This window comes from Myxine glutinosa, chromosome 11 (genome assembly GCF_964187855.1).
Source record: "Myxine glutinosa chromosome 11, kmMyxGlut1.1, whole genome shotgun sequence".
In the NCBI taxonomy this organism is placed as follows: domain Eukaryota; kingdom Metazoa; phylum Chordata; class Myxini; order Myxiniformes; family Myxinidae; genus Myxine; species Myxine glutinosa.
The window spans coordinates 37220611-37345610 of NC_136271.1; the positions used below are offsets into that span (position 1 = coordinate 37220611).

Genomic DNA, 125000 nt, shown 5'->3' on the forward strand with positions numbered 1-125000 from the left:
GTGTTAATTTAGCGATCGACGGATTCAAACTCAGGATCCGGGGATCCCAAGCCGGCACCCTAACCGCTAAGGCAACACCAGAGTGCGACAAACGGGTGATGGACTCAAAATGTGCAGGTTTTAAGGGCGAACCTGAGACGATAAAGAAACATCTATCTGTGTTACAGAAACAAATGGTAGTGACACAAGAAAATGATAAGATGACAAAGCCTGGGGAAGGGAGTGGAGCCCCTCCCAACTTCAGGCCCTATACAGACCAGATCCCCATGTGGGATTGCATGCCCAATTGTTGGGAACGACAGAACCAGGCATAGGCCATAGGTCACAAACAATAGCTCCCATGGTCACGACGGACCCAGGCCGGGTCGAGACGGCGCGACAATGGGGTGAACCTCCCAAGTTCGTACATCGGGCATGGAATGAGACCGACCGACCAAACTATGGCATTATCCTTAAGAATTGCCTAGACGATCCTGAGAAGGTGATGGTGCACCTGATCGAAGTGGCAATGGCCCATCGGCCAACCCACTGGGATGTGGGGATTATGATTGACCGTATCTTGCTACAAAAGGTGTGGAGAAAAGCAAAGGCCACAGCAGGATGGCCATTGGTGGTGCCCAATAATGAGACCGGGGATGAATACAGCAGACGGCTGGGTCACCTGATAGAAATTATCATATCAATACTTAGACTCAATCAGGTAGATTGGGGAAAGGTCACCCATTGTGAACAAAAGACGGGAAGACCCGGAATAATTTTTGACTCTACTGAAGGTGACAATGAGTACATATGAGTCCCTCCCTGGAGTCTTGGGCCCTCCGGATCAATTACTTAACTTTTTTTTTTTTTGTGGAAGGACTTTGCCCAGGAATTTAAAAAACGACTGAAAGCCGGTGTATTGGGATGGGCGGGGCAAACCACTGCGCAGAATCTGGCTTCGGCCATGCAATGGCATCAGTCGTGCGCTGCATCCCGCGAAATAAATTAAACAGGAGGGTGACCAAATGTTAGTTCAGGGAGCGTTTCGTCGGCGTAAACAGGACGAGTTCCCTGAACGATGGAAAGGGGCCAGTGCCCCAGTACGAGAGGTTGGACTTAACCCAGGTTGGGTAAAACCCCCACCCTATGTAGAAAACCAGCGCTCCCCGGGGATGTGGGAGGATGAGAGAGATGCGGACAGCACCTGTCACCCAGGTAAGACTATGAATGGATGTTTTTATTGTGGGGAGCAAGGACATTGGAAAAGAGAGTGCCCCTACCTTAAAGGGCGTAGGAACGACGGCCGACTAAGTGGTCAGTGAACTACGTATGGCGATTGATGCAACCCGGGCCAATTCAATGGATGGGATGACACTAGAACTCAATATTGACATGATGCGAGCGAGACGTCCCACCTTTTCCCCGCCCTTACAAATAATCCCATCACTGACCCCACCACCTCACTAATAATAGATGGGGAAACTCTGCAAATTTCTCGTAGATACGGGGGTGACTCGCTCGACTCTAAAGGGATCAGATTTGGGGGGCTGGGGGGCATCTCAAAGGAAACCGTCTTATAGCAGAGCAGTTAAGAGGAAGCATCGTTCATTTTTTCAGGAAAGCACCAAATTTGGCACAGATGTAGTATGGACCTATACAATTGTTTTCCTGAGGGGCGCCCAAAAATTCAGAATCCCTGGTGGCCGCCATATTGAATTTCAACATGACCGCCTTCTGTGACCTATTTCCCTCAATAACTTCTATACTATGAGTGGTCTTGGTCTTGTATTGTGGTCTTGGCAATAGCACACTACTTTACCTACCAGTCACATGGTGTGGAGGAACTCTGGATTGCCATTGGCACTGGTAAAAGCTACCGCTACCTTGCCATCCATAAAATTGCCACCGGCCTTGGCCGCAGGAAGTCCGAGTCTTTGCCATTATTTCATGCCTTCACTGGCTGTGACAGTCATTTTTTGCCCAAATTGGGAAAAAGACAGCCTGGAAGGCTTGGGAGGCATACCCCAGCATCACGCAGACCTTTCATGCTCTCGCTTATAGGCCACCTGTGGACGCTATTACTATGGAACTACAGAGCATAGAAAGATATGTTGCCATCCTCTATGACCGGACTACCGAGATAAAGACAGTGAATGACATGCGCCGACACTTGTTCACGAAGAAGGCAAGAACAATTGATCACATTCCCCCAACAGCAGACGCCTTCGAACAACACCTAAAACGTCTATGTTTTCAGGCTGGACACGTATGGAGTCAGGCACTTGTGCCCTACCCAGAACTTCCATCACCAGCTGATTGGGGCTGGATGAAAACAGGGACTTCTTGGACACCAATTTGGACCACAATACCACTGATACAGGAGGCATGTTCAGAGCTTACAAGCTGCCATTGTAAGTCGGCCTGTAAAGGCAATAATTGTAAATGCTCCAGGGCAAATCTGCCCTGCACATCACTGTGTGACTGCGATGGACAGTGCTTGTAGTACTACGCGTCTGTGCGAGAGCCTCCACCTTTCAAGTGCCCACAATATTTTAAGTTAAAACTGCAACTGTGTGTAACTTTGATTAATTAATACCATTCCATTGTTATCAGAGACCAATAAAACAATGTGTATCACTTGGAATTGAAATTTTACCTAAAATACTATGAGAGGTTCAAGGAAAATGGAAACACCATGGCGGCCATCTTGAAATTAAAGATGATGGATGCCAATCTTTATGCAATTGATCCCATTGGATTCAGAGGCCATGAAAACATAGGGTAAGACACTGGAACTGTGGTGTTATCGCTCATAGTATAGAAGTTATTGAGGGAAATAGGTCACAGAGGGCGGTCATGTTGAAATTCAATATGGCGGCCACCAGGGGTTCTGAATTTTTGGGCGCCCCTCAGGAAAACAATTGTATAGGTCCGTACTACATCTGTGCCAAATTTGGTGCTTTCCTGAAAAAATGAACGATACGCCCTATTTTTCGGTCTTAACTGCCTAAGTGGTGGGGGTGTGTGGGAGAGTAGAGAAAATACCCCTGAGTCAGGAGTTAGCGGTACTATGTGGACCCCGATCCATGAGGCATACTTTCTTGTTGACGGAAAACTCCCCATGTAACCTTTAAGGGAGGGATTTGTTGTCAGATGGGATGCACTGTACGATGTATTCCAGGAGGAATGTATCTTGACATCCCATAGGCCTCAAGCTGAGGCCTGAAATAGTGCCAAAAAAAAGAGTTTCGTTCCGAACTCGTGGGACTACGATTTCTATGCATTGTTTTATTGTATACAACATGCCTGACCTTGTGTTAAAAGTTTAACTCTGAAATCCTGCCAGTTTCCGTGAACGACCACGTCAAACTAGGTCATGTAGAGTCAAAAAGGAGGATTTTTAGCTCCGGTGCCGACTTTGCGGCCTAGGAATGTATAGTATACAACTATATCAAAAATGTACTTTTGTCGTACGTACCTCCTGTAAAATTCAATGAATTTCTCCGAAATTAACCCAAAATATTTTCGAAACCATCAGAGATATCCTCTCGAAAATGGGTGAAAGTATCAATCCATAGATCATAATAAGGCACACACCTGAAGTAAATCGCATGATAGTTTATTCACCGTCGTGTCAATACGCAAAGATGCAGGCTTCGATGTATGCGAAATTCTGAATGTCCACGGGCTCAAGTAGCACAAATCTTCTAAATATTTCAAGGCAATCGGATGAAAATTGAGGATTTTAGAAATTCGACAAAGTTGGTGAACTTTGGCCTATGTTGACCTTTTGATCCCAAAAACAATAAGCTTCTTGATTATGATCAACTCTACCATTTGGTGAAATTTCGTGAAGATCGGTTGAAAATTGTGACCTGTAGGCGCCTGACTGACAGACAGACAGACAAACAAACACACAGACAGACAAACAGACAGACAAACAGACAGAATGAAAAATCGGTCAGAGACCAAGGACTTGCCGGAATGTACTTTTTTATCGGCCATTTAGGACAAATATGGCGGCCGAACCATGTGACCGATGACGTCATCATTAACATATTTTATTCCCCATGGAGAGTTCTTTACAATGAGTCATGTCTCAATTTTTTCGATTCAGCACTTTCAGAGATATGGAGGTGCTAGGTTTTACGGTTTTTCCAAGATGGCGGCCGAACCACGTGACCTATGACGTCATTATTAACATATTTTATTCCCCATGGAGAGTTCTTTACAATGAGCCATGTCTCAATTTTTTCTGTTCAGCACATTTGGAGATATAGTGGTGCAAAATTTTGCCGTTTTTCCAAGATGGCGGCCGACCACGTGACATATGACGTCATCATTAACATATTTTACTCCCCATGGAGAGTTCTTTACAATGAGCCATGTCTCAATTTTTTCTGTTCAGAACTTTTGGAGATAGAGGTGCAACGTTTTTCGGATTTTCCAAGATGGCGGCCGAACCACGTGACCGATGACGTCATAATTAACATATTTTATTCCCCATGGAGAGTTCTTTCCAATGAGCCATGTCTCAATTTTTTCTATTCAGCACCTTCGGAGATATGGAGGTGCAAAGTTTTTCGAATTTTCCAAGATGGCAGCAGAACGACGTGACTGATGACGTCATCATTAACATATTTTATTCCCCCTGGAGAGTTCTTTCCAATGAGCCATGTCTCAATTTTTTCTATTCAGCACTTTCGGAGATATGGAGGTGAAAATTTTTTCCGTTTTTCCAAGATGGCGGCCAACCACTTGACTGATGACGTCATCATTTACATATTTTATTCCACATGGAGAGTTCTTCACAATGAGCCATGTCTCAATTTTTTCTGTTCAGCACTTTTGGAGATATAGTGGTGCAAAGTTTTGCCGTTTTTCCAAGATGGCGCCCGACCACGTGACATATGACATCATTAACATATTTTATTCCCCATGGAGAGTTCTTTCCAATGAGCCATGTCTCAATTTTGTCTGTTCAGTTCTTTTGGAGATGTAGCGGTGCAAATTTTTTCGGTTTTTCCAAGATGGCGGCCGAACCACGTGACTGATGACGTCATCATTAACATATTGTATTCCCCATGGAGAGTTCTTTACAATGAGCCATGTCTCAATTTTTCCTGTTCAGTACTTTCGGAGATATGGAGGTGCAAGGTTTTTCGGTTTTTCCAAGATGGCGGCCGAACCACGTGACCGATGACGTCATCAATTGGGCACAGTCTATTCCAGGGCAAGACCAATATGTGTGCAAAGTTTGGCGATTCTACGTGCAACGGTGTAGACGCAGTGCTGCAAACAGACAGACAGACAAACAGTCAGACAGACAGACAGACAGATGAAAAATCGGTCAGAGACCGAGGACTTGCCGGAATGTACTTTTTTATCGGCCATTTAGGACAAATATGGCGGCCGAACCACGTGACCGATGACGTCATCATTAACATATTTTATTCCCCATGGAGAGTTCTTTACAATGAGCCATGCCTCAATTTTTTCTATTCAGGACTTTTGGAGATGTGTAGGTGGAGTTTTTCGGTTTTTCAAAGATGGCGGCCGAACCACGTGACCGATGACATCATGAACATATTTTATTCCCCATGGAGAGTTCTTTACAATGAGCCATGTCTCAATTTTTTCTATTCAGCACTTTCGGAGATATGGAGGTGCTAGGTTTTTCGGTTTTTCCAAGATGGCGGCCGACCACGTGACATATGACGTCATCATTAACATATTTTATTCCCCATGGAGAGTTCTTTACAATGAGCCATGTGTCAATTTTTTCTGTTCAGCACTTTTGGAGATATAGTGGCGCAACGTTTTGCCGTTTTTCCAAGATGGCGACCGAACCACGTGACTGATGACGTCATCATTTACATATTTTATTCCCCATGGAGAGTTCTTTACAATGAGCCATGTCTCAATTTTTTCTGTTCAGTACTTTCGGAGATATAGAGGTGCAAAGTTTTTCGGTTTTTCCAAGATGGCGGCCGAACCACGTCACCGATGACGTCATCAATTGGGCACAGTCTATTCCAGGGCAAGACCAATATGTGTGCAAAGTTTGGCGATTCTACGTGCAACGGTGTAGACGCAGTGCTGCAAACAGACAGACAGACAAACAGACAGACAGACAGACAGACAGATGAAAAATCGGTCAGAGACCTAGGACTTGCCGGAATGTACTTTTTTATCGGCCATTTTGGACAAATATGGCGGTCGAAACACGTGAACGATGACGTCATCAATAACATATTTTATTCCCCATGGAGAGTTCTTTACAATGAGCCATGTCTCAATTTTTTCTATTCCGCACTTTTGGAGATATGGTGGTGCAACGTTTTGCCGTTTTTCCAAGATGGCGGCCGAAACACGTGAACGATGACGTCATCATTAACATATTTTATTCCCCATGGAGAGTTCTTTCCAATGAGCCATGTCTCAATTTTTTCTATTCAGCACTTTTGGAGATATGGTGGTGCAACGTTTTGCCGTTTTTCCAAAATGGCGGCCGAAGCACGTGACTGAGGACGTCATCATTAATATATTTTATTCCCCATGGAGAGTTCTTTCCAATGAGCCATGTCTCAATTTTTTCTATTCAGCACTTCCGGAGATATGGAGGTGCAACGTTTTTCGGTTTTTCCAAGATGGCGGCCGAAACACGTGACCAATGACGTCATCATTAACATATTTTATTCCCCATGGAGAGTTCTTTCCAATGAGCCATGTCTCAATTTTTTCTATTCAGCACTTCCGGAGATATCGAGGTGCAAAGTTTTTCCAAGATGGCGGCCGAACCACGTGACCGATGACGTCATCATTAACATATTTTATTCCCCATGGAGAGTTCTTTACAATGAGCCATGTCTCAATTTTTTCTGTTCAGCACTTTTGGAGATATAGTGGTGCAAATTTTTGCCGTTTTTCCAAGATGGCGGCCGACCACGTGACATATGACGTCATCATTAACATATTTTATTCCCCATGGAGAGTTCTTTACAATGAGCCATGTCTCAATTTTTTCTGTTCAGCACTTTTGGAGATATAGTGGAGCAAAGTTTTTCCGTTTTTCCAAGATGGCGGCCGACCACGTGACATATGACGTCATCATTAACATATTTTATTCCCCATGGAGAGTTCTTTACAATGAGCCATGTCTCAATTTTTTCTGTTCAGCACTTTTGGAGATATAGTGGTGCAAATCTTTGCCGTTTTTCCAAGATGGCGGCCGACCACGTGACTGATGACGTCATCATTAACACATTTTATTCCCCATGGAGAGTTCTTCACAATGAGCCATGTCTCAATTTTTATCTGTTCAGTACTTTCAGAGATATAGCGGTGCAAATTTTTTCGGTTTTTCCAAGATGGCGGCCGAACCACGACACCGATGACGTCATCAATTGGGCACAGTCTATTCCAGGGCAAGACCAATATGTGTGCAAAGTTTGGCGATTCTCCATGCAACGTTGTAGACGCAGTGCTGCAAACAGACAGACAGACAGACAGACAAACAGACAGACAGACAAACAGACAAACGAACAGCTCAACATACTTGCCGGAAAAATTTTTCCGGCAAGTAACAAACAAACGAACAGATCAACATACTTGCCGGAAAATTTTTTCCGGCAAGTAACAAACAAACGAACAGATCAACATACTTGCCGGAATTTTTTCCGGCAAGTAACAAACAAATGAAAAATCGGTCAGAGACCGAGGACTTGCCGGAATTTACTTTTTTGTCGGCCATTCAGGACAAATATGGCGGCCGAACCACGTGACCGATGACGTCATCATTAACATGTTTTATTCCCCATGGAGAGTTCTTTCCAATGAGCCATGTCTCATTTTTTCTATTCAGCACTGGAGGTGCAAAGTTTTTCGGTTTTTCCAAGATGGCGGCCGGACCACATGACCGATGACATCATCATTAACATGTTGTATTCCGCATGGAGAGTTCTTTACAATGAGCCATGTCTCAATTTTTTCTGTTCAGCACTTTTGGAGATATAGTGGTGCAAAAGTTTTGCCGTTTTTCCAAGATGGCGGCCGACCACGTGACATATGACATCATCATTAACATATTTTATTCCCCATGGAGAGTTCTTTACAATGAGCCATGTCTCAATTTTTTCTGTTCAGCACTTTTGGAGATATAGTGGTGCAAAGTTTTGCCGTTTTTCCAAGATGGCGGCCGACCACGTGACCGATGACGTCATCATTAACATATTTTATTCCCCATGGAGAGTTCTTTACAATGAGCCATGTCTCAATTTTTTCTGTTCAGCACTTTTGGAGATATAGTGGTGCAAAGTTTTGCCGTTTTTCCAAGATGGCGGCCGACCACGTGACCGATGACGTCATCATTAACATATTTTATTCCCCATGGAGAGTTCTTTACAATGAGCCATGTCTCAATTTTTTCTGTTCAGCACTTTTGGAGATATAGTGGCGCAACGTTTTGCCGTTTTTCCAAGATGGCGACCGAACCACGTGACTGATGACGTCATCATTTACATATTTTATTCCCCATGGAGAGTTCTTTACAATGAGCCATGTCTCAATTTTTTCTGTTCAGTACTTTCGGAGATATAGAGGTGCAAAGTTTTTCGGTTTTTCCAAGATGGCGGCCGAACCACGTCACCGATGACGTCATCAATTGGGCACAGTCTATTCCAGGGCAAGACCAATATGTGTGCAAAGTTTGGCGATTCTACGTGCAACGGTGTAGACGCAGTGCTGCAAACAGACAGACAGACAGACAGACAGACAAACAGATGAAAAATCGGTCAGAGACCGAGGACTTGCCGGAATGTACTTTTTTATTGGCCATTTAGGACAAATATGGCGGCCGAACCACGTGACTGATGACGTCATCATTAACATATTTTATTCCCCATGGAGAGTTCTTTACATTGAGCCACGTCCCAAGTTTTTCTATTCAGGACTTTCGGAGATATGGAGGTGTAACGTTTTCCGGTTTTTCCAAGATGGCGACCGAACCACGTGACATATGACGTCATCATTAACATATTTTATTCCCCCATGGAGAGTTCTTTACAATGAGCCATGTCTCAATTGTTTCTGTTCAGCACTTTTGGAGATATAGTGGTGCAAAGTTTTGCCGTTTTTCCAAGATGGCGGCCGAACCACGTGACCTATGACGTCATCATTAACATATTTTATTCCCCATGGAGAGTTCTTTACAATGAGCCATGTCTCAATTTTTTCTGTTCAGCACTTTTGGAGATTTCGTGGTGCAAAGTTTTGCCGTTTTTCCAAGATGGCGGCCGAACCACGTGACCTATGACGTCATCATTAACATGTTTTATTCCCAATGGAGAGTTCTTTACAATGAGCCATGGCTCAATTTTTTCTGTTCAGCACATTGAGATATCGAGGTGCAAAATTTTTCGGTTTTTCCAAGATGGCGGCCGAACCACGTGACTGATGACGTCATCATTTGGGCACAGTATATTAGAGGGCAAGACCAATATGTGTGCCAAGTTTGGCGATTCTACGTGCAACGGTGTAGACGTAGTGCTGCAAACAGACAAACAGACAAACAGACAAACAGACAAACGAACAGATCAACATACTTGCCGGAAAATTTTTTCCGGCAAGTAACAAATGAAAAATCGGTCAGAGACCGAGGACTTGCCGGAATGTACTTTTTATCGGCCATTTAGAACAAATATGGCGGCCGAACCATGTGACCGATGAGGTCATCATTAACATATTTTATTCCCCGTGGAGAGTTATTTACAATGAGCCATGTCTCAATTTTTTCTATTCAGGACTTTTAGAGATGTGGAGGTGCAAAGTTTTTCGTTTTTTCCAAGATGGCGACCGAACCACGTGACCGATGACGTCATCATTAACATATTTTATTCCCCATGGAGAGTTCTTTACAATGAGCCATGTCTCAATTTTTTCTATTCAGCACTTTCGGAGAAATGGAGGTGCTAGTTTTTTCGGTGTTTCCAAGATGGCGGCCGAACCACGTGACCGATGACGTCATCATTAACATATTTTATTCCCCATGGAGAGTTCTTTACAATGAGCCATGTCTCAATTTTTTCTGTTGTGTACTTTCGGAGGGAAAGAGGTGCAAAGTTTTTCGGTTTTTCCAAGATGGCGGCCGAACTACGTGTCCGATGACGTCATCATTAACAGATTTTATGCCCCATGGAGAGTTCTTTACAATGAGCCATGTCTCAATTTTCTCTGTTGAGTACTTTCGGAGATATCGTGGTGCAACTTTTTGCCGTTTTTCCAAGATGGCGGCCGAACCACGTGACCGATGACGTCATCAACATATTTTATTCCCCATGGAGAGTTCTTTACAATGAGCCATGTCTCAATTTTTTCTGTTGTGTACTTTCGGAGGTATAGAGGTGCAAAGTTTTTCGGTTTTTCAAAGATGGCGGCCGAACCACGTGACCGATGACGTCATCAATTGGGCACAGTCTATTCCAGGGCAAGACGAATATGTGTGCAAAGTTTGGCGATTCTCCGTGCAACGGTGTAGACGCAGTGCTGCAAACAGACAGACAGACAAACAGATGAAAAATCGGTCAGAGACCGAGGACTTGCCGGAATGTACTTTTTTATCGGCCATTTAGGACAAATATGGCGGCCGAACCACGTGACCGATGACGTCATCATTAACATATTTTATTCCGCATGGAGAGTTCTTTACAATGAGCCATGTCTCAATTTTTTCTGTTCAGCACTTTTGGAGATTTCGTGGTGCAAAGTTTTGCCGTTTTTCCAAGATGGCGGCCGACCACGTGACTGATGATGTCATCATTAACATATTTTATTCCCCATGGAGAGTTCTTTACAATGAGCCATGTCTCAATTTTTTCCATTCTGCACTTTTGGAGATATAGTGGTGCAAAGTTTTTGCCGTTTTTCCAAGATGGCGGCCGAACCACGTGACCGATGGCATCATCATTAACATATTTTATTCCCCATGGAGAGTTCTTTACAATGAGCCATGTCCCAATTTTCTCTATTCAGTACATTCAGAGATATGGAGGTGCAAAATTTTTCGGTTTTTCCAAGATGGCGGCCGAACCACGTGACATATGACATCATCATTAACAAATTTTATTACCCATGGAGAGTTCTTTACAATGAGCCATGTCTCAATTTTTTCTGTTCAACACTTTTGGAGATATAGCGGTGCAAAGTTTTGCCGTTTTTCCAAGATGGCGGCCGACCACGTGACATATGACATCATCATTAACATATTTTATTCCGCATGGAGAGTTCTTTACAATGAGCCATGTCTCAATTTTTTCTGTTCAGCACTTTTGGAGATTTCGTGGTGCAAAGTTTTGCCGTTTTTCCAAGATGGCGGCCGACCACGTGACTGATGATGTCATCATTAACATATTTTATTCCCCATGGAGAGTTCTTTACAATGAGCCATGTCTCAATTTTTTCTGTTCAGTACTTTCGGAGATATAGAAGTGCAAAGTTTTTTGGTTTTTCCAAGATGGCGGCCGAACCACGTCACCGATGACGTCATCAATTGGGCACAGTCTATTCCAGGGCAAGACCAATATGTGTGCAAAGTTTGGCGATTCTCCGTGCAACGGTGTAGACGCAGTGCTGCAAACAGACAGACAAACAGACAAACAGACAGACAAACAGACAGACAAACAAATGAAAAATCGGTCAGAGACCGAGGACTTGCCGGAATGTACTTTTTTATCGGCCATTTAGGCCAAATATGGCGGCCGAACCATGTGACCGATGACGTCATCATTAACATATATTATTCCCCATGGAGAGTTCTTTACAATGAGTCATGTCTCAATTTTTTCTATTCAGCACTTTCGGAGATATGGAGGTGCTAGGTTTTTCCAAGATGGCGGCTAACCCACGTGACCGATGACGTCATTATTAACATATTTTATTCCCCATGGAGAGTTCATTACAATGAGCCATGTCTCAATTTTTTCTATTCAGCACTTTCGGAGATATGGAGGTGCTAGGTTTTTCCAAGATGGCGGCTAAACCACGTGACCGATGACGTCATTATTAACATATTGTATTCCCCATGGAGAGTTCTTTACAATGAGTCATGTCTCAATTTTTTCTATTCAGCACTTTCAGAGATATGGAGGTGTTAGGTTTTTCGGTTTTTCCAAGATGGCGGCCGAACCACGTGACATATGACGTCATCATTAACATATTTTATTCCCCATGGAGAGTTCTTTCCAATGAGCCATGTCTCAATTTTTTCTGTTCAGCACTTTTGGAGATATAGTGGTGCAAAGTTTTGCCGTTTTTCCAAGATGGCGGCCGACCACGTGACATATGACGTCATCATTAACATATTTTATTCCCCATGGAGAGTTCTTTACAATGAGCCATGTCTCAATTTTTTCCATTCTGCACTTTTGGAGATATAGTGGTGCAAAGTTTTCCCATTTTTCCAAGATGGCGGCCGAACCACGTGACCGATGGCGTCATCATTAACATATTTTATTCCCCATGGAGAGTTCTTTACAATGAGCCATGTCTCAATTTTTTCTGTTCAGCACTTTTGGAGATTTTGTGGTGCAAAGTTTTGCCGTTTTTCCAAGATGGCGGCCGACCACGTGACTGATGACGTCATCATTAACATATTATATTCCCCACGGAGTGTTCTTTACAATGAGCCATGTCTCAATTTTTTCTGTTCAGCACTTTTGGAGATATAGTGGTGCAAAGTTTTGCCGTTTTTTCAAAATGGCGGCCGACCACGTGACATATGACATCATCATTAACATATTTTATTCCCCATGGAGAGTTCTTTACAATGAGCCATGTCTCAATTTTTTCTGTTCAGCACTTTTGGAGATATAGTGGTGCAAAGTTTTGCTGTTTTTCCAAGATGGCGGCCGACCACGTGACTGATGACGTCATCATTAACATATTTTATTCCCCATGGAGAGTTCTTTACAATGAGCCATGTCTCAATTTTTTCTGTTCAGCACTTTTGGAGATTTCGTGGTGCAAAGTTTTGCCGTTTTTCCAAGATGGCGGCCGACCACGTGACTGATGACGTCATCATTAACATATTTTATTCCCCATGGAGAGTTCTTTACAATGAGCCATGTCTCAATTTTTTCTGTTCAGCACTTTTGGAGATATAGTGGTGCAAAGTTTTGCTGTTTTTCCAAGATGGCGGCCGACCACGTGACATATGACGTCATCATTAACATATTTTATTCCCCATGGAGAGTTCTTTACAATGAGCCATGTCTCAATTTTTTCTGTTCAGCACTTTTGGAGATATAGTGGTGCAAATCTTTGCCGTTTTTCCAAGATGGCGGCCGACCACGTGACATATGACGTCATCATTAACATATTTTATTCCGCATGGAGAGTTCTTTACAATGAGCCATGTCTCAATTTTTTCTGTTCAGCACTTTTGGAGATTTTGTGGTGCAAAGTTTTGCCGTTTTTCCAAGATGGCGACCGAACCACGTGACTGATGACGTCATCATTTACATATTTTATTCCCCATGGAGAGTTCTTTACAATGAGCCATGTCTCAATTTTTTCTGTTCAGCACTTTTGGAGATATAGTGGTGCAAATTTTTGCCGTTTTTCCAAGATGGCGGCCGACCACGTGACATATGACGTCATCATTAACATATTTTATTCCCCATGGAGAGTTCTTTACAATGAGCCATGTCTCAATTTTTTCTGTTCAGTACTTTCGGAGATATAGAGGTGCAAATTTATTCGGTTTTTCCAAGATGGCGGCCGAACCACGTCACTGATGACGTCATCATTGAGGCACAGTATATTAGAGGGCAAGACCATTATGTGTGCAAAGTTTGGCGATTCTCCGTGCAACGGTGTAGACGCAGTGCTGCAAACAGACAAACAGACAGACAAACAGACAGACAAACAGACAGACAGACAAACAAACGAACAGATCAACATACTTGCCGGAAAATTTTTCCGGCAAGTAACAAACGAACAGATCAACATACTTGCCGGAAAATTTTTTCCGGCAAGTAACAAACGAACAGATCAACATACTTGCCGGAAAATTTTTTCCGGCAAGTAACGAACAGATCAACATACTTGCCGGAATCTTTTCCGGCAAGTAACAAACAGACAGACAGACAGACAAACGAACAGATCAACATACTTGCCGGAATCTTTTCCGGCAAGTAATGAAAAATCGGTCAGAGACCGAGGACTTGCCGGAATGTACTTTTTATCGGCCATTTAGGACAAATATGGCGGCCGAACCATGTGACCGATGAGGTCATCATTAACATATTTTATTCCCCGTGGAGAGTTATTTACAATGAGCCATGTCTCAATTTTTTCTATTCAGGACTTTTAGAGATGTGGAGGTGCAAAGTTTTTCGATTTTTCCAAGATGGCGACCGAACCACGTGACCGATGACGTCATCATTAACATATTTTATTCCCCATGGAGAGTTCTTTACAATGAGCCATGTCTCAATTTTTTCTATTCAGCACTTTCGGAGAAATGGAGGTGCTAGTTTTTTCGGTGTTTCCAAGATGGCGGCCGAACCACGTGACCAATGACGTCATCATTAACATATTTTATTCCCCATCGAGAGTTCTTTACAATGAGCCATGTCTCAATTTTTTCTGTTGTGTACTTTCGGAGGGAAAGAGGTGCAAAGTTTTTCGGTTTTTCCAAGATGGCGGCCGAACTACGTGTCCGATGACGTCATCATTAACATATTTTATGCCCCATGGAGAGTTCTTTACAATGCGCCATGTCTCAATTTTTTCTGTTGAGTACTTTCGGAGATATCGTGGTGCAACTTTTTGCCGTTTTTCCAAGATGGCGGCCGAACCACGTGACCGATGACGTCATCAATTGGGCACAGTCTATTCCAGGGCAAGACGAATATGTGTGCAAAGTTTGGCGATTCTCCGTGCAACGGTGTAGACGCAGTGCTGCAAACAGACAGACAGACAAACAGACAAACAGACAGACAGACAGACAAACGAACAGATCAACATACTTGCCGGAATCTTTTCCGGCAAGTAATGAAAAATCGGTCAGAGACCGAGGACTTGCCGGAATTTACTTTATTATCGGCCATTTAGGACAAATATGGCGGCCGAACCACGTGACCGATGATGTCATCATTAACATATTTTATTCCCCGTGGAGAGTTCTTTACAATGAGCCATGTCTCAATTTGTTCTATTCAGCACTTCCGGAGATATGGAGGTGCAAAATTTTTCTGTTTTTCCAAGATGGCGGCCGAACCACGTGACTGATGACATCATCATTAACATATTTTATTCCCCATGGAGAGTTCTTTACAATGAGCCATGTCTCAATTTTTTCTGTTCAGCACTTTCGGAGATATAGTGGTGCAAAGTTTTGCCGTTTTTCCAAGATGGCGGCCGACCACGTGACATATGACGTCATCATTAACATATTTTATTCCCCATGGAGAGTTCTTTACAATGAGCCATGTCTCAATTTTTTCTATTAAGTGCTTTTGGAGATATGGAGGTGCAAAAATTTTCGGTTTTTACAAGATGGCGGCCGAACCACGTGACTGATGACGTCATCATTAACATATTTTATTCCCCATGGAGAGTTCTTTACAATGAGCCATACCTCAATTTTTTCTATTCAGGACTTTTGGAGATGTGGAGGTGCAGAGTTTTTCGGTTTTTCAAAGATGGCGGCCGAACCACGTGACCGATGACATCATCATTAACATATTTTATTCCCCATGGAGAGTTCTTTACAATGAGCCATGTCTCAATTTTTTCTATTCAGCACTTTCGGAGATATGGAGGTGCTAATTTTTCGGTTTTTCCAAGATGGCGGCCGACCACGTGACTGATGACGTCATCAACATATTTTATTCCCCATGGAGAGTTCTTTACAATGAGCCATGTCTCAATTTTTCTGTTCAGCACTTTTGGAGATATAGTGGTGCAAATTTTTGCCGTTTTTCCAAGATGGCGGCCGACCACGTGACATATGACGTCATCATTAACATATTTTATTCCCCATGGAGAGTTCTTTACAATGAGCCATGTCTCAATTTTTTCTGTTCAGCACTTTTGGAGATATAGTGGCGCAACGTTTTGCCGTTTTTCCAAGATGGCGCCCGAACCACGTGACTGATGACGTCATCATTTACATATTTTATTCCCCATGGAGAGTTCTTTACAATGAGCCATGTCTCAATTTTTTCTGTTCAGTACTTTCGGAGATATAGAGGTGCAAAGTTTTTCGGTTTTTCCAAGATGGCGGCCGAACCACGTCACCGATGACGTCATCAATTGGGCACAGTCTATTCCAGGGCAAGACCAATATGTGTGCAAAGTTTGGCGATTCTCCGTGCAACGGTGTAGACGCAGTGCTGCAAACAGACAGACAGACAGACAGACAAACAGACAAACGAAAAATCGGTCAGAGACCGAGGACTTGCCGGAATGTACTTTTTTATCGGCCATTTAGGACAAATATGGTGGCCGAAACACGTGATAGATGACGTCATCAGTAACTTATTTTATTCCCCATGGAGAGTTCTTTTCAATGAGCCATGTCTCAATTTTTTATATTCAGCACTTTCAGAGATATGGAGGTGCAATTTTTTTCCAAGATGGCGGCCGAACCACGTGACATATGACGTCATCATTAACATATTTTATTCCCCATGGAGAGTTCTTTCCAATGAGCCATGTCTCAATTTTTTCTGTTCAGCACTTTTGGAGAAATAGTGGTGCAAAGTTTTGCCGTTTTTCCAAGATGGCGGCCGACCACGTGACATATGACGTCATCATTAACATATTTTATTCCCCATGGAGAGTTCTTTACAATGAGCCATGTCTCAATTTTTTCTATTCAGCACTTTCGGAGATATGGAGGTGCAAAGTTTTTCGGATTTTCCAAGATGGCGGCCGAATCACGTGAACGATGACGTCATCATTAACATATTTTATTCCCCATGGTGAGTTCTTTACAATGAGCCATGTCTCAATTTTTTCTGTTCAGGACTTTCGGAGATATGGAGGTGCAAAAATTTTCGTTTTTTCCAAGATGGCGGCCGAACCACGTGACCGATGACGTCATCATTAACATATTTTATTCCCCATGGAGAGTTCTTTACAATGAGCCATGTCTCAATTTTTTCTGTTCAGCACTTTGAGATATCGAGGTGCAAAATTTTTCGGTTTTTCCAAGATGGCGGCCGAACCACGTGACCGATGACGTCATCATTTGGGCACAGTATATTAGAGGGCAAGACAAATACGTGTGCAAAGTTTGGTGATTCTACGTGCAACGGTGTAGACGTAGTGCTGCAAACAGACAAACAGACAAACAGACAAACAGACAAACAGACAAACAAATGAAAAAATCGGTCAGAGACCGAGGACTTGCCGGATTGTACTTTTTTATCGGCCATTTAGGACAAATATGGCGGCCGAACCACGTGACCGATGACGTCATCATTAACATATTTTATTCCCCATGGAGAGTTCTTTACAATGAGCCATACCTCAATTTTTTCTATACAGGACTTTTGGAGATGTGGAGGTGCAGAGTTTTTCGGTTTTTCCAAGATGGCGGCCGACCACGTGACCGATGACGTCATCATTAACATATTTTATTCCCCATGGAGAGTTCTTTACAATGAGCCATGTCTCAATTTTTTCTGTTCAGCACTTTTGGAGATATAGTGGTGCAAAGTTTTGCCGTTTTTCCAAGATGGCGGCCGACCACGTGACATATGACGTCATCATTAACATATTTTATTCCCCATGGAGAGTTCTTTACAATGAGCCATGTCTCAATTTTTTCTGTTCAGTACTTTTGGAGATATAGTGGCGCAACGTTTTGCCGTTTTTCCAAGATGGCGACCGAACCACGTGACTGATGACGTCATCATTTACATATTTTATTCCCCATGGAGAGTTCTTTACAATGAGCCATGTCTCAATTTTTTCTGTTCAGCACTTTTGGAGATATAGTGGCGCAACGTTTTGCCGTTTTTCCAAGATGGCGACCGAAGCACATGACTGATGACGTCATCATTTACATATTTTATTCCCCATGGAGAGTTCTTTACAATGAGCCATGTCTCAATTTTTTCTGTTCAGTACTTTCGGAGATATAGAGGTGCAAAGTTTTTCGGTTTTTCCAAGATGGCGGCCGAACCACGTCACCGATGACGTCATCAATTGGGCACAGTCTATTCCAGGGCAAGACCAATATGTGTGCAAAGTTTGGCGATTCTACGTGCAACGGTGTAGACGCAGTGCTGCAAACAGACAGACAGACAGACAGACAGACAGACAGACAGACAAACAGACAGACAAACGAACAGATCAACATACTTGCCGGAATCTTTTCCGGCAAGTAACAAACGAACAGATCAACATACTTGCCGGAAAATTTTTCCGGCAAGTAATGAAAAATCGGTCAGAGACCGAGGACTTGCCGGAATTTATTTTTTTATCGGCCATTTAGGACAAATATGGCGGCCGAACCACATGGCCGATGACATATTTTATTCCCCATGGAGAGTTCTTTACAATGAGCCATGTCTCAATTTTTTCTGTTCAGCACTTTCGGAGATATGGAGGTGCAAATTTTTTCGGATTTTCCAAGATGGCGGCCGAATCACGTGACCGATGACGTCATCATTAACATATTGTATTCTCCATGGAGAGTTCTTTGCAATGAGCCATGTCTCAATTTTTTCTATTCAGTACATTCAGATATGGATGTGCAAAGTTTTTCGGTTTTTCCAAGATGGCGGCCGAACCACGTGACTGATGACGTCATCATTAACATATTTTATTCCCCATGGAGTTCTTTACAATGAGCCATGTCTCAATTTTTTCTGTTCAGGACTTTCGGAGATATGGAGGTGCAAAAATTTTCGTTTTTTCCAAGATGGCGGCCGAACCACGTGACCGATGACGTCATCATTAACATATTTTATTCCCCATGGAGAGTTCTTTACAATGAGCCATGTCTCAATTTTTTCTGTTCAGCACTTTTGGAGATATCGTGGCGCAACGTTTTGCCGTTTTTCCAAGATGGCGACCGAACGACGTGACTGATGACGTCATCATTTACATATTTTATTCCGCATGGAGAGTTCTTTACAATGAGCCATGTCTCAATTTTTTCTGTTCAGTACTTTCGGAGATATAGAGGTGCAACGTTTTTCGGTTTTTCCAAGATGGCGGCCGAACCACGTCACCGATGACGTCATCAATTGGGCACAGTCTATTCCAGGGCAAGACCAATATGTGTGCAAAGTTTGGCGATTCTCCGTGCAACGGTGTAGACGCAGTGCTGCAAACAGACAAACAGACAAACAGACAAACGAACAGATCAACATACTTGCCGGAAAATTTTTCCGGCAAGTAACAAACGAACAGATCAACATACTTGCCGGAATTTTTTCCGGCAAGTAACGAACAGATCAACATACTTGCCGGAATCTTTTCCGGCAAGTAATAACGCACAAGATCAAGCAATATACTTGAAAAATCTCAGGTAGAATTAATCAGCAATTATTTTGCTCAGGTAGAACAGCAAGGTGATCGTGAGTATTTTATTATTAAAATTAGTATACAGTGCACGTTTTTATGCCTCCGCAAGACGGTTGTCCGTCCGGTTGTCGGTCCGTACCAGACTTTCGTTTCCAGAATAACCGCTTATGGGATTGGCTTATTGGTATGAACTGTAATAATTGGTATGATAACAAAATTGGTATGAACTGTAATGCAAAGATGAACTGGTTCGATTTTGGGTTGAAAAGGTCAAAGGGACCATGGTCATGTGACCTTTAATTTAAAATCTTGGTTACCACAACTTGTGGACGAGAGAAGGGATTTCAATCAAACTTGACAGTAAATATCGCGGATGCTTCTTCATGGTGTTCGAACCCTTCCCCCTCCTCCCCCCAATGCAATTCGGGGGCAAAATCTTCCCCATTCTGTCCTGCTGCCCGGATTCGTCAGGTCAGCGCTTTATTAGGGTCAGAGTGCCGATTGGTCCCCATGGACCGTCCCTTTCCCTCTTGTCCCTGTTTCTCTCTTTCGCCAACTCTGACGTGGCCCTGACTTCGTGAAGGTGGGTCACACAATCCTATATATATATATATATATTTTTTTTTTGTATACTGAATCGAGGCTCGTGAAAGAGCTAACATTTATTTCACAAACAAATCAACCAGACAAACAAAATATATAAAAAGAGGGAGCGGAAGACAAGATGGGGAGAGAAGGGGAAGCACACAAACACAACATTTGAGAGCAGGAAGATGTGTGGGAGGGAGAGGGCTTGGGGGGAGGAGGCGTGGGAAGGGGGGGGGGGGGTGGGAGAAGTATAAAACACAAGGACACCAAGGACTTCCCGGACAGAAGTTGGTATTTCAAAAAAGTGGATTTGGGGTGAAATTAACGGGGGTAGAAAAGATCAAGGTTTTGGATGGGGGAAGATAAGAGATGGTGGTGAACAGCTGTTTTAAAGACCTGGAGGGTGGAGTGGGATTGAAGTGAGTGAGGGAGTTTGTTCCAGAGGTGGGAGAAAAGAGGAATGAATGAGTGAAGATGAGCAGAGAGTCTTGATTTTGGCAGTTTAACCATAAGAGGGTTGCAGGCAGATATTGTGCGACCTGTAGGAATATTTGGGGGACAGAGCCCAGAAAGAGCTGGGGGGGGGGGGGGGAAGGCCAGAGAGGAGTCGGTAGAAGACGGAAACACCACCAACCTGCCTGCGGTGAGTGAGTGAAAGGCCCTTGGAGTTAGCTTCATCGCGGGAGATTCCAATGATTCTGAACGCTTTGGTTTCAACAGCGTGAAGACGAGCTAGGTGTGAGGCAGGAGCACCAGCCCAGAGGGGAGAGCAGTATTCCTTTGAGCTGCCAATGAAAGCCTTGTATGTGGTGAGGAGCTCAGGTGTGCCAAGGAAGGACTTCGCATGACGGAGGATGCCCAGTCGGCGACTGGCTTTGGAGGCCAGATTTGAAATGTGGTTTTCCCAGGAAAGATCATGGCAGATAGTGAGACCCAAAAGCTTGAGTGACAGAACTTCTTGGAGAGGATTATTCAGAAAGTGGATGGGAGTGTTGTCCAGTCGGTCTTTTCAGAGAGACATCGTAAGAGTGTGAGATTTGTCAGGATTGAAAGACATGTTCTACTTGTTTGCCCAGTCTGTGATTTTGTCCAGGTCTGCAGAGAGTGAGGAGGCTGCAGACTGCCGATCTGAGGGATGAAGAATGGAGCGGCAGAGGGTGGAGTCAGCAGCAAAGAGATAGAGAGGATTTTCAAGAGAGTCAGAGAGATCATTGATGAAGACCAGAAAAAGCACAGGGCCCAGAACACTGCCTTGGGGAACTCCAGCCTGAACAGGAAGAGGAGATGAGAGGAACCCATTCAGGGCCACACGTTGACTACGACTAGAGAGGAAGTCCGCCAGCCATGCGTGGAGATTTCCATGGATACCAAAGGAGGAGAGTTTGGTGAGCAGAGCGGGGTGCCAGACCGTATCGAAGGCACGTGATATGTCAAGGGAGACAGCTCTAATTTCCTGTTTGGCATTGAGGACCTCCATTCATTGTAAATGATGTGGGGGATCTCTGGGTAAAGATGTGGGGGATCTCTGGGTCGTTTCTGGGAGATCGATCCGCTGTCTTTGTGTCAAGGGCTTGTTCGAGAGAACTGTCCGAAGTGATACAACAACCAAATTTGACACCACAATGGCCTGCTGTGCAAAGATGGACAGATTAATTTTTTGGGTGTAACAGGACTTGTGCCCTTTGAAAATATTTTTGCAGATCATAACTCGAGTTTGAAACATCTGAGGTTTTACCTCTGTCATGTGACCTTTAATCGAGATCAAACGTAAACAGTGGGTTGACCGAACGCAGGCGGACGCATATCCAATATCACCCACTGATGCAGACATTGCACAACAGAGCTCGTTTTGTCCCACCCTGCACAATAACTTGGGGTATAATTAGCAGTGTTGGTAGATCATAGACTCGTGGAGGTAGATCCTAGACTCGTGGAGGTAGATCCTAGACTCGTGGAGGTAGATCCTAGACTCATGGAAGTAGATCCTAGACCCGTGGAGGTAGATCCTAGACTCGTGGAGGTAGATCATAGACTCGTGGAAGTAGATCCTAGACCCGTGGAGGTAGATCCTAGACTCGTGGAAGTAGATCCTAGACTCGTGGAAGTAGATCCTAGACCCATGGAGGTAGACCCTAGACTCGTGGAGGTAGATCGTAGACTCGTGGAGGTAGATCGTAGACTCGTGGAGGTGTATCGGAGACTCGTGGAGGTGTATCGTAGACTCGTGGAGGTGTATCGTAGACTCGTGGAGGTGTATCGTAGACTCATGGAGGTAGATCCTAGACTCGTGGAGGTGTATCATAGACTCGTGGAGGTGTTGGTGAACTCGACGTTGACCAGATGCTGGTGTCTGTGGGCAAGATTGTGACACTCACCATCCAATTGCAGCCACGTCTGCAGGCATTCACGATATTTACTCCATCTAAGAGGCGTAAATGGCGAAGTTATGTCATTCACGACGTGTTCAAAGTGCATGAAGTACTTTAATAATGCATTTATTTTATATAGCGCTTTTCAGGAAGCCCAAAGACGCTTTGACAGAGTGCAAAACATAATGCATAGCAAAACATAAAAACAATTGCAAAAAAAGAAGAATCAATAGGGAAATATTCAAAGCACAAAGGAGGGAGAAGGAGAGGAGATAGTCAGGGGTTAGATGCTGTGGGTTAAATGTTGAATGCAGTGTTGAACAGGTGGGTCTTGAGTGATGTTTTGAATGTGGTGAGTGAGGAGGAGTCTCTGATGGTGTGAGGTAGCGAGTTCCAGAGGGTGGGAGCAGCGATGGAGAAGGCCCTGTCCCCCCAGGATCTAAATTTGGTCCGGATGGGGGGGGGGGTCAGGAGGGTTGGTACCAGCAGAGCGGAGGTTGCGGGTGGGAGTGTGTCTGGAGAGGAGGTCAGCCAGGTAGGATGGGGCCAGGTTATGGAGGGCTTTGTAGGTCAAGAGGAGGATTTTGTACTGGATTCTCTGGGAGATGGGGAGCCAGTGAAGCTTGTAAAGGACGGGGGTGATGTGGTCACGGGTCCGGGAATGGGTGAGTAGACGGGCAGCGGAGTTCTGAATGTATTGGAGTTTATTGGTGATTGTTGAGGGTGAACCATAAAGGAGGCTATTGCAGTAGTCCAGACGGGAAGTGATGAAGGCGTGGATGAGGGTTTCTGCAGCCACGGAGGAGAGGGATGGACGGAGACGGGCGATGTTTTTCAGGTGAAAGAAGGCTGTCTTTGTGATCTGTTTAGTGTATTTGTCGAAGGAGAGGGTTTGGTCAAAGATGATGCCAAGATTCCGGATGTGAGGGGAGGTGGATACTGGGAAACCGTCGATGTTGAGGGCAAAGTTATGGGTGGACTTGGTGAGCGTTTTTGGGCCAATGATGATTATTTCAGATTTATCACAGTTAAGTTTGAGGAAGTTGATTTGAAGCCAGGATTTTATTTCAGTGATGCAGTTTGTCAGGATAGAGTGGGTGGCGGTGGAGATGGACTTGGTGGAGATGAAAAGCTGTATGTCATCGGCGAAGCAGTGGAATTGGAGACCATGACGGCGGATTAAGTGACCGAGGGGGGACAGGTAAAGGATGAAGAGGAGGGGGCCAAGAACTGAACCTTGGGGGACACCTTGGGGGAGGGGAGCAGTAGGGGATTTGCAGTTATTGATGGAGATGAACTGACGTCTGTCAGAGAGGTATGATTTAATCCAAGAGAGGGCAGTGCCGGTAATGTTAAAGGTGGTTTCAAGTCGGGTGAGGAGGATGGTGTGATCGATGGTGTCAAAGGCGGCGCTGAGGTCGAGGAGGATGAGAATGTTGAGGTTGCCAGCGTCAGAGGAGAGGAGAAGGTCGTTGGTGATTTTGAGGAGAGCAGTTTCAGTACTGTGGTTGGAGCGGAATTCCGGATTGGAATGTTTCATACAGGTTATTGGCAGAGAGGTGATGTTTGAGTTGAGTGGCTACAGCGCGTTCCAAAACCTTTGACAGAAAGGGTAGGTTGGAGATGGGTCTGAAGTTATTTAGGGTGTCAGGGTTTAGTCCAGGTTTTTTCAGAATGGGGGTAACAGCAGCAATTTTGAGGGATGGTGGGACGATGCCTGTAGACAGGGAGGAGTTTATTGTTGCAATGATAAGTGGAGAGAGAGCAGGAAGGGAGGCCTTGACAAAGCTGGAGGGGATGGGGTCAAGAGTGCAGGTGGCAGTTTTCATTCCGATGAGGAGTTCAGAGAGGTCAGTAGGGGAGACTGGGGAGAATTGAGACAGGGGATGGCAGGATAAGGGGGGGCAGGTGGTTTGAGGGGGAGCGGGTGCGGCGGTGGTCAAGCTGTTGTAGATGTTTTCAATTTTGCGTTGGAAGAATGAAAGGAAGGAGATGCAGTTGTCTATTGTGAATTACTGGGTGGTGGTGTTCAGGGCGCTGAGGAGTTTGTTTATTGTAGAGAAGAGTGCTTTTGGGTTTCCGGAGCCAGAGTGAATAATTTGAGAGTAGTAGGCGGAGCGGGCGCGGGAGAGGGCATCTTTATAGTGTTGTATGTGGTCCTTGTAGGCCTGGGAGTGAACTGTGAGACCTGTTTTATTGCGGAGTCTTTCAAGTTGGCGAGCACGAGTTTTCATCAGGCGGAGTTCAGGGGTAAACCAGGGAGCAGAATGGGTGAAAGAAACTGTTTTGGTTTTTATAGGCACAAGTTGGTCAAGGCAGGAGGAGAGAGTGTGGTTGTAGTAGTCAGTGAGGTCAGAAGGGGTGTGGAGGTCAACGAAGGGAGAAGTGGACATTTTTTCAGAGAGGGTCGATGAGAATGAGGTAGGTGAAAGAGCGTTTAGCTTACGGAAGTTGATAGTGCGATAATGCCTTGGTGCTGGGGTGGGGATGTTGATGGTCAGAGTGATGGCTAGGTGGTCAGAGAGAGTGAGGTCGGAGCCAGAGAGATGGTGCAAAATTAGTCCAGTAGAGCAGACAAGGTCCAAAATGTGACCACGGTTATGGGTAGGAAAGTTGACATTTTGAGTGAGGTTAAAGCAGGTGAGTAAATCAGTGAAGTCAGTGGTTAGCGTGGAGTCAGTGGAGTCCATGTGGATATTGAAATCACCAAGGAGGAGGATTGAGGGGGAGAGGGAACATAGCTGGGTCAGAAAGTAGGAGAAGTCAGACAGGAATGATGGGTGTGGTTTGGGAGGGCGGTAGACAACAGCCATGACTGACTGTGTGTGACCAGAGAGTTTAAAAGCCAGGTGTTCAAATGATGGAGCAGATGAGATGGAGATGAGGTTGGTCTTGATGTCTTGTCGGTGAATAACGGCAATTCCACCACCTCGGCCCTCCGAGCGTGGTTTATTGATGTAAGAATATCCATTGGGTGTGGTGAGGTTGAGCGTGTAGTAGTCCAGTGGTTGTTGCCAGGTCTCAGTGAGACAGAGAAAGTCCAGTTTATTTTCCAGGATGTAGTCGTTCAGGATGAGGCATTTGTTGTTGAGGGACCGGGTATTGAACAGGGTGAGCTTGATGTTGTTTTGTACGGCGGGTATGAATCCAGGTGATTTGGCCAGGGTTCGCAGACAGGAGGTGCGATTTTGTGCGTTGTTGTGACCAGGTGTGTTGGGACGATGAGTGGGAGTGCGCTGAGCCGACCAGAGGATGGGGATGGAGTGACCTGATTGTAAATAAACAAACTTACGACCGGAGCCACGGTGAATGTACCTGGGTCGACGCAGGAGTCCATTCGATTTGATTGCAGAGATGCATGATGGGGTGGAGCGGGTTTTAAGCAGGAGAAGCCTTGCGGCGGAGTACCGCAGAGCCATGCCAGCAGGAGCGAAGGGACGAGCACGAGGCCAAGGGTGAGGAGGCGAAACAATCGTCACAACCCACGGGAGTGGGCCCGAGGAAACAGCGAAGGAGCCGAGCAGGTGAAGCCAGGAGCAGAGCCGGGACCATGCAGAGGGCAGACAGGAGCGAAGAGACGAGCGCGAGGCCAAGGTTGAGGAGGCAAAGCGGCAAATGCAGCAGCAAACGACCGCCGCCGCTAATCAAGATCACGGCGGCAAACCGCCACCGCCGCCGCTGCAAACAATGGGCACAACCCACGAGAGTGAGCCCGAGGAAACAGCGAAGGAGCCGAGCAGGTGAAGCCTGGAGCAGCAGAGCAGAGCCGGAACCGTGCAGAGGGCAGACTCAATGGCCAAAAATCCGCCACGACCACCATGAAAGCAAGATACGGACAATGGTCCAGTCAGAGAAGCGGCGAGCAAGTGACGCCAGCGTCCTCTCACGACCGGACCGGAAACGGAATGATCAATTCACTTTAAACGCGATTTTCCCGAGGCCATGACTAAACATTCAGCGCGACATGGGCGCCGCCATTTTGTATGTCATGTGACCCAAGCAAGTGTTCTGATAGGCCTAGATTCAAAATTAGTGCCTTCGATGCAAGACAAAGTAGTGCGACATAAACGCGTGGAAAACGTTCAAACTGGCAGGATCTGTTAGTTAAACTTTTTGTATGTGCTACAACTCGGCACGTACTCAGATTACCAGTGATTATTTTTTAGTCTCTCTGACCTCGGAACGGGATTGAACGATACACGGTCTCAGCTTGAGGCCTAAGTGGGAATGGAAGTATGGACTACACAGGAACAGAGAGACCTCATGAGATTACCAAAAGACATCACCCCTCATGTAACGCTCCAGGTAAGTCAAGGGTATGAGTCAAAGGACATAGGCCCCATGATCACACGGCTGAAAAACACTGAGGGATTGCCAGGGAAGCAATGTGTTAGTTTGGCAGATGTGTTAGTTTGGTGGATGTGTTGGTTTGGCGGATTAGTTTGTTGGTGGATGTGTTAGTTTGGCGGATGTGTTAGTTTGGCGGATGTGTTAGTTTGGCGGATGTGTTAGTTTGGCGGATGTGTTCGTTTGGTGAATGTGTTAGTTTGGTGCGTGTGTTAGTTTGGTGGATGTGTTAGTTTGGTGGATGTGTTAGTTTGTCACACGTGTTTGGTGGATGTGTTAGTTTGGTGGATGTATTTGTTTGGCGCATGTGTTAGTTTGCCAGATGTGTTTGTTTGGCGGATGTGTTTGTTTGGCGCATGTGTTTGTTTGGCGGATGTGTTTGTTTGGCGGATGTGTTAGTTTGGCACATGTGTTAGTTTGGCGCATGTGTTTGTTTGGCGGATTTGTTGGTTTGGCGGATGTGTTGGTTTGGTGGATGTGTTGGTTTGGCGGATGTGTTGGTTTGGCGGATGTGTTCGTTTGGCGGATGTGTTGGTTTGGCGCACGTGTTGGTCTGGCTGATGTTGTGGTTTGGCTTTTGTGTTGGTTTGGCTGTTGTGTTATTTTGGCGGATGTGTTGGTTTGGTGGATGTGTTGGTTTGGCGGATGTGTTGGTTTGGCGGATGTGTTGGTTTGCCGGATTTGTTGGTTTGGCTGTTGTGTTAGTTTGGCGAATGTTTTGGTTTGGTGGAAGTGTTGGTTCAGCGGATGTGTTGGTGTGACGGATGTGTTGGTGTGACGGATGTGTTAGTTTGGGGGATGTGTTGGTTTGGTGGATGTGTTGGTTTGGCGGATGTGTTGGTTTGGTGGATGTGTTGGTTCAGCGGATGTGTTTGTGTGACGGATGTGTTAGTTTGGGGGATGTTTTGGTTTGGCGGATTCGTTAATTTGGCGCATGTGCACACCATGTTATGCAAAGCTATGCAAAGCAGAACTATGCAAAGCCCTACAAATACGACAAGTATTCCACTGCGCTTACCGTCCACAGTCGGCGGGAGCCGTGGAGCGTCAGAACGGTATATTGAAGTCTGGACTGACAAAAATATGCGACGACACAGGACTTAAGTGGCCGGATGCATTTCCTCTTGTTCTGATGGCCATGAGGTCGACAGCAAATAGACACACGGGCCTATCCCTACATGAGATCATAATGGGACGCCCCATGCGATTGGCAGTTACGGCACCAGCTATGACGGATTTACAAAGTGTTTCCCACCTCGATGATAACGTGTTGACTTTTTGTGCAGAACAAATGAGAACTGTTAAAAGTTTCCATTCACAGTTGAAGGAAGGCCTACCAGAACCAGCAGCATGACCGTGCCACCCCTTTTAACCAGGCGATCTCGTGCTTATCAAGAACTTTAAGAGGAAGCACAGCCTCCAAACAAGGTGGACCGGCCCGCACCAGGTGCTGTTGGTCACATACTGTTGGTCACATGGCTACCCAAGACACTGACAAGTGTGACAGACACCTCCTGGGTACACACATCTCACTGCCAAAGGTGGGTATCCTCAGAGGCACAACCCCAAGAGGCCACTCAAGGAACACTGACACCTACTCAGGGCACCACACAACCCCAGCATGATGGGACCGGGTATGATGCAGATATTGCTGCTGGTCATGATCGGGACACCACTGGTGCTTAGTAAAGCCTCAGATGGACAAGGAAGTAGAGAACCCTGGCCACCACACCTATAAACACGACAGAAGAGAGGGTTAGACGACCCCAAATATTTTAGTAACGGTGTGGACCCCCTCACAGAGAGACCTAGATCATTGGTTCCCATGACTCCTTCCTCGGTGACGGTTGAAAATGGGCAGTAAATAGAAATCCCATGCATTAGTGATACAAGCATTATAAGCAGAAGATGGCCATGGCACTCACAACCCCCATACCCTGTCAGCCTGGTACAATGGTCTGGGGAAAAGAACGGAAGATGGAAGCGGTATTAGAACGTATTCGTGTTGACGAGAGGAGCAACAAGAGAACCGAGAAACCGGCATACAAATGGGGAAACAAAAATTACGCCCTAATAACCTCGATTTATAACCCAACAAAAAAAACCCAGGAATTTAAATGCCTAGTTAAAAATTTACACTGTGAACTTGTGTGGGACGAACATACCCTCTGGAAATAACTATTAAGGGGTACCAGCCAGTAGATCATAGTGAAGCAAGAAAAGGAAAAAATGGAGATTCAAATACCTACTGGGGGGTTGCCAGAGAGGTTGCTGGGGCCTAGAATCGCACCAACTGTTGGTCTTGCATGCCAATGCCGGAAAGCACCTTAACAGGTATTAAGATGAGAGTAATTCCATTGTCACTGAACGACTTATGCTCGAATCCATTGGGAAACACCTGTATTCGAACTACGTTGGAAAGGACAGGGGTGGATAATGATGGCGAATGCCCTTGTAAATTTGAATATGTTCCCACAATCCAGAACCGAGTAACACGGCCAACACCACTTTGGGTGGAAAAACGAAGAGGCATTGATCTGCATACAAGCAATAGGAGAAACAGAGATGGGCATTTCTGAATGCAATGTTGTTATACCTGGGAGAAAACCCAAGCCCTCTAAGGGAGCTATGACAGTTCGGGTGGGTCTTCAGGATAATGCCACCTCCCTAACGGCTATTACCTTTTCTACTGTCCCCAAGGAATCGGACTTGGAGGGCATGGAATGTCTTTCAAATCATTTGGTTTCTCCACATGGAATAATGTTTGTCTGTGGGGACAAAGTTGTCTGTGATAACCTGGTGTTGGTTTAGCGGCTAGGGTGCCAGCTTAGGATCTGAGGATTCCTGGGTTCGAATCCTGGTTGATCGCTGAATTAACGCCAGGGGGGTTGACTCAGCCTGTCATCGTTCCGAGGTCGGCAAATTGAGTACCAGTTCACCGGTAATTCCCTGTTTGTCGTAAAAGGTGACAAACAGGGTTGGCGGCAGGAAGGGCATCCGGCTGTAAAACATTGCTTCAAAAAGGGGACCAACAAAAACAACAACAACAACCACGGTGCCCGAAAAAGGCCAACCCCCGCTTTGCGGGGAAAAATGGCCTCTAAAGGTGGGTTTTTTTGTGGGGACAAAGCTTACCCATACCTGCCAGATGATTGGAAGGGGACATGCTATTTGGGTTCAGTGATACTGGAGGTCCTTTTGTTAGATAGCCTCGACATCTCTCTAAGGAGGGTTCGCAGGGCAATGTGGGACCAGGACGGACAGACTACTCGTTTTGGACATGGATGGGAAAAAGCATTGGGATTCTTCTTCCCGGGAACGAGCACTGTAATGAATAGCTATAGGATAGACAAAATTGCCTTTGCCCGAGAAAAAGTTGCTAATGATGAACTCTATAGGCCCATAGAAAATTGCTAAATACTATGGCAGAAATTAGGACTATGGCAATGCAAAACCGAGTGGCCCTTGACATCTTATTGGCAGAACGGGGAGGTGTATGTAGGGTAATCGAAGGGAAGTATTGTATGTGGGTACCGGACCCCTCATAGGGGGTAGAAACAGCTATTAACCAACTGAAAGAGACAAGCAGGAGGCTACAGGTGGAAAGGACATCCCGGGAAGATTTGGGCATAACAAATTGGTTTTCAGGATGGTTTAGCAGGTTTGGGTACACGATATTGTCCTGGGTTCTGTGGGGTCTCACTATAATAGTGGGACTAGTTTTAACTGTGTTCATAATGAAGCATCTCTTTCGGATGTGTAGGGAGAGGTTCTTTTCTAGGTCCTCTGCTCTAATGACCCAAATGGAGATGAACGAGAACGAAGAACTGCCTGATCTACCCGTCACTCCAGATTCCAAGTAGTCCTCAGTTACGGATGATCCCAACACAAGGGACGTTTCTCTCTTATTTTTTGATTTTGATGCCTTGTATGCCAAGCAAGAACGAATGTTGCAAGAAATTAAGGACCTCATATTTTCCCCAGAGGAGCAACACATCCAACCCCTCATGCATATGGAACTTGATTAACTTGGAGATCAGCCAGGTTGGTGGCTGCGAGAGGCGGAGGGAGCCAGTCCTGTGGGGGAGGTGACGGGCCCTCCAGTGGGGCACATCTTCGCTGAACCAGCCGTCTTCGTTGCGGATCAAAACGTTAATAAAGTTCCACGAGAGTTGTTGTTCTTTGATATTAAAATTTAATTAACACCTGAACAGGAGAAGGGATTATTGGAGGTGATATGAAGGAATATATTCCTTGTTCCACATCTTTCTGCTTACAGTTCATTTATTATCTCACATTTTATCTTTGAAAACACATTCTCTTTGAAGTGGGAAACTTAATCTGTGTTTTTCACACGGAACATTTTTCTTTGTATCTGCTTAAACAAGGGCTCTCTTGCTGTCTGAAAACCACCGCTGGTTCATGTTATTTTCTCTGCTTATCTAACGAAAACATGAAACAGGGGCTGTCCTCCCGCTGGACCCCGACCTTCACATACCAACGGAGTGACTCTCAAGGTTTTCTGGGGTGGGGTGCAATACGCACGTGACTCTAGGCCTTGTGGGAAACTGCCTGCGGAGATGGTTATCTGTGCTGTGCTGGACCTTGCATAGATATATATAGCTTACTGAGTATTTTATTCTGAGAAGGGAATTGGCCAGATTCTAGCTGATGTCCCTCTCCCACATGTGTATTCTTCTCCATGAAATGGCTTATATTCTATGTGCGGTGTCTTTCGTGGCTGCGGACATTGGACATCCTCGTCAAGTGGTATACCAGCCAAAAATGGTTTAATCGAATTCCTTATCCTAAAAATCTGAAATTGCATGCACATGATCTTTGACCCATTTGAATTGAAATATTAAATTTATGACATCATAGGTCACATGGTTTGGCAGCCATATAGGATTTAACCTAAAACTTTTTAAAAACACCTCCTCCCAAACCACCAAATCGATTGACTCAAAACTTTATGTGTGTCATTGACTTGGCATTGAGATTAAAAGATGATCACGTTGGTCACATGGTGTGGCAGCCATATTGAATTGAAGGAAAATATTAAATACTTATATCTCTGAAACTGCTTACCCTATTGATGTGAAATTTTACAAATATCTAAAACCATTGTTGCATATAGTTTGAAAATGATGACATTGTAGGTAATGTGGTTTGGCAGCCATCATGGATAGAAAAACGAACCTTATCCGATCAACACAAAACTTCACATACGTCATCCCCGACCGATACATATGCAGAGGGTACATTTTTAAGGTCATATGCCATGTGGTGTGGCAGCCATATTTGCTTGAAAGCCAATATTTAAAAAGAAATCCCTTCTCTGAAACCATGTCATCGATTGATGTGAAACCTATCATGGCTGGTGAAAATGTGATACTTGAAATCAGCCGAAGGGATTTAAATCAAACTTTCTTTTGAGGACAGTGAATGAGGGCATCTACCCGTTGTGGGATTATGCGGATGCATATTGGCAACACAGTCACATTGCTCCAGTTTATTATTGTTGTTTTACTTTTAATAATAATTTTTGTGTGTTCAACTGCAATGTACTTCTAAGCCTCGTGTTGGCTTAACTGTGAAGGTGCTGGTTTAAGATCTTAGGGTCTTGAGTTTGAGCCCCCTGTCGTGCCGTTGTACACCAGCAGGTGGGTTGACTCAGCCTGTCATCCTTCTGAGGTCAGAATAATCGAGTACCAGCTTACTGGAAACTGGGCACTGTGTCAGCAGCACAGCCACGCTCCTAGCAATGATGCAATCAGCAGTCGAAGGCTGCATACAAATTGGTGATGTCGAATGTTCTTCAAAACATTTTATTGTTAAGCTCTGCTCAAATATGAGAATTTGTCTCGGTGGATTCCGTAAAGTATTTTGATGTTGGAGCAAATATAGCTTATTGAAGCCAAAATATACAGTCAGACCCCGACATTCGTCGGTTCCACGTATTCGCAGTTGAGAAATTGTGACCTGCTTATTAGTCCCCTACCGGTGTACACCGGAGGGGACTATAGGTTTGCACTCTGTCCCTCCGTCCGTCAGTCCGTCAGTTCGTCACGCAAAGAACAGTTTTCCGGACTTTTTTTTCCTAAACCCTTAATGCTAATGATTTCAAACTTGGCGCATGGTTTCCTCATGATAGGTTACAGATCAAGTTCGAAATTCACGACGTTTCGATCATTTTCGACAAAGTTATGGCACTTTGAACTTTGGGAATTCTGATAATTCTGATGATCCTTAACTCAGTGCCATTTTAAGTTTAAATTTCCTTTAAAAACCAATTTCTCTGCAATAATTGGACCGATTGAGATCACATTTTCACCATAGGAGGGACTCGGTCTGTAGAATATTTTAATGGTAATTATGACGTCACATGTCACGTGCTTCGGCCGCCATATTGTTTTTCGTGAAAAACGCTGCACACACACACACACACACACACACACACCGTTTCCGTTGCAGAGAAACTACAGAAACTATAGAAAAGAAGGGACTTTTCATAGCTTGTAGAAAATACCAAACAATACAAAATAAGGGGCATTCAAAAAATCTCGTGTGCACGCTGAACTACCCTTGTGTTCTTAGGAGGAACCAAGTAATGCTCTATAAAAGTTTATATAAAGGGGCGCCCTACATCTGGCAAATAAAATACAGTTCCTTCTTCATGCAGCTATATGAATCAAATTGGCACCCCTTTATATGAATTTTTCTAGAGCATTACTTGGTTCCTCCTAAGAACACAAGGAACGAGATTTTTTTTTTGAATGTCCCTTCTTTTCTCTACTTTGCCACATGGCACATGCCCTTATATAAAGGGGCCTTTTCTCTGCCCCTGGCATTTTACCCAAGAATACCGTTAACCACACCCAATTAGGTGTGCCTCGCCCCCATCATGTTGATTGACAGGCTTGGGCCCGCCCACTCCTCGTTTCCTCATGACATTATCTCAACCTGATTCGATCACGGCTGAATTATGTTGCCATGGAACAATGTCGGTAGTTTGGCTTACATACGATATTTATGAGGCTCTTTTTTAGTTTGTATGACAACTACCCAAAAGGTGAGCGACTGAGTATCAGCTCCTTGTTTTAAACAACCTGTGCATTGAAAGGAGCCAGATCTTGAATTTTTTTTCACCATGGTAACCATGATGAAATGGTTCGTTGTAAATCGCTAGACAACGCGCTGTTTGAGAATAATTGTTGCTACCCTTGAGATTGTGTGGTAATGGGGCAAAACTGAGTACAGAACTGTAGTTGGACAGTTCCAAATGCAGTAAAAGAATGAAACAGAGCAATGGAACCTGGGAGACGATCTGTGGCTGAGAAATGGCGGTCGATTTGCACGCAGCAGGTTCTACCTGGTGGAGCTGGAGGAGGATGAATACCTGAAGGTCCAACCAGCCTTGAGAATACTGATATACGACTCACTGATCTTCCTTTTGTCAAGATAGTTTTTCCCACTACTCCTCATCTCCCCCTCTCCTCCCCCCCCCCTACTCCTCATCTCCCCCACCACTACTCCCCCTCTCCTCCTCCACTACTCTTCTCCTCCACACTACTCCTCCCCTCTACTCTCATTCCACCCCTTTCTCCTCCCCCACCCCCCTCTCCTCAACCCACTACTGCTCCTCTCCCACTCCTTCTCCTCTACTCCCCCACCCCCTTCTTCTCCCCCACCCCCTTCTTCTCCCCCACCCCTTCTCCTCACCCACCCCATTATCCCTCCCCCTTCTCCTCACCCTCCTCCTCCTCACCCCCTCCTCCTCACCCCCTCCTCCTCACCCCCTCCTCCTCACCCCCCTCTCCTCACCACCCTTCTTCTCCCCACCACCTTCTCGTCTACTCCCCCACCCCCTTTTCTTCCCCCACCCCTCCTCCTCCCCCACTACTGCTCCTCTCCCACCAACTTCTCCTCCCCCACCCCCTTTTCCTCCCCCATCCCCTTCTCCTCCCCCACTACTGCTCCTCCCCCACACCCTTCGCCCCTCCTCCCCACCCCCTTCTCCTCCCCACCCCCTTCTCCTCTCCTCCCCCACACCCCAGATGTGAATAAAGTAATACATTTTATTGACAAGGTGCTGATTTGACCGAGGCATGAAGCATGATCGCACAAATGGCCGATTTCTATGTTAACGCTCCTTGTATATTCCGTCTCCGTCTCTCGCTTGACGTCATCACCAAAAGAGGCGTGGTCTCCAAACATCACTCCGCCCTTTCGTGTTGCTTGGTTCGGCGGTCTCGGTTCGTACCTGTTAATTTGTGCAAGATATTAATTATAACTGCATAATATAGATGATCGACTATGACCTTAATTACGCTTAATATACGGGTTTTTATTCAATGAAGGCTGACATGACCCTCACAGGCGCTGTTGCCATTACGTTCCCATAGCAACAACTTATGGCGTTTGAGGAATGGGTCGTGGAGTGAGGAACGTAAGCAAGACAAGATGAGGCATTGTCTTTACGAGTTTTATCGAGTGAAAAAACATTACACTGAGAAGATAAAGTATAAACGGTGAAACATGTTGAAGATTCGCTCTTACTCTTAGTCGATCTTCCCAATTTGTTGCAGATCATGGATAGGTGTTCGTGGAAAGGTGTGTCAAGCAGACGTGGAAAGCCAGCAGTGGAAACATTAGACTTCGGATACATAGAAAAGTGTACCAACAAGCAGGAACTGGAAAACATTCTGGTCACCTTGAGGTACTTGTGTGTCCAAAAACTGGAAAAGTTGATTTTTTTTTCATAGCGAGGTGTGTTTTATACTATACGTTTCACTATCCATGAGATGTGGTTGTGCGTTTAATCGATGGTGGTGTAGCGGTTACCGCTGGATGCACACAATCGCCTTGCACCGGCCAGCACACGGCCAGACGCGCCTCTCCCGGGCATGCCCGGTCTCGTCTTTCCCGGGCATGCCCGCTCTCGCCTTTCCAGGGCTCGCCCAGAGCGTCCGGGCATGCCCGCTATCGCCTTTCCAGGGCTCGTCCAGAGCGCCCGGGCACGCCCAGCCTCGACTTGCCAGGCCGCAGCCAAACACGCCCGGGCAGGTCCAGACTCGCCTTTCCAAGGCTCGCCCTTGACACCCGGGCATGCCCGGTATAGCTTTTGCCGGGCAAACTTCCCGACATAAATGTGTATATATATTGCTGCCCGATAAACGGGCTGGTCAGAATACCTGAGCTGTTTTGTTTCAATAAAGCAACTCGGACGAATTCCGTCTTTGGTCGCGTCAATTCTTTCGACTCGCGTTGGAGCGCAGTTCCTTCATTGGTGACCTACCGACATGGATACGGCAGTGACGCTTAAACTGCCTACCTTCTGGGAGGCTCACGCGGCTGTTTGGTTCGCTCAGGCGGACTCTCAGTTCGCCCTGCGAGGCATCACCGCGGACGACACCCGCTTCCACCATGTTGTGGCGGCGCTCGGTTCCGCCACCGCGGCCCGCGCCTTGAGCCTCCTCGAGCACCCGCCGGCTGCTGACAAATACGACGCGCTGAAGACACTCCTCCTCGACGCTTTCGCCCTCTCACCGGCAGCACGCGCACGGCGCCTGCTCGCTCTGCCCGAGCTCGGCGACACGCGCCCGTCCGAGCGCATGGACTATATGCTCTCATTGCTCGGTGAGCACTCTCCGGATTTTCTGTTCCGCGAGCTGTTCCTTCGCCAGCTGCCTCACCCGGTACGCCTCGCCCTGGCTGGCACGTTGATCACGGATTCCCGCGCCCTCGCCAGGGAAGCCGATAAGATCTCCTCGGCGGGCCAGCACATCGGCGCGGTTACCTGGAGCCCGCCGTGGTCCGAGGCGACGCCCACGACACCCGAGCGCCCTGCGCGGTTGGAGGCCGAACTGCCGGTGCAACTGGCGGCCGCCACGCCGCACCGCCCGCTTCCGACACGACGGCCGGGGCCTCCACCTGACCGGGCGTGGTGTTATTACCACGCCAGGTTTGGACACAAGGCTCGGACGTGCCGGCCCCCGTGCACTTTCGGCAGGTCGGGAAACGGCCGGGCCGGCGTTCATTCCCAGCCATGAGCGCCGGCCACTCGGGCAACTTGCTGTTTATTCAGGACAAAGCATCTGGGAGGCGTTTCCTGTGTGACACCGGCGCCCAACTGAGCGTCATACCCGCCTCCGAGCAGGACAGGCGGGACGCCGTTTGCGGCCCCTCTTTGGTCGCTGCTAATGGCTCGGCCATACACACTTTCGGCCCACGCGTCGTCACCCTCTGCTTCGGCAGCCAGCGTTTTCAATGGACTTTTGTGACCGCCTGCGTCCCCGTGGCTTTGCTGGGCGCCGACTTCCTCTGCGCGCACGGGCTGCTGGTCGACGTCAAACGTCGTCGCCTTGTCAACGCCGAGACCTTCAGCTCCCTGGCGTGCACGATGAGCAGCTCCGCGCCGACCGAACTGGCGTGCGCCCTCCCGGCAGCGAACGAGTTCGCTCGCCTGCTCGCAGAATTCCCGGCCCTCACGCGGCCGACGTTTTCGGCCGTCGCGGTGCGGCACAGGATCGAGCACCACATACCCACTACGGGCCCGCCGGGTCTACGCCAGGGCCCGCCGCCTCGACCCGGCCAAGCTCGCCGTGGCGAAGGCCGGGTTCGACGCGTTGGAGCACCTCGGCATCGTGCGGCGCTCCGATAGCGCGTGGGCCTCGCCACTGCACATCGTGCCAAAGCCGGGGGGTGGATGGCGCCCGTGTGGTGACTACCGCCGTCTCAACGACGCTACCACCCCCGACAGGTACCCGATCCCGCATATTCAGGACTTTTCCGCCCGTTTGGCGGGATGGGTCATCTTTTCGAAAATTGACCTGATACGGGGCTACCACCAGGTACCTGTCCGGGCGGCCGACGTCCCGAAGACGGCCGTCATCACGCCGTTCGGCCTGTTCGAATTTTTGCGGATGCCGTTTGGCCTCAAGAACGCGGCCCAGGCGTTCCAGCGCTTGATGGACGGCGTGCTGCACGACCTGCCGTTTCTTTTCGTCTATCTGGACGATATCCTCGTCGCCAGCACGTCCCGCGCCGAGCACCTCCTCCACCTCCGAACACTGTTCGGTCGCCTCAGCGAGCACGGCTTAATTGTCAACCCGGTCAAATGCCACTTCGGCGCGACGACCGTTGACTTTTTGGGCCACCACATCACCAAGACCGGGGCCGTGCCGCTGCCGACCAAGGTCGAGGCCATCACCACGTTCCCGCGTCCCCGTTCCATCAAGGCCCTCCAAGAGTTCCTCGGCATGGTGAATTTTTATCACCGATTCGTGCCCCGCGCTGCTCAGCTCATGCGGCCCCTTTACGAGGCCCTCCGGGGCAAGCCGGCCAAGCATGACATTGTTTGGTCCGCGGCCATGGACGCGGCCTTCGCCAACGCCAAACGGGCCCTCGCCGACGCAATGCTGCTGGCTCACCCGGTGCTCAACGCGCCCATCGCCCTCACTACGGACGCCTCCAACTACGCGGTGGGCGCCGTCCATGAGCAATGGGTGGACGGGGTTTGGCAGCCACTCGCTATTTTCAGCCGGCAACTCCGGCCGAACGAGTTAAACTACAGCACGTTCGACCGCGAGCTGCTCGGGCTATTCCTGGCCATTCGCCATTTCCGACACCTCCTGGAGGGCCGCCCGTTCACGGCTTTCGTCGACCACAAGCCGTTGGTCTACGCAATGGCTAAGGTCACGGAGCCGTGGTCGGCCCGCCAGCAGCGCCACCTCTCCGCCGTGTCAGAGTTCACCACGGACATCCGGCACGTCGCCGGCAAAGACAACGCCGTGGCCGACTGTCTTTCTCGGGCCAGCGCGAACGCGGTCCACCTCGGCGTGGACTTCGCGCTCATGGCGGCCGACCAGACCACCGACGCCTCGGTGCAGGCACTCCGTGCGGCGGACACGGGCCTCCGCCTGGCCGACATTCCCTTCGCGGGCACCGTCCTGCTCTGCGACGTCTCCCAGGGCCAGCCTCGCCCCATCGTGCCCATTTCCTGGCAGCGCCGCATCTTCGCCTCCATCCACGGCCTTTCTCACCCGGGCCGGAAAGTTTCTCAGAAGCTGGTGTCGGCGCGTTTCGTCTGGCACGGCCTTCGACGAAACATCCGCGACTGGGCCAACGCCTGCACGGCCTGCCAGCGGGTCAAGGTCCACCGCCACACCCAGGCCCCGCTGGCACCTTTCGCCGTGCCTGAACGGCATTTCGACCACGTCCACGTGGACCTGGTGGGTCCCCTGCCCCCCTCACGGGGGTTCACCCACCTGCTCACCATGGTGGACAGGACCACCAGGTGGCCGGAGGCCATGCCCCTCGCCTCCACCACAACCGCCGACGTGGCGCAGGTGTTCATCGCCACCTGGGTCGCGCGCTTCGGCGCACCAGCGGACATCTCGTCCGACCGCGGCCCACAGTTCACGTCTGAGCTTTGGGGCGCGGTCGCCCGTTCGTTGGGGGTCACGCTGCACCGCACCACGGCCTACCACCCCCAAGCCAACGGGTTGTGCGAGCGGTTTCACCGCTCCATGAAGGCCGCACTCATGGCCGGCCTTCAGGACGACGGTTGGGCCGACCGGCTGCCGTGGGTCCTTTTGGGCCTTCGCACGGCCCCCAAGGAAGACCTCCAGGCGTCCGCCGCCAAGCTCGTCTACGGCCAGCCGCTCCGCGTCCCGGGCGAATTCGTGCCCGACGCTACCAGTCCCTGGTCCGCCGCTCGCCAGCGCTCGGACCTCCAGGAGGCCGCCCGACGATTTGCCCCCGTGCCGACGTCCCGCCACGGTGGCCCCCAGTCCTACGTCCCCCAGGCGCTTCGCACAGCGGAGTACGTCTTTGTGCGTCATGACGCGCACCGGGGGCCACTCCGGCCGCCGTATGACGGGCCCTTCCGGGTCCTGCGACGGGGCGACAAGTCTTTCATCGTCGACTTCGGCGGCCGGCCGGACCAGATTTCTGTGGACCGCCTCAAACCGGCGCACATGGACGTCGACCGACCACCACGGTTGGCCCTTCCTCCGCGGCGAGGCCGCCCCCAGTCCACAGTTCCCCCCGCTCGACCACCCACCACCACGTCGGACCCCTCCCCACGACCCTCCAGGGGTCGCTTCGGCCGGGTCATCCGGGCCCCCCTTAAATTGACCCTGCAGGTGCAGGTCGATTCTGGAGGGGCGTGTGTAGCGGTTACCGCTGGATGCACACAATCGCCTTGCACCGGCCAGAACACGGCCAGACGCGCCTCTCCCGGGCATGCCCGGACTCACTGTTCCCGGGCACGCCCGAACCTCCCGGGCACGCCCGGTCTCGTCTTTCCCGGGCATGCCCGCTCTCGCCTTTCCAGGGCTCGCCCAGAGCGTCCGGGCATGCCCGCTATCGCCTTTTCAGGGCTCGCCCAGAGCGTCCGGGCATGCCCGCTATCGCCTTTCCAGGGCTCGCCCAGAGCGTCCGGGCATGCCCGCTATCGCCTTTCCAGGGCTCGTCCAGAGCGCCCGGGCACGCCCAGCCTCGACTTGCCAGGCCGCAGCCAAACACGCCCGGGCAGGTCCAGACTCGCCTTTCCAAGGCTCGCCCTTGACACCCGGGCATGCCCGGTATAGCTTTTGCCGGGCAAACTTCCCGACATAAATGTGTATATATATTGCTGCCCGATAAACGGGCTTGTCAGAATACCTGAGCTGTTTTGTTTCAATAAAGCAACTCGGACGAATTCCGTCTTTGGTCGCGTCAATTCTTTCGACTCGCGTTGGAGCGCAGTTCCTTCAGTGGCATAATTAATCGTAAAATACAAATAAATAAACGCACTGCCCCTTTATACACCGCTTTAATTACTCATCAATTAATCATCATGTTGAAGTGTTCACCAAAAAAACCCGAAGGTGGGCGGAGCTTATGTTTTCGTGTCTGTCTGTCTGTCTATGAACTGAATATCTCAAAAGGTTGTGGACTGATTCGGACGAAATTTGGTGGGGAGATTGGGTGTGTGGCAAGGCTGAAATCATTAGATTTTGATGAAGATCTGGGTCCGGATACTAGAATTTATTGTTTTTATAAGTGATTCTTCAGCTTTGAGAGACGTGGCCAAAAACTATATAAACCATGATATTTCAAAAAGTTGTGGACTGATTCGGACGAAATTTGGTGGGAAGGTTGGGTGTGTGACAAGGCTGAAATGATTAGATTTTGATGAAGATCTGGGTCCGGATACTAGAATTTTTTATTTTTATAAGTGATTCTTCAGCTTTGAGAGACGTGGCCAAAAACTATATAAACCATGATATTTCAAAAAGTTGTGGACTGATTCGGACGAAATTTGGTGGGAAGGTTGGGTGTGTGACAAGGCTGAAATGATTAGATTTTGATGAAGATCTGGGTCCGGATACTAGAATTTTTTATTTTTATAAGTGATTCTTCAGCTTTGAGAGACGTGGCCAAAAACTATATAAACCATGATATTTCAAAAAGTTGCGGATGAGTTATGACAAAACTAGGGAGATGAGTTGGGAAGGTGACAAGAACCAGCCGATTGGATTTTGCTTCAGGGTGTGGCGGAGGTACGCGCTCTACCGAGTGCCGTCCTCGTTTTTACAAAGTTGAACATTGTGCGTGTTGGAAATTTGGAATTACATTTTGTGGAGTTACAAATAAAATCTCATTGTTTAATATATTCTCATATTCATTAGTTTTTGTGTCATTATTGGAAATTGGCAATAATATTGCCAAAGATTGTGGCTGAGACTGAGTAGTTATTTTAAATAAATTGAGGATACCCATGTTTCGGTATTGGACAACTGGTCAAGTTAAGCTCTGAAATACCAACACCGATCAGCTTCTCACACCTCATGCAAATCTTAAGTCAGGACCGGTGATGGAATGCTGCTCCCAAGTCTGGGGTGGTGCTCCTACATCAGTCATTGGTATATTCTGGATCACGTCCCAGGATCCAGGCCAAGGCTGTTCGAATGATTAACGATCCTACTTTGTCTATCCATCTGCAACCTCTGGCCCTGTGGTGTGTGTGTGTGTGTGTGGTGTGTGTGTGTGTGTGTGTGTGTGTGTGTGTGTGTGTGTGTCTCACTGGAAGACCTCACATGGGGGACCCTTCTACTGGATTACCAATCAAATAACGACGCATCTTCAGGTGTAGTAGAATAGATTTATAGTAAAAAATTCTTACACAACTTCTGACGACGCTTACAATTTCACCTTTGTAGTTTTACTGGACACAAAATCGTCAACAGTGTCATCATACTTTGACCTGCATTATTTTGACAATAATATGTCATTTGACCTGCATCTTGTTTCCCCTCAATCCCAACCTACCTCAGTTCAGGAGGAATGTAAATAGATTTCTTCTTTCTCATTAGTATTCACACTTTCCTTTGCGTAACCTCCACCTTTGAAATGCCTCTGGCTTTGTGTTGAGTGAAATTGCACAACAAATACTTTAGATTTCTTCCGAAGTCCTCAATTGAGATGAGGGCCACATCTAATAGCCTGTCCTGTGACATTGTAGAGTGTAAGTAGTTCTTTTTGAGCTTTAAGAAAAAGTGTTCTGCCAATGCAATGGTTCATAACACCATCAGGTGCTGCCCAGCCAGGTGAGCTTTTCCTGGCGTTGGTTTTAGGACGTGTTGGACATTGAAAAGCTATGGAGTTATTGGCCTCAAGGTGGTTACCTTGTGCCTGCAGGTCGGCACAACAGGTCACTGCCTGACCCCACAACTTATAATGGCCTTTGGCCTCAAAACGGACATCAAGGCCAACGTTCGTGAGCTAAAAACCTTGCCCGAATTCTGAAGTACCTACACCAAAAATGTGGGGCCTCTAGGTTCTACGGTTCGGCTGTGAAAGAATAACGTACAAACTAATACACAAACTCTTGAAAATATTTACAAAATGTGGTTTCAGCTTTTTCTAAGATCGCTATCGTTCAAAGTATGTGCGGCTGCGATGTTCAATGGCTGCAGGACTCAGCACAACCTCTCAAAACCTGCTCCCCAGTGCGGTCAGACAAACATCAATAACCCTGTTGAAAAGTTCAACTGTGAACTTTTCTTGTGGGTCTGAAACGGGTTCATCTTTTTTTCTTTTCTTTTTTTGTATACAAGATCGAGGCTCGTGCAAGAGCTAACATTAATGACAAACAAACAAACGGACACATAAGACGAAATAAAGGGAGCGGGAGACAAGATGGGGAGAGAGGGGGAAGCACAGAAGTGCAACATTTGAGAGCAGGGACATTGGGAGATCTGTGGGAGGGTGAGGGCTTGGGTGGGGGGCGAGGCACGGGAAGATGGGGGTGGGAGAAGTATAAAACACATGGACATTGCTAGGACTTCCAGGAAAGAAGTTGGTATTTCAGAAAAGTGGATCTGGGGTGAATTAGCGGGGGTAGAAAAGATCAAGGTTTTGGATGGGGGAAGATAAGAGATGGTGGTGAACAGCTGTTTTAAAGACCTGGAGGGAGGAGTGGGATTGAAGGGAGTGGGGGAGTTTGCTCCAGAGACAAGAGAAAAGAGGAATGAAGGAGCGAAGGTGAGCAGAGAGTCTAGATTTTCGCAGTTTAACCATAAGAGGGTTGCAGACAGATCTTGTGTGCGACCTGTCGGAATATTTGGGGGACAGAGCACAGAGAGAGCTGGGGGGGCAAGGCCGGAGAGGGGTCGGTAGAAGACAGAAAGCCCACCTACCTGCGTGCGGTGAATAAGTAAAACGCCCTCGGAGTTAGCTTCATCACGGGAGATTCCAATGATTCTGAACGCTTTGGTTTCAACAGCGTGAAGCCGAGCTAGGTGTGAGGCAGGAGCACCGGCCCAGAGGGGAGAGCAGTACTCCATTGAGCTGAATTTCGTGAATCTCGAATTTTATTTGCTCCAATTTACAGCACTTTCCCCAGCTAGCGGAAGTACTCAGGCGCTTAAACTCAGGTTCGGCCATGTTATTGCAAATGTCTATACCGTACTGTATGGAGTTTCAAGATTATTTGCAAAAATTCCAAGCTGAAGTGGGGGGCTCATTTGTGGGAGGCCCCCAGTGGCCGTGGCCTTGCGGTGGCCTAACAGAGATTGTGTGTGTGTGTGTGTGTGTGTGTGTGTGTGTGTGTGTTTTGCCCTTAATAGTCTTCCATTCACCGCCACTATCCACTAGTTATCCTACCAATGGGCTAATGAGGGAGAGTCACACAAGCCACCTGCCCGAGACACTCTGTCCATCAGAATAATTTCAGATGGGAGTTCGTCAGCAAAATAATTGATGTTCTCTCATTTTCTGCCCCTAGCTGACAAAATGTGCATTTTTAGTGAACGATAACAAAACCCGCTTAATAACACAAACTTGTGGACACGTGTTTTCACCATTATTCGGGCTTCTCATCAGGAACTCATTTAAATCACTGCCTATGTGTCTATACCTGCTGTATGTTAATCAACGTTGGTCTTTGAAAAGTGTGCAATGTTTGCAGGAGTGGTGATGAAGGCTGGTACCCAGACCTGACCCAGTTCTGTGAAAAGAGGCTTGAACTCGTGGCACCTGAGAGCGTCCTCCTTCACCCCACAAAGCCTGCTGTTCATGTCTCGGAGCTGCATGGTCCACAGCGACGCCACATTGAGGCTGAGATCGAGGCAAGGCTTACTTACCTCCAAATGGGGTCCTTCATTTATGGTCACTTAATTAATTTAAACAACTATACATGCAAGTATCATTTAGTGTCACTGCTTTTAAAACTCTCTTGAAGAAGACATCATTTTCAACAGGTATTTGGGTAGTCAGCCCCTGCTCTGAGGTGTGTGTGTGTGTGTGTGTGTGTGTGTGTGTGTGTGTGTGTGTGTGTGTGTGTGTGTGTGTGTGTGTGTGTGTGTGTGTGTGCAGCGATGCAATGAATTTTCCACACACCTTCATTATGAGAATTTGGAGAAGACATTATTACAATTGGGTCAAAAGAGCAAAGTCTTAGTAAGTCCAAGTAGGCCTTATTATCTGGTCCTCCGCACAGTCTGAGACGACTGGGTTTTGTAGGTAATTGCTTCCGTGTTGCTTTATTAACCTGACCGCTGTGCAGCGGGAGACGGTAAATTTGCAATCGTTTACTATTTGAGCTTTTGTCATCAAAGTTTCAACAAGTCTTTCTTTTATGAGAATTAGCAGGGACTTGCGGAACATCCGCTCAAGGTAAAAAGTGACGTCACGTCCTCAAGTCTCCCTAACACCCCCACCCCCCCCCTCCCCTTCCTGCTCCCCTCATAAACAGCAAGTCCTCAACTTCCACCTCCCAACCCCAGGTCCATGTCCTCACACTCCTGCTCCCAATGCTAAGGCCTCATTGTCCTTCCCACTCCAAGCCTTCAAACCGCCTCTCCACCACCACCACAACTCCTCAACCCCCTCCTCTCACAGAAAGTCCCCACTCCATCCCCAAAAGACTCAACCTCCCCCTCCTAAGTCCATCCTATCTTTGTGCCACTCCCCATCCCCAAGTCCTCCCACTCCCAACCTTAAGATGTCAATCACCTCCCCATTTCAAGCCTCCAAACCCCCTCCGCACATCTCACCGCAACTCATCAATCCTCCCCCCCCACTCCACAAAAAAATCCTCAACCCCCCCTCCCCCCTTCACCCCAAACCCTCAATCCTCCCAACCCCTGCTAATAAAAGCAACCAGCATTCCCACATCAAAATACTAAAATACTGGAATATTTAATGCTTTCCCCTCCCCTATCATGCTATCAATTATTTAACAGAAACCGCGATCGAAACATCTCCTCCATGTCATGGTCCGTCACGGTCGCCTGTCCGATTAGTCAGGTTCACTATGTTTTTTCGTTCAAAATTTTGGTAGATTAGCAAAACTATTCATTTTTGGAATATTCAGAGCATGAGGAATCCAAAAATTAATGTTTACATTTGCGTAGACACCTTTGCGAAAATGACACTCAGGACAGTGATGAAGATCTGTAAAAGCATATTCCTGAACGGTATAGACCTAGTAGATCCTGTGTATAGGACTTATAGTTCAATCTGATACTAACAAGGCTGCTTTCTTGCTTTATAAACCCATACCTATAACTTCAAAGGACTTGCAATATCATGTATTATGTAATACAGTTATATCACAAATATAAAGACAATGGTTTTCAATTACCTTTGTTTGTTGCTTTTCTATAATCTTGAGCACTATTTTGAGGCCTTTATTGGATTCCTTAACCCAGAAAACATAGGATTAGCATATTTAATTAAGTCTCTAGGTTGACTAGAAGCCGAGATAGCGCAAAATATGTATTTTATGGCGGCCATTTTGAAAATCCAAAATCTGTCTGTGCAAATGCCAATATTGATTTTCAGATTCTCCATGCTCTGATGATTCCAAAAATGTACAGGTTTGCTAATCCCAAAATTTTGAACGAAATTATATTTGTTAACATAGTGAACCTGACTATCTTCACAATCTTACGAGATATGTGGAAATCCTGTGGAATTGTAACTATCAAGTGACCATATGATCCCAAAACCAATTATCTTCTTCCTGGTGCATATGTTCTCATCGTTAAAAGTAAATAATGCCGCGAGATTCCCTGAAGTCCTCAGACAAATACCTTTATAATGGCATATACGGCACACAGTTGAAACAACTGTTGAAATAACTAAAACACAGTTGAAACAACTGACCAATGGGTGTGGCTAGCCCCATGGCAGCTCATTTGAGAAAAATATCAGCAATAAAGTCTAGGCTATTTATTTGTTTTATCCAGTTTCCAAGGTTGTGCTCTTACTCAGCAAGGCTGAAAAGCAACCTTGGGATATCAGCATCCGCAATTTGGGGAGGGGATAGAAGGGACAAGATTATTGTTTTTGAAGAGGAATCATTGTTTCCTCTACATACCGCTCCGTAAAAAATTCAGCATCGCCACAAAAGCAGACGGAACACTTCGTATTCAAGCGAAGAACAGATAATATTCAAATAACTGGCCCATTAGTCGATGATTTTGAATGATGACTTGCCACATACCCTTTAAAAACAATCCTTTTCCTAATCAAGAACCAGAAGTCATCTTTTCATAAAGATAAACCCGAGTTGTTAGGGTTAGGGTTAGGGTTGTTAGGGTTAGGGTTAGGATTGTTAGGGTTAGGGTTGTTAGGGTTAGGGTTAGGATTGTTAGGGTTAGGGTTGTTAGGGTTAAGGTTGTTAGGGTTAGGGTTAGGGTTGTTAGGGTTAGGGTTGTTAGGGTTAGGGTTAGGATTGTTAGGGTTAGGGTTGTTAGGGTTAGGGTTGTTAGGGTTAGGGTTAGGATTGTTAGGGTTATGATTGTTAGGGTTAGGGTTGTTAGGGTTAGGGTTAGGGTTAGGATTGTTAGGGTTAGGGTTGTTAGGGTTAGGGTTGTTAGGGTTAGGGTTAGGATTGTTAGGGTTATGATTGTTAGGGTTAGGGTTGTTAGGGTTAGGGTTAGGGTTAGGATTGTTAGGGTTAGGGTTAGGGTTGTTAGGGTTAGGCTTAGGGTTGTTAGGGTTAGGCTTAGGGTTGTTAGGGTTAGGGTTGTTAGGGTTAGGGTTGTTAGGGTTAGTGTTGTTAGGGTTAGGGTTAGGGTTAGGGTTGGGTTAGGGTTAGGGTTGTTAGGGTTAGGGTTGTTAGGGTTAGGGTTGTTAGGGTTAGGGTTAGGGTTGTTAGGGTTAGGGTTTGGACTCCAACCTCCGCAACAGCTCCTCCCATAATGCATATGGATTTCGGTCAATATTATAAATCAAGCATTTTATTTGAACCTATTAGCTTTTTTCTGTTGCGAGCATGGATTTTCCTCATAAAGTGCTTTTCACGAGCCTCATTGCACCAACGGGGTTGCTTAATGGATCTGTGCATTTGATTCATTGCATTCTTGATCGACCATTGTACTCTTATTTGTATGTTTGATGCACATCGTTTGGCTGTTTTGGTCTCGAATATCCCGATTGTATTTTTCTTCATTGTGCTCACTTTTCTTGATCGGTACCTTACATCGCTTACTTTGGAAGAAAATGATTCGATCGATTGATATTTGCATTGCGGCCTCCATGTCATGCATGAACACAAAATGGGGAAATTCAGGTTTTTAAACGGAGCGTTTATATGTGGCAACATTAAAATCTCAGTAATTTTGGAAGTTTTGAGAAAACATGAAGTGCCATTTTTCTGAAATTGCCTGGAAATGTAGGTCTACTTTCAACTGATGATATGTGAGTTGTTTCCTGGTTTTCAATGACGGTTTGACAAAATGTATCAAAGTAAACAAAGATGAACGTTCTACATAAATATCAGCAGAAGTACCCGGCGTTGCCGGGCGGGGGAGCGGGGGGCGGGGAGTGGAGGGGGGGAAGGGGAGGGAAAGGGGAGGGGGAGGGGGGGAAGGGGAGGAAGGGGGAGGAAGGATGAGAAGGGGTGGGGGCAGAGGGGGATAGAGTACCTACATAAAGAGAGTAGCGACAACTTCCGCATTGACGCCATTTTGTTTCACTCGCCAGCGCGCGGTGCGAGCCCTTGCCGCACCGCCAGTGAACTAATATCTCCATGGTCCAAACCTTGGCTGTATGGCAAAGTCGTTTCCCCCCCCCCCCCCCCGGGATTCATCAAAGTGAACCTGCAGAAAAGAAGTTACATTTTGTAAATTTAATGTACACTCTGGTGCTGGATAATGGTACCAACAAATATCACTGCATTTGTCACTCCTCTTCAAATCACGAGCTCAGGACTATATTGAAGTTGAACTTCTGATATGGAAGAGCTACATCAAGCTCAACAACGGCTTCAAGTTCAATAAATGGCACATGAATTACTGTAATACTGTAGCAAAAGACATCAGATTAGGAGGAAAACTGTTTTGATCATTGCTTTGCCTTTTCACTCTTTACTCAGAGTGGTGACTCTGCTTAGATTTACATTTTTTTTGGCAGGTTTTCAACTTAGTTGTAATTGGTAATGTAAGTCAGCCTCGGCTGCAAAAGTTACAAAGACAAAAGCAATTTGAATAAAAATATAAATAATTATAAGGAAATAATTCTCGATGTCTGTCGACAAATTAATTTGTACTTAATTGTTGTCATACCAGTATGTTGAAGAAACCTTGATTATTTTCTGTCATTTCATGACATGTCATGGACAAAAAATATTATTCAATCATGGAACAAGTGCATTAGCAACAAGACAGTTCTAGTGGGGGTTTCATAATATTGAAATAAGTATTTGCAAATAATAATTTGGTGGCTGGACATTCTGAGGTAAGGACGTCTTACCGTTACGCATGTTCAAAATGTAAAACTTTTGTCAGTTGTTTTGTAAATTGAAAATTGTCTGACCGTTTTGTTATTTATGGCCAACAGGGGCCGACTATTGTGGTCCACCTGTTGGGCATAGGTGCCACGTTACCGTGGTCCGTGAGCAAGGCCCTTGGCCCCTCCCAACAAAGGGGTCATGCCCCAAAACATTGGGGTCCATGGTGGTGCTCGGCCACAAACAAGTGCTCCATAAGGTGGTGCCCCAAGTTCGTTTGCTCGAGAAAAGTAAAATTCTTCGTCGAGGCAATGGTATATCACATATTGTCATGGCAAAATCATTTTATGACTGAGGGTAATATGATTACAAATAGGGTTTTTGGAAATAATGTACTATTATATCGAGTATGTCTTATTGAGTTTTATAAGCAAAATGAAGAAAAAAAAAGATATTGTCTTCTTGGTAAATAATTAAATAATACAAATACACACATATACACACACACACATATATACACATACACACACACACACACACAGACATATATATATACACACACACATATATGCACGCACACACACACACACACACACACACACACACACACACACACACACACACACACATATATGCACGTGCACACACACACACACACACACACACACACACACACACACACACACACACACACGTACACATATACACACACGTACACATATACACACATATACACCCACACACATATACACATACACACACATATACACACACACACACCCCTGGAACTGTATGGAGATTCCGCTCTTGTTCTGCGAGGCTGCGTCATCGCGTTTTTTCATGACGTTATACGATTAAGCTCCTCCCTTTTCGTGCGAACCGATACATACGAACCGATACATACGAACCGATACATACGAACCGATACATACCGATATTTTCGTGCGAACCGATACATACATGGGACCGATATCACCACTGCTTACCTCGCACAAACACGATGACGAAGTTGGTTTCCATCCCACTCTGCTCACTTTGTTCTCCCATACTTTCCGTCTTTGTGGATTTGCAGGGAACCTATACATCTTGTACCCATTCTCCGATTTATTGCTGCATCCAAAGGCGCAACATCCCGTCATTTTGTCAGATTTTTTGATCACCAAACTTTCAGTACTAATTCGTTTTAAGCTGCGTACGGCATTGATTGATACGCGATCGCGTGTGAAACAAAATGGCACCTGGAGTCACGTGACCCTAAATTTCTGGTCCCCCTATGTTGCTACTCTCTTTATGTAGGTACTCTAGAGGGGGAGAGGGGGAGAGGAGGGGCGGGGGGCAGGGGAGGGAAAGGGGAGGGGGGGAGGGGGGGAGTGGGGGGAGGGAAAGGGGAGGGGGGGGGGAGTGGGGGGAGAGGAGTGGAGGGGGGAAGGGGAGGGAAAGGGGAGGGAAAGGGGAGGGGGGAGGGGGGAAGGGGAGGAAGGGGGAGGAAGGATGAGAAGGGGTGGGGGCAGAGGGGGAGAGGGGGAGAGGAGGGGCGGGGGGCAGGGAGGGGGGAAGGTGGAGGAATGGGGGGAAGGGAAGGGGAATGTGGGGAGAGGGGGAGGGGGAAGAGGGGAGGGGGAAGGGGAGGGGAAGGGTGCGAGAGGTGGGAGGGGTGAAGGGCGGACGGGGGGAAGGGGAGTTGAGGGGGGGAGGCAGGAGAGGAAGGGGGTTCATATATATGCTGGTTTGTGAATGTGGCATTCATCACGTTTCTGAGTTAAGTGTGATGCCGATCAGGAAGAAGAAGAAGCCGCACTACCAACTTCATACACTTCCGGAATTGTTTGATTTATTTGTGTTCAAATGTCTGGTGATTGTTTTGTATTTATTTATGCGAATGTGTACTTGTATATAACTGTCATTCATTTAAAAAGGCTTAGGCACTATCGAGCAACTTTTTTTTTTAACTCCAAAAAAACGACCTTTTTTTTGTTTGTTTTGTCCTAAAACACTCCCAGGCACTCACTGATGAACCTCTGAAAGTTTGACGAAGATCCGTTCAGCCAACTCTGACAAAAATGGCGACACAGACAGACAGACATCTCTCTTTTTCATGCATCGTTGTTTCTAAAATTTAAAGTTTAACATTTTTGTTTTCATATTTTGTACAGTGATGGAGTTTCAAGCAGGGGTTTCAGAACACCATGCCACATGCTCACATGGATTTTAATGATTAATTGATTGATTGACGTCAGAGATTGACATATCGATAAGAATAAGGCAACCATGCATTTCAAGATGGTATGCATAATTGTATTTCGGTCTCTCAATCAGTTCTATATCAAAGCCTGGTGTTGGCTTAGCGGTTAGGGTGCTGGCTTGGTGATACCTAGGATCCTGGGTTCAAATCCTGGTCAATCGCTGAATTAACACCAGGGGGGTTGACTCAGCCTGTCATCCTTCTGAGGTTGGCTAATTGAGTACCAGTTCACTGGTAATTCCCTGCTTTTTGTAAAAGGTGACAAAAAGGGTTGGTGGCAGGAAGGGCATCCGGTCGTAAAACATTGCTTAAAAAAGGGGACCGAAAAAACAACAACAACCACGGTCCCCGAAAAAAGCCAACCCCCACTTTGCGGGGAAAAATGGCCTCGAAAACGTGTTTAAAAAAAAATAAATCATTTCTATATCAGTTTAATCGAGCAAACAACAAAAACGATCTCTTTATATATTCTTGCTAAAAATAATTTGAATCAATTTTATGCCACCACGGCTGAAAGCCGGAAGCATTATGTTTTTGGCTCGTCCGTGCGTGCAGAATCATTTCATTGCTACCACTATCCATATTGAGGGTCAAAGGTCATGTGGCCTTTAAAAATCATTTTGCAGACCATAACTTAAATGAGAAGCATTTGATGTTCCTCATGTGATGTTAAGTTCCTTTTGTGACCTTCAATTGAGATCAAATGTTAACAGTCAGTTGACATCTAAGGTAGACGAAGGCTTATCCATCGACTCTTTTGCGTCCAATTCTATTTTCTAGTCGGATATTGTTTTTTGTTGTTCTTCAATTGTTGTTTTTTTTTTTTGAATGTCGCTATATTTTACAAGCAATTGTAGAAATGATTTCCCATATGCTATTAGGGTCAGCTAAGTATACTATTAGGATTTTCACTTCACTATTGAATCATTGTCTCCTTTAAATGGAAGTTTACTACCTGTTTTTGAACTCTTTTAGGAATGGCAGGAGGCCATGCAGGCCTGTGCAGAACACCGGGTTGGTGATTCGTCATGTATTTTTGAGAAGGACAAGCTACCTCCTGTACGAGGCAAGGGAGACGTTGCCCAATCCAAGGTATCAAGGACATAGACTCACATTTCCAGTGATATATATAGTTGAGATTTTGAGGTTTAAACGATTTCTGCCTGAACTTGTCTAATTCCTTAACATTACCTGCCATTCTTGCCTTTCTGCTTTTCCCCTTTGTACTTGCATGCAAGGAGCTCCCTGAAAGTGCCGGATTTAAAATGTCAAGAAGAACCTGTCACACCAGATCTACAGACTACCGTGCTTGGGACAAGTGTGTCGAAATTGTATTTCCTTCATCACCAAAATGTTTTTATGCACTAATTATGCCAGGTTGGCCTGGTTAGGATTCCCATCTTACTTGTCTTGTGCTTGGTTAGGAGCACTTGCCTTGTATTGCTGTAATCTCAGGTCCAATTTTCAAAGAAATAGTATATTTTTCTGCATACCAATGGCCTTGTGATTCATGTAAAAATATACTTAAGTCTACTAATGTCCTTGTCCTACATGTGATGTGTTTGTTTTTTTCCTGCAGGAGATAATTCAGAGATAATATTTCAAAGCAAGCTTACACATTTATTTATGATATTTTTTTTTTTTGCTGGGCTAAGCTTTTTCATGGCATGCAGGATGTATGTACCGGTACTCAAGGTATCGGGCCATATTTGAGGGATCTACATGAGCAATGCTCATGAGAGTTCGCTTGGTGTTTAAACAAACCCGATTGATTGAGCACATGGTAATAGCGGAAACGAAAACTATTGGTCAAATGTCAAGATCAGAGGGCATCTGGCCTGGGTTATTTGATTACCTGCATCACTCTCATGTGCTAATTGTTCACTGCAAAAAAAGAAAGAATGAAGGAGCTAATACTCTTGCCCCACCCCCCCCCCCCCCCCCAACTTTTAGGTGGTATGAGGAATAGAGCTGTGTAATATGAAAGTTAAATGTTCAACGGTTTTTGAAATGTCATGTACTCAAGCCAAGTTACCGAGATGGTTGCCATGGCAACATAATTCAGACAATCACCGCTGTGATCTAATCAGGTCGAAATAATGGCATAAATAACAAGCATTCTGAGTATTGCGTTGCAATACATGTCCCCTACCGGCAGTCTGTCGTCCGGAAAACTGTTGGGGAAATTACCAAGGGTTATTTACCCACAGGTTCTGAATCGTTCCCAATCGCTAATTACCTCAGGACGGGCTCACCTGTGATTCGCACTCCGGACTTCGATTTATACACCTTGCAGACAGGTCAGCAGAAGTACGAGAAAATAAGTTGTTGATAAAGAACCTTTCGAGTCGCTAAATATCAGTAATTTATTATATTTTCCGGTTCACGATCAATGATCGATGTGTGTATATATGTTGCTCGGCTTGGCTCCGCCCCTCCCGAAAGCGCGCGCTGTGTCTCGCTTTTGACGTTCGCAGACGAAGCTGAGGGCGCGCCGGTGCGGCTTGAGGAGAACTCAAGAATAAACAAGAGATATCCATTTAAAAAAATATTTTCGTTTAATTAACGATATCTGCCAAACCACGTGCCCTATCGCAAATTCCAAAAGGACATTTTAGTGGACTGACATGCTGAACTGATCTGTGAAGTTTCCCCTCGATTGGATCAAAAATGAGGGAGGAGCTCGGTTTTAAAGGTTCATGCTTAAAAACGTCATAACTCTGAAACCATGTGACGCATGACGTCATGCTCGCTGACCTTTTTGTTCGTTATGGGTATGCGATTCTGCCTGCAAAGGTTGGTCTCGATCTGTTCAGCCGTTGCAGAGAAAAAGGGGTTTTCGTGTTTTCACGAAAAACAATATGGCGGCCGAAACACGTGACCTGCGACGTCATAATTACAATTAAAATATTCTTCAGACAGAGTCCCTCCTACGGTGAAAATTTGATCTCAATCGGTCCTATTTATTGCAGAGAAAATCTTTTTTAAAGGAAATTAAAACTTAAAATGCCACTGAGTATTTATATAACCACCTTTAGAGGCCATTTTTCCCCGCAAGCGGGGGTTGGCCTTTTTCGGGCACCGTGGTTGTTGTTGTTTTTTTGGTCCCCTTTTTGAAGCAATGTTTTACGGCCGGATGCCCTTCCTGACGCCAACCCTTTTTGCCGCCTTTAACGACAAACAGGGACAGGGATACCACTGAGTATTTATGATCTGAGATAATTTATCTGATTATACTGAGATTATACTGAGATATACTGAGATATACTATACTGAGATTATACTGAGATAATTTATGATCATCAGAATTATCAGAATTCCCAAAGTTCAAAGTGCCATAACTTTGTCAAAAATGATCGAAACGTCGTGAAGTTCGAACATGACCTGTAACTTATCATGAGGTGCCAAATTTGAAATCATTAGCATTAAGAGCTTAGAAAAAAAGTCCGGAAAACTGTTCTTTGCGTGACGGACGGACTGACGGACGGAGGGACGGCGTGCAAACCTATAGTCCCCTCCGGTGTGCACCGGTAGGAGACTAATAATAGATACCTGCTAAATGTGCTATGTTTTTTTTTAAATATCACGTGTCACAAGTACATGGATAGACGGCCGGTTGGACAGAGGTCATTTTAATGTCCCCATTCTCCGACCTCGTCAGCGGAGTGGGGGACAAAAAGATGGCCAAATCTGGTTCAATGGATTTTCTTTTATCTGGACAGATTGGCATTCCAGTATCGAAAAATAAAATCGACCCAATTTTACTTTCATTCAAAGACTGTTTGGACATCTACCTTCATGCAACTGGAGTTCATGAAGATCCTGCATTTCTGATAGGATGCGTGCACGTCATAATAATTAACACATTGCTCAGTCACCATATATCACTGGAATATACCTCATGGGGCGCTGTCAAGTAGCGGTTAGGGTGCCGGCTTGGGATCCCAGGATCCTGCGTTTGAATCTCGGTCGATCACTGAATTAACGCCAGGGGGGGTTGACTCAGCCTGTCATCCTTCCGAGGTCGGCAAATCGAGTACCAGTTCACTGTGTGTGTGTCGCAAGAGGCGACCAACAGGGTTGGTAGCAGGAAGGGCATCCTGCCATAAAACATTGCTTCAAAAAAGACAAAAAGGGGACCAGCTGAACCCCTGCTCTGCGGGGGAAAATGGCCTCGAAAGGCGGTTCTATACATCATAATTTCCCAACAGGAATCTCTAAGGCACAAAACTCAACTCTCTCAATGCAAATCGGTGGCTTTTAGGTATTCTTCTGCTTATAGGTCTGGTCTTGCACCTCCAGTTTGCTTTACTAGGGTTCTGACCCTTCCAGGATGGATACCTAATGTTTTTGTTCATATTCTTCTTCTTCTTATTCTCCGCTGCAATTTTGTGGGTCGATTCCCAATAAATATTTTCTCCACAACCGTTGGGCCGATTGACAAATTTTTCACCATAATATGGTGATACCTACTCACCATAATACCACCATACCAATTAATACCATAATTCACCATAATACCTACTCATGTTGATTTGTTTTGTAAGTGATAATTATGACATCATAGGTCATGTGGTATGGGCACCATCTTGGAAAAACCGAAAAAGTTTGGACTTCTATATACCCAAAACTGCTCGATGGAAAAAATTGAAAAATGGCTAATTGTAAATTACTCTGCATGGGGAATAAGTGTTGTTAACCATTACATCATCGGTGCCTTCATTATGACGTCATAATTCGACAAGTATAACGCTTAATTTGACCAGTTTGAAATTTCTTGAGCATGATGTACGCAACAATAACATTGGAGAATACTAATTTATGATGTCATAGGTCATGTGGTTGGGCAGCCATATTGGATTGAACATTAAAAAAAAAAAAACTGATATAGGATGAAAATGAAAAGGCAAAAAAATGAAATGGCTGAACAGATAGAGGTGAAACTTTCCAGGCATGATTGCCAATCCATGACGAACAGAAAGGTCCTGGCCATGACGCATAGGTCACATGGTTTGGTAGCTATGATATTTTTAAAGACTAAGCCTTAAAAATCAACTCCTCCAGAACGGCTGGACATATCGAGTGGAAACTTCACACACATGTTCCCAATCCTTGGGGATACCAGGGTGTTTTCAAATAAATCATAGGTCACATGGTCAGGTAGCCATGTTTGATTGAACAAAAATCTTTTTTTTTTTTAAATCTTTCTCTTGAACCACTTTCAAACCAAATTTCAACATGATCGGTCGCACGGTCAGAATTTTTTTATTTCTTGAAGAAGAAGAAACTCTGCAATTTTATCTTGTCCAGCCGTGTGACTTTTCATTATATCTACTAATTACGTACTGTTTGAACTCAGTGGCATCCTGTCTATTCATTCCGTACTATCGGAATGTACCTTTCGACCCTATGGAATGCTTAGAACCCTTATACCTTTGAAGACGTTTTAAGACCCCAAAATACCCCAAAGACCCTTAAATACCACAAAGACCCAGGGGACCCAAAAGACCCAGAGGACCCAAAATGCCCCAAAGACACAGATGACCCAAAAGGCCATGAGGACTCTGAGGACCCAAAAGACCCTGTGGACCCAAAATACCCTAGTTATAAAGTGGCCCGTCTTAGGTGGCCTGTATAGTTTATTTTATTCATATTCACCTTTTTTGCCAATCTATTGTTGTTGGTGATGGCATTTAAAATCAAAGTGTGTATGAGCAAAGAAAAGAAGGAATGTTCTGACAATCAAATAACAGTGAGCAGCAACTATTTTAAAGTTGGAACATCTATTACTGACAACAGTCCATTGGTTTATACATGTTCTCCAGCAAGCTGTGGTTGATGCAATTATTTATGTTTGGCTTTATTTTGCAACATCATTAAACTCATTTAAACAAGCACTATTTCTAGTGATTAATTCATTTAAAAGATAGGTGTCATCTTTGCTACCATATTGGAAAATATGTGCACATTTTCTGCGGTTGACAGTCAGAGGAATTAACAAATTAAGGAAGCCATGTTATCAAGGATATGTGATGATTTCCGAGTCACAGAATGTCGGCAGGATGGCTAAGAGGTACGCACACTCACCTCTAAGCTGTCTAGCCTGGGTTTGAATCTCGGTCTAGCTATAAACTGTCATCTTGGTGTTTCACAGGCAGGGTAGTTTATCATTGTGTGTGCCATTGCTGGAATGGACGTTAAACTGGACGTCCCATCTGCTGGAATAAGTTGGTGGACGTTAAAGATTTCATGGTGTCCTTCGTAAAGGGAAGGCGAGCTATCGTCGGCATTCTGGCCAAGTTACAAATTCCTGCCCAAACATGCAGAGGACATTGCATCAGCAGCACAGCCATGCCCTCAGCCAATGATGCTATCCCACAGCTTTGTGCTGCAGATGAAAGAATAAGAAATCACAGAATGAAACTGCTTCTGCCAGTTTGTTTTGAAGTAGTGTAGTTTGTTTTGAAGTAGTGTAGTTTAAATTGAAGTAGTGTAGTTTGGTTTGAAGTAGTGTAGTTTGTTTTGAAGTAGTGTAGTTTGTTTTTAAGTTGTATAGATTGTTTCGAAGTAGTATACTATGTTTTGAAGTAGTATAGCTTCTTTTGAAGTAGTATACTATGTTTTGAAGTCGTATAGCTTGTTTTGAAGTAGTATAGTTTGTTTTGAAGTAGTATCGTTTGTTTTGAAATAGTATAGTGTTACGTGCTCCTCCCCAAACCCTGGTCACTGTGTACCGCTGAGCCCCGAGAGGAGTCACGGCAGAAAGATGTGTTAGTCTGTGTGTCAAAGATCAATGGTGAAACCACACCAAATTGTTACCAACAAACAAGTATTGTATTAAGGTCACACAAGAATAACAGCACAAAAACAATAGTAATCAATTGTACAACCAATATATCATTCCTATGATGGTAACATCAGTTTCGTACAATATAACTCACTGTGATCCAAGTGAGCGAAAATAACATTCCCAATGTCTCTGTCCCGGCTTCAAGCCAAAGTCGATCCACGCTCCAGTGATCGTCAGAACGATGTTGTATCGAGACCAGAATCCCGCTCAGTTGACAGTCACACTGCCAAAGATGGGCAAAGGTGTCCTCAAGAGGCGACTGGGAAATCACACCTTCGGGTATGGATGTTCAACGGCTCCCCACATGGCGAACCGCAAATTCCCACTCGAAATCCACGTTACACATGCAAACCAGGCTAATGGCTGGATGCGTTGAAATGGTTGGAGCGAGGTGAAAAACCTGGAGCGATGCAAAATTGGGCGCGAGGCAAAACGGCCAACGGGCCATTACTCGAGGCGTAACGGCACTCCAATGATTCTCTTCGGAATCAACCGCAAAACCTGACACACAGGTTTATCTGTCACAGCGATAACAACTCTGTCGCAGAAATCCCTTTCCCAGGAAACCCAAAGTTCACTCGTGATCCCCGTTCGCCAGCGTTTGCTCAAGACCTCGAAGCAGCTCGGCTCTTCTCCACCTTACTCGCTCCGCCTCCTTTTCCTCTTCTTCTTCCTCTTCTTCTTCGTCCGGTTCCCGATCCGGTTTTGAAATAGTATAGTTTGTTTTGAAATTGTATAGTTTGTTTTGAAGTAGTATAGCTTGTTTTGAAGTAGAATAGTTTGTTTTGAAGTAGTATAGCTTGTTTTGAAGTAGTATAGCTTGTTTTGAAGTAGTTTAGTTTGTTTTGAAGTAGTATAGCTTGTTTTGAAATAGTATAGCTTCTTTTGAAGTAGTATAGTTTATTCTGAAGTAGTATAGCTTGTTTTGAAGTTGAATATTTTGTTTTGAAGTAGTATAGTTTGTTTTGAAATAGTATAGTTTGTTTTGAAGTAGTATAGTTTGTTTTGAAGTAGTATAGCTTGTTTTGAAGTAGTATAGCTTGTTTTGAAGTAGTGTAGCTTGTTTTGAAATAGTACAGATGCTTTTGAAGTCGTATTGTTTGTTTTGAAGTAGTATAGTTTGTTTTGAAGTAGTAGAGCTTGTTTTGAAATAGTATAGTTTCTTTTGAAGTCGTATAGTTTGTTTTGAAGTAGTATAGTTTGTTTTGAAATAGTTTGTTTTGAAGTAGTATAGTTTGTTTTAAAATAGTGTAGCTTGTTTTGAAGTAGTATAGCTTGTTTTGAAGTCGTATAGCTTGTTTTGAATTAGTATAGTTTGTTTTGAAGTAGTATAGTTTGTTTTGAAACAAGTATAGTTTGTTTTGAAGTCGTATGCCATAATTTGATTTGTGTTATGTCACACTCACTGCCTTGCTGCATACCCATTCCCCTCCATCCTACTACTTTGTAGAAAAGAAATCGATTGATGAAAGTCTTTTTTTCTATTTAAGTTGAAATCAAGACTGCATGAGCGACCTCAAATGTGACCTCAAGCTGTTGTAGGTTTGATGTCGACAAAGAATGTGAGCGAATCGACTTGGAGCCGCAAGCTGGAAAGGCAAAGAAAACAGCAATGAACCGAGACCTTCCAAGGCTTGACCAAAGGCTTGACACTACAGGTGTTTTTTTTTTCCTGACTCATAGATAAACGGTGAATATCAAAGTGGTTTGAAGTAACCATTTGTGCCGATTTGTCACCTGAACACAAATGGTCACTTCAAATCTCGTTTTGGGCTTCATGAAGAACATGACCCAGAAAGAGTCGGCTGAGATTTTTTTTGATTGCTTCTGACTTTGGCAATAGTCAAACATGTATTCAGGAAGCCTCAACACCCGTCTGATTGTTACACTAGCTGTTTGTTGTCTTTAGTAGCGTTCTACAATCGAAAAATTGCTTTTGAAGGTAAATCTGAGCATTGTGTTTCTTATCACTGTGTTCTGACCATAATATTGATGCACGTTTTAGCGTTGTCAGATGTTGAAAAAGGGTTTGTGGCTGAGAGGGAGAAGAACAAGGGAAATGAGGCACTTCGAGCTATGGATTACACGGAGGCTGTTGCTTACTACACCAGGTAAGGTGTGTGTGTGTGTGTGTGTGTGTGTGTGTGTGTGTGTGTGTGTGTGCGTGTGTACGCGCGTTTTTAAAATATTTTAATATTTTATTTAAAAAATTAACATTTTAAAAGTAACATTGTATAATTATCACATGGAGGAGAAGAGAGATCCAGTAAAAGACTTAGCAGCTTACATCTACTGACAAAAAACAACTTGAATTGCTGATACGCACTCGACAAGTCTTGTCTTGTTTCCACCTATTTAGCTTTCCATCTCTATTTACTGTAGCTATATATGAATTTAGATCTTTAATAGTATAACCTCTCCATAATTTCCCCATTTATGTTGAATATCAAATTTGATCCCACTATTTTAGTGCAAAATCAATTAGAGGTACAATATTCGGAGTTTTCTTGGACCCGTAACAATGCATTGCCTCCTAGCGGCCACTGTGATAAACGAAGCAAGAAATAAAGGTCCCCGTTTGCAAGTTACTGGAGGTTTTTACCTTCAGGTTTGAGGAGAGGCCGGAGGAGTGGAGGAAACCCAACATGTCACATTTATTCATTTCATTCACCTACAGCCAATATTTGCATACAGTTAATTACCCCACGCACATAGTGCAAAGTGGGGTTAAGCAATTGGTTCAATCACTCTGTCTGTGTCATTCAATTGAACGTTACATTTTGCACACAGGTAGAACACGAATGAGAACCTGAAGCTGCAGGTTAGCAGTACTTTGTTTGGCTCTGACTTTGCATGGGTTCTGAATTTGGCAAATTGTACGGCGTTTCGTCCTGAGCGTGCATGCTCACAGCGCGTAAAGCAATTGCTTCAGTCTGTCTGTCTTGCAGTCAAAGTTGAAAATCATTCCAAACAGGAAACTTCCTGTTTTAGGGACATCATAACGGCTGCAAACAACAGGCACAAATAACTCATTTAAGGTATTAAATAAGGTGGTGTAAAAGAGGGTGCGTCCACAGCGGTAATCTTCGGATTCAATGTTTTGTTTTTGTTTTTGTTTTTTCCTTCATCCTTTAAAACTTTTATTTTATTTCAATTGAATTATATATTTGAACACAAATCACCTTGTTGCGCTTCAAAAACCTCCAGTTTTTTGTACTCGGGCAAAATTTATGGCGTCTCGACAAATCAAATTTGCCGCATGGTCTGAGGGTGGAGTAGGCAGCGAGTTTCAGACAAAAATGGTTGTACATAGCGATGCAACGACACAGGTAACATTGTCCAAAAAATGGTTTTTTTTAGTGCATCTTTTTCTCAAAGATCATTCTGAAATAATCAGTTTCTCTGAGAAGAGTTGACAGAAGGTTCAGCTCTGGACTGTTCGGTTTTACACAGCTTCATATGTTTGCCGTCATGCCTGTTCAAAGTTCACAGACAAAGCTAATGTTTGTCGATCATGCAAAACCTTCAACATGCAAAACATGTAAAAACGCAAAGCGAGAGTTTAAAAAAAATCCTTATGTCCTTTTTCTCAAGACTGCATGGGGTAAGGTGTTCTATGAAGTCCCTCGTGGTTTGTGTAGCAGTCAGTTTGTCCTTTTTTCATCCATATTCCAAGGTTCAGAGCTTCAAAGTCTCACTTCAATGGAAAATTCTGTCCTAATCTTTCTCTTTCACGTGATTTGTATGTGAGCTCTTGATTGGGCCTTACTGCCTCTTCTCCGCTATTGCTCCCTCTGCTCTATCAATTCTCCAACCCTCCCGAGCAGCTCCAAGATGCACATGTCCTTCCAGTAACCTCCTCCTGTTTAAACTTCCAAAATCCAGGCTGACAACACACCTCAACTTCTTTGTTCCTTGTTCCTCGCATCTATGCATGGAACCATCTTGAACGGAGATGCCATTATTTCCCACTCTTCCCTCCAGGGCTTCAAGCTGGCAGTGCACCACCACCTCGTGTCACCTACGGTTATCTTTATTACCCCCACTACTCCACTAGCCTTGAAAACCATTCCATTAGCCTTGGAAAAAAACGAAAATCATTAACCCAACCCAGCCCTCTTACTTGTTCGTTTAAATGTTCCCTCTCGCTCCATCCGCTCTCCCCTTACCATCTCTCTCCCTCTTCCTTTCCTGTTCATTTATTCCATTGCTGTTTGTGCCCGATTATTGTTCCACGACCACACTGCCAATCAAACTTTGCTCTTCCACGAGCCTCACTCTTATAGATAAAAAGCAACACTAGAAGGAATACATTTTAAAGGAATGTCCTACAAATATTGAGTTGCAACCCATATAAATATTCCATGTCATTATATATGTAATCCTTCTGAGGATTTTTTTTTTTTTTTTTTGTATACAAGATCAAGGCTCGTGAAAGAGCGAACATTAATCACACAAAAAGTCAACCGACACATAAAACACAAAAGAAGGGGAGCGGAACACAAGATGGGGAGAGAGGGGGAAGGACACAAACACAACATTTGAGAGCAAGGACATCGGGAGGACTTGGGGGGAGGTGGGAGAGGAATAAAACATATGAACACTGCAAGGACTCTGGGGTGAATTACCGGGGGTAGAAAAGATCAAGGTTTTCGATGGGGGAAGATAAGAGATGGTGGTGAACAGCTGTTTTAAAGACCTGGAGGGAGGAGTGGGATTGAAGGGAGTGGGGGAGTTTGTTCCAGAGGCGGGAGAAAAGGGGAATGAAAGAGTCAAGGTGAGCAGAGAGCCTAGATTTTGGCAGTTTAACCATAAGAGGGTTGCTGGCAGATCTTGTGCGACCTGTAGGAATATTAGGGGGACAGGGCACAGAGAGAGCTGGGGGAGCAAGGCCGGAGAGGAGTCGGTAGAAGACAGAAAGACCACCAACCTGCCTGCGGTGAGTGAGTGAAAGGCCCTCGGAGTTAGCTTCATCGCAGGAGATTCCAATGATTCTGAAAGCTTTGGTTTCAATAGCGTGAAACCGAGCTAGGTGTGAGGCAGCAGCACCGGCCCAGAGGGGGGAACAGTATTCCATTGAGCTGCGGATGAAAGCCTTGTATGTGGTGAGGAGATCAGGTGTGCCAAGGAACGACTTCGCATGATGGAGGATGCCCAGTCAGCGACTGGCTTTGGAGACCAGCTTGGAAATGTGGTTTTCCCAGAAAAAGATCATGGCAGATAGTGAGACCCAAAAGCTTGAGTGACAGAACTTCTTGGAGAGGATTGTTGAGAAAGTAGATGGGAGGGAAAGGAGATTCGGTCTTTTCGGAGAGACGTAGTAAGAGTGTGGGATTTGTCAGGATTGAAAGACATGTTCCACTTGTTTGACCAGTCTGTGATTTTGTCCAGGTCTGCAGAGAGTGAGGAGGCTGCAGACTGCCGATCTGAGGGATGAGGAATGGAGCGGCAGATAGTGGAGTCATCAGCAAAGAGATAGAGAGGATTTTCAAGAGAGTCGGAGAGATCATTGATGAAGACCAGAAATAGCACAGGGCCCAGAACACTACCTTGGGGAACTCCAGCCTGCACAGGAAGGGGAGATGAGAGAAATCCATTCAGGGCCACACGTTGCCTATGACCAGAGAGGAAGTCTGCAAGCCATGAGTGGAGATTTCCATGGATACCATAGGAGGAGAGTTTGGTGAGCAGAGCTGGGTGCCAGACCTTATCGAAGGCACGTGATATGTCAAGGGAGACAGCTCTGATTTCCTGTTTGGCATTGAGGACCTCCATCCATTGTTGAGACAGCAGAAGCAGCATGTCCAGAGTAGAATGGCCTGGTCTGAATCCAAATTGATGATCAGAGATCAAGCCATTGGAGAAGAGGAAGGATTTGATATCCGAAGCAATGATGGATTCCATGTATTTGCTGATAATTGGGAGCAGGCTGATTGGTCTGTAGTTGCAAGGATCTGTTTTTGCAACTTTTTTGTGTAAAGCGGTAATATTGGCTGATTTCCAAGATGCTGGCAGATGACCTTGAGCAAAAGAGGGTGAAAAGAACAGAGAGAGGGTGAGATAGAGTGGCAGAGCAGGATTTTAGGACCCGTGGGCTGATGCCGTCTGGTCCAGTTGCAGAATCAGAGTCGAGGATTGACAAAAACTTCTCCACCTTGTCAGGAGAGAAGGACACAGAGTTCAGGAGCAGTTGGGTTCGACTGGGAAAGGTGGGCACAGAGAGAGATGGATTTGGGACACAAGATTTTGTGGCAAACACAGAGTTGAGGCATTCGGCTTTGTCATGTGCTGTGTCAACTGTGTAGCCATTTGAGGTAAGGGAGGGGGTGGATGGGGAACAAAAACCAGAAACGGATTTGACCAGATGCCACCAGGATTTGGAGGAAGGAGACAGGTTTGAGAGTTCAATCTTGAGTGTGGAGAGATAGTGCTTCCTGGCACTCCTGAGGGTAGACACACACTTGTTCGGAGCTTGGTGGAAGGAACTGAGATTGCCTTCAGTTGGATTTGCCTTCCAAGAGGCAAAGGCAAGTTGTTTCAGGGCAACTGCCTCACCACAAGATTCAGTGTACCATGGACGGGAGGAAGGGTAAGACAACTGAAGACGAGATGGGATAAATCTGTGCATGAGAGAGAGCAGTTTGCTTTGGAAGAATTCCCAGGAAGAATTGATGTCAGAGGCAGTAGAGATGGGAGACCAGTCCAGATGATTGATGGCTGCTTGCAGACCGTGCCAGTCAGCCTGAGTGAAATGCCAGACTCGTCGGCGCTGAGGAGGCTCTCTGAGAATGGCCAGAGAGATGTCCACTTTAACAAGCACATGATCAGAAGAACCGATTGGAGCAGAAGAAGAGCAGCAGACATTTGCAGGGAAGTTTGTCATAACCAAGTCGTGAAGAGAAGATACTCCATTGACTGAGATCCAGGGCGGGAAATTGACAGATTGTGTCAGTCCCAATGAGTCGCAGAAGTCCTTTGCTTGGTTGCTTGGTGCCATGGCTGGTGAGAGAGGAACCCACACCCAGCCAGCTGGCATGATAACAGTTGAAGATGCCACATATGAGGAAGAGAGAGTTTGGATGAGTTGATAGAAGTTGGTCCATGTTGTCAGACAGCGAAATGTAAATGGAGTCATCACTGTTTGGAGGACGGTACAGAACACATATGAACAAAAGGTGGGAGCGGAGAGGAAGCCGTAGCCAGAGGTACTCCTGGGGGTGAAGTGGAGAGAGGGCAGTGCATGGAGAGTGAGGAAGAGAGTTTTTGATAAAGATAGCATCCCCACCACCAGGACGAAGCTCAGGTCTGTCATACCGGAGGAGGGAGTAACCAGGAAGAGATATTAAGGAATCAGAGACATCTTGAAGGAGGAAAGTTTCTGTTAAGCAGATCAAGTCTGGATTGTCAGAAGCAACCTGAATGGAGAGATCAATCAGGTTTGAGCGAAGGCCCCGGATGTTTGAGATCCATACCGTTAATGAGGAGAGTGGGGGAACATCGGGTGCAAGACAGGGGAGGGTAGGGGTAGGGTCAGATGAAGGATGAGAGGGGGATGTAGGGAGAGCAGTTGATAGTGTGTCAGAGATTACAGAAGAGTTACAAGAAAGGGAAGGATGAGGAGGACGAAAGGTTTGATGGTGATGGGATGAGGCACAGTGAGGGGTTGCTTGAGGGGGGCAGAGGAAAGTAGAAGGTTGGGGGAGGTGGAGGTATGAGATAGAAGGGAGACGAAGTGGGGAGGAGGCAGCTTTGAGGAAGAGGTGGGGGGGGGGGTGAATTTGGGAGGGACGGTTGGGGGGAAGATTAGAAGGGGAGGGGTTGGGGGGGAGTTTTGAATGGGAGGGGCAAGGGGGGAGTTTTGAATGGGAGGGGCAAGGGGGGAGTTTAGGAGGGGAGGGGCAAGGGGGGAGATTTGGAGGGGAGGGGCAAGGGGGGAGATTTGGAGGGGAGGGGCAAGGGGGGAGTTTAGAAAGTTGATGATTAATGAAAGATGAACATTTATAACAATTTGGGTTTATTGTGATTTTCAAGTTAGCGATCCGTTTAAGAACGATGGAGGAGGGGTGGAATGAATGTGAATTTAGAGCATGTAGTGATTTAGAATTATAAGAGATTGAATTTTTTTTTGAAGTGGAATGAGTTGGAGAGGAAATTGAAAAAAGCCTTTTAAATAGGAAGAAAACAGCGTGTTGTAATATACCACTGAATAAAACACTGCAGGGGAAAGTTTAAACATATTTAAACAGAACCGTGAAGAACAATCTTATATTCACAAAAATACCAACGGGAAGAGGGAGCCGAGAGGGACAACCACGAGTTACGTGAACAGGGGAAAAGGTGGAAGGCAAGGAGATAATGGGGGTGGGGCGAGACAGCGCACGTGGGCAGAATCACATGATGGGACAACTTCACACGTGGAGAATGGGAAATAAATGTTGTTGTTTTTTGTTTTTTTAGGGGGGTGGGGGCGGGGGTGGGGAGGGTTAAAACGTTAGACAAGGAGTAGATGTACGGGGAAGTTTGGGGTAGAACGGAAAATCTAAAAACCTAGCAAAAACAGTGAAGGAAGAAACAAACTTCGACGGGGGACAGGGGAAGCCTGAGGCAAGGCCACAACACACGCGCAAACAGAAACGATTAATTTATGAAAGCTTAACACCGAGAAACTTCCAAGGGACACACTATAGGTTCACACACCGAAAGATAAATACAGTTTCGACAAAATACAATATTGTGAACAATGACTTAACTTTGAAAACGTGGAGAACGTGTGCAGCTTCGAAAATCCCTGCCGTCGTCTCCAAGATCTCGCGAGATCCCTGTTTGTGAATGAATGATCATTTGTCATTGAACAGAATGATCATTTGTGCAGATTTTGGAAGGTTTTTTTTTTTCCTGCAGATCCATCTTTAACAGATCCATCTGTCTCTATGTCTGTCCATCTGTCAATCGCCTTCAAGTCACAATTTTAACCGATCTTCACGAAACTTCACCAGATGGTAGAGTTGGTTATAAGGAAGAAGCCTATTGATTTTGAGGTCAAAGGTGAAATTTCTAAAATTGTCATTTTTCATCCAATCGACTTGAAAATTGAACAGCATTTGCATATTGAGTCACTAAATTGGGAAACCAACTTTTTTTGAGGTCAAAAGGTCAAAGATAAACTCAAGGTCAAACTTCCAAAATCATTCATTTTCATCTGACAAATCATCAATTTTGATCCGATTGACTTGAAAAGGAATCAGCAATTGCATAGTGCATCACTGAATTGGGAAACCAACTATTTTAAGGTGAAAAGGTCAAAGGTCACCTCAAGGTCAAACTTCTAATATCAATTTCCATCTGAAAAATCATCAATTTTAATCCGATTGACTTGAGCTTTCATTAAGATCGTCAATTTTAATCTTGATGAAATAGACAATTTAATGTATCCATGGCAACCTTTTTGGGGGGAGCGGTGGATGCTGCAAGTATCGTGCTCTGCATGATGTCTTCTTGTTTGTTTACTTATACTGTTGGGAACCACTTAATATGATAAAATAACTTTGACGAGTGGAGCAGAAAATTATCGTTCAAAATTCACTATTGAGATACACTAAATGACCAAAAGTATGTGGACACCCAAACATCAAACATCTCATTCCAAAATCATGGGCATTAATATGGAGTTGGTCCCCCACTTTGCTGCTATAACAGCAGCAAAGTTGGTCCCCCCACTTTGCTGCTTTGCTGCTCCATCCTTCTGGGAAAGCTTTCCACTAGATGTCGGAACATTGCTGCGGGGATTTGCTTCCATTCAGCCACAAGAGCATTTAGTGAGGTCGGGCACTGATGTTGGGTGATTAGGCCTGGCTCGCAGTCGGCGTTCCAATTCATCCCAAAGGTGTTCGATGGGGTTGAGGTCAGAGCTCTGTGCAGGCCAGTCAAGTTCTTCCACACCGATCTCGAGAAACCATTTCTGTATGGACCTCGCTTTGTGCATGGGGGCACTGTCATGCTGAAACAGGAAAGGGCCTTCTCCAAACTGTTGCCACAAAGTTGGAAGCACACAATCGTCTAGAATGTCATTGTATGCTGTAGCATTAAGATTTCCCTTCACTGGACCGAAGGAGCTTAGCCCAAACCATGAAAAACAGCCCCAGCCCATTATTCCGCCTCCACCAAAGTTTACAGTTGGTACGATGCATTCGGACAGGTAGCGTTCTCCTGGCATCCGCCAAAGCCAGATTAGTCCGTCGCACTGTTAGATGGTGAAGCGTGATTCATCACTCCAGAGAACGCATTACCAATGTTCCAGAGTCCAATGGCGACGAGCTTTGCATCACTCCAGCCGATGCTTGGCATTGCGCATGGTGATCTTAGGCTTGTGTGCGGCTGCTCGGCCACGGAAACCCATTTCATGAAGCTCCCGATGAACAGTTGTTGTGCTGACGTTGCTTCCTTAGGTAGTTTGGAACTCGGTCGTGAGTGTTGCAACCAAGGACAGACGATTTTTACGCGCTACTTGCTTCGTCACTTGGTGGTCCCGTTCTGTGAACTTGTGTGGCCTACCACTTTGCGGCTGAGCTGTTGTTGCTCGTAAACGTTTCCACTTTACAATAACAGCACTTACAGTTGACCAGGGAATCTCTAGCAGGGCAGAAATTTGACGAACTGACTTGTGGGAAAGGTGGCATCCTGTGACAGTGCCACATTGAAAGTCACTGAGCTCTTCTGTACGGCCCAAATCTACTGCCAATGTTTGTCTATGGAGATTGCATGGCTGTGTGCTTGATTATATATACCTGTCAGCAATGGGTGCGGCTGAAACAGCCGAATCCACTAATTATAAGGGGTGTCCGCATACTTTTGGTCATGTAGTGTATTTCAAATCGTAATTCCCACTAGGAGGAGTTGGTCAATCGCATTATGAAGGTGTGTGTGCATGTGTGTGCCAAGTGTTTCTTTCCCTTTGTGTGTTTTGTTTTTCTCTTTATCATCTTATTTGGAAGTGCTTTTTTTAATACCCTCAAGTTTTTTTTACTTAAAATCTAGAAAGTTGCTCAATGTTTCAGCTTTCTGATTGATCGACATTTTAAATTTTGTAAGGGGCATTACACCCTTACGACATTAACAAACACCCCTCCAGCAGCTCCAGCATTTTTGGCCAATGACATCAGGTGCCAATGTATTGTCACTTGATATCAACTGCCAAAAGTAGGTACTGGAGTGTGCCCCAATGCACCCCATTTTCCCGATTTGTAAACATTCTAAATAACATATAGTTCAGAGGCCTCAGGGCACTCTAACGGCGCCTGCCATGTCGTTAGAAAAGGTATGAAGGCTTCATAAACTTGGAATCTTTTCCTAAGTCACCCAATGTAAACAAATTATTGTGTCCCAACTATTTTTCATATATGTATTTTTAAAAATCAACTGTCTGCATGGCTGCAATCACAAGCATTTGTATGCGTACTTTCCTACCATCCTGTGCCCTCCTAGGAGCATTTCTGCATTGCCAACCGCTGCAGCTTACAACAATCGTGCGCTGGCCAAGCTTAAGTTAGAGCTGTGGCATGGTACAGTGGAAGACTGTAACCATGTGCTTTCCCTCGAGCCAAAGAATGTTAAAGGTGCACATTTTACACAGTAATGCATGATTCGATCATCAAATGAGAAAATCACAAATTCCTGTTTTGTACCTTTTCGACATTTTCATATCACTGCTGGGGCATTCAGATTTTATTTTATTTTTGTATACAAGATCGAGGCTTGTGTAAGAGCAAACATTAATCACTAAAAGACAAACTGACACATAAAACATAAGATAAAGGGAGCGGGAGACAAGATGGGGAGAGAGAGGGAAGCATACAAGTACAACATTTGAGAGCAGGGACATGGGGAGATTTGTGGGAGGGAGAGGGCTTGGGGGGAGGAGGCACGGGAAAGGGGGGGGGGGGGTGTGGGAGAGGTTTAAAACACATTGACATTGCGAGGACTTCCAGGACAGAAGTCGGAATTTCAAAAAAGTGGATCTGGGGTGAATAACAAGTTAATTGTGACAAGTTCATTACCGGGATAGTGCTACGAAATTAAGTTTACCACCCTGCCCTGCTATTACATTTTATCAGTGTAAAGCACAATGGAGCATGCACAGTACATATTAAGTAGATAAGCATTGGGCTACATCAACTTTCCACTCCTGTTCTTTGTTTAGCATTTTTGCGCCGATGCATGGCTCTCCTTAGCCTAGGCCAGCTGCAAGAGGCGCAACAGGATGCAATTCAAGCTTTGCAGATTGAACCTGGACACAAGCATGCACAAGTGAGATTGATTTTGTTTTTCACTTGTCCTCCCATCCTACAACTGCATACCACATGGGGTTGGGTCTTAAATATTACTTGATTTAAGAGCAACAGTGGAGCTGTTTGGAAGTAGTTGGATGGAATTTACTTTTGACTTTCATCCCCATTTCCCCTCCGACATCTACACTCACTTAAACCAATGCTGTAGATCTGTCGATAGTTTTTACCGACAATACACAATGGGACACAATTTGAGTGTGACATCACAATGTCTTTCTGCCCCTGCAGAAGTTGCTGCATGATATGGAGAAGAAAGTAGCAGTCAATACCGGTGTTGAGGTGCAAAGGTTGCAGGGCAGGCGGCTGGAGGTGACCGATGTAGGAAGTAGTTGTAAAGGCGATGATGACTCGAACAAATATACCGGTTAGTAATCAAATCTCTAAAGAGTTTATTACTCTTTATTATTTAAAGATTATTTATTATTTAAAGAGTTATTGGGTCTCAATTCGAACTTTTATCAATCTTGTGGTTAAAGAACTTTTCTTGCATAATTCGCCATTGTCAAAGTTATGCCTGGGAAATTATGGGGTAGAGGGTTGCAACCACACTTTCACAGAAATATATCCAACATATTTGTTTAATTTGAACACCGATATTTATCTCTTATTCTCACAAGTCTGGATCAAGGTTTTCCGAGATAGTATATGCCTAATGTGCATTAAAATCTGTTGGGAATTAGGAACTTGAATGTTATAGATTTTCAATGATTCACATGATAGTTTGAGGTCAGAAACTCATCATGGTTAATTGAGATTAATCTAATTAATAATAAGATTCTTAATAATTATAATTATTAATTATAATAATTAATTATAATAATTATAATAATTAGAATAATAATTATAATTAGAAGATTGATAATTTAGATTATGGTCACATGGTTTTTTAAATTTATTTTGTCCGACAGCATCCCTGGATAAGCTGACATCTGTAAATCAGCAGGATCATACAAATCTGACGTATCAGAAATGTGAAGATGATGGTAAAGATTTTGTATAACAAAATGTTGTTCATTTTACCGATTGTGTTAATACCTTTTTTGTTCTTCACATTGGTAACAATGCCATATGACAATTGCAATCTTTCTTCTGCAGATAATGTACTGGTCACACTGATACCCAAAAGAAATGAGCATTGTGGCACAAAGCTCATAGTTGAGATGGACAAGGTGAGGTCATTGAAGAAGGTGTCAAAATGATTTTATCTTATGAAACAGCAAAGGTATTGTACAAATTAGAATCGCTAACGCAAATAAAACAAGAAAGAGCAATCAGAAATTGCAGACCCTCACCAGGATGTATTTTCAGTGGTTTTTAAGGCTCCTGTGTTAAAACAAATATGGCGGCCGAACCACGTGACCGATGACGTCATCATTATTTTTTTTCTCCACTAATTTATTCCTACATTATGCTCAAGAAATTTCATCTTGATCGGATGAAGTTTTGTACTTGTCAAATTATGACGTCATAACAGAGGCACCTATGACATCATCATTAACACGTTATTCCACATGGAGAGTTCTTTACAGAGCCATGTCTCAATTTTTTCTATGCAGCGCTTTCAGAGATAGAGGTGCAAATGTTTTCGGGTTTTCCAAGATGGCGGCCGAACCACGTGACATATGACGTCATAATTATCATTAGAAAAATCTACAGGTGGAGTTGCACCAATGGTGAAAATTTCCTGTCAATCGGACCAACGGTTGCAGAGAAAATCATATTTATTCTGTGTGGACAAACAGACAGACAAACAGACAGACAAACGGAAGGGAATGACATGCAATACCCTCTCCTCAGGCGAGGGTAATTAAAAACTAGAACAGCAATCAAAGATTGCATACCCTCACTCACCTCACTGGATTGGTTTTATTTTTAACCACCGAAAACCTTCCTTGACACATCCCCAGTACAACCCCAATTTCAACACCCTCTGTCCAGCGGTTTAGAAGTACACGTCAAAAAACAAACAAACTCACAAGCCAAATTATATGTCCTGTAGTATGATACTATAGTTAATGTATTCTTACTGCAGTCAACTGTATACTATAGTAACTGTAAAAAATGTACACCACAGTAGAGCTATAGTTATTTAAGCATTACTACAGTTAACTGTAGGCTATTTCCACAATAAATGGTCATTTTGACGGACCCTACTTTGAAGTGTATTCTTGACTGGATATGTTGGTCAAAGAATGTGAGCTAAATTCTGTTTGAGAGCACATGTAATAAAGTTATAACGGAAATAAAATCATCGCCGAGTAGTGCCTCGTTTCATTTGTGTGGGAGTGTATTGTATGAAAGAGTGTGATACAGAAAGCACTTTTTGTGTACTGTTGTATTGTACATCATGTTCATGTCTCTCAGGTTGGCCCTGTTTGAAATCTGGGTGATAATTATTTTAGTTATTGTTGAACACTACGGTCAGTTCTTTCAATTCAGTTAGAGTTCAATCTATTTCTGTTTCATAGTTCTTTTTGGAGAGACCGCAAAACTCACGTAATTGCTTACCCACGTAACACATTGGACAGATCGTAGTGCCGAGATTCCCATGGAACTAGCGATTGTTTTGTGATGCTGGTAGTGGGAAAGCGAGGTCTGCTAAGAAACCGTGTTTCAATGGATTGTGTAGCGGTGCGCACCATGCTTACCGATTTGGGAATGACATGATATTACCCACGTAACAATTTGACGGACAACACACTTACGAATTAGTAACATTTTATTCATTAGTATTTACACTCCCACACAAATGAAACGAGGCACTACTCGGCGATGATTTTATTTCCATTATAACTTTATTACATGTGCTCTCAAACAGAATTTAGCTCACATTCTTCGACCAACATATCCAGTCAAGAATACACTTCAAAGTAGGGTCCGTCAAAATGACCATTTATTGTGGAAATAGCCTGTAGTTAATATAGAGCTACTATGATCATACTACTATGTAGCTCTTGCCGCATGCGACATGTTTGCGCCAGATGATGTATGTATTGCTTAAGAAGAAAGATTGGGTATGCCAAAAATATAGTTTTTTTTTTTTTGTATACAAGATCGAGGCTCGTGTAGTAAGAGCAAACACGAATCACAAAAAGACAAACTGACACATAAAACATAAGATAAAGGGAGCGGGAGACAAGATGGAGAGAGAGAGAGAGAGGGAAGCATACAAGTACAACATTTGAAAGCAGGGACATCCGGAGATCTGTGGGAGGGAGAGGGCTTGGGGGGAGGAGGCACGGGAAGGGGGGGGTGGGGGGGGGGGGTGGGAGAGGTATAAAACACATTGACACTGCAAGGCCTTCCAGGAAATAAGTCGGAATTTCAAAAAAGTGGATGTGGGGTGAATTGACGAGGGTTTGCGACCAATTTTGAGCTTTGACCCTGATAAATTGAAAAGAACACACCAGACCAATGTTTACCTGTAACATGTTATTGAGTGAGGACAAGGTGTTATGGACTGTGGTAAGGTATCATTTTGCCAATTCCTGTCTGGATTGGATGAAATACAAAGGCGTGTTCAGCAATAAAAACCTTAATTTGACCTTTGACCCCTGTAAAATCGAAAACCAATAATCACACAAATGACTTCCTACTTTTCTGAAGCGGCTGAGACAAAGCTTTTTTTAAATGCCAACTCTGTCTGGATTGGTTGAAATATAATTGATTGGCAGGTCAGAAACCTTAATTTGGCATCCAATTGTGAAATTTGCGCCCCTGTAGATTCGAAATAAAAGCACCAAACTAATGCGTGTAATTCAATCGGTATAGGCTGTTGGAAGGTATAATTCAATTTTTTTCCTCTGCATCCCAAGATGGGGTGGGTGTGTGAAAACACATTTGTCTCAATTTTCATCTCTTATCGACTCTAATTTAACGGAATGGCAAGGCAAAATGAATGATTTTGTTTTTTTTTAATTCATTGATTTCAAATGACAAATTTGAAGAGGCTTAGCTCAGGTACGAATAAATGGTGCGCGGTTGTAATTTGTTGGAAAAAGAAAGAAAGAAAGAGATAGAAAAGTAAAACAATATGTCTCCCATACCTGAAGGTTGGGAGACATAATAATTAGTTGTCATTGTATGTCTGTTGTAGCCTAGTGTTGGCTTAGCGGTTAGGGTGCCAGCTTGGGATCCCAGGATCCTGGGTTTGAATCCCGGTCGATCGTTGAATTAACACCAGGGGGGTTGACTCAGCCTGTTATCCTTCAGAGGTCGGCAAATTGAGTACCAGTTCACTGGTAATTCCTTGTGTGTCGCAAGAGGCGACCAACATGGTTGGCGGCAGGAAGGACATCCGGCTGTAAAACATTGCTTCAAAAAGGGGACCACGGTGCCCAAAAAAGGCCAACCCCCGCTCTTCGGGGAAAAATGGCCTTTAAAGGTGGTTCTATTTTATGTCTGTTGTGATAATTCTTGCAATCCATGTAGACGATGACAATGATAATATGCATCCCCAGCTCAAGTCTCCATGTGTGGCTTAGTTTGGAAACCTAATTGTTCTTCTTCTTTCAGAACGAAAGATGTGAGCAGTCAGACTCAGTGACTTCCTCTAGTTTCCAAGAGAATGGCCTGCTCGCATTGAGCAGCAACATGATAAATGGCCACAAAGAAACTCAGCAAGAGTGTGACGACTGTCGAAAGGTTGAACAGGATGCAAGAGAGAAGACCTCAAAGTGTGATTCAGAGATTGAGGTTCCTCATCCTATCAAATCACAAATTTCTGCTGCAAGAAAGGAATATTTAAATACTAAAACAGCGGTTGATACTGAAGAGTCCAGTTCACCCTGTTCCATGAATGTCGCTCCAGAGTTGAGTGCATTCGAGTTTGGGCAGCATTGGCAATGGTGCGTTTCAAAGGGTGACATTCAAGGTGTAGCAGGTTTGCTGCAGGGAGTTAGTCCGAGCCACCTTCCTGCATTGCTGGGAACCAAACTCGAGGGAGCAGGTGTCAGATGTGCTTTGCAAGCTGTGCACCATCTGGTGAATATCCAGCCAGATCTTGCTTACCAGCTCCTGCTGAATCTCACTCGCACACCAAGGTTTCAGGTATGGAGGAATGGTCTATACTTTCACTCGGAAACATCCAAGGCCCTCACTTATTTATCTGCAGTGAATCAAAGCACTGATTGTCAATCTTGAAATTTGTATATATATATATATATATATATATATATATATATATATATATATATATAATATATATATATATAACTGTAAGAAATAGTAGAAACTCCAAAGTACGAGCAGGGCGTCTCATTTGTATTGAATAAATAATCGTTAGATTAAATAAGACGCGGACGTAGCTTCAGGACGTCGATCTTTAATTGTCGACAAGCTTTCGACCAACAAAGGTCTTCTTCTGTTGAACTTGGGGCTGACTCAGAAGAAGACCTTTGTTGGTCGAAAGCTTGTCGACAATTAAAGATCGACGTCCTGAAGCTACGTCCGCGTCTTATTTAATCTAACGATTATATATATATATATATATATATATATATATATATATATATATATATATATATATATATATATATATACATATATATAATATATATATATATATATATATATATATATATATAATTATATATATATATATATATATATATATATGTATATACATAGGGTAGGTGGGGTTAATATGGACCCCCTAAGCCAAAGTCCCGATAGAGGCTATACAAATAGACAAGGAAATTTTCCAAATAATGGTTTATTTAGACAACCAGACAGACTACATCCCATGCAGTTTGGGTTGAATAAAATCAAAGACATATGATTGAGGGGACAAATAAAAATATGCCATCAGTGTCCATATTCCCCACGTTGTTTGGAATATGGACCCCCCCTATGGGGTAATATGGACCGCGGGTCCATATTACCTCAATGTGGTAAGTCCAGTTTCTTTTCGACAAATGTTCCCTGGGACAAATGTTACTTTCCGATTTTTCAGTGAACACCAACCTTAGCAACACTCATCACAGACGAAAGCACCTTTACCCTCATAGTCAGTTTCGTTTTCGTGGGCCCATTGCTTGCATTCACTGCATTGGATCCAAGAAAATTCAGGTGGATCAACAAATAACTCATTGCAATATATGCAGTAGACATTACTCATGCAGTTTTCAGGTCCTTTTCTGTGTTGCTTTGCAGACTTGGTAACCTGCTTTCGAACTGGAGGACCACGCTTTGTTCGTGGTCTGTTGCCTTTTTTCGTTTTCAAATTAGTTGGGGATATAGGATTCTGCTTCTCGCGTGTTGGCCCTTTCTTCAATGCCCTTCTCTCTTGTTCTTGATGTTCCACGATCAAACGTCTTTTATAAGGAGAGGATGTGATGATTACGCTTTTTCGGGGCGAGTTAAATCTCTGACAGTGCATAGTTACTGTCGGATTTTTATACAGAATCAAGTGTACATGTTATCGGCTGTTAACAAACAGCCGATATTTGACGGCTACTTGGACCATGCCTAGTTTTGCTTAGTCACATATTTGGGTGCAGAAAAATTTATTTGATTCAAATTTTGACAGTGAACATGCTGTTTTGTGGACTTATTCGATAAGCTTCCTGTGTGGGGAATATGGACATCGACGGCGGGGAATATGGACATGGGTCCATATTAGACACGACCAAAGGGTCCATATTCCCCACACCATGCCTCTCAATCATGTCAGCATGCCCAGTACATATGGGCAGGGATGGAGTTTTCTACACACAGTGGTGCTGTAGACAGCTCTCACGTGTACTCAGCCAGGGACACCACTCATCAAACAAGCTAGTGACTACATGTACATACACAGTACTGCATGCTTATGAATTGTAAAATTTGAGATGAAAACTTTTGGAAGTTTGCACTTACCGTCATTAAAGAGTTTGAATCAACTGCAGTTGTTCACTTGCTGGTCGGCCATACTTGTTTATCCCGTGATATGGAGACGAGGCTTGATGCAGTGCATCATGGGAAATTCAGTGGGGTCCATATTCCCCTGGGGTCCATATTACCCCCACCCACTATATACACAATTGCTGATGACAGATTTTATGCCCATGTTTAATTATCGCTGGTCTCCAATCATTGGAGGCCCAAGCATCCTGGCCTAACTTTTAAGCATATTGCTTCAAAGCATTTTAAGCATTAAGCAACTTTAAGCATATTGTTGCAGTTTTGAGTTTTGTACAATAAATGTTAAATTTCCCCCTCATAGTTTAGTCACACAAACAACACGTAGCCTCGCGATAGTTCAGTTATTTCATAGTATGTGTGAGAATAGTCCTTTTCCTGTGTTAGTTTTGTGTTGGGTAGAATAATGAGAGTTGGGTCCTTTTCATACTTTCATTGCCTTATGCCTCTTACGCCTCCTTGTGCTGCCTTTGGCTTTTTGGCGCGAATTAACATGAGGCAGGCCTAGCAGGTCGGGTCGAGACCAAATGAGGATGGCGAAGAAGCTGACGGTAAGCGCGAGCCGCCAATGCCGGTGAGGGAGGCCCAAGCATTCTGGCCTAACTTTTAAGCATATTGCTTAAAAGCATTTTAAGCATTAAGCAACTTTAAGCATATTGTTGCAGTTTTGAGTTTTGTACAATAAAGGTTAAATTTCCCCCTCATAGTTTAGTCACACAAACAACACGTAGCCTCGCGATAGTTCAGTTATTTCATAGTATGTGTGAGAATAGTCCTTTTCCTGTGTTAGTTTTGTGTTGGGTAGAATAATGAGAGTTAGGTCCTTTTCATACTTCCATTGCCTTATGCCTCTTACGCCTCCTTGTGCTGCCTTTGGCTTTTTGGCGCGAATTAACACGAGGCAGGCCTAGCAGGTCGGGTCGAGACCGAATGAGGATGGCGAAGAAGCTGACGGTAAGCGCGAGCCGCCAATCAGGGCTCAGAGGGTGTGGCTGCAGCACTGCGTCACGGGGTGTGGTTGGAACGTTCGAGAAGGCTCAGGACGTGTCCATATAACCCGTTGCACAAAGCCCACACAAGCGTCGAGTAAGAGGACTCTCGAGTAGTTGGCATGTGGAGAGCATCAAACAGTTGGCATTGAAGAGCGCGGCAGAGTATAGAGTTACAAGATCGGAGAAAGACGCGAATGAACCAAGATAAGCGCTCCTATTGAATTGGACGCTCGGTTGAGCTTAAGGCCGAGCCTATATTGCATTGGGTTACGTGAGTGATAGCGCGCTGGTTACTAAACGCGCCGTGGAACCGCCCAGCGCGCAGAGAGACGCGTACATTTCCTTCCTGCCTCATCATCTGCCCTGTTGTTCAGGAGACGCACTGCGATGACCCTTTTCCACCACCTGCTTGCCATCTTCGTGGGACGTGCTGGGACCGTGGAGGGCACGCCGGGCCGCCGTTCCTGGACGACCAAGGCAGCGCGTGGACACCATTCTGCCTGCAATTTCCCTGTGTGAGTGCGATCGGGCCCGTATTTGGGTTATTATAAGATTGATTATGTTCTGCTCTGTGTCTGCTTTCTACCAAATTGTACATAAGTGTAAATAATAATTAAACCTGTGTTCTTCCTTTGATTCTACCGCTTTTGTGATTTCCATCATTGACTAAGCGTGGTACGAATAAAACCGCTCTAATCGGGGTCCAATATTAATGGTGACTGCACGGACCACATCGTACGCAATCCGCTCGGTGTACTCAAATTACATGTGGCTCGTGCGAGGCTTGGTTCCCCGCTTCCATGGCGGCGCAAGTATTTAGGTACGAGCGAGACTTGGTCCCGAAACCCTACCTTGCGTTTGCCCGGAAGAGACGTTTCAGGTCTCAGTTACGCCAGGCCCAGAAAGAACAAGGGGCTTAATCCCCCCTTGGTAAGGGTAAGGAGGGTGGCGGAAAACCGTAACAATTGGTGTCAGGAGTGGGATTTGGAACCCTGGGAAAAAATTTTGGACACCAATTGTACATATTGGCCGTAACAATTGGTGTCGGGGAGTGGGATTGGACCTGGAGTTCGCTTCACGCACTCAAAATTACGAGTGGACTAAATTTAGTAGTAAAAGCTCAATTGTATTCGTACCATGGCTAGTCAAGGCGGTCGAATGCCGGTGGGGGTAGATGAGGAGGAATTAATGACCCAGGACCCACAGGAAGAGCTGGTAGACGAAGGAAGAATTGATGAGGGGGCGGTATCTGGCGAAGAAAATGGATTCTGGAAGATGGAAGAAAATGGAAGAAATTCTCCTCTCCAAGAAGTTCTGTCGCTCAAGCTTTTGGGTCTCACTAGCTGCCATGATCTTTCTTGGGAAAACCACATTTCCAAGCTGGCCTCCAAAGCCAGTCGCCGACTGGGCATCCTCCGTCGTGCGAAGTCCTTCCTTGGCACACCTGAGCTCCTCACCACATACAAGGCTTTCATCCGCAGCTCAATGGAATACTGTTCCCCCCTCTAGGCTGGTGCTCCTGCCTCACACCTTGCTCGGCTTCACGCTGTTGAGGCCAAAGCTTTCAGAATCAATGGAATCTCCTGCGATGTAGTCAACACCGAGGGCCTTTCACTCACTCACCGCAGGCAGGTTGGTGGTCTTTCTGTCTTCTACCGACTCCTCTCCGGCCTTGCTCCCCCAGCTCTCTCTGTGCTCTATCCCCCCAATATTCCTTCAGGTCGCACAAGATCTGCCTGCAACCCTCTTATGGTTAAACTGCCAAAGTCTAGGCTCTCTGCTCACCTTCACTCTTTCATTCCCCTTTTCTCCCGCCTCTGGAACAAACTCCCCCACTCCCTTCAATCCCACTCCTCCCTCCAGGTCTTTAAAACAGCTGTTCACCACCATCTCTTATCTTCCCCCATCGAAAACCTTGATCTTTTCTACCCCCGGTAATTCACCCCAGAGTTCTTGCAGTGTTCATATGTTTTATTCCTCTCCCACCTCCCCCCAAGTCCTCCCGATGTCCCTGCTCTCAAATGTTGTGTTTGTGTCCTTCCCCCTCTTCCCCCTCTCTTTTGTGTCCTTCCCCCTCTCTCCCCATCTTGTCTGCCGCTCCCCTTGTTTTTTGTGTTTTGTGTGTCGGTTTGTCTTTTTGTGTGATTAATGTTAGCTCTTTCACGAGCCTCGATCTTGTATACAAAAAAAAAGAAAAAAAAAAAGAACCCTGGGAAAAAATTTTGGACACCAATTGTACATATTGGCCGTAACAATTGGTGTCGGGGAGTGGGATTGGACCTGGAGTTCGCTTCACGCACTCAAAATTACGAGTGGACTAAATTTAGTAGTAAAAGCTCAATTGTATTCGTACCATGGCTAGTCAAGGCGGTCGAATGCCGGTGGGGGTAGATGATGAGGAGGAATTAATGACCCAGGACCCACAGGAAGAGCTGGTAGACGAAGGAAGAATTGATGAGGGGGCGGTATCTGGCGAAGAAAATGGCGGCGCCTCGCACGTGGCGACGAGGGCCGCGCCCGCTGCGCAAGTGCGGGTTATGGACATGTAATTCTTCATGGCGCAATTCATGGCAGAAATGAAAGAAATGAGTGACAAATCCACCAAGGGAATGCAAGATTGGTTAAAAGGGTTGGAAAACAAAATGGGCGGTCAGATGAAAGAAATGAATGCGAAAATGGACGCCCAAAAGAATGACATAAATAAAATAAATGGGAAAATGGACATCCAGAGAGACGAAGCAAGGAGTAACATGGAAAAATTAGAAAGCAAAATGGGTGGTCAATTGAAGGAAATGGGGGACAAATCCACCCAGGAATTGGAAAAAATGAGAGTGGCATCGAAGTGGGATATGAAAAAAGTGGGGAAGGACATTGGGCGCAGGTTGGGCGAGGAGGTCGCATTGGGACACGACAAGGTGACGCGGTGTGGGGAGCGCGTGGAGAGCGAGCTTGGGCAGAGCGCAGCTAAATTGACAGGGGCTATAGAAATCGCGACGCTGGGTGTAGAAAAACCGACGATCGACGAATTGGAAAAAGAAATTTCGGGGGCGCCATGGAAGGTAGAATTGGAAGATGAAATTTCATGCGCGCCGGCGGTCGTCGAAGAAATATGTCAAATTGAAGAAACAATTGGGGCCGAAGAGACGGCAGAATCAGGAAATAAATCACGGGAGAAAGAAATGGGATGCACACAAAGTCTGCATTTGCACCGTGATGTCGGGCTTGCTAACTCAATGAAAAGTTTGCAGGTGCTGGTGGGAAAAGAGATCCCCAAGGTGAGTAGAATTAATGGTGCGAATGTGTTTGGCGCGAAAAGGGTTTTGGCGCGCTTGGGAAAGAAACGAAACCCGGGCGGTCATGGAAGGTCCATTGTGTGGTGTACGAGGGCGACTGGTGCGTGCATGAGAGAAAGGTGTGCACCGGAGCGCAAGTGTGTGCTAGAAAAGTGTGCGCCAGAGTGTGCGGTGACGGAGAGTGTAACGGGAGAGTGTGTTACAGAGTGTGAGGGAGAATGCACACCGGACTGTGTGCGGGGAGAGTGTGTTAGAGTGTGCGAAGGAGTGCACACCCGAGAGCATGGAGAAAAAGTGTGCAATGATTGGGTGTGCAACAGGAGAGTGCATACCCGTGGGTGTTACAGAGTGTGTAACAGAAAAGTGTGGAACAGAGTTTGTGAAAGGTGTGAGTGCACCTAGGTGTGCAGGTGCGAGTACGGTGTGCGAGGGAGAATGCACACCAGCAAATGTGAAAGGAGAGTGTGCGGTAACAGAATGTATGGGAGGCGCAGGGACGCCTCGGGGTGCGAGTGCGGAGTGGGTCGCGAGTAATGAGAACGCGGCTCAAGCATTGACACCGACCGGGGTAGCGTTTTGCGCGACGGATAGCCGACGTGAGCCCTCGTGAGTTGTGTGCGGCAGGGACCGGCGGGGATCGATGCCACGGCTGTGTCACAAGGACCGACGTGCACGACCCGCACCGGGCCATGCCCTGTATGGTTGGTGCCGCGCTGTGGCGGGAAAAGCAATCGGCGATGTTCAAGGGGAGGTAGGAGATTTCAGAGCCGTGCACCTTTGCGGGTGCGGTGCTCCGACCATGGGCGGTTGGGTCATCGTGCGTGGGACCGCGAGGCACCGCGCAGAGATGGGCCCCTGCACCTCGGCCCATCCATGCCTCCTCCCCTGGATCGAAAATGCCAGACGGACCCAACCTACAGGAGACAAACCAACCGCATGGATCGTTCGGCCTTTCGAAGCCGAGCTGTGACGATGTATTTCCGCACGAAGAGGCTTGATTGTAGTGGACGAATGAGGATAGTGTACCCTGCAAGGATGAATGGTAGTTTGACCATTCCTCACACGATCTGGGCCCATGAGCATTAGATTAGGGGGATGGCAGTGTCAGGCACATGGGGGTGCCAACAATGGTTACCTCTATGGGGCACCGAAGCTAGCCGAGGGAGGGCTAGGATAATTGTTAGGGATTTAGCAGACTGTAGTAGACATGAGAATTAAGTAGTGACACTGTACTGTAGTGGGGACGTGGGTAGTTTAGGTGGATGTTAATGACGAAGGGAGTGCTTAGTTTAACGGGATGACGGGGAAGCACGAGTTTTAGGGGAAAAGCAGTTAGATAGACGATGCTGTGTGTGTGAGGATTTGTATTGAGACAAATGGAATTGTGTTTGGAGTGTATGGAAAAAGGAGTGTGAGCACAAAAGGTGTGCGAGATAAAAGCTGTGTGAGATAAATGGTGTGCGATAAGTAGTGTGGAATGCATGGTGTGGAATGCTTGGTGTGGAATAAAAGGTGTGGAATGCATGGTGCGAAGGAGTGAATGGGGGGAGATGGAACCCATTCACGGACGCCTGGGGTGGGTAGTGTAAACCCAGGTAGAGGGGATAGGCAACATTTGTATGGATATTGACACCTGTGGTGCAGGTAGTGGCAAAGTAGTGCTTTGGTTGGGTGCATGAGTCAGTGACATGGCTGGGCGTGTGGTTTAATTGGTGCGTATGGTTATTGGGGCACTCTGCCACTGGTAGTTTGTCAGCCAGGTGAGGCCACAGGTCGGCTCTGGGAGCCAGTCAGAGTAGTTGTGAGTTGTTCAGTGGGGCCCGAGGATCCAAGGGAAGGACCCGGGTAGCCCAATGCCAAGGAGGGTATCAGGGGGTAAAGAGCCAGGAGGGGCCTTCCCCAGTTTAGGTAGTCGCAGGAGCAGGTAAGCTCGGGTGGTGACTTCAGTGGCGGGGGTGCGCAGGTAGGTAGACCTGCTAGTAGAGCCACATGACCCAGCCCCGAAATTGTGCAAGGGCACAGTAAGAAAAATTGGGGAGTGAGACCCAAATTCAGATGGCATCACAGAGTGGGCAATGGGAATTCGGTTTTTAGAACCACATAGTTTAAAGATGGCCGATTGGCAGGGTACGACCCCGGGTAGTTTAAGAGTTAATGTCAGTTAGTGGCAGCCCCCGAATACCGGACCCCAGGACACAGGAATTGAGGAATTCCCTTTGCGCCATCCACAGCCATGCACCGAGGAGGACGAAGCTCCACACCAGGACCAAGTGAACTGTTTGAGTGGTAAGACGCATCATGACGTGATGAGACATTGTGTTTGTTCCTTTCCCTCCTTCCTGGGAGGGATTGGGAGACGAATTTGGATTAGAGGGGGACATGGGAGACAAGACGTAGAGACGAATTTGTAAATATAAAAAAGGGCTAGGGTAGTGTAAGCTGACGATGGGGGGTACGGACGGTTAGGGATGGGCCTGCTCTGCTCGATCTTCCGCGCCCCTCATGCTGCATTACTTTGTGTTGCTGTGTACCTTTGTGCCCTTTCCGCTTTGCTGGTCGTGCTTCGTCTCTCCCCCCACCCCAGGACCATTTTGGAGGTGGAACTGTGCAGCACCATCGACCTGTGCAGCATCCCTGCTGCACTTTGCTACATCTGTGCAGCCGAACTGCACAGCACTTTGCTGCCATATACTTGTGTTGCAACTTTGCTGCACCTGTGCAGCACTTTGCTGCCACAAACACTTTGCTGCACTACATACACCTATGGACCACAAGTTTTGTGGCCTTGCTCCTCTGCTGTGTAGCACCTTGCTGCAAATTCACCTTGCATCTTCGGACCACTTGTTTTGAGTGGCATTAATGTCACGCAGTCGGACCACATATGGTTCGCCCTGCTTGGCAAAGAAATACAATAAACACAGTTTTTGTGCATTTTTATTATGGTGTGCTAGAGACGAGAAGATTTGTAAGTTTAATTAGCTCTGAAGAGCAGGAATGGCCTGTATGCCGGTCCGGGGGCTAGCCGGTTTGATATATGCACACAGAAGATGCAAGAAGCAAGATGCAAGACGCAAGCAGCAAATGTGAATTTTTGAGTGTGTTTGTGTTTTGCTGTGCTTTCTCTCCCCTCCAATCTTCTTTCCAAAAAGGACAGGTCCTGGGTCATAGAGTTGTAAATAAGTGTAAGTTTTTCTGTGCTTGTATATAAAATGCTGCCCACCGGCTATATGTTTAGTTTGACAAATTTTTGATTCGGTTAATTGTGGGCGTGATTCTGTTAGAATAGCTACTCAATGCAATAGGGGGACATATTTAGTGTTTTAAAACTGTCGCACCCACGGGTTAGAGTAAATGTTAGAGGGAACCACATCTATATGTCACATGTAAAAGTAAAACTAATTTTCCAGATCATTCTCAAAACCGGTCGTTCCATTTTTTTTGTTGTTAGGTTCGACTCGGGGACGAGTCTGACGAGGGAGAGGGGTAGTGTTGTGGTTTTGAGTTTTGTACAATAAAGGTTAAATTTCCCCCTCATAGTTTAGTCACACAAACAACACGTAGCCTCGCAATAGTTCAGTTATTTCATAGTATGTGTGAGAATAATCCTTTTCCTGTGTTAGTTTTGCGTTGGGTAGAATAATGAGAGTTAGGTCCTTTTCATACTTCCATTGCCTTATGCCTCTTACGCCTCCCTGTGCTGCCTTTGGCTTTTTTGGCGCGAATTAACACGAGGCAGGCCTAGCAGGTCGGGTCGGGACCGAATGAGGACGGCGAAGAAGCTGACGGTAAGCGCGAGCTGCCAATCAGGGCTCAGAGGGTGTGGCTGCAGCACTGCGTCACGGGGTGTGGTTGGAACGTTCGAGAAGGCTCAGGGCATGTCCATATAACCCGTTGCGCAAAGCCCCCATGAGTGTCGAGTAAGAGAACTCTCGAGTAGTTGGCATGTGGAGAGCATCGAGCAGTTGGCATTGAAGAGCGCGGCAGAGTATAGAGTTACGAGATTGGAGAAAGACGTGCATGAACCAAGATAAGCGCTCCTATTGAAGTGGATGCTCGGTTGAGCTTAAGGCCAAGCCGATATTGCATTGGGTTACGTGAGTGATAGCGCGCTGGTTACTAAACGCGCCATGGAACCGCCCAGCCGCGCTGAGAGACGCGTACATTTCTTTCCTGCCTCATCATCTGCCCTGTTGTTCGGGAGACACACTGCGAGGACCCTTTTCCACCGCCTGCTTGCCATGTTCACGGGACGTGCTGGGACCGTGGAGAGCACACCGGGCCGCCGTTCCTGGACGACCAAGGCAGCGCGTGGACACCATACTGCCTGCAATTTCCCTGTGTGAGTGCGATCGGGCCCCTGTCTGGGTTATTATAAGATTAAGTTCTGCTCTGTGTCTGCTTTTTACCAAATTGTACATAAGTGTAAATAATAATTAAACCTGTGTTCTTCATTTGATTTTACCGCTTTTGTGATTTCCATCATTGACTAAGCATGGTACGAATAAAACCGCGCTAATCGGGGTCCAATATTAACGGTGACTGCACGGACCACGTGGTACGCAATCCGCTCGGTGTACTCAAATTACACGTGGCTCGTGCGAGGCTTGGTTCCCCGCTTCCGTGGCGGCGCAGGTATTTAGGTACGAGCGAGACTTGGTCCCGAAACCCTACCTTGCGTTTGCCCAGAAGAGGCGTTTCAAGTCTCGGTTATGCCAGGCCCCGAAAGAACAAGGGGCTTAATCCCCCCTTGGTAAGGGTAAGGAGGGCGGCGGAAAACCGTAACAATATTTTAAGCCCAATGCCTAACTATGTTTCAGATAAAAAGATCCATTTCTACGCCTCCTTCTCTCCTCACTAATGGGTTTCCCAAACTCATCACTTTAAGGGGAAACAGAAATGCTTTGATCTTATTTCTTCTTCTTCTTCTTTTGTATGCAGTACAAGGCTGAGTAGCCTCATTGGCTGAGGGCTCAGCTGCGTTGCTGATGCAACACCCTCTGTAGGTTTGGGCAGGAATTTGGAATTTGGCTAAGGTGCCTGTGATAGCTCACCTAGTCTTCAAAAACGACACTGGGATCTTTAAAGTCCACCAACTAGTGCTGGCAGAGGGGATTCCCAGGTTAAGGCCCATCCGAGGGACAGCACACACATTAATGCATCATCCTGCCTGCAGTGCTTTTGATGATAAGCCATTTTATATTGTTGCGGTTTTGAGTTTGTACAGTGAGTTTAATAAAGGTTAAAATTTCCCCCTCATAGTTAGTCACACAAGCAACATGTAGCCTCGCGATAGTATAGTTATTTCTTAGTATTTGTGAGCTTAGTTCCTTTCCATTGTTAGTTCTGCGTTGAAGTAGAGTCAGGAGAATAGGCCCTACTTCTACCGACAATCCAGCATCCGTAGCCTCATGCCCTTTTGCGCTAACGTTGGTTCATTTTGGGCGAGTTAACATGAGGCAGGCGAGGAGGACCGGGGCGGATCCGAGGGCGGAGCGGCAGAAGTACTGACGGTAAGTACGAGCCGCCAATCAGGGCTCAGAGGTGCTGGCAGCGGCGTTGCATCAGAGGGCGTGGTGAGAAGTTTCGAGAGGGTTCCAGAAGGTTCGGGGGCGTAGCTATAAAACCGACTGTGCAAAGCCCTCGAAAGGACTCGCAGATGAATGAAGAACTCAAAAGGACTAGCACGAAAGACTTGATGAGCAAAGGACTCGCGCGCACTGACCAACCAGCTTGGATGGATCGAGAGAGAGGAGTTGTGAGCGTCCAAGAACTGTACAAGATACGCGGGCGAAGCCCGACGCGCATGAACCAAAAAGACGCACTATTAATACGTGACGCTCGGTTGAGTTTGAGGCCGATCGCTATACAGTGCATTCAGTCGCGCAAGTGAGGAAAACGGCTGTGTAATCGCCAGCCGCACTGAGAGTCCCGCCCTTTGCCGTTCCACCTCATCATCTGCTTTGTTCGGGAGACGCACTACGAGTTCCTGCCATCGCCGGCTACCATCTTCGCGGGGTGTGCTGAGACCGTGGAGAGCCGGACAGGGACCGTCTCTGGACGACCACGTCGACGCATGGGCTGAACATCTACCCATCTGCAATTCCCTGTGTGAGTGTGACGGGCCCGAGTCCAAGGGATAAGTTAAGACTGAATGAGGCTGCTCTGTGTCTCTGCATCCCCGATCATTGTAAATACGTGTGGGAATAATTAAACCTGTGTTCTTCCTTTCTTCCATTCGATCGTTTCTGTGGTTTCTTCATTGGCTAAGCGTGGTACGAATGGGATCGCTCAAATCGGATTCCACTAACTAAGACTGCACGGACCACGTGGTACTCAATCCGCTCGGCGTACTCAAACCACACGTGGCTCGTGCAAAGCTTGCTTCCTCGCTTCCAGGGCGGTGCAGAGAATTAGGTACGAGCGAGAATTGGTCCCGAGACCCTACTCTGCGTTTGTCTGGAAGGGACCTATCAAGCCTCGGTTCCGCCAAGCCCAGCAAGAACAAGGGGATTAATCCCCCCTTGGTAAGGGGAAGAAGGGCGGCGTATAACCGTAACAATATTTTAATGTTGATTTTTATGAACCAACTCTATGCGACATTTTACTTCCTCTTTGATGTGTGTTTATTTGCAGCTCGTAAGCATGTTCTTGAGTGAGGACGAGCGCAAAACAGTAGGAGAACTTCTGGAAGAGTTGGATTGTGCATCTGCGACTACAAGATATGGTGCATATGATGTTGCGCATCTGCGTCAGATCCTTGATCTAGCCTGACGCTTGCACATGCAGCATTGGAAAAGGTGCTATGGAGAAAGGGGGTAGAAGAACATAATCTATTGAAGGTCTTACTGTTTTCCTGTATTTGAATTTTCAATAGGTTTTTGAAAATAAATATTAAATATTATGTTTTTGCTGATTTTTGTTCAGATTTCAAAAAAACGCATTTCAAAATTTTCATTGCTTCTATTTTGGACTATTATGGCTGGTTCATTTGGTGTCTGAATGCAATAACTGCAGTGGGGCGTTGATAGGAAAAGCCGAGGAGTGCCCGGTCGACATTGCGCACTCCAACCCAGGATCAATGGTCACATCCACTCATTTGTTCCTTTTTTCCCACCTGTGGAAGCAACTTCCACATCCTCTTCAAACTCATTCTTCCCTCCAGGTGTTCAGGACAGCTGTTGACCACCATCTCAGATCATCCCCAATCCTAAACCATGATCTTTTATACCCTCATTAACCCTCCACCTCTCACCCGACCCCAATCCCTCCTCCTTTCAAATTTCCATTTTTACTCTTGAGTTTCCTTCTGTATCCAATATCCATATTGTCCACCTCATGCATCATCTCGACCCCCATTCCCACTACCCCCCTCCCCCATTCCTTCCCACACCCATTGTTTGTCCGCCCCCCTCTGTCTTGGCCTTTGGCTCTGCTGTTGGTGTTTTACCCTTCTCTTAGCTGTTCTTGTTTTTTTCCTCTTTCATCCTGATCCGTTCAGTGTACTAGTACTACCTCTTAAACGAGCCTCGACTATGTATACAATTATATATTTTTAAACACTGCAAAATGTGAGGTTCTTGGAAGTATTATGAAGGCGATTTGTGCTCTACGGTGCTCAAGTATATAGTTCAATTTAAATCGTTTGAAGGTGTATAAATACGGACTGACACAAACCAATTGTTTTACCCTGCTTTTCGCTTCACGTGCACGGAGTAATACATGAAGACACCATGTACTGATCTATTAACTCCCACAGAGCTATAACGAGTGTGACCGTTGTTTTGAAAAACATGTTGACAGCAGATGGGAGGCCAGATGGGTTCAATGTATCTTACCTCTTCAGTTTTTATAACTAGCGTGACTTGGCGCACTCTGCGTGCCTCACCACACGTCGTTTCAGAGGGATAGGCATCTTTGACGATTTCGGTGTCTTTTGGGTCTTCATGGTGTTTTGGGTCTTCAGGGCCATTTGGGTATTTAGGGTCGTTTGGATCCTCTGGGCCTTTAAGGGTCTTTGGCGTATTTAAAGGTCTTTTGGGTCTTCAGGGTATTTTGGGTCTTTGGTGTCTTCAGAGGCTTTTGGGTCTTAAGAGTCTTCGGTGTGTTTTGGGTCTTCAGGGGCTTTTGGGTATTAAGGGTCTTTTGGTTCTTCTTGGTCTTTAAGGGTCTTTGGGGTCTTTTGGGTGTTTTGGGTCTCCGGGGTGTTTTGGGTCTCCGGGGTGTTTTGGGTCTTCGGGGTGTTTTGGGTCTTCGAGGTCTTTCGGGTTTTTGAGTATTCAGGGTCTTTTTGAGCCTCAGGGCCTTGAAGGGTATTTTGGGTCTTTGGGGTGTTTTGGGTCTTTTGGGTCTTCATTGTATTTTGGGTCTTCAGGGGTCTTGGTGGTCTGAAGGGTCTTGGGGGAATTTAAGGGTCGTCAAAGGTCTGAGGGGTCTCAGCAGTCTTAACGCAATTAAGAGGGTTAATTAAGAGGGTAGTAATTTTTTTTGAAGAAGAAGAAGACGTTTTCGTCGCATAAAAACATAGCGACATAACGACATAACCAGATACGTTTGCTCTATTAGCATGATTATAATAATATATTATACTGCAAATTCCACTTTTTTAAATTAATATATGTACTGTAAATTCTACTTTCAACCCTGAAAATAGAATTTGATGCGAATGTGTTGATAGATATACCTCCATATATCTGAGCGAGCTATCGTGGTTGTTTTATGGTTTTAATACTTTTCTGAGAGAGTATCTCTGGGTAAGAAAAATCCCTTCTTTTTGTGGCTTGTAACAGGAAACAGATAATCTTTTTTGGGGGTGAGGAAGAGGGGTGGGTGGATGCCTTAAAATTCATGACGCACATAAATGAGACCTCCTGCAATATAGACAGAGCATGCAAGTTGTTGTTGTAATGAGAGCTGGGACAAAGCATCTGGCCCAAAGCGGTACCCGTATCCATGGCAATGGGTGCGACTGCTGCACTCGCAGCGGAAGGCAAGACGGTGCCCGCCGGTGGAAGAGCTGTGCTGCTAAACAGAGAAGAAACTATAACATTACAAAGAATACATGTGTTGCTTATGTAGGGAGACTGCTGCCTGTCAATACAAAACAGCTGAGGTTGCTGCTCACCCAACAGGTGAAACGGGTGTATAGTAACAAGTTTTCTCACATTCAATGAAAAAGAAATAATCTCTCAGCCGCTTGAGAAATTGGAGACATGCGATGCATTCATGTCTGATTAAAGGTAACATGTGCTTTATTCATCGGCCATTGGTCAGTGAATGTTGGGCAATGAATCAATGCGGATCGAGCCCCTCGGATGGCTGTCAACTGGACGCCCCATCTGCTGGCATCAGTTGGTCGGCGACTAGTTGGAGCTGAGTTTGGTGACATTAGCCACTGACATGAACAAGTGGGGGCATTCGAGACAGATGTCGACACATCCAAACAATAGTCCCAGGATTATCTCTGAAATCAAAAGGTCCTAATCCACCACACAGCAACAACGTTTCTGTTGATGGAAGAGATGTGGCAGAAGTTGGCTGCCAACATCCACGTAAAGTGAGGGATTGTTCGTATTTGATAGGAAATGTATGAAATGAACCTTCTTATGGAGATACAATAACGTCCCTTACAGGATTCTAACAACACATTACCATTGGGGATGGTGTGCACTACCTTTGTTTTGTGCACTTTGCAGAAACCAGAGCTTCTCTCCAGGTAGCACAAGATTATAAATTTTCAATTCCGCCTCTTGAAAGCTCTCCAGGACACTGAAATTGCCCCCACTTTGGTAGGTCACGAAGCTCTTGAAGCAAATCATTACAATTACACACATATTGTGCCAAGTCTATACCTTGGCATGATCCAGATAATGTTGTACACAGCTTCATAGAATCATCAGTATTGTATACCTTGGCATGATCCAGATAATGGTGCATTACTTGAACGTCCTTCTGGAAAATGGCAAAAATCAAACGGCTTCCAGAGTGTGACCTGATTGCACAACTATCAGTGAATTTATATCATGAAGGCATACAATAGTGTCTGTAGGATGTCGTATGCTGGGTTTTTTTCCTGTACACAAAATCGAGGCTCGTGTAAGAGCTAACACATTTAACACAAAAAAAACAAACGGACACATAAAACATATTGTTGCGGTTTTGAGAGTGTACATATAACATCATTAAAGGATAAAGGTTTGCCCCCATAGTTAGTCCACAAGCAACACGTAGGCCCATTAGAATTAGTTATGTCATAGTATGTGTAAGAGTAGGCCATTTCACTAGTAACATCTGCGTTGTGTAAAGAAATAATAAGTTTAGGTCCTTTCATTTTGCAGCCGCCCTTCATTTCCATCTATGGGCAAACTCGATCCCGCGCCCCATTCGGCTAATCCACCTCGTTTGTTACGCTTTGGCCGCCAGCAGCGTTAGCTGCCTTTTGCTCGCTCAAACTAGTCGGGTGGCCACGAGGTAGGCCTGAAAAGGGGGAGGAGCGCGAGGTCGGGGTGTGGCCGCGTCAAGCAGCACGTCAAAGGCGGTGACGGTAAGGGCACCAGCCAACCAGAGCTCGGTGGGCATGGCTTGAGAGGGGGCGTGGTAAGGGCGCATCTAGCAAGTGCTGGAAGGTTCGCTGGGCAAGGCTATATAAGCCTTTGCACAAAGCCCTTGAGGAGGACTTACACGATTTGCGCATGATAGAGGACTGTCCAGGACTCGTGCGAAAGGACTCGTGGGGAAAGGGCATGCTGAGAGGACTTATTGGAGAGAGCTTGCTTACAAAGGAATTGATGAGGACAGGAGCCAGGCGTGACCCAAGCGACGCCAAGCAAGAAGCCATTGAGCGAACTGATACGGAGCACTCGCGTGGTAGCAGCACTGAGAGGACCGGCGTGCGAATGACAGTTTTGAGGCTTTAAGGAGAAACGCATTGAGAAGCGCGTATCGAACTGCCCGCTTATTACATACGTGGCTGAGCGGCGAGTGTAACCGCCAAAGCCAGCCTACCATTGCCCTGTGATAGTCCCGCATGCGCAAAACGACACGAGGAGAGTTCCTGGCCACTGCCGTCTGTTTCATCTGCTTCGCGGTGCGAGTTGGGGACCAGAGAACGAGCTGCCTGGACGCATCCCTGGACCATCGACCTGGTCATCTGCAACCCCGGGTGAGTGTGTGTGTGTGTGTGTGAACGGGCCCGTTTGTCCAGGGATAAGTTAAGACTGTATAAGGCTGCATTGTGTTTTCTTCTTCTTATTGTACAAATTGTAAATAAATCTGTTATTCCTTTCTTCCAAATCCGACAGTCATTTCATCCATTGGGTAAGCGTGGCACGATTACGAACCGCTTGAATTGGGTTTAGTCCTTGATAACGGCTCGGGTCACGGGTCGCTACCGCTCGGCGTTTCCACTAACACCTGTGATTCGGGCGGGGCTTATTTCCTCGTTTCCGGCCAGCGTTAGTACTTCGGTAATAGCGAATTCATAGTCCTAAAACCCTATTTAACGCTGTCCGGGAAGGACGTCATAGGTCCCGGGCCTCGTCGACTAGTAAAAGACAGGGGGACTAATCCCCCCTTGGTAATGGGAAAGGCTGGCGCAGAGATCCGCAACAATATAATAAATGGAGCGGGAGACCAGATGGGGGGAGGGACGGAAGCACACAAGTACAACAGTAGAGAACAGGGACATCGGGAGATCTGTGGAAGGGAGAGGGATGGGGCGGGGGGGGGGGTGGGCACTGTATAAAACAAATGGACACTACTAGGAATTTCAGGAATGAAGTCTTGAGGTGAAAGATTGAAGATTGAAGATTGAAAAAATTGAAAAAATTGAAAGAGGTGGATCTGGGGTGAATTAACGGGGGTAGAAAAGATCAAGGTTTTGGATGGGGGAAGATAAGAGATGGTGGTGAACAGCTGTTTTAAAGACCTGGAGGGAGGACTAAGATTGAAGAGAGTGAGGGAGTTTGTTCCAGAGGCGGGAGAAAAGAGGAATGAAAGAGTGAAGGTGAGCAGAGAGTCTTGATTTTGGCAGTTTAACCAGAAGAGGGTGGCTGGCAGATCTTGTGCGACCTGTAGGAATATTTGGGGGACAGAGCACAGACAGCGCTGGGGGAGCAAGGCTGGAGAGGAGTCAGTAGAATACAGAAAGACCACCAACCTGCCTTTGGTGAGTGAGTGAAAGGCCCTCTGAGATATCTTCATCGTGGGAGATTCCAATGATTCTGAAAGCTTTGGTTTCAACCTAGCTCAGCTCAAGCACCTAGCTCAGCTCAACGTGAAGCTGAGCTAGGTGTGAGGCAGGTGCATCTGCGGCCTCTAACTTGTTGTAGAACTGGGAGTATTCATCCATTGTACCAGAAAACAATCGCCTACTTTTCTAGAAGTACATCTTGGGTATTTAACGTCCACAAGCAAGTGCAAGCATATCGAAAGGGTGGCATCAGCTATGACAATGGAATTTAAAACTTAAGCTTCCCATGTGGCATATAACCACCGATTAAATAATTAATTACTGAACTGCAGGATAATCGAGCCTAGAGGTATGCACACTCAGCTGATCTGCCTACCCTGGGTTCAAATACTGAACTCAGCTATTAACCGTCATTCAGGTGTCTCAAAGGCTGGGCGAGGAATCAATGTGTATCCAGCCCCTCGGATGGCTGTCAACTGGGCAACCCGTCTGCTGGCATCAGTTGGTCGGCGGTAAAGATCCCATGGCAGTGCCCTTTGTGAAGAGTAGGTGAGCAGTTGCCAGCACCCTGGAACAAATTCCAAATTCCTGTGCACTTCGTCGAGTATCCTGCGTCACAATGGCCGCCCAGGATTGTAACCCAAGAAAAAGAACCGGCTCAGGCATAACTGATGCTTCATCAATTGTATAGAGTTTGGTGCAGAACACAAGGCAAGATTCAACGAAGACACGTCTGCTTTCATAGTGGCACCTGAAGAACCAACAGCAGGGATCACATACACATCAAAATACATTGATCTTAAAGGCCTTTGCGAACAGGAAGTGAGCACTAATATCTCGTTGTTGTTTTCCCCCGTGTTTTGTGCGCCGCTGGACATGATCAGCAAATCAGTGCGTGTCTCCTGATGGAACGTTGCATGTGGCAAAGGTAATGCAAACAACATGAATGGCACATGCCAGCAGATGGCTTGTGTTAGGCCTTATAGCAGGATGTGGGCATCTCAATCTCAGATCTGCTCAGCCTGGGCGGTTCTAAAATAGTGGTTTTATGAGCATTTTTGGAGTGGTAGGATAGCTCAGAGGGATGCACACGTACCGATGAGCTGTCTCCCCTGGCTTTGATAGTGAAACCCCCGGCCCAACTGTAAACTGTCACCCTGGTGTTTGGCATCGTGAGATGATGCATCAATGTGTGTGCCATCCCTGGGATGGGCGTTAAGCCGGAGGACCATCTACCAGCACTGGTTGTTGGTGGATGTAAAATATCTTATGGGATCTTTCCTGAAAGGGTAGACGAGCTCTGTTGCCGGCACCATGGCAAAATAACAAATCACCCGGCATAGACTTTTGCAAATAGATTGCTTTGGTAGCACCAATGCTCTGTGAAGAGCAAACAGTACATTGACAATGATGATTATTAGCTCTCCTGGAACGAAGTTCCGGGGAGCTTATGCGATGACACTTGCAACTTCTTCTCAGAAACCGCTGATGGGATCGTGACCAAACTTGGCACAACTGATATTTGTTATGTTGCGACTAAAGTTTGTTTACGGGATTAAAAAGTTGGGGTCTAAGGGGGTCTACCTGGGGTCAAAGTGGATCCAGGTTTGACACCCCAAAATAGGATTTTGCTTTTTCCTCTGAAACTACACACACTATTTCGATGAAACTAGACCACAACCTTCACCACCCGGGCTGTACCAAAATTTGTTCACGTCATTTAAAAAAATCTGCCCCTTTGGGGTTTATGGGGGGATTGCCCCCCAAAATAGGTATTTTCTTTCTTCTCAGAAACTACACATGCAATTCTGATGAAACGTGACCACAACCTTAATCAGCCATGATGTACCAATGTTTGTTTACGATATTAAAAAAATCGGAGTCTAAGGTAGTCTATGGGAGGAGGAGGGAATAGATAAGAGGATGAGTAAATATAACAAGATATGAGAACTAATTTAATAAACAATCTTGTCCATGCCGCAGATCATCTCCTTCCCCCTCATTCCTCACCACATCCCTAGTTTGTCCAAATCTATTTTTTCCCTCAACTATACTGTCGCGTTCCCGGGGTGAAAACCCCTGGGGACGGATAGCTGAACGAGCTTAAACTCCGAGGCGTTCAATCCAATGGCAGTGTGAATACACATGGGGGGGGGGGGGGGGTGAGGGCAGCAAAGCTCTTACCTGTACGGATCCCACTGGATGTCTTCGACCCTGGTAAGCAATTCAAACTGACACGGAATTATAATGCAAAAATACCGGCTTTATTGAAAGAAATGCCGGTAACAAAGGAATGCAAGGTAAAATAAAATTCCTAATTGAGGGACCCTCCATACGGACTTGTATACAACACAAGGGGAAAAAACTGGAAAATAATGCGTTTGTTTTTGTACTCAGCTTTGAGCGGCTCTTGAACCCCGTCGGAAATAATCACAGCCCCCGCGTCCTAGTACGGGAAAACGAGCCTTGGCGCGCAGTTTGTGCATGGGAACCAGGCCTTAGCACGCCGTTCGTTCACTCCAGCTGCGCTTGTCCTTGTTGTCCACTTCACACAGCACCGACGTTTCTCAGCGCACCCAGGCGACGCACAGCCAGCACCGATGAGCCAAGGAAAGGACAATGCGGTCACTCAAACCAATGAAAGCCACAGACCACGAAGACAAAATGCATGACTGCATCCGCCTTCCACGAACACCAGGAAGCGAGAGGGATATACAACTGCTCGTAATGGAGGCCAGCCCGGAGAGAGGGAAAATGTCGGGACCCAAGTATTTTGTACCCAGGGCTCTTACGTCATTCGACGATGTCGCGCCATGCTCCTATCAGTGAACCCCATTTCATCACTATCGTACCAGACCAATCACTGCTCTTGAGGGCATGGCCTCATGGACCTGCCTGCTTGATGTTGCGATGTGGTGGCTGGCAGCACCAGCGGTAATTGTTCAATGTCTTGGTTCTGGTTATTTTTTATTTAATGTTATAATTCATGCCGATTGCTTGGCTTGGCTGTGTGTGTGTAGTGCATTGTTATAAGGAACAAAGGGCAAAGTACAGAGGCGATTTACATACAGGGAATTTACCATTAATCCCTAACTAATCAACATACCCCCACCCGTCGTCATAGCGACAATTATACACTTACGTGACATCCAGTATAACTGATTCCCTACTTATGATACATGGGGATTCTTCTTCTTCATTGTGACATTCGGAGCACACTATACAATCCTACCTGGCCGACTATATTTCATTGCCTACCCCCCATAAACGTAACAATACCTTAACCCCTCATCTCTTTCTACCATTATTTTGTTACGTCTCATCCCGATTCGTTCTGTGTTCGAGCTCTTCTGCAACCCTCGACTTTGTATAAATGAAAAAATCCCATTGCAGTTCACCGACAACGAATTAAACATGTAAAGGAATAAAAATGTAAAAGGAGGAAAAACGTAACCACCGACCTATCAGCTCACTTCCAATAATCAGCAAGGTCATGGAATCCATCATCACAGTTGATTTGAAATCCTTCCTTTTCTCCAACGGCCTCATCCTAGATCACCAATTCTGATTCAGACAAGGTCACTCTACCATGGACAGGCTGCTTCTACTCACCCAACAATGGATGGAGGCCCTCAATGTCAGACATGAGATCAGGGCCATCTCTGAACATGTCTTGTTCTTTTGATGTGGTCTGTCATCCTGCATTATTCTCCAAACTCTTTGCCCAAGGCATCCAATGCCAACTCCACACATGGCTTACTGACTTCCTCTACTCATGGATAACACAATGCACCAGAATCCTTTCATCTCCTCTGCCTGTCAACTATGGAGTGCCCCAAGGCAGGATTCTGGGCCTACTCCTGATCTTCGTCAATGATTTCTGACCGTGTAAAATCCCTTTTATTTGTCAAACACACGGAATATGTCATTCAATGCTGACAAATCTCTCACTCTCACCATCTCTCTTCTGAAGGACCATCTGGCAAACCCTATCAACTTTCTTAACAATCTCCAATCTTGAGGAAGTTCAGTCACTCAAAATCCTGGGTCTCATTCTCAGCCACTTGGGCAAACCACAGGTCAGTTGGCCTTCAAAAACAGTCGCCGATGGAGCATCCTCCATTGGGCAAAGTCCTTCCTTGGCACACCTGAACTCCTACCCATCCACCTGAACAAGGCCTTCATCCACAGATTGATGGAGTACTTTCCCCTCTTGGCTGAAAACAGTGGTCTGTTCGGGGCATGTTAACATATATTGTGCATGTGAGATATGGATTGTTACCCTAAAATAGCTCACATGGCTTCTAAAAGAAGCTGAAAATACTTGGCAAAGCACCTGAGAGAAAGGGTATGCCTCTGCACAATGAAAGAGTTGGAGAACTTTCTCAGCTGGCCTAAAGGGCTGAGTTCTTGCAGCTGCCCATACTGCAAAAACTTACAATAATATGGGCCCGAACTGTGGCTCAAACTGTGGACAGGGTGTGCTCTACCCAAACCCCGGACCATCGCTGCCAGTAAATCGACTTTGAACCTTGTGCCTCCGTGGAAGTGCCTCCTGTGAACATGGCAGGCTTGGCGATTTAGTTAATGGATGTCTGCAATTAGAAAGACGATGCCATGCATCATTACCAACAGTAACAAACTCTTCGACAATGAACATCTTCATGATGTGAAAATACACAAAGCTTGTGCCAACTATATTCATGTGGGAGCAAGATGTACCAGGCAGACATACCTGAGGGACGCACTTTATCTGGTTTGGGTGATTCTGAACACTGACGGGAATGTCATACCTGGGGATTGCGAATGCACAGGGAAAGTTTAAAATCATATTTATTTTTAATCATGGAGGGGGAATTTGAGTGGGAGCGGTGAGAGCTGTTATAAGTATATATATTTTATTTGGTTCCGGGGCTAAAAAAAATTGTATACTAGATTTTTGCATCAATTGTTAAAACGAGAGGTATGTGTGTTTGTTTGTGTGTTATAACCACTGGTTGCTTGTATTAACGGGAAATAATAGGAACTTGGCACCTCTCATCCACAGGTATTGCTCGTATTTCCTATATTTTTGCCAATTTGTTCAATTTGCATCCAGGAACACAAGAATTATGGCTAACCGTTCTGAAATTGCCATACTTTCGTTTAAATGCTGAAAATTATGTTAAAAAATAGCGACTTACACATTTTGTGTTAGCAACGGCAGGTGAAATGTGCTCCTGCTTGCAGAAGTGAGTAATAATGTTGTCAATAGTGCATCAAAAATGGATATCAAATCAAAAGAAAACCTGGTTGTATTATACACATCTGTGAAAGTTCACAGCCAATCATGGACCGACAAAACGAGATATGCCATTCATAGAGTCATAGCAATATTGAGAAACGAACAGACATATATTTTACAGACAAAATGGTAGCCGTCACGTGGTGTGGAGGATAGCGTGCTTGTGGATCGTTAGCAAGAGGGTCTGCGTTCCATTTTCAAGTGGGACCAAAGCCGAGGCAAGTTCCTCCAGATTCTCTGGTTTGGCTCACAAGTCGGAATCAGGTTATTCATCGATTGGCGGATCGCTTTGAGGCGTTGGGCTCTTCCAGTACGACAAGCACGTGGTCTGGTCTTCTTGGGTATTCCTCGACCCCGGATGACATTGCTTGCTGTCTCGGAGTGCGATTGCTGTGTGGACTGCAACTCCCACACTATAAACCAATTCACCTGCCCAAGCGTTGCACTTGTCACAAGTGACTGGCCACCTTAGATTACAACGGGCAACTTTTTCAGACGTGGAAATGGTGCACTCTCATGTAAGCAAGGTAAATGAAAAATAATACAACAATCACCTGTGTCGTAATTATGCCTCCGTTGACAAAGTTTTTTTTTTTCAGTTATTCTCCGTTTCCTTTTACTTTTCTTTCACTTCATGAAGTTCAAAGGTCATGCTGAGGTTCTACTTTCTATGAGGAAATCAATAGATCATATTGCATTGGATTGTTACAACTTGTCATGATTCGTTGAAAGTTTAACTCGATGGCTTAAGGATGAATGAGAGCTTGATGTGCATAGGTGTGGTTGATGGTTATGTCGCATTGTACTTGTACTTTTGCACCTTTACATACACGTTCATAAACAATGGCTTGACTGTTTTAAGGCAGTTTAAGCCAATAATTTATACCTGCCAGAAAAAGCCACAAACTTAAGATTCAACCATCATGGCCAAAGAATAAAAATAATAATAATAATAAAAATCACTTGTATGGCATGTAGATAAAAGAATGAAAGAATCCCAAGAAGAAAAAGTTATCATAACATTCCGGGATTCCTTAAGGAGTGGACTCACAAAAAGAAGTGTCACTTCCTCATCTGTTCTGTCCTGGCACCTCCATACCCGGAGAGCGTCAATGTTTCCTCCGTAAGCCAAGGCTCAAGCGTATTGTTCACATTTGAATAGCTCCTTTTACGGACAGCATCAATGCTGCCAACATAACCAGCCAAACCAAAGCAGTTTGCAGTTATCTCAAACACCAGGCCTTTCATCCAGCGAGGCATTGCAAGCAGCAGGACATCTCCGGCCAAAAGCAACTTGTTTGGCATCTGGTTTGTCATCCCTCGAGTTGTGCCATGTTGAAGAAATGTCAACAGTTGTCAGTGACATCCGCATGCTCGCACCACCATGTTGCGGTATTTCTTTAGGATGACATTGGAACTGTCATCAAAATAAAGAACGGATATGGCATTGAGCTTGGTGGGTGCACAGCAGGGTTTGGGCACAAACTCGGGATTCATGAGATGAACCTGCAGATAAATAGGAGCACCGTGAGAGTGGTAAGAACGTGTCATGAGCACACAGATGTCGAAAGAGCTATTGCACCACAACAAGTTCCGTTAGTTTCATTGTGCTCGTTCTCTTAGAGCTATTGCATCACACACAACAAGTTCCGTTCGTTTCATTGTGCTCGTGCTCTTGAACAATATGGAACATTGTATGACAATTGGGATTAATGGTGCATTGCTTGTGACTTTAACTATCTGTGCTGATGGTCACAAGATGCACCTTGACATGACTTTCGAACGCACACAAGAGTGTGGCTTGTTGCTGCATGGCATGAAACTTGGAAATCCCAACTTAGTGGTCCGAGAGCTAGGTGGATTTTATTTGACATGGAAACTACAAAAGCTTTGTCATGCTGGTGTGGTACAGGTAGCTTACCTGACCCCAGAAAGCCAATTCTTAAGTGCAGCTAGCGGTGGGTGGGGTAGGGGGCGCCACTCAAAGTACCCCCCAGATTGGTTTTATTTGACATAGAGACTACAAGACCAACTCATATGCCAAGTGGTAGGGTGATCTCCACCGACTACAAATCTGCAACTTAAGAAGAAAATTTCTGGTGGGGAGGTCACTTAAGAACAACATTAATTAGTGCTAATTAGGCCTTTATTTGACATATAAGCTACAAAACTGAAATCACATACAACATGTAGAGAATGGTCCCCTCATCAATAAACAACAACTTAAGAACAGAATATGTGGTGGTAAGGTCACTTAAGAAGAGGTCAAAGGTAACGGAATAGGGGTTTCCAGCTCTTAATTACTGTTTGATTACAACATGCCACATGATACACATATGGCGTTGTCATTGAAACCTATATCAGTGGAGCCTGAAGTGAGATACATGAGAAGCAGAAATTTTCCAATACCATTTCCTTTGATTTCAATCAGCGAAAACATTTTAAAATGCACCTATTTGACCCCTATGGCTAATAACACTGCTATTTGACATGTAAGCTACAAAACTGAAATCACATACAAAATGTAGAGAATGGTCCCCTCATCAATAAACCACAACTTAAGAACAGAATATGTGGTGGTAAGGTTACTTAAGAAGAGGTCAAAGGTCACGGAATAGGGGTTTTCTGCACTTAATTACATGAGAAACTTGTAAACTGTGAAGACAATGTAAAAGCTGTAACATTTATTATAACAATTTCTGCTAAATTAGTACAGGTAAAATTTCTTCTAAATTACTACAAGTAATTTCTTAGAATTGCCTGTACAAACTATACTTCAACAATTTCCGAGAAATTATATTTGAGGAATTCCCTGTCCAGCAATTTCCTGTAAATTATAAACTCCAAGGATTCCTCATCTAACATACTCGAAAATAATTCACCAAATTCCGAGAAATAATATTTGAAGGACCCCACCCACCACTAGCTGCACTTAAGAATTGGCTTTCTGGGGTCAGGTAAGCTGCTGTACTACACCAGCATGACTAAGCTTTTGTAGTTTCCATGCCAAATAAAATCCACCCAGATCTTGGGCTATTAGACCTGTCAGACATGTCAACGATTAACGACATACCTAATCTAATTTACATTATAATGCCCTTAAAGAGAGGTTTTGCGTTTCTGATTTCCACACAATCTGATAATAGGAGCATTATAATCGACACATGCAAAAACCTTCAGAGATCCATGTTTCATTTTCTCCATAAGAAATAACATGCCCCCAACTTTTGTTGATTTTCGAACCCACTAACATATGTCATTTTTTTTATTTCAGGTGAGGCCTATGCTTGATTATGGAACATGCTAGCGGGGTAGCTCCTGACCCTGGCAGGAAGTGTATCCTCCATGTGGGAAAAGCAGATGAGACCACTGGCAACATCGCACCCATCACTGAAGACCATTGGTCATCCATCATCAATGTAGCAGCAAGGAGGAGACAAAAACGAAATTTTGTCACATCCAAGTACTATACGATAATTCAGTCGCTGCCAGATGAATCCGACAGTAGCCATGGCTATCACGTGAACTGTTACAAAAACTTTACTGCCGTGCCACGTGATGATACAACAGAAAAAACCCAGACACATGCATCAAGTGAGAAGACATGTGATTTTGCATGTGATTTTGTGATTTTGCCCCGTCAACATCTACCTCGGGTATTTTCCCACGCATTTGCCTGTTTTGCAAGAAAGCTAGGAAGAAGAAGGGTGGTAGAGAAGAACATCTTGGTGAATGTGAAACTCTCGAAGCTGAGATAAAAATAAAAACTGCTGCAGCTGATAAAAAGGACAACAGCCTTCTTGGACTGATCTCTGGTGTAGACTTTCGATGTAAAGAGGTTCGGTACCATCACAGTTGCAGAAGTACTTACCTTTCCAATGCACAGTCTCTCCATAGGCCTACTGCTATTGCAGGTAGCATTTATTTGTTAGGTTTATATGCTTACATCGAGAAATCAGTTATATTTGGCAAAAGGCCTGAACTTCTTACATCCATCTTCACTCGGTACCAAGAGCTTTGTGAAGACGCCGGTGAGACTCCAATTTCTACAGCCAGAAATTTGGCAACAAACTTACAGAATAAATTTGGTGACATAATTAGGGTAGAGTGTAAAGATAGGGCTAGAAAGGCAGGGGCCATTGTTTATCCCACAGGTTTAGGTGAGCACCTTATCCATACAGCCTATGATTATGCAGCATCGCCTGAAGCTGTCATTCATAAGGCTGCCTTACTCTTGCGTAAAGCAATCAAACATGCACAAATCACACCTCTACCTGAACCTCCCACTCTGCAAAACCTGTATGAGGGTGAAGTTACTGTCCCAGATATGTTGATAGATTTCTTTCAGGTCTTGTACGGGGGCCCCAATCAAAACTTGTACACTCCAAAACTCAAACGTCGTGCCTTGTCCTCAAGCCAGGATGCCTTATTCGTTACTCAAAGGGGGAAAGTAAAACCAGCCAAACAGATAATTCTCGGAATGGCAATCAAGTCTATGACTGGTAGCAGGAAGCTGATTGAAATGTTGAACAGATTTGGCCATGTTGTCAATTACCACACCATTGAGACACTGGAGACATCCTTAGGAGATGCCATTCAGAGTACGGAGCAGACCTGTCCGGAGGGAACCCTTCTTGATCAGGTGTTTGGTTTGGCGTTCGACAATTTTGATGAACTGTCTGAGACATTGTCAGGAGCCGACACTCTTCACGATACAATGGGTATAAAACCAAAAAAAAAAACACCGTTTAGAGGCCATTTTTCCCCGCAATGCGGGGGTTGGCCTTTTCGGGGACCGTGGTAGTTGTTGTTTTTTGGTCCCCTTTTTGAAGCAATGTTTTACGGCCGGATGCCCTTCCTGACGCCAACCCTTTTTGCCGCCTTCAACGACAAACAGGGAATTACCAGTGAACTGGTACTCAATTAGCCGACCTCGGAAGGATGACAGGCTGAGTCAACCCCCCTGGTGTTAATTCGGCGATCGACCGAGATTCGAACCCAGGATCCTAGGATCCTAAGCCGGCACCCGAGCCGCTAGCCCAACACTAGGGACAACCCAACACCAACACCACCCAACGATACAATGGGTATCTTGTATCAAAATAAAGATGTGGTAGGGACAAGCAGACCCGTTAATCAAGTTGCGCCAACAACATCACAGCCAGAAAAAGTATCAAGAAAGAGAAAACTGCATGTTCGGGAACAGCCCCTTGAGCCATACCGTAAAAAACCCCGAATGGGCACATTTGATTATGAAACCACCGATGTTGACAACCGGCCTGCTAATCGGAAGCTAGCTCTAGACAAGGACCTTGCATGGATGATATGTCATGCCTTGCAGATGGCTAACATTCCCATGTGGGTAGGATTCAATGCTTTGATATGCCCAGACACAACTCCAGAACAAAATGTCTTGTATATGAAAAACTTGAACAAGCCGATAACGTCGCTTGATGTTATACAGGATACCCTAATCACCACACAGAATTGTGCGCAAGAGTGCGGTCAGCAGTATGGTGTTGTAACCTATGACCTCAATGCTGCCAAACCTGCCATGCAGATTCAGGTTACCGAGTCGCCCAGGTTCGACAAGGTCTTCATCATGCTTGGTCCATTCCACATAGAAATGGCTTTCTTTAAAGCCCTAGGGAAACTGATCGATGCATCTGGTGGCCCAGAAATGCTGCGAGACACAGATGTCCTAGCTGCTGGATCCCTGAATGGTTTTCTGAGTGGCAAGCACTTCAACAGATGCAAACGGTTGCACCCGATACTGGCCTTGGCATTTGAACTGATACACTTCCAAGCATTCCTTGAGACATTTGAAGGCAATGATGAAGTTGAAGATTTACTTTCAAGGTTACAAACAAAACAGGATGAAGAGACATGGACACAAATAGAATCATCTTCTGCGTTCACAAGATGTGTCACGTCATACAAGGAGTATGCTGTCCAAACCCGATCAGGGACACATGGACCAACTGCCCAATTCTGGATGATTTACATCGACTTTATCCACGACTTCCACCTTCTGGAGCAAGCAATTCGAACAAACGACGTGGACCTGTTCACTCATGCACTAACACCAATCATACACTTGTTCTTCGCCACAAACCATGTCAATTACTCACGGTGGCTCACGAAGTTTCAGTTGGACTTGGTAAACATGGACAGTACTCACCCAGGACTTCGTTCTATCTTGGAAAACGGTGTCTTTATGGTTAAAAGGACTGACAAGGCATTCAGTAGATGCCCAGTAGATCTTACACTGGAACAGACAGTAAATGCCGATTCTGCATCCAGACAGACTGGTATATCATCCATGACAAACAACTTCAGTGCACGTCTTCGCTGGATGTTAACCAAGTCCACCAGAGCAGCAATTATATCAAGGGCATTAGCAATGACCGGACTATCTCAAATGGAAGACATCACAGCTGAACTCCGCCCAGCCCACATCAGAAGGGACACAAGCGATTTGCATAAGGTTGTAAACTAGATAAAAGACTCATGCAATCCATTTAAGTACACTGAAATATCGGATAGGCTGTACAACATCAGCACTGGTAAGGCAGCGACAGATTCCATCAAGACATGTTTGCTGGCCATCCGGGAGAAAGGACAAGCCAGATACAACGAATTTGTTGATGCCTGCATTGAAGATCCAAATCGGTTTGAACGGCCAATCAAAAGGGAGAAGCTCAGAACCTTCACGGAAAATGGCACAGTAAATAAGCGTAACAGAGACAAACGTGTTGCATCACTTGTGTGCACTCGTGACCTTATGGGACGCCTGGTTGTCATTGCTTGTCAGAGAAAACTTGATTTGAAACATATCTTTTCATATCCACTGACACCGGTTCCACTGTCCATGTGCAGCACAGATGGTTGTATGGTCAAGACGGAAAAGAGTGGCCTTCTGGAGCTGTTAGAGAGCAAAGTTCCCTCTGTCACACCAAGCTCAGTTGATGCCTATGTGGTTGATGGTATGTTCCTGCTACATGTTCTTCCACCCCACATTCCAGGAACGTATGGAGCCTTGGCAGCCGGCATTTTAAGACAAGTCACCGCTCTCTCCTGTGGAAGAGTGCATCTCATCTTTGACGCATATCCAGTCCTATCAATAAAAGACTGTGAAAGAGCAAGAAGAGGTCTGGATGACACAGACAAGAAAGAATACGCCATATCTGGACCTGAACAGCACCGCCCGAGAAATATCTTGGATTGTCTAAAGTCAAGATCATTCAAAGAGCAGCTACCAAAATTCCTGGCAATGGAATGGGAGGCCCAGTAATATGCAGACATAATTCAAGGACGACTTGTGTATCTCTCGTATCTTGGAGCATGCTACCTTTTCTACGTGAAAGATGGGAAAGTCATGAAGGAAGAAGTAGAGACCTTGAAAACCAATCATGAAGAAGCTGACACCTTGATCTGCACTCATGTTAGTCACATTGGCAAGGAAAATGCGAAGAACATAGCAGTCAGGGCATCAGATACAGATGTCGCCGTCATTCTGCTGTATCACTGCAGGCAGTTCAAAGCACATATTTGGATGGATGTTGGGACATCGGGAAGGAATGACAGGCGATTCATAGACATCACTGCAATTAGCAAAGTCTTGGAAACCCCACTCTGTCAAGCACTAGCTGGCTTCCATGCATTTACGGGATCAGATTACACATCTGCCTTCTTCAAAAAAGGAAAGAAACGTCCCTTCAAAATTCTTGAGGGTTATAAGGATGCTCAAGACGCATTTGCAGAGATGGCAACGGACAACTTGGGATTGGATTCAGTGGAAGTAATCATGTCTTTCACTGCAAGAATGTATGGAGCCAAGCCAATTCAAGCACTTTCACTCAATGCACACCGCTATAAAGTGTTTCAGAAGACATATGCACCAAAGGCCACAGCGAAGAATCCTCTTGAGAACCTTCGGGGCATCGATGCAACCATGATACCACCGTGTGAAGCCGAGGTCTCCCAGCAAATCAAGCGTGCATCATTTGTTGCCAAAATGTGGGCGGATGCCAACAAAAAGATGATATGTCAACAGCCAACTGCAGAAAATGGCTGGGAGGTTCAAGGGCAAGCCTACGACGTCATATGGTTTGATGGACCACAGATACCTGGATCTCTTGTTCCTGATGAAGGAGAAACTGAAACTGATGCCGAGGATAATGACAACTTTGAATCCTGCTCTTCTGATGAGGACATTTTGCAATCCGATGAAGATGACGAACAGTAACTCTTAATTTCAAATCTCAGATACAATGTATGTTACACTTACAGGAGGACAAGGCACTGCAAACAGTTTCCAATACGTTTTCTAACATTCTAAACACTAGGAATTAGTCGAAGGATGCATTCAGTGTAGGAATGTTTTGTGCTCGAGTTTTAGGCCTACTTAATTATCCAGGTGTTATCGATGTATAGTGTACAGTAGTTGCCATTTAACTTTCCAATCAGATTGAGAGGGTTAAATGCCCTGTTCTTAAGTGACCTCCGCACCACAATTTTTTTTCTTAACTTGTTGTTTATTGATGAGGGTCCATTCTCTATACATTTTGAATCTGGTTTCAGTTTTGTAGCTTACATGTCAAATAAAACTAGTTCAAAGGTCATTCAGTCAAAATTGGCATTTTTGACCTGTTCTTAAGTGACCTCCCAAGCACAAATTTTATTCTTAAGGTGGTGCTCGTTGATTAGGGGACCGTACTCTACATTTTCCATGTGGCTTCAGTTTTGTAGCTTACATGTCAAATAACAGTGTAAATAGCCATGGGGGCCAAATAGGTACATTTTAAAATGTTTTCGCTGATTGAAATCAAAGGAAGTGGTAAGATTGGAAAAATTTCTACTTCTCATGTATCTCACTTCAGGCTCCACTGATATAGGTTTCATTGACAACGCCATGTGTGTATCATGTGGCATGTTGTAATCAAACAGTAATTAAGAGCTGGAAACCCCTATTCTGTGACCTTTGACCTCTTCTTAAGTGACCTTACCACCACATATTCTGTTCTTAAGTTGTTGTTTATTGATGAGGGGACCATTCTCTACATGTTGTATGTGATTTCAGTTTTGTAGCTTATATGTCAAATAAAGGCCTAATTAGCACTAATTAATGTTGTTCTTAAGTGACCTCCCCACCAGAAATTTTCTTCTTAAGTTGCAGATTTGTAGTCAGTGGAGATCACCCTACCACTTGGCATATGAGTTGGTCTTGTAGTCTCTATGTCAAATAAAACCAATCTGGGGGGTACTTTGAGTGGCGCCCCCTACCCCACCCACCGCTAGCTGCACTTAAGAATTGGCTTTCTGGGGTCAGGTAAGCTACCTGTACCACACCAGCATGACAAAGCTTTTGTAGTTTCCATGTCAAATAAAATCCACCTAGCTCTCGGACCATAGGGATACCTTGTTACTTGCAAAATATAAGATTTGGCAAGTATATTGGTTGGTCTTGTGCGTTATTCTATCTGTGTCTGTGTCTGTCTCTGTCTCTGTCTACAGGTCACAATTTTAAACCGATCTTCACGAAACTTCACCACATGGTAGAGTTGGTCATAAGGAAGAAGCCTATTGATTTTGAGGTTGAAGGTCATCTTGGTCGAATTTCTAAAATCGTCATTTTTCATCCAATTGACTTGAAAAAATAAACAGCAATTGCAGAGTGCATCACTCAATTGGGAAACCTACTATTCTTAAGGTCAAAAGGTCAATGTCAACTCAATGTCAAACTTCTAAAATCATCAATTTTCATTTGAAAAAGTCAATTTTCATCCGATTTACTTGAGAATTAAACAGCAATTGCAGAGTGCATCACTCAGTTGTGAAACCTACTATTTTTGAGGTCAAAAGGTCAAAGATAAACTCAAGATCAAACTTCTAAAATCATCAATTTTAATCTGAAAAATCAATTTTCATCCGATTCATCAGAAAATTCGAGCAATTGAATAGTGCACCCCTGAATTGGGAAACTATTTTTGAAGTCAAAAGGTCAAAGGAAACTCAATGTCAAACTTCTAAAATCATCAATTTTCATTTGAAAAATCATCAATTGTCATCAGATTGACTTGAGAATTAAACAGCAATTGCATAGCGCCTCGTTCAATTGTGAAACCAAATATTTTTGAGGTCAAAAGTTCAACTCGAGGTCAAACTTCTAATATCACTTTTAATCTGAAAATCATCAATTTTAATCCGATTGACCCGAGCTTTGATTAAGATAGTCAATTTTAATCTTAATGAAATGGACAATTTGATGCATCCATGGCAACTTTTTATTTTGGGGAGCGGTAGATTTTGCAAGTATTGTGCTGTGCATGACGTTTTGTTGTTTCTTTCTCTAAATGATGTCAAAATAGTTAGAAACAATATCTTAAGAATATATTAAATATATATTATCAATTACATTATAGAAACTTGATAGTCCGGTTTCAGACTGCAGCCACATAAAACTGCGCTACTTCCTGAGTGGTTCAATGTTGATGTAGATTTTCTTTATTGTAGAGCATGTAAAAATAATATAGATGAATGCTGACTTTTTGTGCAATTATGCTAACTATTATGAGCAAGATGCACAGGAAGTGACATCAATGTTCGACTGTTCGTCAAAGCATCCTAGGTAGAATTGATATGACAGCCAACATAGTTGCGCGTGTTGTGGAATGGAGGTGTATCACAAAGTTATTTGTAAAGGAGGACATAAAACCAGCGGATATTCACAGGTGTGTTAAATGATACATCACAATATCTCAAAAAGTAATGGACGGATTTGGACGAAATTTGGTGGGCAGGTTCGCTGTGTTACAAGAACGAAACGATTTGATTGTGGTGAATATCCAGATCCGGATTCGGATGCTAGATTTATTCAAGTGATTCTTCACCATTGGGTCAAAAACGATATACTGAGAGTCCCCAATTTACAAAGACAATGTGTTGCTGAAAATGTGTTCTAAAGCTGGATGTTCGTAAACTGGATCAACAAATCCCATTTAAATACTTGTAATAAGTGATGAATGGGTTCCCAACACACAAATTAAACCCTACGTTTCACATAAAAACGTTAAATGTGCTTTTTAAATAAATAAATAAAATGAATAAATTGAGGCTACAAATACATACAGTAATGAATGAATGAATGAATGAATACTAATGAAAAATAATAAAAAATACTCACTAAGTACCTGAGCAGGCCTTAGCACCGAAGCACAACATTGAACACATGTACGTACAAATCGTTTTGGGCAATCGACAGACACAGCAGTTTGAGGTCAGCATGTACAAATACAGTAGGATATAGTATGGTATGGTGCCACCAAAAAAGCCAGAAGCATCATGGGTACATGTGTGAAATGAATGATATGAAATTAAAGAATGATTGAGCGAAGACCATGTGAATGAGGTATGAATGATGTTTTGAATGCCGAACTCTTGATGTCCGATTTCATACATATAGGGCTTAGCACGCGGTATGTTCAGAAGAGCCGTGTTTGTGTGAATGGATCAAATGTTCGAAAGCCGAAACATGATTGTAAAGTATGTCCAATGTTCGTATGAATGGATGTTCGTAAACAGGGTGTTCATAAATCGGGGACTCCCTGTATAACATATTTCAAAAAGTTGTGGACGGCTTGTGCCAAAACTTGGTGGATGAGTTGGGTAGGTGACAAGAACAAGCCGATTAGATTTTGGTTCAGGTCTGCATCTAGATCCAACCTATCAGTGGGATACAAAACGTAAACTGTTCAGCCTGGTGGAGGTGCGCGCTCTACCATCTCATGCAACCAGTTCTGATGTAACTCGAGTGAACATTAAACATGTTGGACAGCTTAGTTTGGAGAAATTCAGGATGACTATATGTGGAATTTTAGAATAACTAATAATTGCACATCAGTATATTGTATGTTGGGCTAGTGGCTAGGGTGCCGGCTTAGGATCCTAGGATCCTGGGTTCGAATCCCGGTCGATTGCTGAATTAACGCCAGGGGGGTTGACTCAGCCTGTCATCCTTCCGAGGTCGGCTAATTGAGTACCAGTTCACTGGTAATTCCCTGTTTGTCGTTAAAGGCGGCAAAAAGGGTTGGCGTCAGGAAGGGCATCCGGCCGTAAAACATTGCTTCAAAAAGGGGACCGAAAAACAACAACAACCACGGTCCCCGAAAAAGGCCAACCCCCGCTTTGCGGGGAAAAATGGCCTCTAAAGGTGGGTTTTTTTGTTTTTTTTATAGTATATTGTATGTATGAAAACAATCATTCATTCGCACATATAATTCAATTAGATTGGAGCAAGGTCCAATACCCTAAAATAACTCAAGGACTGGGAAATCTAACAGGAATAAGTTAGGAAGTTCTAAATCATTTCCTAAATAATCCAGACTTGTCACCTTTGATTAAAAATAAATAAATTTTGAACCACTCAAAAAACATCATCAGCATCCTCATAATAATCATGTGTCATGCTCCATACAGAGCTTCGTTTCTGGCAAAGCAGTTTCCTGGGTTAGGATTACAGTACAAGCATCTGAGTTATTGTACTTTAACAATTGTAACACCTATTACGACCTTTCCAGAAATTTGGTTTGGAGATTTTCATGAACCTCTCATGAACCACAATCCCACATATTTTTTTTTCTACCTGTATAGCTATTTTCTATCTTTCGTATGCAGCACATCCTGCATGGCTGTGAGTGGCACCATTCGCTGGGGTACAGCTGTGCTACTGTTGCAGTGCCCCCTGTAGGTTATGGCAGGAATATGTCATTTGTTCCGCTATAGCTCGCCGACTCTTAATGAAGGATACAGTGGGATCTTTAATGTCCACCAACCAATGCTGGCAGATGTTACACCCAGTTTAACGTCTATCCGATGGACGACACACCTATTGGTCAATCGTCCAACATGCGAAACGCTTGGATGAATGAATGAACGTTTATAGCTGCGTTGAGATTCAAACCCAGGCTAGACAGCTGAGAGGTGTGTGTGCATACCTTGAGGCCATTCCTCAACTGTATATGTGTCCAGGACAAGGATCGTTACTTGGAATGGCTTACCAAGCTTCTGGAAGATACGTGGAATAGTGCCCGAGAGAAAGGGTGGATGAGGGCTGGCCCTCTGCAACAGGCACCTGCTTCTACTGCAAACTCCCAACCACGTGGGGTCGGTGCAAGGACCAAGTGGAGGGATCTGTGTTACACGACCCCCTGACGGATCGCTACCAGTGAATGGATAGTGTATCGGGATTAGTTTATTCTGAAAACCGATGGGAAAGACATATTTGGGGCTTATTGTTCATGTATGGAGTATTTTTAAAATCATAATATTTACGATTAATCATGTTGGGAGGGAGGTGGAGGTAGGAGCTGAGGGAGGTGGAGGAAGGAGCTGAGGGAGGTGGAGGTAGGAGCTGAGGGAGGTGGAGGTAGGAGCTACAGGAGGTGTGAGGGCTCTTTTAACATAGTTTGTTTGGTTCCAGGGCCACAGGAGACATTGTCCTAGATTTTTGCAACTATTGCTAAGATTTGAAGTGTGTGTGTATGTGTGCGCATGCGTGTGTGTGTTTTATCTCCACGACGAACGGTACAATGTACTAAGAGTAAATGGTATGATTTTCCGTCGGTATTCATCTTGTCCACCCCACGTCTTTTCCTGTCCCACATTCCTCCCCACACCCATTGTTTGTCCAAGTCTCCCCCTTAAACTCCGCTGTTAGTGTTCCTCTCTCCCCCTTTTCCCCCTGCCTTCTCTCTTCACTGTACCTTTTGTCCTGTTACATCCTGATCCATTCAGTGTAAAAGCTCTTCCACGAGCCGCGACTATGTATACAAAAAAACCCGGCACTCCTCAATCAAGGATATTTCTCGTATTCCCATATTTCCGTGAGTCCATTTTGCATTGAGAAACACAACAATTATGGTTAATATTTGGAAGTTGCCACTCTTTCGTTTAAATGATCTCTCCACTCACTGTCAGCTCACTCTCACTCACTCACTCTCAGCCATTATCTCTCTTGGGCAAGCCACATTTAAAAGTTGGCCTCCAAAGCCAGATGCTGACTGGACATCCTCTGTCGTGCAAAGTCCATTCTTGGCACACCTGGGCTTCTATCCATTGACGAGGCTTTTATCCGCAGCTCGATGGAGTACTGCTCTCCCCTCTGGCTGGCTCCCCTACCTCACATCTTGTGTGCAGCTTGACGCTATGGAAACCAAGGCTTTCAAGATCATTGGAATCTTTAGCGATAAAGCCGAGTCTCTGGACCTGTCACTTCGCCATCACCGACAGGTGCGTGGTCTCTGTCTTCTGCTTCATTTCTGGTCTTGCAGTCTCTGCCTTCTCTGTGCTCTGTCCCACCCAAGCATCTGCAGGATGCATACGGTCCTCCAGCAACCCCCTCCTAGTGAAACTGCCTAAATCCAGAAACACAGCACTCATTTATTCCTTTATTTTCCTGCCTGTGGAATCGTCTTCCTCACCCTCTTTGATCCTATTCTTCCCTCCAGGTCTTCAAGACAGCTGTTCACCACAATCTCAGGTCATCCCCTATCCAAAGCAATGATCATTTCTATACCTGCTAAACCACCTCCACCCCACTCAAAATTTTGCTTATATATCCATCTTGTGCACCCTTTGCATTCTCCCCTAACTTTCATTGTTACCTGCATCCATTGTTTGTTTGTATCCATGTACCTTCTCCCTCCGCCCTGCTATTAGCGTTTCCCCTGTGTCCTGCTGTTGAATTTGTTATGTTGCGTCCTGATTTGTTCTGTGTCCTAGCTCTTCCACAAGCGTAGACCTTGTATAAAAAATGCTGAAAATTATGTTAAAAGACTATTTGAATTGCACATTGCGTGCTAGCATCGGCAGGTTAAAAGAGCTCGACAAGTCGAGCCGAGTCAACCTAAAGACACAGCACATGTACGAAAGGCCTCATGTGGCATTCATGAATATGCTTTCTGAGTGCTGCATATCTGACATCATGAAACATATGTAGCAGCATTATGAACGTTCGTATTTAACATACATACTTATATACATACAAACATACATACATACAGTCGTGGCTAAAAATATTGGCACCCTTACACATTTTTCAAATAATGCGCCATTTCTTCTAGAAAATTGTTGAAATTAGAAAATCTTTTGGTATCCACATATGTATTTCTTTGGTTTGCAGTGGAACAAAACAAAAAAAACCTGAAAAAATTACTAAAGCTTATTCCACATAGAAATCCCAAAATGGCCCGGACAATATTATTGGCACCTTTTAGAAGTTGTTAGAAATAATTCGATTTCAAGCAGGTGATTCTCCTTTACTTTGGAATTGAACTCACCTGAGGTGAGTTGCAGGTGCTTGCAATATAAAAATCACTCATTCCACCAGTTTAAATAGAGAAAAGGATTCATTCTGCTGTTCTGTGTCACTGTGAGTACGCAATGAGCATTGAGAAAAGGAAGAAAACCAGAGAATCGTCTGAGGAGGAGCCTTGTAGATTGTAGCCTGTACACAAGATTGTAACCAAGCATGGACACAATCTCAAGGCTACAAGTCCATCTCCAGAGAACTTGATGTTCCTGTGTCCACTGTATGCAATGTTATCAGGAAGTTTAAGGCCCATTGCACTGCAGCCAACCTCCCTGGATGTGACCGCGAGAGAAAACTTGATCGAAGATTGCAGCGAAGGATTGTTCGAATGGTGGAGAAAGCATCTCGATCAACTGCCAAACAGATTCAAGCTCATCCTCAGACACATGGTACAACAGTTTCAACTTACACCATCCGTCGCCAATGAAATGAAAGGGGATTCTATGGTAGGAGACCCCATTGCTGAGAGAGAGACATAAGAAAGCCTGACTGGAGTTTGCCAAAACACACCTCCTGAACAAGCCAAAATCCTTCTGGGAGAATGTCCTGTGGACAGATGAGACAAAATTAAAGCTTTTTTGTAAAGCACATAACTCTATGTTTACAGAAAACAAAATGAAGCCTTCAAAGAAAACAACACCTTCCCTACAGTCAAACATGGAGGAGGTTCAGTGATGTTTTGGGGTTGCTGTGCTGCCTCTGGTACTGGGTTTCTTGAATATGTGCATGGCATCATGAAATCAGCAGATTACCAAGGCATTTTGGAGCGCAATGGTGAACCCAGTGTCAGAAAGCTGGGTCTCCGTCGAAGGTCATGGCTCCTGTAGCAGGACAATGACCCCAAGCACACTTCAAAAAGCACCCAGGAATGGTTCAAGACAAAACGCTGGACTGTTCTGAAGTGGCCAGCAATGAGTCCAGATCTAAATCCCATCGAACACCTGTGGGGAGATCTGAAAACAGCAGTTAGGAGAAGGAACCCTTCAGATCTGAGAGAACTGGAGCAGTTTACATAAGAAGGGTGGGCCAAACTGCCAGTAGAGAGGTGTAGGAAGCTCATTCATGGCTATAGGAAGCGCTTGACTGCAGTTATTTTGAAGCGCTTGACTGCAGTTATTTTGTCCAAAGGCCGTGCTACCAAATATTAAGTCTAGGGTGTCAATAATTTTGTCAATGCCATTTCTTTTTATTTTCTGATTTAAAAGGATATATTAAGTTCTGAATCAAAAACAAAGGTTCTGTAATATTAACAGTGAAATAAAGAATTGTGGAGACCAAATACTTTTGTGAATTTCAACTTATTTTTTAGAGAACATTGTGAGTTATTTGAAAAAAGTGCAAGGGTGCCAATATTTTTGGCCACGACTGTATGTGTAACGTTTATATGTTGGGATCACCAAAGGACCTCAAGATAACATGCCTGTGTGTGTTGATGGGCCTGGGATTTTTTTATGCAAATTGTCTTGCGCTTATCATTGGCACAACATTATGTAGCACATGTTACCACCCTAAAGCGAAAACCGTTTCGGAAGAATATCGGGGCATGGCTCGAAACAAATCACAACATATTAATAATGTAAAAGGAGGTTGAAAAATGATTTCACATTGGTATTGAAACATAAATGAGCTATCATATGAATTGCACTCAAGATCATGTTAATACCCCCTTTAAATTACTGCAGTTGTCAATGATTTAGCTTTTCTATCTTCATAGGTGCCGTTTCCTACCAGCGCCGTGTTTCCCTTTAGAAGTGGTTTACTTCGAGTCTTTCTTCAGTGATTTACCGTAGCAGGCAAAGATATTCGACCATGAATGACAACATCATGGAAGCAAAGGCTAAGACAGTACCCATATAATCCCTCAAATCTTTCCTCCCACGTGTGCACTTAATATTTATGCATGGGCCTCACTCAACCCTCTCCCTCCACCCCAAGATGAGTTTTGCAACTACAATGTCAAGCATGGTGCAGTTAAAGCCATGGCTTACTAGTGTTTGTACGATGGCGTGGTTGGTGGCGTTCATGTGGGCATTGAGAGGGAAAGAGCATTCGCCATCACAGTAAAAAGCCGCATAGCCTTCAGGAGCAATTATCCAATCCTGGAAGAAAAGAAACATCCAGTCATTGAGTAACATTCTGATGGTCGCTCGGTATTCTTTTAAATGTAGATATCTACTTTTGGTCCAATCCCCACTTCCTCGACTCCCTCCTCCTCCCACTTCCATTCCAACGATCACATCCAATATATGAATATTAAAACAAAAAGCTTGTATTATCACTGCAAGTTTCTGTACAGTCATTAAAATGAAAATAGTGGAGTGAAATCCAAATATCAAGATACTGACATGAAATGCACATGTTCATTGCCACTTGGTCAATTAGTGAGAATTTCTTCCAAATTATTGCAAGTGATTTTATATCAGGTTTCAACTTTTATTACCATCTAGAAATTACAGTGAAGCAGACCAACAATGTAAATATGATGCTATAAAATACACTCTGCCAATATTAATTTTGGTTAAACCCTTATAAATCCCGATATATATATACCACATATACAGTGCGCATTCAGAAAGTATTCAGACCCCTTCACTTTTTTCACATTTTGTTATGTTGCAGCCTTGTGATGAAATCGTTTAAATTCATTTTTTTCCCTCATCAATCAGTAAAGATAGGTTGAAGGACTAAGGTAGGCAGAAAAGAGGTAGACCACGGCTGAGAAGGGAGGACTGTGGGAAGGGGGATTTCAGTAAGGTGGGGGTGGTTGGAGAATTGAGTCGGCTGAAGACAGAGGGAAGTGGAGGAGTAAAGTGGCCAAGGCAGGGCACAAGCTTGGTACCATTTGACCATACCCTTTATAAAGAGAACAGGTGGAGAAGAAGAATGGTATACATAGTTTTTGGCCTAATCCATCAATGGCGAAGAATCACTTAAAACATTCTCGTGTCTGGATCTTCAAAAAAACTCTAATTCGTTCTTGTCACACACCCAACCTGTCCACCAAATGTCATCTGAATATGTCCACAATGTTTTGAGTTACTCTGCTCACAGACAGATAGGGGTGAAAACATAACCTCCGTCAACTTTCTGTGGTGGAGGTAATTAAAGAAAACTTTAGTCTTTATCAATATCATATTTAGCCAAGCAAAGCTGTACACTCTACTTGGATCATATTCAGCTAGACGAAATTATATTCTCCATTGTAGCGGCTACCGCTGGGTTTTCACAATCGCCTTGCACCTATGAAGGACGCGGAGCGATCACCATGCCGGGCTCGTCCAGGACGCCCGGGCAGGCCCGCGCTCAACTTGCCAGGCCTCGGTCGGGACACCCGGGCATGCCCGGGCAGGCTCGCCCTCAACTTGCCAGGCCGCAGCCAGGATGCTGGGCCACGCCCCCTCTCGCCTTTCCTGGGCAAACGCTCCGGGATAATATGTATATATATTGCTGCCTGATAAACGGGCTTTTCAGAGTGCCTGAGTGTTTGGTTTGAATAAAGCAACTCGGATTAATTCCAGCTTTTTGTCGCGTCCATTCTTCCGATCGACGTGGGAGCCCCAGCTCCTTCATTGGTGACCTACCGACATGGACACGGCAGTCGCCCTTAAACTGCCTACCTTCTGGGAGGCTCACGCGGCAGTTTGGTTCGCACAGGTGGATTCCCTGTTCGCCCTGCGAGGCATCACGGCCGACGACACCCGCTTCCACCATGTGGTAGCAGCGCTCGGTTCGGCCACCGCGGCCCGCGCCCTGAGCCTCCTCGAGAGCCCGCCAGCCGCTGACAAATACGGCGCGATTAAGAAGCTTCTCCTCGACGCTTTCGCCCTCCCATCGGCGGAACGCGCACGGCGCCTGCTCGACCTGCCCGAGCTCGGCGACACGCGCCCTTCCGAGCGAATGGACTACATGCTTTCACTGCTCGGCGAGCACTCTCCGGCATTCCTGTTCCGGGAGCTGTTCCTCCGTCAGCTGCCTAACCCGGTACGCCTCGCCCTGGCAAGCACGACGATCACAGATCCCCGGGCCCTTGCCAGAGAAGCCGACAAGATCTCCGCCGCAGGTCAGCGCATCGCAGCGGCGACATGGGACTCACCGCCGTCCGACGCAACACCCATGGCGCCCGAGCACCCGGCACGGTCGACGACCGAACTGCCGACGCAATTGGCGGCCGCTACACCGAGCCGACCACCTCCAGCATGACGACCGGGGCCTCCACCTGACCAAGCGTGGTGTTACTATCATGCCAGGTTCGGACAGAAGGCCCGGACATGCCGACCCCCGTGCACCTTCGGCAGGCCGGGAAACGGCCGGGCCGGCGTTCATTACCAGCCATGAGTGCCGGCCACACGGGCAACTTACTGTTCATCATGGATAAAGCGTCCGGACGGCGCTTCCTGTGCGACACCGGCGCCCAACTGAGCGTCATACCCGCCTCTGACCAGGACAGGCAATCCGCGGTTTGCGGCCCCTCCTTGGTTGCGGCCAACGGATCGACCATCCGCACCTTCGGCCCGCACAACGTCACCCTCTGCTTCGGCGGCCAATGCTTTGCTTGGACGTTTGTAACCGCAAACGTGCCCATGGCTCTGCTAGGCGCCGACTTCCTCTGCGCACACGGACTGCTGGTGGACGTCCAACGGCGTCGTTTAATCAACGCCGAAACCTTCAGCTCCCTGGTATGCACATTGAGCAGCTCCACGCCGACCGAGCTGGTATGCGCCGTCCCGGCGGCGAACGAGTTTGCTCGCCTGCTCACGGAGTTCCCGGCCCTCACGCGGCCGACGTTTTCGGCCGTCGCAGTACGGCATGGGATCGAGCACCACATACCAACCACGGGCCCGCCGGTCTACGCCAGGGCCCGCCGCCTCGACCCAGCCAAGCTCGCCGTGGCGAAGGCCGAATTCGACGCGTTGGAGCACCTCGGCATCGTGCGGCGCTCCGATAGCGCGTGGGCCTCGCCACTGCACATCGTGCCAAAGCCGGGGGGTGGATGGCGCCCGTGTGGCGACTACCGCCGTCTCAATGACGCTACCACCCCCGACAGGTACCCGATCCCGCATATCCAAGACTTCTCCGCCCGTCTGGCGGGATGGGTCATTTTTTCGAAAATTGATCTCATACGGGGATATCACCAGGTACCTGTCAGGGCGGCCGACGTCCCTAAAACGGCAGTCATCACGCCGTTCGGCTTATTCGAATTCTTACGGATGCCGTTTGGTCTCAAGAACGCGGCTCAGGCGTTCCAGCGCTTGATGGACGGCGTGCTGCGTGACCTGCCGTTCCTTTTCGTTTACCTGGACGACATCCTCGTCGCCAGCACGTCCCGGGCCGAGCACCTCCTCCACCTCCGAACACTGTTCGGGCGCCTCAGCGAGCACGGCCTCATCGTCAACCCGGCCAAATGCCACTTCGGCACGACGGCCGTTGATTTTTTGGGCCACCACATCACCAAGAACGGGGCCGTGCCGCTGCCAACCAAGGTCGAGGCCATCACCACGTTCCCGTGTCCCCGCACCATAAAGGCCCTGCAGGAATTCCTGGGAATGGTGAATTTTTATCACCGCTTCGTGCCCCGCGCTGCTCAACTCATGCGGCCCCTCTACGAAGCCCTCCGGGGCAAGCCGGCCAAGCACGACATCGCCTGGTCCGCAGCAATGGATGCGGCCTTCCAAAGCTCAAAGTGGGCCCTCGCCGACGCAACACTGCTCGCTCACCCGGTGCTCAACGCTCCCATCGCCCTCACCACGGATGCCTCCGACTACGCGGTGGGCGCCGTACATGAGCAATGGGTGAACGGGGTTTGGCAGCCACTCGCTTTTTTCAGCCGGCAGCTCTGGCCGAACGAGCTCAAATACAGCACGTTTGACCGGGAGCTCCTCGGTCTACACCTGGCCGTCCGCCATTTCCGCCACCTCCTGGAGGGCCGACTTTTCACGGCGTTCGTCGACCACAAGCCATTGGTTTACGCCATGGCCAAGGTCACGGAGCCGTAGTCGGCCCGCCAACAGCGCCACCTCTCCGCCGTGTCGGAGTTTACCATGGACATCCGGCACGTCGCCGGCAAAAACAACGCCGTGGCCGACTGTCTTTCCCGGGCCAGCGCGAACGCGGTCCACCTGGGCGTGGACTTTGCGCTTATGGCTGCGGACCAAACCACCGACACCACGGTGCAAGCCCTCCGGGCGGCGGACACGGGCCTCCGCCTGGCCGACATCCCCTTCGCGGACACTGTCCTGCTCTGCGACGTCTCCCAAGGCCAGCCTCGCCCCATCGTGCCCGTCACCTGGCAATGCCGCATCTTCGCCTCCCTCCACGGCCTTTCCCACCCGGGCCGGAAAGCTTCCCAGAAGCTGGTGTCGGCGCGATTCGTCTGGCACGGCCTTCATCGGGACGTCCGCGATTGGACCAGCACCTGCACGGCCTGCCAACGGGCCAAGGTCCACCGACACACCCAGGCCCCGCTGGCACCTTTCACCGTGCCCGAACGACATTTCGACCACGTCAACGTGGATCTGGTGGGCCCCCTCCCCCCATCACGGGGGTTCACACACCTGCTCACCATGGTGGACAGGACCACCAGGTGGCCGGAGGCCGTTCCCCTTGTCTCCACCACCACCGCCGACGTGGCGCAGGCTTTCATCGCCACCTGGGTCGCCCGCTTCGGCGCACCGGCGGACATCTCGTCAGACCACGGACCACAGTTCACCTCCGAGCTGTGGGGCGCGGTCGCCCGCAACCTGGGGGTCAAGCTCCACCGTACTACGGCCTACCACCCCCAAGCAAACGGGTTGTGCGAGCGATTCCACCGCTCCATGAAGGCCGCGCTCATGGCCGGCCTTCAAGATGGCGGTTGGGCCGACCGGCTGCCGTGGGTCCTTTTGGGCCTCCGCACGGCCCCCAAGGAGGACCTCCAGGCATCCACCGCCGAGCTTGTCTATGGCCAGGCGCTACACGTCCCGGGCGAATTCGTGCCCGACGCTACCAGTCCCTGGTCCGCAGCTCACCAGCGCTCGGACCTCCAGGAGGCCGCCCGACGGTTTGCCCCCGTGCCAACATCCCACCACGGTGACCCCCAGTCCTACGTCCCCCCAGCACTTCGCACAGCGGAGTATGTTTTTGTGCGTCACGACGCACATCGGGGGCCACTCCGGCCGCCATACGACGGGCCCTTCCGGGTGCTGCGACGGGACGACAAGTCGTTCGTCATCGACATCGGCGGCAGGTCGGACCGGATTGCGGTGGACCGCCTCAAGCCGGCGCACGTGGACGTCGACCACCCACCACGGGTGGCCCTTCCGCCGCGGCGAGGCCGGCCCCCATCCACGGTGCCCCCCACTCGACCGCCCACCACCACACCGGACCCCCTCCCACGACCCGCCAGGGGTCACTTCGGCCGGGTCATCAGGACCCCCCTCAAATTGACCCTGCCGGTGCAAGTCGATTCTGGGGGGACGTGTGTAGCGGCTACCGCTGGGTTTTCACAATCGCCTTGTACCTATCAAGGACGCGGAGCGATCACCATGCCGGGCTCGTCCAGGACGCCCGGGCAGGCCCGCGCTCAACTTGCCAGGCCTCGGTCGGGACGCCCGGGCATGCCCGGGCATGCCCGGGCAGGCTCGCCCTCAACTTGCCAGGCCGCAGCCAGGACGCTGGGCCACGCCCCCTCTCGCCTTTCCTGGGCAAACGCTCCGGGATAATATGTATATATATTGCTGCCCGATAAACGGGCTTTTCAGAGTGCCTGAGTGTTTGGTTTGAATAAAGCAACTCAGATGAATTCCAGCTTTTTGTCACGTCCATTCTTCCGATCGACGTGGGAGCCCCAGCTCCTTCACCATCAAGATTGTATTCCCTTCAACGAAACTACACTTTCCACCCAGATAACATTCAGCGAAACAAAACTGTGGATATTGTCACGTGCACAGCGTCCATCCATGTCAATTGCTTTCACCAGAGCCGCAACAGCAGCTAGTGTGGAGATTAGGATGAAGATTGGGAGATTGAGATGAACTTTGTGAATGACCATGCTGGAGGCAATTGAACTACAAAGTGGACCTGAGAGAATCTAAACCTCAGATTGAGATCTAACCCCGTTTAGTTATATTAACATGACACCAATGTAAATCCACCAATTAACTTCCACCAGGAGTTGTGAATGAAACCAAATCAGTTTTCACAGGAAGGGAAGGACAATAGAAGCGGGACATGTATGCAGGCCTTAAGAAATAAATGGATGATTGCGAGAATTGCACAAAACCAGTGAGTGAGGGGGAAAAGCAGTGGATTAATAAACCCTGGGCCGCTGGGTGCAAGGCTGGCTCCAGGAAGAGTGCCAGGAGTGAAGGCAGGGATGCACAGGAAGGAAGGCTGATCAGACAAGATCACGTCCCATCCAGAGCCCACGGCCAGCAAGACAAAGTGAAGGGGCAGCATCCAGCCTTTTCTTAGCTGCGAATCCCCCCTCCCTCCGATTGACTGCCCTTGACCACAATCACTGGCCCCAGGGTGTCACTCCAGCCCAGACACAGATGACCTATTATGACCCAGACATCCCATCAATAAGAGACAGGGAGCGGTCCAAGACCCGCTTCCCTCACGTTGATGAACAACTGCGGAGTTCGAGCCTTCTCCCTTTGTGGGTGGGACGGGAAATGAACCGCATCATCCGTCCTCGCTTGTTGCTTGTTCAACTTGACCCAGATTAAACATGACACACATGACACATCCTTATCGTCTCCAGCTATACTAAAAAGGTCTCAACACCATCTTCGAGTAGCACATGACCAAACACGACAACTTAGCCCGATCCATCTGTCCTTAATACATGGTTCAACAGTCCTATATGTTACATGAACATAAATATAAAGTCGATGATGAAATTGAAGAAATAACAACAGAAACAAGAAAAAGAGCAACCACAGATTGCAAACCCTCACCAGGATGTATTTTCAGTGGTTTTTAAGGCTTTTGTGTTAAAACAAATATGGCGGCCGAACCACGTGACCGATTACATAATCATTTTTTTTTTCTAAACTAATTTATTCCTAGATTATGCTCAAGAAATATCATCTTGATCGGATGAAGTTTTGTACTTGTCGAATTATGACGTCATAATGGAGGCACCTGTGACTTCATCATTAACATCTTTTATTCCCCATGGAGAGTTCTTTACAATGAGCCGTGTCTCAATTTTTTCTATTCAGCACTTTCCGAGATGGAGGTGCAAAGTTTTTCGATTTTTCCAAGATGGCGGCGAACCACGTGACATATGACGTCATAATTATCATTAAAAAATTCTACAGGTGGAGTTGCACCTATGGTGAAAATTTCCTGTCAATCGGACCAACGGTTGCAGAGAAAATCATATATATTCTGTGTGGACAAACAGACAAACAAACAAACGGACTCAAATGCAATACCCTCTCCTCTGGCAAGGGTAACTAGAACGGCCAATTTACAACTGCTGGCAGTGATGACCGGTTTCCTCCTCCTTCCCGCTTTCATACAAACACACAAACACACACACGGGGGTTCTCCATATAAAATGCGAGTGTCATATTTTCGTCAAAAATAGTCAGAATTTTGCCAAATCTGTTTTGGTCGTGTGTGAATATACCCGAGCGATTGCCAAATCTGAAATCAGAATTATATTTGAGGTTCAAATGACCCTGTGAGGTCGCTCCGTTCGCTGCCTGCACGTCTGTACAGTGTGATAATTAATTACCCACTATCGACACTCACCTGAGGAAAAAAAAGGTAGCGTTTCTTCTTCTTCACACAACAACTTCTAGCTTCCAGACCATACATCCAATAATCTAAAAAATTTGCACACTTGTTAAACTGCATGACTTCTACTATATTATAAAGCTTCACGTCGATCACGAAGTGGATCAAGAGATATCATTTAAAAAATATATATTTTCGGTCAATTATTTATCACTTCCAAACAACGTGACCTATCGCAAATTCCAAAAGGATATTTTAGCAGACTGATATGCTGAAGACATCTTTGAAGTTTCCACTAGATATGATAAACAATGAGGGAGGAGCTAGGTTTTAAAGGTTTATGTTTCAAAACGTCATAGCTCTGAAACCACGTGGCTTATGACGTCATGCTTGCTGACCTTTTTCTTCATCATGGGTATGCAATTCTGCCTGCAAAGTTTGGCCTCGATCTGTTCAGTGGTTTCGGAGAAAATGGGTTTTTTGTGTTTTTTCAGGAGTTTCACTTAAAACAATATGGGAACCAAACCACGTAACCTACGACATCATTATAATTTTTTTCTACATCAATTTATACCGAGGAGATGCTCAAGAAATTCCATCCTGATCGGATAAAGTTTTTTTACTTGTCGAATTATGATGTCATAACAGCGGTACCTATGACATCATCATATACATATGTTATTCTGCATGGAGAGTTCTTTGCAATGATACATGTCTCAATTATTGCTGTGCAGCGTTTTTGGAGATATAGAGGTGCAA

The 125000-nt window shown here is 45.7% G+C and overlaps 2 protein-coding genes across 14 annotated transcripts in view; one reads left to right on the forward strand and one right to left on the reverse strand.

The window, feature by feature from the left end:
* Positions 1-34946: 34946 nt before the first annotated feature.
* On the forward strand, positions 34947-88573 carry LOC137436581 (sperm-associated antigen 1-like). 8 transcript variants are annotated; one of them, XM_068130506.2, is made up of 16 exons: positions 34947-35080; positions 35205-35274; positions 35414-35544; positions 44284-44443; positions 52271-52387; positions 52534-52613; positions 59688-59803; positions 60151-60256; positions 69627-69757; positions 70342-70448; positions 70718-70853; positions 71398-71472; positions 71585-71658; positions 75005-75538; positions 78756-78896; positions 88308-88555. In XM_068130506.2, exons 2-16 carry the CDS (start codon positions 35254-35256, stop codon positions 88443-88445), a joined length of 2067 nt encoding a protein of 688 aa, XP_067986607.2. In that variant the 5' UTR covers positions 34947-35080; positions 35205-35253; the 3' UTR covers positions 88446-88555. The 8 variants fall into 8 exon arrangements, with proteins under 8 accessions (XP_067986607.2, XP_067986609.2, XP_067986606.2 ...); XM_068130505.2 differs by having other exon boundaries at positions 35063-35080; positions 35231-35274; XM_068130508.2 differs by lacking the exon at positions 35205-35274.
* A 10564-nt stretch (positions 88574-99137) lies between these two features.
* BMP7 (bone morphogenetic protein 7) overlaps positions 99138-125000 on the reverse strand; it is a 95680-nt gene continuing 69817 nt past the window's right edge. For all 6 annotated transcript variants that reach the window (XM_078786579.1, XM_078786580.1, XM_068130518.2 and 3 more), the window contains 2 exons: positions 116504-116614; positions 99138-100651 (listed from right to left, as the gene is read on the reverse strand). In XM_078786579.1, the coding sequence (XP_078642705.1) occupies positions 100502-100651; positions 116504-116614 (261 nt within the window). In that variant the 3' untranslated portion in view covers positions 99138-100501. The remainder of the gene's footprint in view (positions 100652-116503; positions 116615-125000) is intronic.

Excerpts from the sequence above, each read along its gene's own strand:
- LOC137436581 (XM_068130506.2), top strand. The coding sequence starts at position 35,254 with ATGGGTCGTGGAGTGAGGAAC. Across the intron at positions 52,388-52,533 it reads GAGACGTTGCCCAATCCAAG|GAGCTCCCTGAAAGTGCCGG; the intron begins GTATCAAGGACA and ends CTTGCATGCAAG. Across the intron at positions 70,854-71,397 it reads TGACTCGAACAAATATACCG|CATCCCTGGATAAGCTGACA; the intron begins GTTAGTAATCAA and ends TTTGTCCGACAG.